This window comes from Micromys minutus (genome assembly GCF_963924665.1).
Source record: "Micromys minutus genome assembly, chromosome: 1".
NCBI classification, from domain to species: Eukaryota; Metazoa; Chordata; class Mammalia; order Rodentia; family Muridae; genus Micromys; species Micromys minutus.
Window position 1 is genome coordinate 134,377,039 of NC_137969.1, and position 144,179 is coordinate 134,521,217.

Genomic DNA, 144,179 nt, shown 5'->3' on the forward strand with positions numbered 1-144,179 from the left:
ACTGCATGTACCACTGATATCTGCTGTGGTCATCATTAGCATCAAATAATATTCTTTGAGGCAAGAATTAGTTTAGCTGTACTCAATAATATTGACATTTTCATATATAAATGAATACATACAATAACTTGCACTTCGCGTTTCTGTCTATCACCCATTTAAATATGTGTTGATTATATTATATTGAAAATATAATTTTTCTCTTTTAATTTTACCATTTCAACCTTATGAAAAAATGATATGAATTTAAATCTTCACACAAGTAATTTTTCATGTAAGGGGAAATATATGCTTATTGTGAAATTACAAACCACATAAATGTAGATACAAATATAATTTAAAATTAATACTTTACTATCTATTTTGGGCATGTTGGTACCTAATTTTAAGCCCACCACTTAAGGATCAGGGACAGGAATTTGTATAAGTTCAAGGCCAAGGTGGTATACAAAGAGAGTTCCAGGAGAGCAAGTGTTACATGGAGAAACACTGCCTTATAAAACCAAAAATAAAAAAAAATCCAACCATCATTATAATTATTGGTGATACATAGTAGAAAAATATCATGAATTACAATTTTATATACATTTGTAATACTTATATAACATAATATAAAATGACTTGGCATGAGTCATAATTTTTATTACTTTCCTTTAACAAAACTGATTATATTTTATATTATAAATATATAATCATTCACAAATATATAAAACACACATATGTATGTTGTCATTTTGTTATAAACACAAGTGAGAATTGAACTGCACAACTTCATCAATTTATCCAGTTTCATACCAGGATTTGATAATGGCTTTGTCTGCCATTATTTCACTGTCTTGCTCTCTCTTTCTCTGTCTCTGTCTGTTTCTCTCTGTCTGTCTCTCTGTCTCTGTCTCTGTTTCTGTCTCTCTGTCTTTCTTTCTCTCTCTCTATTTCTCTCTCTCTCTCTCTCTCTCTCTCTCTCTCTCTCTCTCTCTCTCTCTCTGTGTGTGTGTGTGTGTGTGTGTGTGGTGTTTAGACACAAAATATACAAAAGTACATATCTACATTTACTATTCTGACGTGACTTAAGATTTTTGTTACTTTAATTATTTGGTCTTCCACATATGGTCGACAGCTTTCCAAATATTTTTAAAAATTACCTAAGAGCAAACCTTTTAAAGAGAATACAAGTCAATCAAATCTTTTTCTATAATGATTCATAAGACATATCATTTTAAACAAATCTTTGAGTTCCAGAACACTATTATAACAATACTAAAATATATAAGGTCACAAATCAGAGTCTGAGAAAGGGAAGCATTAATAATGTAAGAATATTATGAACGAAGTAGCTTTGAAAAAATAATAACATAGTTTCTTGACTTATATTTAAATATTTTCACTGATAATTTATACATTATGATTACATTCTCCAAACCTTGCAGATCCTCCTCCACTTTCCCAACTATGAAGCGTTATGTTCCTTCTCTGTCACAAACAAAATAAAAATGAAACCAAGACAAACACAGTCTCTCTCTCTTTCTCTTTCTCTCCGTCTCCCTCTTCCTCCCCCTTCTCTGTGTGGGTGTATGTGAGTGTGTGTGTGTGAGTGTGTATGTGTGTGTGTGTGTGTGTGTGTGTGTGTGTGTGTGTGTGTTGGTCAACTTTTCTTTGTGTATCAGTCCTTTCCTGTGTGTGGTTCATATACTGAGTGTCATTCCTCTGAATTTTTCCTCTTCCAGAAGCTATCACTTGCAAAGGACTTTATGGTTAGCATGGGTCTCTGGGTCCTGTCTCCTTTCTCAGTGCTGTGGATATGTATGTATGAAACTTGTGAAGATCTTGTGAGAACTGATAGTCTCTGAGAGTTCACTTGAGCTTTATCTCTCTTTTGAGTGGAAAGTGCCCTTCTTTAGGAGTCATTCTATACTACCAACTCTTAAAATCTTTTTACCTTGCCTTACACATAGATCCCTGAGCATGAATGTCTAGAGATATCCCATATAAGATTGAATACAACAAAGTGTCTTGTTCTCTGACCTGATAAGTAGGTGTGGAAACATATAATTAGAGTTTTGTTTTATTTTTATATTTATTGAGCACTATGTAAAATGTACATAGTAGCATATGTTTTCTGGTAGTTGACTTGATTCACGGTGACATATATGGCTTCTATTTTATGGACAGGGTCTAACATCCAGTCAGAAAGTGAAAGGTTGTTAGTGTTATTTGAAAATTGATTTAAAAGTCAAGACTGATACACTCATCATCATATGTATTAACACTGCGTTTATAACTCTTTTTAGAATAAGAAATTTAAGAGTAAAAAGGTCGATGTGTCATTACAAAATAATTTTTGTGAAAATTTGTATATATGCATTTATAATCTTTATATCTGACTATCTAAATAAAGTAAAAAAAAAAATCCAAAACCAACCAACCAACAAATAAAACTGTACCTGCCAGTAAAGGGAATGTTTCATTATTAATTCTAACATATTTTCTTCACAAAAATAATAGGACAGTTTTATATTATCAAAGGATAATAGGCATATTATAAATGTCAATGGGTACATATAACACACTAATTTACCATTCACTATCAATTTATGTGAAATAACAGTTATTTAGTTTCCTCAGGAAATCTCCCTACAAACACACCCACCCACACACACACATACACACAGAGAAAGAGAGAGACAATGAAAGACAGAGAGACAGAGAGAGACGGAGAAAGACAGAGAGAACGACAGAGATAGACAGAGTAAAAATAGATACCAAAAAAGCACAAATTGGGGACTTGGTGAGTTTTATTGAAGTTGCTTATGGAAATATGAGTGACAGATTACAGAAACAAAAATTAATCAAAGACAGATGGATCAACACCCCAGGATGAATGAGATCTCATAAAGGTGGAAACCATCATATATATATGATGTCTCTGGAGCTTATCAGTTTTATGATATCTTATTCCACATATATCTGTTTTATATTTTAGGTTCTGAATTCAGATTTATGTTAGGGAATTGATTGTTAAATGGACTCATCAATCTCTTTCAAATCATGCTCTTGGCAAAAGTTCACCAGTAGCTTATTAATTAATTAATGTCTTCATTTAATTTTAATGTATCTTTCAAAGTCACTCACTTCCTTAGACCAGAGTTAAAACTAAATAATTTTTCACATTAATGTGAATTGACGACAACTGTATGCTTGCAACATATTAATGAATGATTGATCGCTCTTTTTTTTTAAATTTGCAGTTTATATAAAGCAAGTACCTAAATAATTAAATATATGAAATAAGTTAGAAGTAAATAAATATTAGATATTTAGTTAAAAGATAAAACAAAAATTCTTCAAACGAAGTCATTATTTCTTTCTTTAACCTAAAACATCCATATGTCCTAACTGGAGCTCTAACATCCAGTCTTGCTTTAAATTCTTTAGTATACCACTTTTAATGTTAATTTAGTAATGTCACAACAATGTTAAAAACATAAAACCACACTGCAGATTGCCTTTGCTTTTAGAATAAAGTGCAAAATTTTTATTACTGTAGTAAAATCTCCGTTGAGCTGTGTTTTCACTTTTCTTTACCGTTCTCCTTCCTCTCCATGTTCTTTGTGACTTTTCCCTTTTTCCTTCAATATTGCATCCTGGATGCTTGCCATAGTGTTTGACACCATACTTTTTTCCAGCTATGTAGAATGTTGTGTTCCTGCCCTTCCAGGCTAAACCACATGACCGGTTCTCAGATTAGTTCTTGGAGAAGAAAGAAATAGAGCTTGCATTAGATTTGGGGATAATACATGTCACTCATTTCACCACATCCTCTTGATCCAAAGTCAAACAAACAGCATAACACCAAGAAACGTGGAAACAGAAATAAGTGATTGCACAGGATTACAGGAAATGGACTCACTGAGACACAATGCAAAAAAAAAAAAAAAAAAAAAAAAAAAAACCCTCAGAAGTTTTTGAACAGCAAATTAAACATTTGGGACAATACAAGAGAAGCTTGTACTATGGATTAAACACCAATTTGGACCATGTTTGATATTTTCACATACATTCAAAATTACATATTCAAGTTGTACATTGGAACAATTATTTTGTAAGTTTTGTAAAAATCTTCATTCCATTCATTTAAGTACTTATTTGAGGTTTACTGTGAAGGAAAAGGAATATTAGCTGTATTTCATTTGTTCATTGCCTCCCATTCATTACTGCTTGCTTCATACATACATCTTTTTGCTTTGTATTTGAGTTCTGCCTTGTCTTCTCTTTTAGCTCTAGTCTAGGCCAGCTTAATATGTATACCCACTTTGTTATTAGCTTGGTAACAACTAGGTGATTGTAAAACAGACTTTAATTTTAGGCAAATAAAGAAAAAAACATTCTTTTATTTCAATTTTATTGGATATTCTTTATATTTACATTTCAAATGTTATTCCCTTTCTCCTGACTCCCCAACCTCTTCCCCCTCAACTTGCTTCCATTAAGGTGCTCCCTCTCCCAATTACTCTCTCTACTTAGTGCTTTGGCTGATGATGATGTTGTTCTTCCTGTGAGGGTGCAAAACCTTCAGCTCAAGAAACAGCATTCTTGAAAATGTGGTTAAAAGCTGCTGTTGCTCTTCTAGAATACCTATGTTAAGTTGCCACCACCAACACACACATACGCACACACACATATTATAAATGTCATTTGTGTAATATTACTTTTGTATAGTGTAATGTTTTTCTATTAGATGTGCAGGAGTGGTAGGACAGCATGACTGTATTGCTTTAGATCAGGGTTGAAGTCATGGGATATACTCTTAATAACCTAGAGCATAGTAAAATTAAAAGCTTCTGTTAAAAAACCTGGTTATAGTAAAATACTCATGGAATCTTGCTGCCATCCTTCAGTATATATAGGTAAAATAATAATAAATGATACTGTAAAAACAGAACAAAATGAAAAAAAATAAAGAAAGTAAAGAATCCTTTCAAAATTGATGAGATTTCTTAAGAACAGACACACACACACACACACACACACACACACACACACACACACACACACACACTTACAGGTATATGCATATGACAACTTGTCCTGAAATGTCTTGAATGAAAACTTGAAAGTTTTCTATGATACTGGAAAGAAATTTCAATAAAGGAAGATGGAATTCTGACACATATGTTTGTTGACTCCGAAATGGCAGTCCTGCGAAAGTCCTGAAAAAAAACTTTACTTTCTTTACATGAGCAACTTTATTGTCAAAACACAGTGAAGGGCCACACAGAGAGAGAAAATCTGAGAACTAAAAGGTCATTTAATAAATAATTCAAACATTATGACACAGAAAATGTGTTCAATTTCCAAATAAAAGAAATGAAATGGAAAAAAAATGGAATGTAACTAGCAACAGAAACTTCCACATTGCTAATGTCAAGACTCCACAGGGGCATCTCTCACTCCTTTAAAACAAGAAATTCCTTGCCTAGATGCTTTGGAGCCTAGAAATTTAAATAATATTTATTAATTAACTAATTTATTGTATTTTTCAGAAATTAGCACATGACGGTTTCATTTCCACCATTTTCCATCACAAATTCCCCTTCAACTCCTACTATTTTCTCCCCAACATCCTCTCCATTTCATGAATTATTTAAATATGTGAATATATATATGTGTGTGTGTATATATATATGTATATATATGTATATATATATATATATATATATACATATATATATATATATATATATTACTGTCTTCTCCTTTGCTATTTTCCTATAATTTTTCTACAGTATATACAAAATACATAATGGGTTTTAGAATTATAATGGGCCAAAATTAATGAAGGAAGGGTCCAAGAGAGCTCCAGCTCTGGATACTTCAAATGAGGATGGCATGCAGGTTTGATCGCTCCGAACTCCCAATCTATCATCAGAAAAGTGGCTGCCCCACTGTCAATGATAGTGGGCCTTTACTTTCTTCACTCTTTGTTTGACTTTATATTTTTCTCAGGAGTAGACACCAAGTCACAATGGATATTTCATATTTTATTTTTATTTTTGTCCTGAAAAGAGGCTAGCAAACATGTGGAAATCAAAGCAGTCACTTTAAGATCATAAAAAATATTTTAGAAAGTAAGAAATAAAGTGTATTTCTTTTTTTTTATTCTGCGACATTTCTCATTGGATTTTGATCTCAGAAACATTACATGCATTATTCTCTCTGTAGAAGAACTCAAGGCCCTGTCGATTTAGAGAGGATGATATGATGTATTAGAAACACTATATAAATTATTTTTATGAGACTTTCATTTTTGGGTCTGAAGCTTCAACTATACAGTAAGACATGTTCCCATTTGATACAATGTCATAGCATCTCTTCCTTTATGGCAAGTTAATACTAACAGGCTATGGCTTGGAGTTCAACAAGTGCTTTAAAATAACTTTGCTTCATTGATCATGAAATATTTAAAATTATAGAAACACACAGCACATTCAGTATTTTCTCTCATCTAATATTTTTATATCCTGCTTCCAAATCTTTCCAGAAGTCAATATTGTGGCAATTATGATGTGATGCTTATCTTTTAAAAATGATTTTCATATTATTTTCAGACTTGTATACATTACTTGTTTATCTATAGGTTTGTATATGCTCAGCCCAGGAACTGACACTATTAGAAGATGTGGCCCTGTTAAGGGTAGGTGTGTCACTGTTGGAGGTGGTCTATAAAACCCTCACCTTAATTGACTACAAGTCAGTATTGTGTTAACAGCCTTCAGATGAAAATCTGGAATTCTTATCTCCTTTTATCCCATGTTTTCCTGGATGCTACTATGTTCCTGCCTTGATGACAAAGGAGTGAACATCTGAAACTATAAACCAGCTCTAATCGAAGGTAGTCCTTATAAAATTTGCCTTGGTCATGCTGTTTGTTCCCAGCAGTAAAGGCCTAACTTAGACAGATGTTGGTACTGGGAATGGGGTATTGCTGTGATAGGCCTGATCATACTTTTGTTTGGAAGAATGCAGATTTGGGGACTTTGGATTTGGAAAGTAATGAATTACTTGAAATGGATTTTAATGGGATTTCCTAGAAGGAATATGGAAAGCTTTGTTGTTGAGACTTGGCCCAATAGGTTTCAGAGTAGAAAATTTTCAGTATATGACAAAGTGATATTTTTGTGGTATTTTTTGTGAAGAATGTGGCTGCTTTTTGCCCTTGTTTGAAGACTCTACCTGAGGATAAGGTGATGAGATTTACATAAACTTTGTTGGCAAAGGAGGTCACCAGAAAAACAAATAAAACAACAACAACAAAACCAGCAAAAACTTTGCTCTCTGGTTAATTCTCATGAAGAACACTTTGAACAAGTATAACAAGCTTAGAAAGAAAAAAAAAATACAAAATATATGGTTTATATATTAAAAGGAAACCAGGAAGTGAAATTGAACTAAATCCTATATTCTAAGAACAAAGAGGTTAAGGGATTTGGGGATAAGATACTACCCAGGTAAATTTAGATCTAGGCATGGTGGTACACACCTTTAATCCCAGGAGGTAAAGCCAAACATCTCTGAGTTCAAGGTCAGCCTGAGAAAAATCAGGGTTTATGTGAAGAAAAGCTTAAATCCAGGCACCATAACTTTAATTCCAGCATTACAGGAGATGGAAGGATCTTAGTTCAAGGTTAATCTATAAAACAAGTCCTAGGAAAATCAAACTTAGACAGAGAGGGAGTCAGGAAAACAGAAAGATGTTAATAGAATAAGGGAGAAATGCTGGTTCCAGCCACAGAAAGCAGCAGGACGTGGCAGATTCAGCCATGTGGCTCTGGCTTTACAGTAAAAAATAGGAGGGGCCACTGAAATGATTGATGCTGGTTGGCTGGAGCTAAGAAATTAGCAGTGATTAAAAAGAGACCAGCATCACTAAGGTGAAATGTTACAGGAACTGTTTTCTGAGAGCAGAAAGAAGTGGTATTCCAGAAATAACCAAGCTTGTATCTCCTGTAGTAGCTGTACCTGGTAATGTGTAAGAGTAACCCAGTGGCACTGGTTTTGAAGGAAAGAAGTCATCACAAAGAACAGCTGAAGCTTGGTACTCTAAAAGGCCATGGAAGGCCATTAGTCAAAATGTAGCCTCAGTTTTAGTTGATAGCCCAGGAGTGAAAGAGTCATGTAAAGGTGTTGAGAGGCTTCATACTATGAAGATAGCCTATGAGATGCTATTGGTGAAACTCAGTTGCAGTGGAAGATCCCGGTGTTTTGGAGATTCTAGTATCATGGCATGATCACCAAGAACATCAGGGTCAATAGATTGGATTAACCTGAGTTTATAGTGGTACAGAGAGCAGAACTGGAGAAGTGACACCAACTCTTTTGGAGGAGCCCAGAAAATGATGTATGGATCCCAGACATTCCAACAGGAAGATGTAACATTGAAGCTGCCTTAATGATTGCAAAATGTTTCAGATGAATGTGCTATCTGCTAAAGAAAGTTGCTAACAGGGAGTGGAACCAGCCCTGGAGAAAGAAGTTTTTATAGTGATCAAGGATGAAAAGGGAGTTGGAGATATGAAGACTGTTTTGACATTAGAAATAAAGATCCAGAATTTGGAGTTTGCCCAGCTAGTTTCCTGTCTTGCTTTGGAAATTACAGATAAGGGATTGAATAAATCTCAGAAGAGACATTGAATTTAGGATTTTTAAAATTGTTGAAACTGCTAAATACTATGGGGACTATTGAAGTTGGAATAAATGTATATTGCATTGTGCTATGTTTTAGTATGGCCTCCATAAACACATATGTTTAGACAAGTCTATAAAGGCCAGAGAGTGGAACATGATAATTTGTATATGCTAACCTGAGAGTGGTACTATTAGAAGGTATGGTCCTGTTAGAGTAGGAGGGCTACTGTGGGTGTGGCCTATTAGAGCCCCACCCTAACTGTCTGCAGTCAGAATTCTGCTAGCACCCTTCAGATGAAAATCTGGAACTCTTAGCTCCTTCAGTGCCATGCTTACCAGGATGCTGGATGTCCCTTCAGGCTGAACATCTGACCCTGTAAGCCAGTCCTAATTAAGAATTGCCTTGGTCATGGTGTTTGTTAGAACATTAAACTCTATCTAAGACCGTGAAGAACTAGATATTATGTTCTTTGAGTAGAACACATCTATACAATACTTTATACAAAAGTAAAAGAATATACCTTCTTCTCAGCACCTCATAGTAACTTTTACAAAACTGACTATATTAGTAGTCACAAAATATGCCTCAACAGATACATGAAAATGTACATAATTCTATGCATCCTGTCAGATTAACAGAGACTAAGGCTGGACTTCAGTAACAACAAAAAATAACAAAAAGCCTACATACACATGTAAACTGAACAATACTCTACTCAATGATATCTTGGTCAAGGAAGAAATAAAGAAAAAATATATTTTATAATTTAATGAGCATGAAGGCACAACATACTAAAACTATTGGCACACAATGAAAGCAGTACTAAGAGAAAAATTCATAGCTCTGAGTGCCTTAAGAAACTAGAGAGAGCATACACTAACAGCTGGACAGCACACCTTCCTGCTATTTCCCTAACTATTCAAAATTGTGCTAAAAGTTCTAGCCAAAGCAATTAGAAAACAAAAGGAGGTCAAAGGAATACAAATTGAAAAGGAAGACATCAAAGAATCACTATTTCCAGATGATATGATAATATACTTAAGTGACCACAAAAATTCCACCAGAGAACTCCTAAACCTAATAACCAACTTCTGCAAAGTGGCTGGATAAAAAATTAACTGAAATCAGTATCTTTCCTCTTCTGAGAGGATAAATGGGTTGCGAAAGAAATAAAGGAATTAACACCCTTCACAATAGTTATAAGTAACAGAAAATATATTGTGACTCTAATCAAGCAAGTAAAAAATCTGTATGACAAGAACTTCTCTATAAAAAAAGAAATGAAAGAAGATTTCAGAAAATGGAAAGATCTTCCATGCTCATGGATGGGCAGGATTAATGTAGTAAAAATGTTTATCCTGCCAAAAGCCATCTACAGATTCAATGCAATCTCTCACAAAAATCCAAATTAAATCTTCATAGAGTCAGAAAGACCAATTTGCAAAGTCATTTGCAATAACAACAACAAAATAAAAACCACCCATGTTATCAAAAAACTGTTCTCAACATTAAGAGAACTTCTAGGGGAATCATTATGTCTGACCTCAAACCGTAATACAGAACAATTTTGATAAAAACTGTTTTTTATTGGTACAGAGACAGACAGGTAGATCAATGGAATAGAACTGAAGACTCAGAAATGAACCCACAAACCTATGGCTACTTGATCTTTGACAAAGATGATAGAGAAATCCAGTGTGGGAAAAAGACAGCATTTTCAACAACTGGCAATCTGCATGCAGAAGAATGCAAATCGATTCATTCTTATTGCCCTACAGAAAGCTCAAGTAAAATAGATCAAGGGCCTCCACATAAAATCAGATGCACTGAACCTGATGGACAAGAAAGTGATGAAGTATCTTGAGCACATGGGAAAAGGGGAAAATTTTTCTGAACAAAACACAAATGGTTTAGGCTCTAAGATCAAAAATTGACAAATAGGACCTCATAAAATGGCAAAGTTTCTATGAGGCAAAGGACATTGTCAATGGGACAAAACACCAGGTGAAAGATTGGAAAAGATCTTTAGCAACACCACATCTGATAGAGAATCAATGTACAATCATATACAAAGAACTCAAGAAATAAGACTCCAGAGAATCAAATAATACTATTAAAAATAGGGTACAGAGCTAAAAACAAATTTTCAACTCAGGACTATCGAATGGCCTTAAAACACCTAAAGACATGTTCAACATCTTAAGCCATCAGGGAAATGCAAATAAAAACAACCTCGAGATCCCACCTCACAGCAATGAGAATTGTGAAGTTCAAAAGCTCAGGTGACAGCAGATGCGGGCAAGGATGTGGAGAAAGAGGAATCTATTTCATTGTTGGTAGGATTGCCAGCTAGTATACTTTGCTGGGGATTCTTTGAAAATTGGAAACAGTACTACCTGAGAACCCAGCTATACCACTCCTGAGCATATACAAAAAAAATGCTCTAAAATATAATAAAGACACATTCTCTGTTATGTGCGTAGCAGCCTTTTTTTAATAATAGTCAGTAGCTGGAAAGAACCCAGATGTCCTTCAACAAATGAATGGTTACAGAAAATGTGGTAGATTTAAACAGTGGAATATTATTAAGCTCTTAAAACAATGACTTCATAAAATTCTTTGGTAAATGGAAGGAACTAAAATATATTACCCTGAGTGAGCTAACCCAGTTATAAAAGAACACACAGAGTATGCACTCACTGATAAATGGGTATTAGCCCAAAAGCTGGGATTACCCAAAGTACAATTTACAGAAGACATGAAGGTCAAGAAAAGAAAGATCAAAGTTTTGTTTTGTTTTGTTTTAGAATGAGTAACAAAAAATATTCACAGGAACAAAAGATCAGAGACAAAGTTTTGATCAGATACTGAAGGAAAAGCCATCCAGTGACTCCCCCACTTGGGGATCCATCATATATACAGGCACCAAACTCGGAGAATATTGCAGATTCCAAGAAATGCCTGATGACAGAAGCCTGATACAGCTCTCTCCTTAGAGGCTCTGCTAGCACCTGTCAAATACAGAAGGGGATGCTAAAAGCTAACTATTGAACTGAGAATGGGCTACCCAGTGTAGTTATTAGAGAAAGAACTGAAGGAGCTGAAGGGGGTTGCAGTCCAATAAGAACAGCAGTATCAGCCAAAAAGAGCTCCCAGGAAATAAATCACCATCCAAAAAGTACACAAGGACAGACCAATGGCTCTAGCTCTCTATGTAGCAGTGTATGGCTTTGTTGGGCATCAATGGAAGGAGAAACTCTTGTTTCTGCCCAGTCTCAGTGCCCTAGTGTATGGGAATGTCAGGGCAGTCAATAGGTGGTTTGTGGTTGAGAAATCATTTTCATAGAAGCCAGGGGATGGGGATAAGATAGGAGATTTCTGGATTGGAAACTAGGAAAGGAAATAACATGTAATGAGTAATATGTAAAAAATACCCAATTTAAACAAAGAAAGAAAGGAAGGAAGGAAGGAAGGAAGGAAGGAAGGAAGGAAGGAAGGAAGAAAGAAAGAAAAATCAAAGAACAGTATTAGTTTTTCCCCTAGTGGCTAATGTCTAGATATCCACACAATATTTTTATTCATTTATATAATCAGTTATGTGTTTCATCTTATTTTCTGGGCTTAATTTAACTAGAAAGTGTTGGCTTCTCTTAACATCCATGCCAGTTTTGTTCTGGTGGAGAAATCTTGCCAGGGAACTCATTTTTGTACCTCACAGGATTCACAGCACATTTGGAAAGTCTGTGTAGAGCCTAGTAAACATATAACCAAAGCTGGGGGTGATGTTTTCAAAATCACTGCCATTTTAATTTCTCCATGTCCTGTGATTAAAATAAGTGCTATCTGTGGCATTCTCTGAACTTGTTTTTACTGTGCACATACACAAAAGCACACACATAAAAATAATAAAAAGTAATAACCCCTTGAAACTATTTTTAATGAATGATGCAAATATAAATTTGTCATATTGTTCTCTGGTGATTTCTTATACTTCTCTTAATAAGTGACTTTAAAATTGTTTATATATTTTCTGTGACCTCTTGGCTGAGCTTGTTCACTGAAGTCATGTTCCTTTCAGTGTCCTCAGTATGATGAATAGCTGTTGTTGATTCCTTTAACCTATTTTTGGCATGAAGTGCTTTTAATCTGGGAGCTGTGTTGGGTATAATCACTCTGGTGAAGGGTTCTACTCTTTCCATAATGTGAAACCAAATTTCTCACAGCTGTGTGCCCTTGTTTTTGTAGGTGATTAAATTTTTCTTTTTCAATTATTAATTTTATCTATTGATATTCCAGATGTTCTCCTCTCCCTGTTTCTTCTGCTATAGTTCCTCATTCCATTCCCTCTTCAGCTTGCCTCAGAGAGAATGCCCCTCTACACCATCCCCCTTCCCTTTTGTATTAAGTCATTATAGGTTTAGGCACATCTTCTCTCACTGAGGCCAAATAAGGTAGGCTTCTGCTTTATATATACTAGGGATCTCAGTCCAGTCAGTGTATGTTCCATTTGGTAGCTCAGTCTCTAGAAACTAAATTATTTTCATTTCAGTAGAAAAATTCTTAAATCAAAATTTTTCGTATTATTTGTTAAAGAGATTTTCTTTTTCTAAAATTTGATAGTTTCATAAAAAATGGGAGCTATATTTTTACAGATTTAATTTTATTGGGCAGATATGATTCTGGGTCCAAAATGATGATTTTTATTTATGGCTATTTATCATTAAATGAGATCATGTATTTTAGAGAGTGGTCTGTTTTTCTGTCAGAGACTGTTTCTTGCACTTTTTAAAAATTTCTTTAGTGAAAATTACAAGAGTATTGGAGGAGATTGCATAGATCTGTTAGATTCTTTTGATAATATAGCTTCTCTATATAAATTCTTCAAATCTTGGAGCAAGAGAAATCACTCTATTTTAATGTATGTTCCACTTTTTCTTAAATATACTATTGATATCTTTTATATCTGAGATAAGCTTATTCCTAGAAAGTTAATTAATGTTTTATGTTATAGTGAATTGGTTTCCAGATTTCTTTCTATAATAATAGATAGACTTTTGCTTATTTTACACTCTGATTTGTTGTTCTTTTTCTGGAAACCTTTTGATCCTGATTTTACAATATGGATAGAGACAGTACAAAAGATTGTCTCAATTTATATTCACTGAGTGAGACTATATAATCTTCTTACATCAACAAAGTGAAGCATTTTGACCAGTCAGAGTCTAGCCAGTTTAGTGTTACTCAGTATAAGTCTTCATGTAAGAAGCTTTTCTGAACACTCTTACAGAAGCAGGAATGGGGTGATGGGATAGAGGGTCTGGAGGGTAATCTGGGAAACGGGATAACATTTGAAATGTAAATAAAATATATCCAGTAAATTCAGGAAAAATAAAACAAAATACAGTTCCAGGGATAACTAGATTTCCCCAAAATGTATGCTAAATATATTCTAGTACAGATTATATTTTAAAGAGTGGGAGCAACGGGTATGCCTTCATGATCTAGAGTTCTGCAATTCTAACGTCGTTTTTTCAAGTCCTCTAAAGATTGCTTCAAATACTAGTGTGGCATAAATAGTCCAATTATCTACTTGACTTAGAATTCTTTTTCTTAAGAGAGCCATAGCAACAGGGAGAGTTCATCACTGCCAATTTTAATATTCCCCACTGCCCTTGCACATTTACAGATATGAGAGCATCAGGAATGCCTGCAATAAGAAAAATATGAAATTTATCACTACACTAATAGTGAGTTTGACAGTGCTTACCACCTGCCCAGTGCCCAAGGGAAACTCTGATCACTCATATGTGTCTCAGTTTCATATGGGAAAGGAACCCGGTGGAGTTTGTGCTTCCCAGGTTTGGGACTATGTTTATACCATTGTGATTATAGATTGAAGCTATAACTGTTTCATTTTTTGGCTAGTTCTTGTAATTAGCAACAATGACACCTGGCAGCTCCACTTTTTCTTCACAGTTTTGATGAGCTTTTGGCACAAATACCTAAGATGTTACCTCAAAGTATTCATTGGAGGCCTAAGATTAGAGTGAATTAAATGACACAAATATATCTTGGGGGTGAATAACTTGCTGGTTTTATCCAACACACTAAATTGATATTATTAAGCCAGGAATCACCATAGGACTCTCATTAGAATATAGGCAACAGGAATTCAGACTATTAGTTTGTGAGGCTTTTAAAGCAGTCACAGTAGAGCTAACAAAATCCACTGGTAAGTTACTGAGCAAAATACCCCTTTCCAATTACACCACTAACCACACATACTTTATTGCTCAATTTAAGTAGGAGGAAAATAAACTAAAGTGCTTAATGACAATGTTATTACTTTTAATACTAAGTTGCAAAAATGCATTCTCTCCTTAATTATCCCTTTTAGTCCTTTAAAAAAATTCAAATTCCCATTTTCATTAGCATTGTAAAAGTAGATAATTTGATGAAGAGAGCTAATTTGCGACTGCCATTTGTGACACATGAAAAACACAACAAGCATCCACCTCCCTGTTACATTTTATTTTCCTGGTTACATTTTTCTATTAGACAACTGTTAATCTCTGACTGCCCTCAAGATCCTGAAACACATTCATGTTAAAATAAAATCTTCTTTGTTCTATATATAAAGGCAGGCTCCGAGATGTAAATGGTCAGGTGAGTATCCTGGAATGTTCCTTCTCACCTAATACTGAGAATGTTTCACATAATTGGTTAATCACTTGGCCATTCATTATAAACATCCAGGTGGTTAATCTAGAGCTGTAACAGACAGAGATTTGTTGGAAATCTCCTGATTGATCCATAATTAAGATACAGTATCTGAATGTTTATTTTATAATTTTTTTTACCATTTGTCTCAGATATAATGTACTTAAAATTAAAACATATTATTTTGTTGGGTGGATTCAAAGTAGCAATAACTCTAGAAGAAATATTGACATTTACCAAAGGAAAATCTCATGTAAGTACCCCTACATGGTGCCCTGAAACTGGGGATATCTTTAATGTAGATAATTAAGGGTTGAAAATATCCTTTGTCCTATGAACATCTTTGGTATTTTTATTATTTATTTATACTTTTGTTATATGATCATTTTTTACTCACTTTACATCTAATACACCACCTTCCTCCAACCTGTACCCTTATCTCACACAGCTCTTACCTTCATTTCTCCTTCCCCTCCTCTTCTGATATGGTAGAACACCCCCCCCCACCCATTTAATATCCTATAGCCCTGACACATCAAGTATTTGCAGGGCTAGGCATATCCTCTTGCAATGAGGCCAGGTAAGGCAGACCAGTAAGGGAAACAGGATACAGAGACGGGAAACAGCTTTAGAGACAGTCCTCCCTCTACTTATTTAGGGACACACATGAAGACCAAGCTGCAAATATGCTACATATATGTGGAAGACATAGGTCCAGCCTGTGTGTGCTTTTTGGTTGGTAGTTAAGGTTTTGAGAGCTACCAAGGGTCTAGCTTTGGTGACACTATTGGTTTTCCTGTAAGTTTCTATCCCCTTCCTCATTCCTTTAAGAAATCTTCCATAATACTCTCTGAGCTCTATCCAATGTTTGTTGGTCTCTGCATCTGTTTCAGTCAACTGCTCAGTAGAATATCTCAGAGAAAAGCTGTGCTAGGTTTCAGTCTACAAGCATAAGAGCATCATTAATAAGGTCAGGGATTGGCAATCACCTATGAAACAGGTCTAAATTTGGGCACGTTGTTGGTTAACTATTGCCTCAGTCCCAGTGTCATCTCTGTCCTGAATTTCTTGTAGACAGGACAAATTTTGGGTCAAAACTTTTATCTGAAGACACAGCCATACCACTTCCAGAAATATACACAAAGATTTTCCACCATATTACAAGGACACATGTCTTGTTATGTTCATAGCAGCTTTATTCATAACTTTCAGCAACTAGAAGCAACCCAGTTGCCCCTTAAGTGAAGAATGAATACAGAAAATGTGGTTCATTTACAGAGTAGACTACTACTCTGCTATTAAAAACAATGATATCATGAATTTTGCAGGGAAATGGAAGGAACTAGAGAATATCATCCTGAGTGAAGTAACCCAGACCCAAAAGGACATTAAAAGTGGATATAAACCCTAAAGTACAGGATAATCATGCTAAAAGATGGAAAGATCCAAAGAAGCTAACCAAGAGGAAGGCCCAACCAAGTATGCTTAAATATCACCTAGAAGGAGAAATAAAATAGAAATAAGAGGCAGATGGATGGCAAGAACTGGCTAGGTTATGTGATGGGGGTCCAGGATCTGGTGTAGGGAGAAAGGCACAGAGGGCAAGAATGAATGTTTCTACCATTAACTTATTATATTTTACAAAATTTTAAAATATATGAGTTGGTTCTGTAAATTCAATGGTGTTTTTTAATTAATTAGTAGTCTCATTTCTATCAGAGCTAGACTGCTTGAAAAGTCTCTCTTTATATAGCCACGTTTAGCTTCATCAGAATAAATAGTAATCCTAAAATAGTTTTATATTTTGTAAAGATCGTCTATGTGGATTGTATTTTGTGCACATTTCCTAAGAGCAATATGGTAGACAATAAAAGAGCATCAGAAGAATTTCTGAAGTCAGATGCTCCCTCAATTATGCGGAATATGTCTGGCAAAAACCATTTATATATCATTTGCCTCCAATTCTATATGCTCTAATCATTAAATGTTATTTTTTCGTAGGCAATTTTAAAACACTCTGTTTTCAATGTATCAGACAGTTTATTTGTCTGATAACATATTGGGCATTTATTCCAGAATAAAATTTCAGTGAACAGTTTGATATTCACAGTGTTCCTGTTCTGGGTGTAGCTGGGGTCTTGACATTTTTCTACCACCTTTCACTTTTTAATTATTTTTTCCATTGGATATTTTCTGTATTTACAACTCAGGTGTTTTCCCCTTTCCACCCATCCCATCCACCCTTCTCTACCCATTGCCTCCATGAAGGTGCTCCCTCTCCAAACCTCCCTCATCTACCTCAGTATTCCGTACACTGAGAAAAGAACCATTTGCTAGACCAAAGTCCTCTCCTCTAACTGATGCCAGAGAATGATATTCTCTGCTACATATGCACCTGAAGCCATGAGTCTCTTCATAACAACTCATTGCTTGGTGTTTTAGTCTCTGAAAGCTGTGGTCAGTTTGGTTAGTTGATAATTTTGTTTTTCCCATGGTGTTGCAGAACCTTTCACCTCCTTCAGTCCTTTCTCTAGCTCCTTCATTGGTGTCCCTGTGTTCAGTCCAATAGTTAGCTGCAACCATCCTCCTCTGTATCAGTATGGCTCTGGCAGAGACTCTAAGGAGTAATCCATATCAAATTTCTGCCAGGAAGCACTACTTGACATCAAAAATAGTGCATGGGTTTAGTGGTTGCATATGGGGTAGATCCCTAGATGAGGCAGTCTATGGATGATCTTTTCTCCAATCTCTGCTCCTCTATTTGTCCCATTATTTTTTCTTATGAGTATTTGGTTTTCCCTTCTCAGAAAGACTCCAGGCATCCTCCTTCTGGCCTTCTTTTTCTTTTGGTGTCATAAGTTCTGGGAACTCTTTCTTGGGTATTCTGAGCATTTTGGGAAATAGTATCCAGTTATAAGTGAGTACAGCACATGGGTGTTCTTTTGTGACTTGGGTACCTCATTCAAGAGGATATATTCAAGTTCCATCCATTTGCCTAGGAATTTCATGAATTATTTTTTTAATATCTCTATAGTACTGCATTGTGTAAATGTACCTCACTTTCTGTATCCATCCCTCTGCTAAAGAACATCTGGGTTCTATCCAGCTTATGTCTATTATAAATAAAGCTGGTATGTGCTTCTTTTTGTTCTAGAGCTTTCAGGTGTGCCATCAAGTTACTAGTGTATGCTCTCTCCAGTATCTTTTTGGAGGCACTCAGAACTATGAGTTTTTACTCTTAGCACTGCTTTCATTGTATCCCATAGGTTTGGGTATGTTGTGCTTTTATTTTCATTAAATGCTAAAACGTCTTTGATTTCTTTCTTATTTCTTTTTTGACCAGGGTATCATTGAGAAGCTCATTCTTCTGCTTCCATATGTATGTGGGCTTTGTGTTGTGGTTGTTACAGAACACCAGCCTTAGTCCATGATGATCTGATAGATTGCATGGGATTATTTTGATATTCTTGTATCTGTTGAGGCCTGTTTTGTGACTGACAATATGTTCAGTTCCATAAGGTGCTGAGAAGGCATATTCATTTATTTAGATGAAATATTATAGAGATGTCGGATAAATCCATTTGGTTCAGAACTTCTATTAGTTTCACTTTGCTTCTGCTCAGTTTCTGCTTTCATGATCTGTTCATTGATGAGAGTGGGGTATTGAATTCTCCCACTATTATTATGTGTGGCTTAATATATGCCTTGAGCTTCCGTAAAGTTTCTTTTAAGAATGTAGATGTACTTCTATTTGGAGCATAAATATTCAGGATTGAGAGTTCATCTTGATAGATTTTACCTTTGATGAATAAGAAGTGTTTTTCATTTTATTTTTTGATTAGTTTTTGTTACAAATCTATTTCATTCAATACTAGGATGGCTACTCCAGCTTGTTTCTTGGGATAATTTGCTTGGAAAGTTTTTTCCCCAGTTTTTTACTTTGAAAGTAGTGCCTGGTTTGGTTGCTGAGATGAGTTTCCTGTATGCAGCAAAATGATGAGTCATATTTATTTAACCAGTCTGATAGTCTAAGTTTTTATTGGGAAATTGAGTCCATTGATATTAAGAGACATTAATAAATGATTCTTGTTACCTGTTATTTTTGTTTTTAGAAGTAGAATTATGATTGTGTGACTATCTTCTTTTGGGTTTGTTTCAAAAGAATTGTTTTCTTGCTTTTTGTAATGTGTTGTTTCCCTCCTTGTGCTGAAGTTTTCCATCTATTACCCTCTGTAGGGCTGAATTTGTGGACAGATACTGTGTAAATTTGATTTGTCCTTGAATAGCTTGTCTATATTAACTGAGAGTTTTGCTAAATATAGCAATCTGGGCTGGCATTTTTGTTCACTTAGGGTCTGTATGATGTCTGTCCAGGATCTTCTAGCTTTCATAGTTTATGTTGAGAAATCTGGGGGGATTCTGATTGATCTGCCTTTATCTATTACTTGTCTTTTTTTTTCCCTACTGCTTTTAGTATACTTTCTTTGTTTTGAACATTTCTTGTTTTGACTATTATGTGTCATGAGAAATTTCTTTTCTGGTCCAAATATTTGTGATTCTATAGGCTTTTTATATGTTCATGGTCATCTCTTTCTTTAGATTAAGGAAGTTTTCTTCTATAATTTTGTTGAAGATATTTACTGAGCCTCTCAGGTAGGAGTCTTTGCTCTCTTCTACCCCTATTATCCTTATTTTTGGTCTTCTCACTATGTCCTGAGTTTCCTGGATGCTTTGGTTTAGGAAATTTTTAATTGTTACATTTTCTTTGACTTACTGTATCAATAGTTTCTATGTTATCTTCTGCCCCTGAGAGTCTCTTTTCTATCTCTTGTATTCCATTGGTGATTCTTGCATCTATGACTCCTGAACTCTTTCTTTGGTTTTCTATCTCTGGGATTGTCTTTTTTGTGTTTTTGTTTTTTATTGTTTCAATTTCTGTTCTTAGATACTGTATGGTTTTATTCAATTCCTTTATCTATTTGCTAGTATTTTCCTGTGTTTCTCTTAGGGCTTGTACTTGTTTATCTCTGTTCTCCTGTATTTCTTTGAGGGAATTATGTATACACGTCTTGAGGGGCTCATGAATGAGGCACAATTTTAAGTCCAAATGTTGTTTTACTATTGTGTTGGGATATACACTGCTTGCTGTGGTGGGAGAGCTGGGTTCTTAGGTTGCCAGATTGTCTTGCTTTTTGTTACTTAGATCCTTTTGCTTGCCTCTTGCCATCTTCTATGTTAGTTGATCTTGTTGTCTGTGAATGAAGCTTGTCTCTCCTGTATTTCTGTGGGTCATGGGCCGTGGGCTGTGGGCTCAAGACAGAGATTGTTCCTGGGTATTCAGCTCTCTATGGGAAGGGTGTGAGTCTAATGAAAATGGGCCAGATCTAGCTCTGTGTGAAGATGGAGGCCTGTGGGCTGGGTGGGGATTGCCCTCCTGCAATTCTCGTGGGTGCTCAGTTATCTGTAAGCAGGACGTGAGTCATAATGGCAATGTGACTGATATGCCTGTGGCTCTGGGTCAGATGGAGCCTTTTTTTCCCTTAATTTCAATTCTACTTTTACATTTTTTAAAAGCATTTTGTTTCATTTGGTTAATTATTTATTTTATTTATATGTAGACTGTTGTTCTCCACTCCCCCTCCCAGAGTTCTTTTTCCAAGCCCCCCACTTTTTCTCTGAGGGGTGCTATAAACCCAGGCATCCCCCTTCTTTACTAGAAATTTTTAGTTTTTCTGTTTTTTAGAAAAATATTGTGTTTTTTTAAATGTATCCTCACTACAGTTTGCTCTTCATCTACTCTTCACAGTCCCTCCCTACCTCCCCATCCATCAGATACCACTCTTTGTATCTCCCCTTAAAAAAAGCACATGACTCTAAGATGTTAAAAATAAAACATAATGGCATAAATATATTAAGACAAAGGCTACCACACTGAATTTGGACAAAGAAAACAGCAGAAAGAAATATACCTAAGAATAGGTAAAAGAATCAAAGACCCACTTTCTGTATCTACACACATATGCACCAGGCTTAGTATGGTCAGAGGTCTCTGCTCTCTTCTTTCCCTTGTGGGTTTTACACTCTTTCTGCCTCTTCTTCTGTGAGAATCCCTGAGCTGTGAAGGAAAGGATTGAATTGAAACTTCCTATTTGGAGCTAATTTCTTTAAGGTCTGCCCTGAATCTCTGTCTCTGTGTCTCTGTCTCTGAGTCTCTCTCCTTCCCTCCTTCTCCCTATCTCTATTTGTCTCCCTCTGCCTCTCTGATTCTGTCTCTGTCTCTCTGTCTCTCTCTGTGTCTTTGTCTCTCTCTCTGTGTTTGTGTGTATGTGTGTGTGTGTGTGTGTGTGTGTGTGTGTGTATGTGTGTGTGTGTGTAAACCGTCTGGCCAAAAATCAAAGATAATTCTATGATTGGCAAATATATTGCTGATCTATGAGCATATCAAAATATCAAAATATAATTAAAAGTAAGAATAATTATACTTACAATTATAATTTTAACATTACATTTCTTTGATTGGCCAAAACCTCATTTCAACTGAAATGCTCAGATTTGCTGTAAACCTAAGTATAGCTTTTAAGCAAAAGCATAAGTTGCTGAGTATTATATGTTGTTTTTTACATTGAGTGATTTTTATTTTATTATTTAATTTGTTAGGAAAATATAACAACTTCAAATTTTTAGTACTAGAGAAAATCTATTTTTTATTGAAAAACTTTATTTAATAAAATGATAAATGTACAAATTTTAAGCATTTTTGCATAAAAGAATATGAATACATTTTTGGCATTGCTTGTTTTTTTTTAAGGTTTGATAGTGTGCATTAAGATCTTACTAGTTAAGGCAGCAAGGGAGCAGAGAGATCTCTGCAGAGTGCGCACAGAAAGCACACCCCACTGCCTGATCCAGGGACCAGAAACTCAACATTGGAACCTCTGTTTCCACCCGGTGACTTTGGGGAGCAGAACACAGCACGGCCAATATGCCACCTGGACCAGCAGTTCTTAAAGTTTTAAAGACTGGTGAGTAGGAGATCTGGGCAGCCAGGGAGCAGAGAGACTTCTGTGGAGTGCACACTTAAAAGCACACCCCCACCCTGCAGCCACCCAGTGGCTTCGGGGCACAGAACAGGGCTCGGACAATCCGCCACATGGACCAGTGGAGATCCAGGGTCATAGACCAGATACAAGGGAAATGTAAGAACATATCACTGACAACAAGATGGCAAGAGGAAAGCAAAAGATATATCCCAAGGAAACCAAAACAACCTGGCAACACCAGAACACAGCTATCCTATAACAGCAAACATTGGAATGCCAAACACTCCAGAAAAAAAAAAAAAAAAAAGACACAGACCTGAAATCATAAATAAAGACGCTGATGGAGGTACTTAAACAAGAACGGGAGGCAAAGCAAAAAGAATCAGAAGCTTTTAAAGACGAAACAAGAAAATCACTCAAAGAACTCAAAGAAGAAGAGGAAAACACAACCAAAGAGATGAAGGAATGGAAGAGGGAATTTAAAACAGAAATTGACACAATAAAGAAAACACTAAAAGATATAACTCTAGAGGTAGAACACCTAAAAAAGAAATCAGGAGTCACAGAAGCAAGCATTTCCAATATACTACAAGAGATGGAAGAGAGAATCTCGGGGGCAGAAGACAACAATGTAAACATAGACAAAACAGCCAGAGAATATGCAAAAAACAAAAAGCTCCTAGCCCAAACTCTCAAGGAAACCCAGGACACAATGAGAAGACTGAACCTAGGATAATAGGAATAGAAGAGGGACAAGAGTATTAAATAAGAGGCACAGTAAATATCTTCAACAAAATCATAGAAGAAAACTTCCCTACCTTTAAGAATGAGATGACCACAAGCATAAAAGAAGCCTTCAGAACTCCAAATAGGTTGGACCAGAAAAGAAATACCTCCCGACACATAATAGTCAAAACAAAAAAGTGCCCAAAGCAAAGAAAAAAATACTAAAAGCAGTAAGGGAAAAAGGTCAGGTAACATATAAAGGCAGGCCAATCAGAATCACACCCGATTTCTCATCAGAGACTATGAAAGCTAGAAGAGCCTGGACAGACATCATGCACACCCTAGAGCACAAGTGCCAGTGCAAGCTGCTATACCCAGCAAAATTATCAATCACCATAGACAGAGAGATGAAAATATTTCAAGAAAAATCTAAATTTACACAATATCTGACCACAAACCCAGCACTACAATGAATTTTAGGTGGAAAACCCAATACAATGAGTGAAAATACATCCTAGTAAAAACAAGAAAACTCCTAAGCAAGAAAACCAAAAGAAGAAAAAGACACAAAAACAACTCAACACACTAAAGCAATAATAGCAGGAAACAGAAACAACAATTCCTTGATATCTATCAACATAAATGGACTCAACTCCCCAATAAAGAGACGTAGGCTATCAGACTGGATACATAAACAAAATCCAGCATTTTGCTGCATACATGAAACTCATCTCAGAAACAAAGAAAGACACTATCTCAGAGTAAACATGTAGGAAAAAAACATCCAAGCAACCAGCCCAAGAAGCAAGCTGGAGTGGCTATTCTAGTATCGAAGAAAGTAAATTTCCAAACAAAAGTTACCAAAAAAGATAAGGAAGGGCACTTTTTACTCATTACAGGCGAAATCTGTCAGGAGGAAATTTCAATCCTTAACCAATATGCTCCAAATAAAAAAGCACCCACATTCATAAAATAAACCCTACTAATGCTCAAAAATATATTTCACCCCACACAATAATAGTGGGAGACTTTAATACCCCACTCTCTCCAATGGACAGATCATGGAAACAGAAACTGAACAAGGACACTGTAAAACTTGCAGAGACTTTGAACCAACTGAAATTAATAGATATCTACAGAACATCATCCTAAAGAAAAAGAATACACCTTCTTCTCATCACCCCATAGCAACTTCTCGAAAATTGACAACATAATTGGACACAGAACAAGCCTCAATTGATATAAAAAGATTGAAAAACTCCCATGCATCCTCTCAGATCACCATGGTCTACAGCTGGTTTTAACAACAAAGACAACAAAAAGCTTACAAACACATGGAAACTAAACAGCACTCTGTTAAAGGGTAGCAGGGTCAAAGAAGAAATAAAGAAAGAAATTAAGGATTTTCTAAAATTCAATGAAAACAAAAACACAACATACCCAAACCTACTGGATTCAATGAAAGGAAAACTCCTAGCCCTAACTGCTTCCACAAAGAGACTGGAGAGAGCATACACCAGCAAATTGACAGCACAGCATAAAGCCCTAGAACAAAAGGAAGCAGTTACACCCAAAAAGAGTAGATGGCAAGAAATATTCAAAATTAAGGCAGAAATAGACTAAATAGAAACAAAAAGAGCAATTGAAAAAAATCAACAAAACCAAGAGCTGGTTTTTGAGAAAATCAACAAGATTGATAAACCACTAGCCAGAACAACTGAAGGGCAAAGAAAGAGTATACAAATTAACAAAATCATAAAGGAAAGTGGAAACATAACAACTGAAACTGAGTAAATTCAAGAAATCATCAGATCCTACTACAAAAACCTATATTCCACAAAGTTGGAAAATCTGGAGAAAATGGACAAATTTCTAGACAGATACAAGATCCTAAAATTAAACCAGGATCAAGTAAACCATCTAAATATTCCCATAACACCTAAAGAAATAGAACAATTCATCAAAAGCCTGCAACCCAATCAAAGCCCAGGTCCATATGGGTTCAGTGCAGAATTTTATCAGAATATATTGCAGACATAACACCAATAATTGCCAAAATATTCCACAAGATAAAATCAGATGGAATACTACCTAACTCATTTTTGAGGCTACAATAACCCTCGTACTTAAACAACACAAAGATCAGACAAGGAAAGAGAACTTCAGACCAATCTCACTTATGAATATTGATGCAAAAATACTGAACAAAATCCTTGTAAACTGAATCCAAGAACACATCAAAATGATCATTCACCATGACCAAGTAGGCTTCATTCCTGGGATGCAGGGATGGTTTAATATAACGAAATCAATCAATGTAATCCTCCATATAAACAAGCTCAAAGAACAAAATCACATGGTCATCTCACTAGATGCTGAGAAAGCTTTTGACAAAATTCAACACTGCTTCATGATAAAAGTCCTGGAATAAACATGAATCCAAGGTCCATTCCTAAAGACAATAAAAGCAATATACAGCAAACCAACAGCCAACATCAAACTTGATGTTGAGAAACTTGAAGCAATGCCCCTAAAATCAGGGACTCGACAAGGCTGCCCACTCTCCCCCTACCTATTAAAACATAATATTGGAAGTCCTAGCTGGAGCAATTAGACAGCAAAAGTAGATCAAGAGGATAAAAATCAGAAATGAAAGGATTAAAAACATCCCTCTTTGCAGATGACATGATAGTGTACTTAAGTGACCCCAAAAATTCCACCAGAGAACTCCAACAGCTGATAAACAAGTTGAGCAATGTGGCTGGATTTAAAATTAACTCAAACTAATCAGTAGCCTTCCTATACTCAAAGGACAAACATGTGGAGAAAGAAATTAGAGAGAAGGTACCCTTCACAATCGCCACAAAAACTATGAAATACCTTAGGGTGACTCTAACTAGCAAGTGAAGGACCTGTATGACAAGAACTTCAAATCTCTAAAGAAGGAAATCGGGGAAGATCTCAGAAAATGGAAAGATCTTCCATGCGCATGGATTGGAATGATCAACATTTTAAAAATGGCCATCTTACCAAAAGCAATCTACAGATTCCATGCAATCCCCTTCAAAATTCCAAACCAGTTCTTCATTGACTTGGAAAGATCAATGTGCAATTTCATATGGAACAACAAAAGACCTAGAATAGCGAAATCCATCCTCAACAACAAGAAAACATCTTCGGGAATCACTATCTCTGACCTCAAGCTTTATTACAAGGCAATAGTGCTGAAAATTGCATGGTACTGGTACAGAAATAGGCACATAGATCAATGAAATAGAATAGATGATCCAGAAATGAGCCCTCATGTATATGGTCAACTGATTTTTGACAAAGGTGCCTTAAACATTCAATACAAAAATGACAGCCTACTCAACAAATGGTGCTGGTCCACCTGGCACTCAGCATGCAGAAGAAGGAAAATAGACCCTTTCTTATCTCCTTGTACAAAGCTCAGGTGTAAGTGGATCAAAGATCTCCACATTAAACCGGATACACTGAAACTATTAGCGGAGAAAGAAGGAGAAAATTTTCTGAGGAAAACACCAATGGCTCAAGCTCTAATGTCAAAGATTAACAAATGGGCCTTAATGAGATTGCAAAGTTTCTGTAAGGCTAAGGACAGTGTCAAGAAAACAAAACGGCAGCCAACAGAATGGAAAAAGATTTTTTCCAACTCCACATCAGATAGAGGCCTAGTATACAAGGTATACAAAGAACTCAAAAAGCTAGACACAAGAGAATCAAACAACTCCATTAAAAAATGGGGTACAGAGGTAAACAAAAGGTTCTCAATTGAGGAATATCAAATGGCTGAGAAACATCTGAGGAAGTGCTCACCATTCTTAGCCATCAGGGAAATGCAAATCAAAACAACACTGAGATTCCACCTCACACCAGTCAGATTGGCCAAGATCCAAAACACAGATGACAACAGATGCTGGTGAGGTTGAGGAGAAAGAGGAACACTTCTCCCCTGTTGGCAGGGTTGTAAACTGATACAACCACTCTGGAAATCAGTCTGGCAATACCTCATAAAATTGGATATAGTACTACCTAAAGACCCAGCTATTCCACTTCTGGGCATATAGCCCTGAGACACTTTAATACACAACAAAGATACATGCACCACAATGTTCATAGCCGCTCTATTTATAATAGCCAGAAGCTGGAAAAAACCCAGATGTCCTTCAGTAGATGAAGGGATACAAAAATTGTGGTACATTTACACAATGGAATACTACTCAGCTACCAGAAACAATGACTTAACCAAATTCCTAAGAAAATGGCTGCATCTATAGAATATCTTCCTGAGTGAGATAACCCAGTCACAAAAGAACAGACATAATATGCAGTCACTGATAGTCGGGTGCTAACCCCAGAGGCTCGCACTGCCCCAGAAACAACTCCAGACAATGTGAAGTCCAAGAAAAAAAGAAAAGAAAACAAACAAACAAAAAAAAAAAGGCATGCTCAATCCTCACCCTCCAAGAACACATTGACAAATTCCAGGTTGCACCCGGTATTACATGTACTGTTTGCTCATTGTAAAAAAAAAAAAAAAAAAAATCTTTACACACCAAGAAAACTTTGAATATTTCCAGGTTACATCTTGTTTTACATGTACTTTATGCTCATTGTAACTAGTAAGATCATTATCACAATATCAAACCTTTAAAAAAAATGTACTAACAAAAATGTATTGTATACTTTTATGCAAAAAAATGCCTAAAATCTGTACATTTAACTTTGTTTTTTAAAATAAAGTTAAAAAAATCATAAAAATAAAAAAAGAAACAAAAGCAGGTAGCTCAAAGTATAAGACAATATTAAAAAAAAAATCATACTAGTTACAATGAGCATAAAGTACATGTAATACAAGATGTAACCTAGAATTAGTAAAGTTTCCTTGGTGTATAAAGAGTAAACATAATGTTTCTTTTCTTTTCTTTTCTTTTTTTTTTTTTTTTTTTTTTTTTTTTTTTTTTTTTTTTTTTGAACTTCACACAGTCTGTGATTTGTTTCTGGGATGTTCAGAACTTTCTGGGGTTAGAATCCAATTATAAATGACTTCATATTATGTCTGTTCTTTTGTGACTGGGTTATCTCACTCAGGATGATATTCTCTAGATGCATTCATTTTCTTAAGAATTTCATGAAGTCATTGTTTCTGATAGCTGAGTAGTACTCCATTGTGTAAATGTACCACAGCTTTTGTATCCATTCTTCTACTGAAGGTCATACGGGTTCTGTCAAGCTTCTGGCTATTATAAATAGACCTGCTATGAACATTGTGGTGCATGTGTCTTTGTTGTATGTTGGAGTGTCTCTGGGGTAAATGCCCAGAAGTATAATAACTGGGTCTTCAGGTAGTATTATGTCCAATTTTCTGAGGAAAGCCCAGACTTATTTCCATAGTGGTTGTACCAGTTTACAACCCCACCAACAATGGAGAAGTCGTCCTCTTTCTCCACATCCTTGCCAGGATCTGCTGTCATCTGAGTTTTGATTCTTTGCCAATATGACTGATGTAAGGTAGAATCTCAGGGTTGTTTTGATTTGCATTTCCCTGATGGCTAATGATGTCAAGCACTTCATTAGATGCTTCCCAGACATTCCATGTTCCTCAATTTAGAACTTTTTGTTAAGCTCTGTACCCCATTTTTAATAGGGTTGTTTGATTCTCTGGTGTCTAGCCTCTTGAGTTCTTTGTATATCTTTGATATTAGGCCTCTATTTGATGTGGGGTCAATAAAGATCTTCTCCCACTCTGTTGGCAGCCATTTTGTTTCTTGACAGTGTCCTCAGCCTTACAGAAACTTTGCAATCTCATTAAGTCTCATTTTTCAATCTTTGACATTTGAGCATGAGCCATTGTTGTTCTGTTCAGGAAATTTTCTCCTGTGCCTATGTGTTCTAAGGTTTTCCCTACTTTTTCTTCTAATAGTTTCAGTGTGCCTGGTTTAATGTGGAGATCTTTGATCCACTTGCTCTTGAGCTTTGTACAAGGAGATAAGACAGGATCTATTTTCATTCTTCTGCAGGCTGTGTGCCAGTTAGACCAAAACCATTTGTTGAAGAGGCAGTCCTTTTTCCGTTGTCAAAGATCAGGTGAACATATATGTGGGAGGCTCATTTCTGGATCTCTATTCCATTGATCCATGTGCCTATTTCTGTACCATCTTTTAATCACATGATTTCCATTAAATCAGAAAATACCTTGATGCTGTACTTCTTTATTTAATTTATGGACATTAGTCACTCTTATGTTTGTAAGCTGCCATAAGCATTTTTAGGACAGGTTTTTGTTGAATTGATTTTTTTTCCTAAAATACCTGAAAAGGAGATGGAAATAGGTAGATACTATTCTTTATCCACATTATAAAAAGCTTTCAGTTGACATGCTACTCATACACTAATTAATTATAATATAGATAGATAGATAGATATACTGCATTTTCATGTTTTAATCTTAATTTCATTTAACATCAAATTTAATAATATGCATTGAAAATAATAGTTTATTATTTTTAATAATATAATATTTATTCAGTGCAGTATAGTAATTTTATATAAGTTTTATGTAAAAATTTATTTTGACTCAGAGTTTCTATTGCAGTATCCATGATGGTTGGAGAACTTATGAGTGCATTCATCAGAAGCAGAATCTAGAGAAATTTCATTTACACACCCAATCACATTTTTATTCCCAAACACAACATGATTGTGACCTAGAAGTGGAGCAAAGATATAACACTGAAATCCCACCCCACATTGACTGTGTCCCCCATCATGACACCACATCCTAAAATACTCATTGCATACTTAAAAAAAAAAAGTGGAAGGCTCAGCCCTTCTTAGAAACGTAAGTGTACAGAACCCTCTCAGAGAGTGGTACACATAGACCTTAAGAATGTAGTCCTGTGACAATGCTTGGTAGTTAAAAATAATTATATTTAATCTTTATACACCAAGAAAACTTTGTCTATTTCCATGTTACATTTTGTTTTACATGTATTTTATGCTCATTGTTACTAGTATGATTTCAATTCATACTATCAAACCTTAAAAAATTCAAGTACTGACAAAAATATATTCATATATATTCATGCAAAAATGCTTTTAAAATTTGTACATTTATTTCTGTTATTAAAAATAAAGTTATTTAAAATTTTAAAAATGCAATTGAACGTGTCCAAGAAATGAACTTGAGAGTACCAGTTCTCATTTGAACTGCTACTGTCCCTGAACAGAGGGCCTGGTCTTACCTCAATTATTTCTATTTCAAAACAAGCACTCATTCCTAGGTAAGTCATTTAACAAATGTTTATTGAATGACACTTTCCAGCCCATATAACACGTTAATAGTTTTTTCCTCACCTTCTCCACTTGCCAATCAGTCACATGCAGATATTATCCTCTGTGCTCCATTTCAGGTTATCTTTTTGCATCCACCTCCAACATGCCACACTTTCATTGTTTAATTTTGAAGACTGTGAACCCTACCTCTGTTATTAAGAGGCAAGGTCAAACACAAAGTTGTGATCTCATATGGGTTACTCTCCTCTCCACTTGGAGAGTCTGATTATCCCATAATGTAGGTTCCATTAACAACTAGGGAGACTAAGTCTTTTAAACTTTTGGTTAATTCTTTCTGTATTGATTTTTATTTTGTACAAATGACTTGCTGACTTTATGACATCCTTTATTTTACAAATGATAATATGGTATAGATTTTTATATATTGCTGCCTTAGTTTAATAGTATGTAGTGAAAATTATGCCAAGTCCTTATCTCATTTGTGAGAAATAATATGATATGTAAATACACTGTGAATTCTATTGCAATTTTTATTCAAATTAAAATGTTTCCACTACTGGACTAAATCATGTTCTTTATGACACATGTTAAATAACTGAGAAAAAACAAAATAAAAGACAGAGACTTTTTTATAAATATAGAGAGAGTTATTATAATAAAGACAAACTCCATATTTTCCAACGTTTTGTTTATTATCCAAGAAAATGTTATATCTCTAGGTACAGAAGTCTATGATCTTTTTTGAAACATATTGAACTTTTTATTTCATAATTTTGAATGTACTCAATACACTTTCAGCATGTGTTCACAAAGGAAACCCATCACCATCATCTCCATACATGTAATGTCTAACACAAAAATTAACACTAAGAAGCAAGACCTATTTTAAGAAATGAATTTTAGAAATCTCTCCTTAAAAATTTGAAACATGTTTGATCGCTGATAATTAAATTTTAAAGAGTAGAACTGACTCAGATGACAGCAGATCCTGGCGAGGATGAGGAGAAGGAGAAACACTTCTCCACTGTTGGTGGGGTTGTAAACTGGTACAACCACTATGGAAATAAGTCTGGTGATTCCTCAGAAAATGGGACATACCTGAAGAACCAGTTATTCCACTTCTGGGCATTTACCCCCGAGACACTCCAACATACAACAAAGACACATGCACCACAATGTTCATAGCAGGTCTATTTATAATAGCCAGAAGCTGGAAAAAACCCAGATGTCCTTCAGTAGATGAATGGATACAAAAATTGTAGTACATTTACACAATGGAGTACTACTCAGCTATCAGAAACAATGACTTAATGAAATCTTCAAGAAAATGGATGCATCTAGAGAATATCATCCTGAGTGAGATAACCCAGTCACAAAAGAACAGACATAACATGCAGTCACTGATAATGGTATACTAACCCCAGAAAGCCCTGAACACCCCAGAAACAACCCACAGACTGTGTGAAGATCAAGAAAAAAGGGAAAAAAAGAATATATTTTAATTAAAATAGAACTGTATCACATCCCCCTTTTTTCTTACAGCCCCTCCCCATTTCTCTCCTATCTCCTCAACTTAATAACCTCTTTTCCTATATTATTGTTCCATATATATATATATATATATATATATATATATATATATATATATATATATATATATATGTATGTATGTATAGGTACCCACAAATACTTAATTACAACCTTATAAAAATGTGTTTGTATACTTTTATGCAAAAATGCTTAAAAATCTGTACATTTATCTTTGTTTATTAAAATAAAGTTAAAAAATAATTTGAAACACATTTGATCACTGATAATTAAAAAGTAGAACTGTCAATAAATATGTCAAAATCAGAAATATATTGTAATTTCAGTGATTGCTTGTCACTCCTGTCTAGATAGGATGTATTATAATCAGTATAATTGAGCTACCACTTAAATTGCTTGCAGTGTCTCAGTGTTATCAATAATGGAGCAAGATGTAGCATGATCATCCATAATCTATATCACAGTAGTAGCTGCACCATAATGATTTCTGACCAATTTTAGAAGCTCACTAAGTGAAGGAAGATCCTATGTTATGATTTGCAAGCAAATATGAAAAATGGAGTTTAGAATACTTGACTATAGTCTTCCTTTTTATAAAGTGCTTCTTTAAAACCTTAACATTCTTTTAATCCACTCAACATAAATATTGCTTCAAATTACAGGAGTAAATCAATGATCTGTGCCTTTTCATTTAATTCTTAAATTTCTCTCTAGGTATTTAGCGTTACCATTAAATTTATCCCTGTCACCTCACCCTGCCATTACCAAACAAGTAAATATTGCAGTATCCAAGTTCAAACACTATTGCTATATGCACATATATCAGTATAGATCACAATTCTCCAAATATGAACGTGCATTTTTAACCATTCACCACAGAAGTTTTCACTCAATGTTCCTCAACAGATAATTGTAGTAATTTTCAATGATTGAGAGTTTTACTGACAATAAAATGTTATTATGTAGAACAAGCTGTGCAGACAGAATTTGAATACACCCAGGAATGGAGCCAGGCATGACCCTGCGGTGCACAAGCAACTACTGCCAGGCATGGCTCTCTGGCAGAGTTTCTATGCCAGTAGCATGTTGCCTTGATCATTGTTTTCTCATGGAAACCTGTGGAAATCATTACACTTAAGGCCCTCTCTTTGTTTCTTTGCAAACTGGCTTTGCCTATGCAAACTTTCTTCATATTCTGTGTGGGTTACTTGATGGACTTGTCTATTGTAGAAAATAAAACAAAAATGAATAAAAGCCTCTTTATTTTGCTGTGATGATGCTAAACATAGTAAATAGTTTTGATATTGACATCTTATAAACCTTTGATCTCAGCTATGTTTGTGAAATGTATTCATTTATTTATGCTATTTTCGTTACCCAACAATGATCTAAAGGTTTCATGTTGTATGTATTTTATAATTTATAATTATACATCAATAGGACCTTCTGACATTACTATAAATTTACTTTGATCTTTTTCATATATACCTTTAATTAGATTTTTTTATAGAAATAAAATGAATTTTCTGTGTATTTGATTCACATGTTGCCATTTTTTAACAAATCTTGTGTGATAATTCTAAATATTGTGTTTATAATCTTACCAGAATATGAAAGTACAATATGTAACACAAATAATTTTCTATTCTTTAAATAGTTGTTTTATTTAATTCTTCCTGTCTGACTTGGCTACCATTATTTTGTTTTAGATTTGTTCAAATATTTAGAACTTTATGTATTCTGCTCAACACAAATCATAAACATTATTCTGATATTATTCAATTTTTAAAGCATATATTTAACTCTTTCTTTGATAATTATGATCCTGGCTGATGTCTTTTCATGAATAGCTGTTTTAAATGTTTTACTAAATTATTTTATTAATTTACATTCCAATAGTGCCTCCTTTCCTTATCCTTCATCCCCAAATTCTTTATGTAATCTCTTCTACATTGAGAAGATTTTTTCTATCAGCCCACCAACACCCTTACCAGCATTCTTCTTCCTAGGGAAAAAGGTTTCCACAGTATTAAGAGCATCCTTTCCATACAAGTCAGTCCTCTACTACATATGTTTCCAGAGCCACAAACCAGCCCATGTATACTCCTTGGTTTTTTTCTTAGTGTCTTGGAGCTGTGAGGGGTCCAGATTAGTTGATACTGTTACTCTTCCTATGAGGTTGAAATTCTTTTCAGCTCCTTAAATCCTTCCACTAACTCTCCTATATTGGTCCCAGACTTCATCCCAATCCTTGTCTGTAAGTATCTGCATTTGCCTCAGTCAGTTGTTGGTAGAGCTTCTTTGAGAACTGCCATTCCAGGTTCCTGTCTGCTCATAAAACATGGCCTCAGTAATTATATCAGGGATTGATGTGCACACATGGGATGGATCCCAGGTTGGGCCAGTCACTGAGTGGCCTTTTGTTGAGTCCCTACTTTATTTTGTTCCAGGGTTTCCTTAAGATAGGGATAATTCTAGGTCAAGAATTTTGAGGATAGGTGGTTGCCCCATGTCTCAAATGGAGGTTATGTCTATTTTCTAGAGGTGGACTCTTCTGTCTCCATCTCCCCGGTGTTGGACATTTGATTTAATCTCACCCACATTGAGTCCTGGTAGCCTCTCATAACTTAGGTCTTTGAGACTTCCTGAAGGCTCTCCATTCCCCACTAACTTTATTGCTGCATATTTCCATCCTCCCAGGGTTTCACTCATGTCTATCCTAATACCTGATCCTGCCCCTTCTTTTCACCTCCCCTGTCCACATTGTTCTCAGTATCCCCCATTCCTCTGCTTCACATGAATATATTGTTCCTCTTCTAAGTGTGTTTTATGTATCCACAATTGAGCCTTCCTTTTCCTGGTATGCTTTCAAATGTCTATGTGTCCTATCATGAGTATTCTGAACTTCTTGGCTAATATTCACTTATCAGTAAATATACACCCTGCATGTCCTTTTGAGTATTAGTTACCTCACTTGTATTTTCTATGCAATCCCAGCAGCAATGGAGGAGTTTTTCTTTGTCTAAATACACACCAGCATATTCTGTTACTTGATTTTTTTATCTTAGCCATTATAAGTGGTATAATGTATAACCTCAGAATCATTTTGATTTGAATTTCCCTGATGATTAAGGATTCTGAACATTTCTTTACGTGTCTCAGCAATTTGATATTCCTCAGTTAAAAATTCTCTGTTTGCTTTTTACCGCAATTTATTGTGTTATTTGATTTTTAGAGTCCAATTTTTGAGTTATTTGTGTATTTTGGATATTATTCTTCTAATGGATATATAGTTAGTGATGCAATTTTTCCAATCTGTAGGTTGCTGTTTTGTCCTATCGACAGTGTATTTTACCTTACAGTAGCTTTTCAGCTTCATTAGGTCCTATTTCTCAATTGTTGATCTTAGAACCTGAGTCATTTGTGTTATGTTAAGGAAATTTTTTCCAGTGCCAATGTGTTCAAGGCTCTTTCCTACTTTCATTTGTATTAGATTCAGTGTATCTAGTTTTATGTTGAAGTCCTTGCTCCACTTATATTTAAACTTTGCACAAGGAGATACATATAGGTTAATTTGCATTTTTCTAGAAGTTTTAGCTAGAGCAATAAGACAACAAAAATAGAAAATGGAAATACAAATTGGAAAAGAAGTCAAGGTATCACAATTTGTGGATGATATGATAGTATCATAAATGACCTCAAAAATTCTACCAGAGAACTTCTACAGCTGATAACCAATTCAGCAAAGTGGCGTTATATAAATTTAACTCAAGCAAATCAATAAATAATCTTCTTTTACACAAATGGTAAACAAGCTGAGGAAGAAAATACAGCAAAATTTTTACAATAGTAACAAATTGTATAAAATATAGTGGTGTAACTCCAAGAAAACAATTGAAAGATCTATATGAGAGGTGTCAGTGGGAGAAACAGCACTTAATCCTTGAGAGACTTGGAGACCCAGGAAAGAGGAACTCATGGTGGGGCTGAACATCCTTTAAAACCCAAGAAGGAAGAATGGGAGGTGGAACTGTGGGAGGAGGGCCTAAGGTGAAAGGACAATAACTGAAATGTAAATAAATACAATAATAAAAAAATTTTAAAAGAAAAAGACAAAAGAAAGATATTGAAGAAGATTTCAGAGGAAAGATCTCCCTTGCTCAAGAATTAGTAGGATTAGCATCTTAAAGATGGCCCTCCTACCAAAATCAATCTACAATACAATCCCCATCAAAATTCTAACACAAATATTCACAGACATGAAAATAGCAATTCTATACTTTATATGGAAATACAAAAACAAAACCCAGGAAAGGGAAAACAATTATAAACAACTAAAGAAATACTAAGGAAATCATCTTTTCTAACCTTATTCTTTAAGCAGTAGGGATAAAAACTGTATCATATTGGTACAGAGACGGGCAGGTAGATCAACGGAATTGAAGACCCTGAAATAAACTATCTGACCTATGGTCACTTAGTAAATACCATACAGTGAAAGAAAGAAAGCATCTTCAACAAATGGTGCTGGTCACGAAGAACGTTTATTATTTTTAATGTGGTTTTTCTATGTCTTATCTGTTAAATATCATGAAATTATTTATTTATCATGAGGATTTTCTTTATGAAATAAAATATTTGATTGTTTCTTTCCGTTAATCTGTTGTGGAGATTGATGCACATTCTGGTGATACATTTCCATCCTATGTTCACTACTGTAATTTGCATCTGTATCCTAGTGATTTTAGAAGCATGTGACACTATGGTGCCTTTCTTCTGAATGATCAGCACTTTCCCTAGTGTTGACGTCAAATTATACTTTTTAGAAAATATGTACACCAAAATTTAAAGTAATAGTCTTCAAAATGTATTATGTTTGGTAACCAAAATATATCTCCACATTCAATTTAATACTTTTAAGTTAATGAGTTTAACTTGAGGCCAGTTATTTATGCAAATACAAAGTGCTAATGTAAGTCTTAAATTGGACTACCTTTATACTTGCTCACATACATATGTTATTGAGATCATATTACATGTTACTCTTCATTGAACTTTTTAGATGAGCACCTACACTGGACTAGAGTGGATGATTATATCATGCTTTCATTTCATTGAATAATTGATTCAGCCCCTCTGGGAATGTCCTTTGACAATTTTGACACATGCACAGTTTTTGGTCTATTTGCATTTTCCTTTAATTGTTTGTAGATGCTGTAAATTCTACATTCCAAGTTCTCTGATAAAATTTTGTTCATCACTTTTTTGGAGAATCTCTTGTATGTCATATATTTCTTCTACTTTTCCTCATTCAAAGTTATCCTCTTGAAATTATGCAATGAACACTGACATCTGGAATGTTTCATTGTGAATTTCTTTCATCTGTATCAAAGAGCTATCAGCCATTTTCATGTCAAATACTTCACCTGCCTCCTTTCCTAGTCCCTTTTACCTGGTAAATCATGGTGCATATATTGTAATAATATATCACAATATTTTCAGATCTCCTCAGCACCGTGAGTCGTTTCTTTCATCTTGTTTTGGATTGGTCAGTTTTATTAATTTTGATGCTTTTTTCTCAAGTTCACTAGTTGCATGTCTCAGTTGTACATTCTGTTCCCTGGTGGTTCCCTTACTTTTAGCATTGCCAGCTTTCTTTCAATTCATTACTCAAATGTATGGAGACAACAGTTGTAAAAACATTGTCTTCTGTAGGGCAAGTGAGCTGTGTCACTAGACAGACATAAAAACTTGTGAGGTTGAGTGGCTCAAACCCCAGAAATCTCAGAGATTTGAGAACAGCAGGAGTGGACCTGCTCTCTGTCTCTATCCCTGCTCTAGAGCATTTACCACAATACTCAACTGAGAGGCCCATGGGCACTCAGTTTTATAAAGTAGCACCTGGAAGTATCTATAGCCTTAGTCTTCATCCAGTGATATTCTCTTACTGGATATTCCCTCACCCTTCCTCCAAAGGTATATAATCCCTGGTTCACTCTGGATAAAGAGTATGAATCAACATCTGGCCCCAATTAAGCAAGAAGAACAAGTTAAGATCATTTCAATGAGCTTCTTTGCAAGAGATCACCAGAAGAAAAGCCTTTGTCTAAGGAGCTGACCTGTTAAGATTCCCAAAACAGGCCTTTCTCCTCTGCTGCCTCACCAGTGTTTGGCACTAGCAGCACTCAGACTGATCCTACTAGTCCTGAACTCCACTTCACCCTTTTTGACTGGTGGGCAGATGCTCCATAGGTCATTGTGAATAGTGGACAAGTTCTGGACATCCTGTCAAGGTGGAACCCATGTGCCATCCCTTTGTATTACGGAGAAAACCAGGAACAAGATCATTCATCTTAGACCACACTTTCCTCCAACTGTACATCCAGCCATGGTGCACTGATGCCCCAGGGGAAATTCGGGCTGAAAACTCCTCATTCTGGACTTTAACCTGCCTTTTTAGGACATACAGTCATTCCACCCCCACTACACAATGTTCTCTGCTCTAGCTTTATTGACATGGTACCACAATTACACTTATACTTAAAATCTATTTAATTTGCATACCTTCTTATTATTTTCCTTCGCATCTACAAGAATAATCAATAAAAAGGGTTAAATGTATAATTTATAAAAAAATTATCAAACTATACAAAGGCATTTGCGAAATAGTTACTGCAAGCTATATGCACATCACTGTTTTCTTTATCAAAGAGTTATCAAAGCTCAGCATTTTATAATTCTAACAGGCAACTTGTGATCTTATTTCAGCATACTTGTATTTCATATAGTGTCCTTTGATTATGTTAAAATGTTAATAATTCCTTATCACTTTGAGGGGCTTACCTGTTCTACTGCACATTTTTTTTTTTTTTTTTTTTTTTTTTTTTAGTATAAATGAGAGAACAGGGAATTCTGGTAATTATACTGTCCTTTCAAAACTCTGGGAGACATTCTATAATGTGAGGTTTATATGTCATTGTTAAGAATATTTCCATCTTTTTTTAATACACACACACATAGGTACATGAGCATGTACACACACACACACACACACACACACACACACACACACACAAACACACACACACACATACACACAGAGACAAACAAACACAGCTGTTCATAAACACATGTATATCCACCCACAATTTTCTGACTTCAAGAAGATAGTGCATATACATGTGACTTATAGGGATTAAATACTGTCATTATATAGAAGACAAAACTACAATATTTTCTGTGTAATTGCTGAAAATATTAGGATTTAGGATTTATGGTAAGAGAATGCTTCCACACCATTATGACGATTTCATTTTGGCAGCTTTCAGAAATGTTGATAAAATACATACACATATTTTATGTAGCTATGCAAATTACATTAACATGAGATTTTTTTTTAATCTTGGAAAATTCCTGCCTTTGAATGTAATTATGCATTATATCACAGAAGATGAAAGACTCGTTTCAGGGAGTGTAGTTAAATTTGAAGTTCAAGTTAGAACTTGCAGCTTCTAAATCCATCTGCTCTGCTTCCCTAACTCAATATTAAAATAGGGAAACTATTCCAACACATCACCTCCCATATTTTTTTGTTTAAAGAAAAAAAAAGATGAAACCAGAGGCTGGAGAGATGGCCTCAGCATTTAAGAGCACTGATATCTTCCGTAAGACCCAGATCAATTCCCAGCATCCCCATGGTGCCTTGCCAACATTTGCAGCCCAATCTCAGGGCATCAGACACCTTCAGTGTCACAGTTCATGTTGCCTACATAGACAACCATGCAATCACAATACCTTTAGTTATCAAATAAAAATCACAGAGCAATATTTTGAATCAGACCATTCAATGACATGACAAATATAAATGAATGCAAACTACTCAGTTGTGCATTAACAGAATGTTATTTCTGAACTTATTCTCTATAGAAACACATCTACTGTCTCACATCACTGAATCAAAGACCCGTGAAGCCTCTTCTTACAAATTTATTCATTGAGAGAAATAATATTCCTTCATGATCATAGATTCTGCCATTTTCACTCTGAAAGCAGGCTTTACTACTTAAAACTGAGCCAGTGGCCAAAAGAAATAATGATTTTACTATGGCATAAAAAATATAATAAGAAAAATTGAATGTTCTATTTAGTTTGTAACTAACTAATTAACACTATGCTGGTGGCATAATCAATTAATATGGTAGTAGAAAAATGGAAATACAACATAGATTTACAGTTGTAGGTATTTATCACATACATCCATTCCAACATATTGATTGCTGTGGTCTCTGTGTGGGTCTTCTTTATAAAGCCTTTTTTTTAAAGTTTTTCTATTAATCATTGTATTCATTTGTATTTCAAATTACATAGGTAGTGGTGTAGGTATAGGTATAGGTGTAGGTATAGGGAGAGAGAGAGGAAATCGGGGAGGGAGAGGGAGAAAGAGAGAGAGAGAGAGAGAGAGAGAGAGAGAGAGAGAGAGAGAGAGAGAGAGAGAGAGAGAGAGAGAGAGAGTTCTCTTCCTGGCTACCCCTCAACAAATGTTCATCTCATATCCCCTCTTCCCCCTCCTCCTTTCCTCTATAAAGGTGCTCCTCCACACACTTACCCACTTCCTCCTCAGGACTATAACAGGCCCTCATGCTTCAGCATCAAGACTCCACAGAACTAAGGGCCTCCCCTCTCCTTGACATCACATAAGACAATTCTCTGCTACATATGTATCTGGAGCCATGGCTTCTTCCATGTGTATTCTTTGGCTGGTGGTTTAGTTTGTGGCAGCTCTGAGTGGTCCTCCTAATTGTTACTGTTCTTCATACGGGGTCACCGTCCTCTTCAGCTTCTTCATTTTTCCCCTGCCTCTTTCCTTGGGGTCCCTATGGCTTAGTCCAATGGTTATCTGTAAATATCTGAGTATTGTTCAGATGCTGGTAGAACCTCTCATGGAACAGCCACACCACACTCCTGATGGCAAATACTTTTTAGCATCAGAAATAATGTGAGAGGTTGGATTTTTTTTTTTTTGACTACTTTTGGGCATATACCCAAAGTTGCTCCAACACGGACACATGCTTCACTATGTTTATAGTAGCCTTATTTATAATAAGCAGAAGCTAGAAACAACCCATATGTCTCTCAACAGAAGAATGCATATAAAAATTCTGGTACATTTGCACAATGGAGTACTACTCAGCTATTAAAAACAATGTCTTTATAAAATTCGGAGGCAAATGGATGGAACTAGACGATATCCTGAATAAGATATCCCAGACACAAAAGAACTCACATGGTATGTACTCAGTGATAAGTGGCTATTATCCCAAAATCTCAGAATACCTATAATATGACCCACAAACTATAGGGAGCATAAGAAGATGAATGATGAAATAGGGATGCTTATGAGGTCACATTACTGAATATCCCTGAATACAGCATCCCTGCAATGGATAGAAACCATCATCTCACAGGTTTGACCTGTTTTCACTGACTGTAGAAATATTGCTGTGCCGTTTTCTTAAATTTTAAGTTAGGAAATTATAAATGTTTCAATTGTATTGGGCTTCACACAGTCATAATTTCTCTAAATTTTGTCTTTCTATGCATTCTATCTGTTTTAAAAATAAAATATGAAATAAGCAAAACAAAAACAAAACTTGTCTTGGAGAGAATAAGAGAATTATGTACATTTGTAATAAAAATTAATAAAATTAAAAATTACACTTGTTTAGGAATATGGAAGCATTTTCTGAGAACTCTCTAACCCTTAAGGCCTTGGGTAGATGGTTTACACAACCATCATGTTCTCTTTTCTGATGTGTGGCACTGAGAAGCAATAATACATCACTTTGGGTGTCATCAACATAAAAATACCACTATTGCATCATTGAGAATAGTTTTTCAAGATTGCCCTTGTATTGATTTGAGGAGCTTACAGATGGTTAGGTTGTATAGTACCTTCTGATAAGATGAGAGTTCCTCCTCTGATGAAGGCACCCTTGTTACTTCCTTCTCCACTATGATATCTTCAAACTCTATGCCAGAAATATGTGTTTTCTTTAGCATAATAGTCTTTTCCTTCACATCCCGGACACAACCAAAAGAAATAGCAATGGTTTCTATTGTATTGAGTATATTTTGAATAAGCTCTGCCTCCAACAAATCACTTGAACGGAGGTTTGCCTTGCCAGACATTGTGATTTTTGAGTGATACTTCATGGCTTCTAAACAGTATTGTCAAGACATGTGGTATGAATCCCTTTTAACTGTAAGAGTGTATATCAATACATATTCATGTACATTTTAAGTATACTAAACATTGTTTTCTTAAGATTTTTTCAAACACCCGTAGTTACATTTATCTATTTATCCTTTCCCCCAACTTCTCCTTCTGTATTACCATACTTTTCTCTTCTCCTTCTCTTTCTCTTGTTATATTTTCCTTCTCTCTCTCTCTCTCTCTCTCTCTTTCTCTCTCTCTCTCTCTCTAGCATGCGCTGTCTCTCTTACACACACACACACACACATACACACACACACACACACACACACACACACACACACACACACACACACAAATACACACACACCATCATCACTGATATGGCTGATCAGGGACCAAATGCTGAGTTAGATGAAGATGACTGGCATTGGATGCTTATGATCATGGTGGGAGGAAGTAGATGATTTGATCCCCAACCTTATGTGAGTTGGTTCTCTCCTCTATTGTGAAGATTTTATATATTGTACTTAGGTCTTTAGGATTCCATTGTTTCTCCACTTAGATGCTTAGTTATTATGTTAACCTGATACTTGGGAACCATAGTTGAAAAAATGCCTCTATCAGGTTGTCCTGTGGGGAAGTATATTGGCAATGTTCTAGATTAATGATTGATGTTATAATGTTTGACCTATTATAAATGTGCCACCCTTGAGCAAATGTTCATGGGGTGTATAAGCATAAGGAACATAAAGAATATGCCAGTAATCAGTGTTTCTTCATGGCTTTTTTTTTTTTTTTTTTTTTTGAGTTTCTGCCTTTGATTTCCAATGTTAAAGGACTGTAATCAGAAAAGTTTTATATATACATGTGTGTGTGTGTGTGTGTGTGTGTGTGTGTGTGTGTGTGTGTAATCTTTTCCTCCCATCTTCTTTTGGTGACAATGTTTAGCACAGCTAGGGGGAAATAAAAACCTGAATTATCCACTGGCCATCTCACTGCCTGTGAGCCCCTTCTGTATACAGTTATTTGCTTCTATTCTGTGTTACAGTGAGCATACAGGTTGGGAACAATTCAGAAAAAAAAAACTTGAATGTCTCTAAAAAGGATGGGCTCTATTTCTATAAACCAGTGGGAATCAAAGAAGGTTGTTGAGAAAAAAGTCAGATCATTAAAGCTTTAACCGAGGCTCATGTTTCTGGCTGATTTCTGATTTGTTCATTAAGCCTTTATAGAGCATCTGCTTCATTCAGGCCCTCTATTCTTTTACAGGGCTTCCATCTCTAGCAGTGAAATAAGCTGAAATAGATCACATTTTCTAGACCTAATATTCTGGCGAGGAGGGCAAGACAGACAAGAAACATTCTAACAAGAATGTGAGTGCAAGTTAGGGATAAAGGAAATAAATGGGTTTGTTTACAGTTGCCAGGATGGTGGGTCTTGATAGTCATGATATGACTGACTGACAAGTCAATGATTGAGTTGTGGTTTATATGGAGAGACAAGAGATTCAAGAGTCGTAAGCAAAGGAAATAGTGTAAAAGTCCTAGGTAGGTGGCTTTGAATCGGATTAGTATAGCTGCTTTTGTTGCTGTTCTTGAAATAGGATCTTGTGCTGTTACTCGGGCTAGATATAACTCATGATACTACTGCCTCTGTCTCCTGGGTTCTGTGATCACCTGCAGTCACACCATGGTTAACAGCTATTTAAAGCCTGTGGAGAACAGGTCACTGTGAAGATCCACGATCAAGATCCAAGCTTGCTCTGTGATGGTGAAGGTCAGAGGTGTCATCCTTGTGTTCCCTTGTCTTCTGCAGCAGAGATGTAACCATAGGCAAGGTCCACTCTGAGGTAGCTTGGTATCAGAGCCTTGAAGATCAACAGCTATTGGTATGGTGGCAGGGTTTGTGGGTATCTGTGACAACAGCTGCTCCAAAGGCTGAAAGGGCAGATCCAAAGTTCAAGAAGTGCCAGGATAACTTGATATCTCTAAAGTACAAAAAGACATGAGAGTGTGACTCAGCAACAGGACCCTTGCCTTGAATGAGTGAATCTCTGGGTCCCATCTCTTTTAACAACAACAGCAACAACAATAACAACAACAAAATAATCACAGCAAAACAAAAAGAGTAACAGAATAACAACAAAGATTAACATCTCAATTCACAGAGGACAAATATAGAGATTGTGGAGAAAAAAGTTTATTTTTAGAGGAACTTATATATGTATCTCTCCTTGAAGGTGGTATATCCAGAATGAGCCATTTCGCCATGCTGTCAGAGGTTTGTAATGGTCAGTGTCAATAGGCAGCTGTGGAGGTCATGGATATGTTCATTGCATTGGTTAAATTGCATGTGATGGTGAGTTGTTTTTGCTGGGTTGGTCAGACATAGTGGTCAATCTGGTGCTCAATAGGGGTGGTCAGTTGTATTTGCTCTGAGAGTGAATCATAATGTTTGTCTTTGCTAGGTCTACTGATGCTAAACCTAACAAATGATAAACCAAAAGCAAGTTTTGGAAGAAAGTGATTATTTAAAAATTTAGACCATCACTGAAGGAAGTCAGAACATAACTAAAACTGGGCAGGAAGCTGGAAGCAAGAACTGATTCAAAGACCATGGAGAAGGGTTGTTTACTGTGCTGCTTATTCAAAAGGCTTGATCACACTGCCAAACCAGGAATGCCACCACCCACAGCTGTCTGGGTTGTTCCCCATCAATCAATAATTTCAAAAACTCCTTATATCTGGATCTCATGGAAACATTTTTTCAACTGATGCTCCCTTCTTTCAGACAATTCAAGCTTTTGACAAGTTGACATAAAACTACAAAGGATACCTGGCATTCCATTGGTATCACTAGATCCAGTTGCTGAAGGGTTATGAACTTTAGAAGAACCCTGTAGCCTTATGTTTTGTACTTTGTGTGCTTCTATTTTGAGATATGTGCATCTGCTGGGATGTAAACTTCATACACTTAAAATTATTTTACATGATTATATTATTTAATTTAATGTGCATGGATAATTTACCTTCATGAAAGTCTGTGAAGTACTTGTATGCCTAGTGCCTTAGGGAAATAGAAGTCTTTGAATCCCTTGAAATTCTAGTTATGAACATTTGTGAACCCCACATGGGTACTGAAAATAGAAACCAGGTCTTCTGGAAAAGCAGCCAATGCTTTTCAACACTGAATCATTTCTCTTGTCCCTCTTGCAATTTCAAACAAAGGTCCTCTTAGTCAGCAACCTTACTTTTACAGCTCCATTTCCAGTACTACTCAAAGAGAGAAAACAAGCCACAATACCGTTAAATCAAAGCAGATACAAATATGCACTAAAAGCACACTTGACAGTTATCCTGATGCTTATTGTTGGGCATAGAGAGAGCCCACAGAATCCACAGAGATAAAAATGTGATAGAAATAAAACAAATAAAAAGTACTGAACTATGATAAAAAAAGCAAGTATTGGATTTGAAAAAAAAGAGTGGAGACTTAAAAAAAAAAAGCTCTTTTAGTCAAACAACAGAAAGGCAAGAAAAGATAAAACGTGATAAGAAAAAAATCTCTGAGTTGTATCATGGGTATTCTGAGCCTTTTGAACCTTTTGCCTAATATCCACTTTTCAGTGAGTACATACCTTGTGTGTGTGTGTGTGTGTGTGTGTGTGTGTGTGTGTGTGTATGTTTGTGTGTGTGTGTGTGTGTGTTAACTCACTCAGGATTACATTTTCTAGTTCCATCCATGTAAATTTTATAATGTCATTGTTTTTAAAAGCTGAATAGTATTCTACTGTATAAATATACTACATTTTCTGTATCCATTTCTCTATTGGGGGATATCTGGGTTCTTTCCAGCTTCTGACTATTATAAATAAGGCTGCTTTTATATAGTGGAACATGTATTCTTGTTATATGTTGGAGCACCTTTTGGGTATGTACCCAGAAGTGCTACAGCTTGGTCCCCAGGTAGAACTATTTCCAATTTTCCGAAGAACCACCAGACTGATTTTCAGAGTGGTTCTACCAGCTTGCAATCTCTCCAGAAATGGAGGAGTGTTACTCTGAAGGAAGACCAAGTATGGATGCTTCAGTCCTTCTTAGAAGTGGGGAGAGAACAATTGGAGGAGGTAGAGAGAGGAAGAGACCTCAGAGGGAGAAAGGTGGGGTATCAAAAAAGGGCACCAGGAATAGATGTGGAAAGAGATGGGAGAAAAATAAGGAGGGCCAGGAATTTGAACAGAGTTAGGGGATGGAAAACCAGGGTTGGCCACTAGAAAGTCCAACATTCCAGAGAAGGACTTTCTCAGGACCAAGCTAGGATAACATTAGCTGAAATAACCAACAAAGGAGAGAAAGCACCTGTAGAGACAGCCAGTGGGTTAGGCATGGCCCCCAGTTGAGGGGTTAGGCAACCCACGCACTTCAAAAATATTGACCCAGAATTGCTCCTCTCTAAAATATAGGCAAGGACAAAGGTAGAACAGAGACTGAAGAAAAGGCTGTCCAGAGACTGTCCAAACTAGGGATCTATCCCATCTGCAAACATGAAGACCAGACATTATTATTGTTGCCAATAAATACTTGCTGACAGGAACCTGATATAGCTGTCTGCTGAGAGGATCTGCCAGAGCAGATGCACATGATTACAGACAACCTGTAATCATGACTAAGCAGATGGTCCCCAATAGAGAAGTAAGGGAAAGGACTAAAGGAGCTTAAGGAGTTTGCAACACCATAGGAAGAAAAACAATATCAACTAGACTGCCCAGAGCACCCAGGCACTAAACCACCAACCAAAGAGTACATATGGAGGAACCCATGGTCTATGATTGCTTTATCTAGCATCAATTTGGGGGGGGGGGTGTCCTGTGAAGGCTTGATGCCCCAGAATGAGGCAATAGTGGGTGGGTAAGCAAGTACCATTATAGAAGCAAGGAGTGGGGGATTGGATAGGATGTTTACATAGGGGAAACCAGGAACAGAGATAACATTTGAAATGTAAATAAATAAAATAACCAATAAGAAAAGATAAAACAAAATCTGTGAACTGTGTGCAATAAAAAGAATGAAAGAAAAATTAATTTGGTATTTTGTCTTCTACATGAGATCATTAAATTGCATTAGAGATACCTTTCCATGGGCTTTGTGTTTTCACTAAAATGTTTGGTGCTGTGCTTTTGTTGAAGACTGTTGAGCTGGTTAAGAAGTCAGTGATACAGGTTGAAGTCACAGTTTTCTACTATCACAAATATGTGAGATAAATTTATACAAACAAAACTTTGAGTATACAGGCATCCAAATTATAAATGGCTTGATATCAAAACTCAAGTTTTTCCAATATGGGTTACTTGGCAGGTGAGGACAATAATAATTCACTAAAAAAATGTAAAAGATATCATAGATTAAATGTTGCTTTGACAGTGGCTGTCAGGTTAACAGGGTCTAACAAGATGATATAATGATTCACTAACAAAAGTATTTACAATTAATGAATTAAAACAAGTTAAATTATTTTTTAATCAAAGCTTCTCTAAGATTTTGACACAGTTGAATTATAAATATAAAACCTCCAATAAAGTCTAAATATAAGATCATATTTAACAAATATTTATTTATTCATAAAATTTTTATATCAGATTTCACTGAATATTAGGCTAAGGAATTGTCTGAGAAATTGACTCTGTCCGTGTAATTTGACTTTTTATATTTTTTTCATGAAATTTGGTGAGAGCAGTTGATGTTGTAATTTTATGTTTATTTACCTCTATAATATAATGTTACACTTATTTTCTATGGTTTCCTGAAGTTAAATTTTCACACTGATCATCACTTTCTTACTTAGACACAATTTTTGCAGTATTATTTAATTTCTCCAGCAATGGTGTGAAATAAAGGTATACTGGGAATTTACTCCTTCAGCTTTTGCCCACATTACAAAGTCTTTACTTCATTTAAGTTGATTCATTTCATTCAGCCAATTTTGAGTGTTTCACTTGCTTAGATTCTACTCCTAAAATCAAACTCAATAATCTTTGCATTTAGATTACCAATTCTATCCATTCTAGCTAGAAGAATTTCACCACTACATATGTAGGTTGGATATATGGAAAATTTTCTATGTTTGATATCACACTCTTAGTGTGCTTGGTAAATCTTACTGAACTACAGTAAACTAATGCATACATGCAGAGTGCACTTTAGGTTTATTCTAGATACTTTACATTTAATTTCTAAAGAGATTCTTGAGCTTTGACATAAATGCAGCTAAATTACCTGAAATTCTTTCCATTCTTTCATTTTATTTCTGCAAAAATTTGTTGTGCAGAAAGTGATAACTGTTTTCTTAGCAACATCAATTCCCTTACACTCAAGCATGCTTTGAACTACTGATGAAAAAGGACTTCCGGCCTTGGCAGTGCGTACTTTTGTTTGAATTGCTGGGAGAGTTAGCAAGAAGGAAGATGTTATTACAAAGTGAAACATGAAGTCATAATTACCTAGGCAAATTTACAAAGACATTTAAGACCTATGGCTTATAATTAAAGATTAACCTCTGGATAAAAGAAAGAAAGAAAGAAAGTAAGGAAGGAAAAGAAGGAAAGAACCAAAAGAGGATATTTTTCATGTCTAACCATAGCATCTCCTTAAAAGTGGAGGCTGTTTTGTACTAGTTTTCTGAAACTTGCATATATGGTTGACCTTGAGTGAGCATTGCTTTTTTAAATGCCTGATCTAGATCAAAGGCTACCAATATCTGAAAATGTTTCAGTAATATGTATATTTTTAAAGACACTGTCTTCTTTAGGGTTTTAGTGCTGCAAAAAGACACCATGACCAATGCAAGTCTTATAAAGGACAACATTTAATAAGGACTGGCTTACAGGTTCTGAGCTTCTTTATCATCAAGGTGAGAGCATAACAGCATCCAGGCAGGCATGGTGCAGACCGAGCTGAGAGTTCTAAATATTCATCTGAGGGCTGCAAGCAGAACATTGGCTCCCAGGCAGCTAGGACTAGGCTCTTAAAGCCCATGCCTTCAGTGACACACCTGTTTCAACAAGGCCTTATCTCTAAATAATGGCATTCCCAAGCTTAAGCATATTCAAATTGTAACAGATATTTCAGTTTCATTATTTTAATTATGTGTACTTCCATGTGTCGGTATGTTCACGTTAATGCCGGTGCCAGAATTGTCAGATACTCCAAGAGTTGAAAGAAAGAAAGTTGTGAGATACTTAATGCAAATATCAGGAAACTAATTCTGGACCTTTACAAGAACAATATATACATTTTACTGCTTGAGCCAAAGACCAACTTTATATGACTTCTTTTAATGAAAAAAGTAACATATATGTTAAATAATATGTGTTGTAAAAATACAAGAAGTTAATATTATACTAAATGGAGAAACTTAGTGTGGTTATACCAACCCAGATTTCCAGTACTTGGTAAGCAGAGACTAAAGAATCAGCTTAATTCATTCTCATGTGGCTTTGTGGCAAATATGGGTTACCTAAGGGTACAATCTTACTCAGAAGGAAAAATCAAATACTTATTGGAAGTGGTTGGAGGAAGGGAACTGGGTGGGAGATAGGATGTGTGGGAACAGGGCAGGAATTTCATGTTTAGGGAGAACAGGGAAGAGAAAATGTAAACTAGCAGAGGGGGCAGGTTGGGGTAAAGACATGTGGCTGGAAACTGGGACTAGAGGAGGCCTCAGGGAGTCTACTGGGCAAACTCTAGCTGAGAAAACTAGCAGTAGAATATGTGGTGCTTAAAATGGCCACCTCCTATAGCCAGGCAGGATTCCCAGTGGAGGGGCAGCAACAGCAATCTACCCACCAAAGCTGCCACATCAAGTGTGTGCCCTTGCTACAAGTGCAGGGCAAATTTGGAGTCGAGGAGAGGGATAGGCCAATGACTGTCCCAAATTAAGACCCATCCCATGGACAAAAACCATCCCCTGACATTATTGCTGATACTCTGCTATGCTTGCAGACAGGAACCTAACATAACTATCTCCTGAGAGGCTCCATCCAGTAGCCAATGGAAACAGATGCAGAGACCCACAGCCAAAAAGTAGATGGAGCTCAGGGAGTCTGGTGAAAGAGGTGTAGAAGGACTGAGGGGCTCAAAGAGGATAGGGACTCCTCAGGAAGATAAAGTAAACAACCATGAACTCCCTAGGTGGCTCCAAGACTCAACTACCAACCAACAAGTAAGCATGGGCTAGACTTGTGGCCACTGTGAATACAAAGCAGATGTGCAGCTAGGTTTTCATGTGGATCCCCCAACACCTGGAGTAGAGTCTGTTCTCTAAATATGCCTTGGATCCTGTTCCTATAAATGAGAGCCCTGTTTGGCCTCAGTGGGAGAACATGTTCCTCTCCCCAAGCTACATGATGTACCAAGCATGGACAATATCCAGAGGTGGCCTTCTCCTTTTCCAAGTGGGGAGAGAGGTTGTGTGAGGTCAGCACTGGGGGGATAGGGAGGGGCTGATATTGGAATGTAAAATGTATCTTAATGGGAAAAAATAGCAAAGGTGCTGCTTTAAAGGCAATAATAGGAATTGGAAAATTATCAGAACACATTTATTCATACACAACCCTCGTCTTCTACTATCTCTCTACTTCCCTCATCTTTTCCATAACATTCTTTATTCTTTCAGCCCTTCTTTTTCATTATAAAATTCGCCATTGCATATAAACATTTATACTTACTAGAAATAGCTATAAAAGAGCATGAGCTATTTCAATTCCCAGATGGTGAGTTGATTTTTGTTTTATACCATGTTCAGATCTTCTAAATTATCTGCCAATTAATGATAATCAATCAATATATTTAGTTGCTCACACTGTTTGGTAAAATGTAAGTTCCACATGAGTGTGAGATAAATAAAACCTTTATGAATTTATTCACAAATTCTTGCTGAAGCCTTAGTACTTAATCTGTGAAGGCTTCAATCCCTTTCCCTTCTGACATATCTGACATATAAGCTGATGAAATATTATTCATATTGTACTGTTCTGTCATTTTGTCCTCTATAGTTACATTTTTTGACCATTTGTAACTTGGAATTATACCATCTTAAACTATTTAATGTTAATATGTGTTGCAACAGCTGTCAAGTAGATCAGAAACAGCTTCCACTTCTTTTATATTTCTTTCTTTCTAATAGGATAAAAATATTAATAACACAATATTATTAAACTATAAACAGAAAATAGAAGTGGTCACATCGATTTATATATATTTATAGTATTTGAAACTTTTAAATCTGTAAATTAATAATTGCACATGATAAAATACTTCAAAAATAAATACCTTTAAATTATATTCATTTGAAACCACATTTAGATTCATGACTAATTAAATCTTAAATGAACTGTGGGCTTGCTGACCCTAGATTCTGCTCCTGAAACAGTTTTGAGATCTAGAGCCACTTGTTTTAAAGAAATCATGTTGTATAAACCTCACAGTGATGAGCTCCTTACCCTAATTTCCTGTTTTCATTTCTCTTTTTCCATGGTCCCACAGATTCTTTATCAGTTCCATCCCAACTGCTCTTGTATCTGAAATAGCTGCCTTATTCCTTACTCTTCCAGTCACAAACAGCATTTTATTTTATTCCTGCAGCAACGGGAGAAACCAAAGAAATTCTCAGAGCGAAGGACCTTAGGTTTTTAAATAGTCTATTTCTGCAGCCCCAAGTGATGCTTATCATCATCCGTCAAAAAGGAAATAAGAAACATCTAAGCAGTTAAGAGTGTTTTATTACTTATTATTTCAACCTGCCTCTGCAGTTTATTAAAATTTATTTTATCATAATTATGTTACATTACCATATCCCCTGAGATCTCTCAGACAATGGATCACCCACCAGGCTGCACAGACCAGCGGATATGAGGCCCCCAACATATAAACAGCAAAGGACTCTCAGTTCTGTGTTCAGTCAGAGAAGATGCACCTAACAACCCTCAAGAGCCTGGAGGCCCCATGGAGTTTAGAGGTCTGGTGGGGTGGCTAGGGGTGGGGACATCCTAATGGAGACATAGGGGATGGGGAAGAGGCATGGGATGTGGAATGATAGGGAGGACCAGGAGGGAAATAAAATCTCTAGTGTAAAATTATATTTAAATAAAAAGAAAAAAAAGTTTTAAAATCTTCTCAACCATTTTACTTTTGTTGTTATTAAAATTAAATAGAAAATTCTAGATAGAGAATTTATAACTTTAAAGTTTTGTATTTTTTTATTATGCTTATTATGTGATAAGCTTTTGGTTCGGCAACCTGCAGAGTTTTATATCAATTCTTAAAAATGACTTTTGCCTCAGTTTTAAAAACCATTTTTTTTCTTCAAAAGTTTCTGTTTACATAAACATAATTGGTCTTTTCTCATTTTAGGTCTCCTGCTATTTCGCTAATGAATAAAAATCACCTTCTATTAGGAAAAAGCCATGAAATTTTCTGAAATACCTTGAATGTCTTCTTCCAAAGTTAATTTGAATCACACCCTCTTCACAGACCTCTTCTTAAGTGCTCATTTACTTTGCAATCACCATGTTTTTTGTTTGTTTTGAAAATGCTTTTTATTTACTGTTTTTTTCTGTATTAATTGAACACCATGATTTTTATAGGAAAATTTACTTTTCTAGCTTTTCTCTGCATGTGAAAGAAGATTCAACTTTTTTTTTTTTTTTTTTTTTTGGTACATTTGGCTGGAATGGGGAAATAAAGCTTGATATACCTGAGACAAATGGACTTCCATAAATGGACATCGTTCATGCTTTGTCTGTGATCCTTCCTCCACTGCCTGCTATATTCTGCGTACAACTTCTCCAACCACAGGTAGCAGCAGTTCAGCAACTCTAACAGCCCTGTGAATGCCTTCAGTTTTATAAAACACAATTCTACATGAGATGAAGACGATCACAACTTTCAGTGCCCTCTCCAGCTCACGTACAGAACTCACATACTCACTGACGTACAGAGTATTCTAAGAAAATATTTAATTGTTGTATCAGAAATGAACTCTAAACTTCCAAACCTAGTAGTTTTTCGCTTTCTTTTTGGTTTTCTGCTTTCATAAATTGGAACATTTTTATTTACATTTCAAATGCTCTCTTCTTTTCAGGGTTCCCCTCCAGAAAACTCCAATCCCATTCCCTATCTCCCTTCTTCTATGAGGGTGCTCCCTCCCTCACTCACCCAGCCACTTCCTATTCTGACACTTTCTTATACTGGGGTATCCAGCCTTGGCAGGACTAAGGGCTGCTCCTCCCAATGATGCCTAACAAGACCATCCTCTGCTACATATGCAGCTGGAGCCAAGGGTCCATCCATTTGTCCTTTTTGGACAGAGCTTTAGTCCCTGGTAGCTCTGGTTGACTGGTATTGTTCTTACGGGGTTACAAACCCCTTTAGCACCTACAGTCCACTGGGGACCCAATTCTCAGTTCAGTGTTTGGCTGAGAATCTGCCTCTGCACTTGTCATGCTCTGGGACAGCCTCTTAGGAGACAATTTTATCAGGCTCCTGTCATTATGCACTTTTTGGCATCCACAATATTGTCTGGGTTTGCGCTCTGCATATGGGATGGACCTTCAGGTGGGACAGTCTCTTAGTGGCCTTTGCATCAGTTTCTGCTTCAAAATTTTTTCTGAATTTTTCCTCCTGTGAATAGTTTTGTTCCCAATTCTAAGAAGGACTGAAGCGTCCACACATTGGTCTTCTTTTTTTTTGAGCTTCATGTAGTCTGAGAATTGTATCTTGGGTAATCTAAGCTTTGGGACAAATATCCAATCAACAGTGAGTGCACACCATGTGTACTGTTTTCTGATTGGTTTACCTCACTCAGCATGATATTTTCTATTTCCATCCATTTTCCTAAGAATGTTTTGAAGTCATTGTTTTATTGTTGTTGTTGTATGTGTGAATTTTGATTTTATGTATTTGATCTTCTATGCTCCAGGAACTTATTTGATCCTATTATTATGGCTCTGTGATGCATCATTTTTATCTGATATTTTCTTTACTTACATTCCAAAGTTAATCTCTTTTCTTGGTTTTCCCTCTGGAATCGTTCTCTCCCATTCCTGCAACCCCTGCCTCTATGAGAGTTTCCCCACTCCTCGTTCCCTTTCCCCACCCAGGCATTCCCTTACAGTGGGGTATTGAGCCTTCACAGGGCCAAGGGTCTTTCTTTTACTCTCCTTGATGCCTGATAATGCCATCCTCTGCTACATATAATGCTGGAGCCATGGGTCCCTCCATGTGTACTCATTATTTGGGGGTTTAGTCTCTGGAAGCTTTGGGTGGACTAGTTGTTCTTTCTGTGAGGTCATAAACCCCTTCAGATTTTTCAGTCCATTTTCTAACCCCTCCCACTAGGGAGCCTATTCTCAGTCCAATGTTTGGTTGAGAGCATCAGACTCTGTATTTCTTAGGTTATGGCAGAACCTCTCAGGAGTAAGCCGTATCAGGCACCTGTCAGCATGCACTTTTTGGCATCCACAATATTGTCTGTATTTGGTGACAATATATGGAATAAATTCCTGGGTGTGGCAGTTGCTGGATGGCCTTTGCTTCAGCCTCTCCTCCAAACTTTGTTTCTATACTTCCTCCTATGAATATTTTGTTCCCCCTTTTAGAAAGGACTAAACATCTACTCTTTGGTCTTCCAACTTCTTGAGCTTCATGTAAGATGTGGATTGTATCTTGCATAATTTGAGCTATTGGGATAATATCCACTTATCAGGGAGCACATACCATGTGGCTATTTTTGGTGTTGGGTTTTGTTTTTGATTTGTTTGTTTGTTTTAGATTGGGTTATCTCACTCAGGTTGCTATTTTCTATATCCATCCATTTGCCTAAAGATTTCAAAAATGCATTGTTTTTAATATCTGAATAGTAGTCCATTGTGTAAATGTACCATATTTTCTGTACTGACATCTGGGTTCTTCCAGCTTCTATTATAAATAAGAACACTATGAACATAATGGAGCATGTAACCTTGTTATATGTTGGAATATATTTTCTTTATATGCCCAGGAGTTGTATAGGTGGATCCTCAGGTAGTACTATGTCCAGTTTTCTGAGCAATGGCCAGTCTGATTTCCAGAGTGGTATACCAGCTGCCATTCAACCAATATGTATACCTTATTTCTTAATAGTGTTATTTGGTGCTCTGGAGTCTGACTCACCTAGTCCCTGAAAAGCATCATTGATAAAATTATATTATAATCTTAAAATATTTTGTTTTTAATAAATATAAAATGAAGTTTTTAAATTTTTCCATTATACTTACTATCGAATGAAACATTAAACTTTATTAACTGTCCATCTTACAATGTTTTGTCTCTCATTCATCATACTAAAAGCATGTCTAACAGAATGTACTGACCAATTATATTTTATGATTTTTAATTAAACAACTTTATTTTAAAAACAGAAATAAATGTATAGATTTTAAAAGCATTTTTGCATAAAACTGTATGAATATATTTTTATCAGAACCTGATTTTTTAAAAGGTTTGATAGCATGCATTGAAATCTTACTAGTTAAAATGAGCATAAAGGACAGGGCTCAACCCATCTGCCACCCTTACCAGTAGTTCCTAAAGTTTTAAAGACTGGTGAGTAGGAGATCTGGGCAGCAAGGGAGCAGAGAGATCTCTGTGAAGTGCACATGGAAAGTGCGCCCCCGCCCTGCCTGATACAGGGACCAGGAACACAGCATTGGAACCTCTGCTTCTACCCGGCGACTTTGAGGCACAGAACAGGGCTGGGCCCATATGCCACCTGGAACAGCAGTTCCTAAGTTTTAAAGATTGGTGAGTAGGAGATCTGGGAAGCAAGGGAGCAGAGAGATCTCTGTGGAGTGCCCACAGAAAGCATACCCCTGCCCTGCCTGATCCAGGGACCAGAAACACAGCATTGGAACCTCTGTTTCAACCCGGCGACTTTGGGTCACAGAACAGGTCTCGGCCCATCTGCCACCTGGACCAGCAGCTTCCAAAGGTTTAAAGATTGGTGAGGAGGGGATCTGGGCAGCCAGGGAGCAGAGAGATCTCTGCCACATGTGCAGAGAAAGCACACCCCTGCCCTGCATGATCCAAGGACCAGGAACACAGCATTGGAAACTCTGCTTCCACCCGGCGACATTGGGGCAAAGAACAGGGCTCAGCCCATGTGCCACCTGAACCAGTGGATATCCAGGAACACAGACCAGATACAAGGGAAAGGCAAGAACATACTACTGACAACAAGATGGCAAAAGGAAAGCGAATAAGTATATCCCAAGGAAACCAAGACAACCAGGCAACACCAACCCAGCACTCCCATGACAGCAAACATTGGAATGCCAAACACTCCAGAAAAAGAAGACACATACCTGAAATCATACCTCAAGATACTGATAGAGATACGTAAACAAGAACGGGAGGAAAAGCAAAAAGAATCAGAAGCTTTTAAAGAGGAAACAAGAAAATCACTCAAAGAACTCAAAGAGGAAAAGAGAACCAAAGAGATGAAGGAATGGAAGAGGGAATTTAAAAGAGAAATTGACACGATAAAGAAAACACTAAAATAGATAGCCCTAGAGGTAGAACATCTAAAAAAGAAATCAGGAGTCACAGAAGCAAGCATTTCCAATAGACTACAAGAGATGGAAGAGAAAATCTCGGGGACAGAAGACAAAATTGTAAACAAAGAAAAAAACAGCCAGAGAAGATGTAAAAAACAAAAGGCTCCTAACCCAAAATGTCCAGGAGATCCAGGACACAATGAGAACACCCAGCCTAAGGATAATAAGAATAGAAGAGGGAGAAGAATATCAACTAAGAGGAACAGTAAATATCTTCAACAAAATCGTAGAAGAATACTTCCTTACCCTTAAGAATGAGATGGCCATGAGCAAAAAAGAAGCCTTCAGAACTCTAAATAGGTGTGACCAGGAATAAAATTCCTCCCGACACATAATAGTCAAAACACCAAGTGCCCAAAGCAAAGAAAGAATACTAAAACCAGCAAGGGAAAAAGGTCAGGTAACATATAAAGGCAGACCAATCAGACTCACACCCGAATTCTCAAGAGAGACTATGAAAGCTAGAAGAGCCTGGACAGCCATCACGCACACCCTAAAAAAGCAAAAGTGCCAGCACAAGCTGCTATACCCAGCAACATTATCAATCATCATAGACAGAGAGATGAAGATATTTTAAGACAAAACTAAATTTACACAATATCTGACCACAAACCCAGCACTACAACGAACTATAGTTGGAAAACCCAATTCAAAAAGGGGAACTACATCCTAGTAAAAACAAGAAAACTACTAAGCAAGAAAACCAAAACAGAAAAAGACACACACACAACTCAACCTACAAAAGCAATAATAGCAGGAAACAGAAACAACTATTTCTTGATATCTATTAACATATATGGACTCAACTCCCCAATAAAGAGACATAGGCTATCAGACTGGGTACATAAACAAAATGCAGCATTCTCCTGCATACAGGAAACTCATCTCAGAGACAAAGACAGACACTATCTCAGAGTAAAAGGGTGGAAAAAAAACTTCCAAGCAAACAGCCCAACGAAGCAAGATGGAGAGGCTATTCTAATATTGAATAAAGTAAATTTCCAACCAAAAGTTATCAAAAAAATAAGGAAGGACACTTTTTACTCATAACAGGGGAAATCTGTCAGGAGGAACTCTCAATCCTTAAATATATGCTTCAAATAAAAAAGCACCCACATTCATAAAAAAAACCCCTAATAAAGCTCAAAAATACATTTCACCCCATACAATAATAGTGGGAGACATTCATACCCCACTCTCACCAATAAACAAATCATGTAAACAGAAACTGAACAAGGATACTGTAAAAGTAGCAGATACTTTGAACCAACTAAAATTAATAGATATCTACAGAGCATATCATCTGAAAATAAAAGAATACTCCTTCTTCCCAGCACCCCATGGCACCTTCTCAAAAATTGACCACATAATTGGAAACAGAACGAGCCTCAATCGATATGAGAAGATTGAAATACTATCAATCATTCTCTGAGATCACCATGGTCTACGACTGGTCTTTAACAACAACAAAAACAAAAAAAAAGCCCACATACACATGGAAACTAGACAACGCTCTATGATAGATGGGTCAAAGAAGAAATAAAGAAAGAAATTAAGGATTTTTTAGAATTCAACGAAAATGAAAACACAACATACCCAAACCTATGGGATGCAATGAAAGCAGTACTGAGAGGAAATTCCATAGCCCTAAGTGCTCCCAAAAAAAAAACTGGATAGAGCTTACATCTGCAACCTGACAGCACAGCTAAAAGTCCTAGAACAAAAGGAAGGATATATACCCAAGAAGAGTAGACAGCAAGAAATAATAAAAATTATGGCAGAAATAGACCAAATAGAAACAAAAAGAACCATTGAAAAAATCAACAAAACCAAGAGTTGGTTTTTTGAAAAATTAACAAGATTGATAAACCCCTAGACAGACTAACTAGAGGGCAAAGAGAGAGTATACAAATTAACAAAATCAGAAAGGAAAGTAGAGACATAACAACTGAAACTGAGGAAATTCAAGAAATCATCAGATCCTACTACAAAAACTTATACTCCACAAAATTGGAAAATCTGGAGGAAATGGACGAATTCCTAGACAGATACAAGATCCCAAAGTTAAACCAGGACCAAGTAAACTATCTAAGTAACCCTATAAAACCTAAAGAAATAGAAGAAGTCATCAAAAGCCTCCAAACCAAAAAAAGCCCAGGTCCAGACAGGTTCAGTGTAGAATTTTATCAGACATTTATTGCGGATATAACATCAATACTCTCCAACCTATTCCAAAGATAGGATCAGATGAAATACTACCCAACTCATTTTTTGAGGCTACAATAACCCTCATACCTAAACTACACAAAGACCCTACAAAAAAAGAGAACTTCAGACCAATCTCACGTATGAACATTGACGCAAAAATACACAACAAAATCCTTGCAAACCAAATCAAAGAACACATCAAATCGATCATTTATCATGACCAAGTAGACTTCATCCCTGGGATGCAGGGATGGTTTAATATAAGGAAATCCATCAACGTAATCCACCATATAAACAAACCCAAAGAACAAAACCACATGGTCATCTCACTAGATGCTGAGAAAGCATTTGATAAATTCGACACCACTTCATGTAAAAAGTCCTGAAAAGAACAAGAATCCAAGGTCCATACTTAAACATAATAAAAGCAATATACAGCCAAGCAACAGCCAACATCATACTTAACCGTGGGAAACTTGAAGCAATCCCACTAAAATCAGGGACTCAACAAGGCTGCCCACTCTCCCCCTACCTATTCAACATAGTACTGGAAGTCCTGGCTGGAGGAATTAGACAGCAAAAGGAGATCAATGGGATACAAATCGGAAAGGAAGAGATAAAAACATCACTCTTTGCAGATGACATGATAGTATACTTAAGTGACCCCAAAAACTCCACCAGAGAACTCCTAGAGCTGATAAACAAGTTCAGCAAAGTGGCTGGATAAAAAATCAACTCAAAAAAATTAGGAGCCTTCCTATACTCAAAGGACAAACATGTGGAGAAAAAAATTAGGGAAAAGGTACCCTTCACAATTTTCACAAAAACTATGAAATACCTTGGTGTGACTCTAACTAAGCAAGTGAAGGACCTGTATGACAAGAATTTCAAACCTATAAAGAAGGAAATTAAGGAGGATCTCAGAAAATGGAAAGATCTCCCATGCTCACAGATTGGAAGGATCAACATTTTTAAAATGGCCATCCTACCAAAAGCAATCTACAGATTCAATGCAAATCCCATCAAAATTCCAACACAGTTCTTCATGGAATTGGAAAGATCAATATACAATTTCATATGGAACAACAAAAGACCTTGAATAGCGAAATCCATCCTCAAGAACAAAAAAACATCTGCGGGAATCACTATCCCTGACCTCAAGCTATATTACAAGGGAATTGTGCTGAAAACTGCATGGTACTGGTACAGAAATAGGCATGTGGATCAATGGAATAGAATAGAAGATCCAGAAATGAGCCCTCACATATATGGTCACCTTATTTTTGACAAAGGAGCCATAAACATTCAATAGAAAAAGGACCAACTGGCACTCAACATGCAAAAGAATGAAAATAGATCCTTTCTTATCTCCTTGTACAAAGCTCAAGTATAAGTGGATCAAAGATCTCCACATTAACCCAGATACACTGAAACAATTAGATGAGAAATTAGGGAAAACTTTAGAACATATAGGCACATGAGAAAATTTTCTGAACAAAACACCAATGGCTCAAGCTCTAAGGTCAAAGATTAACAAATGGGACTTAATGAGATTGCAAAGTTTCTTTAATGCTTAGGACATTGTCAAGAAAACAAATTGGCAGCCAACAGAATGGGAAAAGGTCTTTACCAACTCCACATCAGATAGAGGCCTAATATCTAAGGTATAGAAAGAACTCAAAAAGCTAGACACCAGAGAATCAAATAACCATATTAAAAAATGGGCTACAGAGCTAAACAAAATGTTCTCAGTTGAGGAATTTCGAATGGCTGAGAAATATCTGAGGAAGTGCTCCACATCCTTAGCCATAAGGGAAATGCAAGTCAAAACAACCCTGAGATTCCACCTCACACCAGTCAGATTGGCCAAGATCCAAAACTCAGACAACAACAGATGCTGGTGAGGTTGAGGAAAAAGAGGAACACTTCTCCAGTGATGGTGGGGTTGCAAACTAATACAACCACCTTGGAAATCAGTCTGGCGATACATCAGAAAATTGGACATTATACTACCTGAAGACCCAGCTATTCCATTTCTGGGCATATACCCCAGAGACACCTTAGTACACAACAAAGATATATGCACCACAATGTTCATAGCAGCTCTATTTATAATAGCCAGAAGCTGGAAAGAACCCAGATGTCCTTCAGAAGATGAATAAATGCAAAAATTGTGTTACATTTACACAATGGAATACTACTCAGACACCAGAAATAAGGACTTGACCAAATTCTTAAGAAAATGGCTGCATCTAGAGAATATCATTCTGAGTGAGATAACCCAGTCACAAAAAAACAGACATAATATGCAGTCACTAATAATGGGATGCTAACCCCAGAGGCTCGCACTGCCCCAGAAACAACTCACAGACTGTATGAAGTCTAAGAAATAAAGAAAACTAAACAAAACAAAACAAAATAAATGTCTATACAACAAGAAAACTTTGACTATTTCCATGTTACATTTTGTTTTACATGTACTTTATTCTTATTGTATTTATTAAGTTTTCAATGCATAGTATCAAACATTTATAAAAATCAAGTACTGACTAAAAATATATATTCATACAGTTTAAGTAAAATTATTTTAATATCTGAAAAAAAAGTACTGACAAAAATGTATTGTATAATTTTATGCAAACAATGCTTAAAATCTGCACATTTATCTTTGTTTTGTAAAATAAATTTGTTAAAAAAAGAAACAATACAAAAAAAAAACAAATAATGATAATATCAGAAGTCTATATTACTTAAGAGGATTCTCTTGAATTTCACTAATCAACTGTTATCTTCTTCTACCTCTATAATTCAAGGAAAGATTGGCTCAAAGTCTTTTCTCAACAAATAATGAATGAATGACTTATTGAATATAATATATTAAAATGTGTTTTGTGTAACTTATATAACTATGATATAATCACATATGTATACCAAATAAATGTTTTTAAACACATATTCATTGCATCATGTGTTTTCAATATCTCAAAGATATTTCAAAGTATACAAATATTTAAAACAAATGACCACATTACTCAAAACAAGAGAGGTATATGTTGGACAGGTAGCAAAAATAAGCAATCAATGTAAACATGTTGGAATTTGCTGAATGAATAACAATAGAGAATCACTCTCCCCCAAGGGATCTTTTATGTTTTTCTTTATTTCTTTTAAAGGCTTCCCATGTGGATAATAATTATAATTCAAAAAATAATACAATAAGACTGTGTAAATCAGAGACAATACCAATATCTAGCATAGAAACTACTAATGCTGATTACATTATAAGTTAACCTGCATGCAACATTCATATTTTTCAAGATATTGCTTTGTAGTAGTACATATAATAAATCAAGTTTTTGAAAATTAAATAATATTTGCTATGATTAAAATACAATTTAATTATTTGGTAAATATGCGATATAATTATTTATAAAAGAGAAATAAATTAATAAATTGCTGTCTTACATTTCATTAAACATGCTTTTAAAAACAGGAAAGTCTGAATAATTTTTATAGTTTAATATGCATGTAATTTTTTTGTTGATATCCTTCTTTGTTCAAATTAATTATTTATGACTGTGATCCTCCTGCCTGCCATAGTTTTCTTACTGTTGAAGTAGAAGAAATACAAGAATGAAAAAAGAGACACTTGCATATTTTTGAATATATGGAAATGTAGAAAAAATAAACAAGTATATTTTAAGGATGGTATAATAGTGAACTCTTTCAGCATAGTCCGGCTTAAGGATGAATATATTATACATGAAGTTCTACATAGCTTGATATGAGTGCTTTTTTTTCAGGTTTTGTCTACATAGAACATGTTCTGATGTGAGCAATTAAGTAGGGTAACTATTGTCTGTTCGGGGACTTTACACAAAACATCAGGACAAAGGACTCAGTAGGATGGACTGGAAGAATTGATATATTAATTATTTTTTTCTCAAAATTTTATTAATGCATATAGGATATTCTAGTAATCTTCACCCTAACTATCTACCTGTGCTTAAACTGAAACCCTGGGCAAATTAGAAAACTATGCCTGTGACAAAATGGTATGATTTATTATCTCAAGAGAATATGAATGTTTTTGAACTTGTGTCAAGATATTTTGTAATTGTTCATCAGTTAGAGTTGCAAAGCCACTCAGTCTTGGTGTTTGTCACATCCTCCATCTTGCCTGACGCCAACATCCTCTCTGAAACCAGTTCACTGCTTGGCTGACCTGCAGAAAAATTATATAAAATATTCTTATATGCATATATTTATACTGTTTTATCCTTCTCTTCAGTCTGACTGATTCAAATTGTTCCTCTTGGCTACTGAGTGAATTGTTCTGCTTGGATTCAAACTAATTCTGTTAATCTGTTCTAACCTTTCTGCTCTTTCTCATTTTCTGATGAGTTCTGTCTTCAACTGCCACCTGTATCTATATATCTGTAAAATTTTCTTGGTAAAACTGCCTCCCCTCTCTCTCTCTCTTTCTTGGCACTGGTCTCTTAAATTGTCTCTCCTGTGCTGTTTTCTTAAGTAACTTCTGTTTCATGTGTTGTTTTCATGAGAGGTAGGTATATCCATAAGAACATGCCTACTATCATACATAAAAGGATATCATTATTTAATGTATATAATATAAAAATAATATTAATGTTAAGACATATTAGATATTGGTATTAAACTTTCTCCTTTATTTTAATTTTAATGCTATATTACAGTTTCTTTTTTGCAATTTTCATATTTATTTTTATATTATTTGAATAATTGTAAATAATTGTTGTTCTCTATAATATTGATGCAAAAACACCAGGTAGAAAAAAAAATTAATTTAAACAATTACAGGTTTTTTATTTTGTTTTGTTTTGTTTTTACATTTTTTTTCTCTCTTTCAACTTTCTTTTTAAAAAGAGAGAACTACATGTACAGATTTTTAAAGGAATTTTGGCATAACAATATATGAATATTTTTTGTCTGTACTTTTAGAAATTTGATAGTGAGCATTGAAATCTACTGGTTACCATAAGCATAAAGTACATGTTAAACAGAACGTAACATGAAAAGAGTCAGAGTTTTTTAACATAAAGTTTTTTTAACTTCATGGTAAGAATATAAAACAGATAATTTAGGGTATTTCAAAGAATTTACCAAAATTACTTTATATGACTTTTTATATAACTAACAGATTTCCTTCTACCAAATATGAATTTTTGAAAATTTACATGGTAAAGGTATAAAACAATATGAATATATTCAAAACTTTGATATTTGATTAACCGGCATTAAATGTAATCCTTTCTTTCATTTAAAATTTGTGTAATATATTCATGTAAATCAATCATTCATTACACTAATTACTAGTAACATGATTAAAACTAACAATGGCCAGAAGTACCCACAGCATTATTTAGAGCAGACAATGAGTGAATATGACCTAAATGACTATGAGGAACAGTGAGAGAAAATATAGCAGATTCATACAGTCACATGCTCCTCAGCCAATACAACTTAGGGATATATACTTAAAATTAAAAAAAAAAATTACGTGAAGCTTGAAAAGTCTTCATTTTAAGAAAACTTAGAACCAAAGTTCACATGTTATCATAATATAATTCTATTTACATAAATTAGGCAGGATTTGTAATCCATGGAGATATAAACTAAGTTGAAATTTACTAGAAAGTAAGGAAAGGCTGGAAAAGCAGTGTATACTAATAGGTCCAGATTTTTGTTAGGAATTTCTGTTTGTCTGTTTCTTTGATTTTGACTTCGTTTGACTTGACAAACTTTTGACTAAAGTCACTGAATTTAAACCTTTATAGATGTGGCTTTTCTGGTAAGTGATTTTTCCTGAATTTTAAGTTTTAGTAAGGCAAAATATTCATTCTCTCTCTCTCTCTCTCTCTCTCTCTCTCTCTCTCTATATATATATATATATATATATATATATATATATATATATATAAATATATATATATATATATATATATATATATAAATATATATATATATATATATATATAGTTAAATATTTCTGGATTTACTTCAGGATAGCAAGTATTAGTAAAATAAGTGTTATGACAGGGAAAGTAAGATGGTGTAGTGGTGAAAAGAACTTACCAAAATCAGATAGTCTCCTGACCCTGTACCCTTCTCCAGAAAACCTTACTCAATTTTCTGTGGTCCTCTCTCTCTCTCTCTCTCTCTCTCTCTCTCTCTCTCTCTCTCTCTCTCTCTCTCTCTCTCTCTCTCCCTTTCTGAAGAAAATGTGGGGATAGAACAATGGCTCAGTGTTTAAGAACACTTAGTGCATTCTATTGAAGAACACCTAGGTTCTGTTTTTAGTCTTTAAGTTGCAGCACACAACCCTCTATGACCTCAGAGCTAAGGGTTACAGTACCTATTTTTGGTCTCCATGAGCCCTAGACACACAAAGGTCACAGGCATACATGCAAACAATATATTCATAGAATTAACATAAACATACATTTAAAGGGTATTTACTTTTTAAATATGAAATGATGTAATCATACTATAATTTCAAGATAAAAATCAGGACACTAAAGGGAACAACTACTGTTAAGACCTATAGCCCATCTGTCATCTATTTCCAGTAACATCCCTACATATATTATACATCCAAGGTGAATCAAATGAAAAGGATAAATAATTGTTCATTTGGGGACTTTGAAAATTCACTATATTGCTGATGTCTTTGACTCCACATGGTTACTTTACTTGAATGTGTGCCTTCACGTTCTTGTGTTTAGTTTTAGCTACTGCTTGTTCTAACACCAAAACAAAAACTGTGCAGTTGTAATGATAGGATGCCCTATTACATTGTCAGTTGAAAAAGAAGATTTGTACAAACGAAAGTTCATGAGATTTTCCTTTAGGGATCTATTCCTGTCAATTATATAAAATACAGATGTCTAGAAATGTGACATTTAGGAATACTCACAGGCATAACTATTCCAACTAATAAACTGAGTTTTACTTACATAATGTATTCCAATCACATGAAAGTCATAAACGTAAGTATACTCTCAGAAGTGAATGCTATTACAGTAAGGTATTCAGCAGTAAAACAATATGCAGCAAAAATACTAAAGCGTAAAATGTACTGTGCTCTTGGTGCCTAATTTGCCAACATGCAGGTCAGCAAAATTTTTGAAGATTCATTTCTTTTGAAAGTTTTTTTGAGCAAGTTTTTCTTAGAATAAATTCTTTGTAAATTATATGTTATTCTTTTTGAAGCATTATAGATATAGCAAAAATACCAGATATATTAAGAAATAAATCATCTTCAATATAATTTAATAAAATAATGTAGTGAGCTAGGTGTGTACGTGTGTGAATATATGTATGAATGTACATATGTATGTATGTTTGTATGTATGAATGTAAAGTTACTATGTCAATGCCAAAACATTCTTAGATAAACAATCTTGAGTAAAGTTTATTCCATATATTATTTTAAAGATTATATTATTATGAAATATTAAAAATGCTAAAGTACAGATAGTAGATTACATATAATCCTCCCATGAGGATTTTGCCCTTGCCAAAAAGAAACAAAATCAGGTATTGTCTCACTAATCCTTGTGGTAATGGATATTCTGATCAAATAGACAATTTGTTCTAGAAAGAGACCTATGAATGTTCTTTATAGAGAGTAAATTTTAAGAAATACATACAGAAAATAAACACAGTTTCTTAGACTTCATTGCACAAAGCCTTGGGAAGTGTCATGCACTTCATTCTTTTAGCATAGATTTTAAGAAGGAACTCTCAGACTCTGCTCCAGTGCACGTCTTCATGAGACCATGATTTCTGCCATAATGAAAACGGAATATAGCCCTGAAACTATCTGCAGGCTCCTAAATAAATGCTTATTTTTAAGATGTGCTTTGGTTCTGGAGTCTCTTCACAGCAATAGAACAGTGTCAAAGGCATTCATTTTATATATCCATTTAGAATTATTCTGTAATTTGGATTTCACCAGGATTGTAGTAGTGAATTTTGCATGTAAGTGTTTTTCACAATCATTTTCTTTTAAATAAAATACATGAGGATATAATTTAGAGATTTAGGGTATCTCGGTGTATAAAATGCTGTATAAGTTGGCATTGTTTTTAGTTAGCTGAATCATTTTACAATTCTGCCAGCAGTATATGAAGGCTTCCACTTCCCAACAGCTGTGTCAACCATCACAATGGTACTACTGTAAAGAGAATTGTTTTTAAAAAGATGTGAAATAACACTTCATTATAAGTTTATTTTTGTTTTGTTGTTGAGTAATAAAATTCAATATATTTTCAGATGATTATTGTAAACTTTTACATCTTTCTTGGAGTTGTTTCTATATTACTATCTAGTAATTTTTAGTTAGTCTACTTGAGGGTTTAAAATTAAAATATGAAAGTTATTTATAAATTAAGAATGTAATTCCCGTAAGATTTTACCACTGGCTCACATTTTCTTTCTCTTACTTAAAATAATATTTTAAAGAATAATTCAATAATATTTTTATGATTACCCATTAACTATCCTACATATGACCCATCCCTTACGCTATGATAAGAGATACTTGCTTCTAGAATTTAGTAAGACTTCTGAAGGTCTAAATCTTACATTTGTATTTTAGGCTCATTTTCTGTTGCATTTCAGTAAACTTTTGTACAATGCAGAGACACACACTCACTCCCTAGTTTGGGCACATCCGAGTGCCTGACAAACCTTTCTGAAAAATGAAACAATCTGATGAATTATTTTGAAGCCTTAAAGAAACTCAGTTGATAATCCATTTGAACATTTATATCTCTAGTCTTAGTTTTTGAATGAAAATTCATTCCTTCATCTTCAACTCCAGAAAAAAAGTTCTTCTTCTCCAGACTTGATTTATAATAAAAGTAAAGGAAGATACTGTACATAAAATGCTACACAAGATTTTAAATGAATGGGAACAAAAGTCACTCAAGTTCTGGTCAATCAATAGGCTAACTAGACCTCTATCCAATGTTCGGATGTGGATCTGACATCAGTCTGTGTCAGCTGCTAGAGAGAGCCTCTCAAAGCCCAGTTATGCTGTACTCCAACCTGCAAGCAGAGCTGAGTATCATTAATAGTGTCAGAGATTATTTTGCCTCAGCCTTCACTCTCACAAACTCATTTACACATCCTTTACAGAAGCATCATGAAAAGAATCAGACCTTATTAGAGATTGCCAGGGCTCTGAACCCTTGTTTGTTCAGATCTCTACAATTCCTTCATCATTGTATGTTTATGCAAATTTTGTTGTCAGCTCAAGAAGTATCTGCATAAGGCCATAACTACATTGATCTGGTGACACTTTGTGGGAGAACCTGGGAAAACATACTGCAAGGAGTCATTTGACACCAGTATACTCTGGAGTTTTCAGTCTTATAAAAGTTAAAAGAATGAAAGCCCCACTCCTTCTTAGGAAATAAAATTAAATGTATAGCACTCTCTCAGAGTGTGGTACACCTGGACCTTAAAACATTAATAATCCAAGAGCTAAGAATATAACCTTGTGGCACTTTTTGGTATTCAAAGATCATTATGTTCAATCTATACTCACCAAGAAATCTGTTTCCACGTTATATAATGTCCTACATGTACTTTATGCTTATGGTAACTACTAGGATTTCAATGAATGCTATCAAACCTCTAAAAGAATTAAGTACTGACAAATATATTCATATAGTGTTATGCCAAAATACCTTTAAAAATCTGTACATGTATTCCTCTTTTTAAAAAATAAAGTTGTAAGAGAAAAAAAAGTGATGAACTATTAAAAATGAAGGTTGAATTATTCCACCATGGAGCTTTTAATAGGAGGAAGTCTTCTCCTTCAAGAAACTTTACCTTGTTCAAATGGAAAGTCCAAATTGTAAACTTGTGCTCGGTAAACATTTTAAGCAATTTTACACGTATTTCTCCTGCCAATTAAGGCTTTACTTTTCACTAAATTGTGGATTTATCATATACTTCTGCTCCATTAGATGTTCTCACTATAGTTATGTATAAAAATAAAAGTAATGGCTAAGACTACATGGTCTTGAAATTATCTCTGCTATGTCAATTGCTCCATTTATTTCTAATTAAATCTCCCTTAAATTACAGTGCATGAGAAAATGCAGTTAGAACCTTCACCAGTATATTTTCCATATTGCCTGTACAATTCCCAATAGAGCCTTTGCTCTATTTTTAAACCAGATGTGACAGCTCTTTGCTACATTAAATAGCACGTTAATATTACCAGGTTTACTAGGATGTCCATTCAAGCTCTGCAAAGACTGCAGCTCCAGGGTTTCCATATTCCCAACAAAACAAGTCAAAATCCTCAGAACATATGGTCAGGATTCTCAGAGCAATCATCCTACTGATGACTACTGATAATCTGAATTACTTTTCTTATGGCTCTGATCTAATACCTGACAACACACAATTTAAGTGGTGAAAGGATTATTTTGGCTTACAAGACGTTCTCTCAAATCGTGAGATAAAAATCTAAGAACCAACTACCAAAATTTGCAATATTTTTTTCTAGAAAGGTGTCACCACGCTTACAAACCTGAGAAAGATTTTTTTCATCCAAGATGCAATCTGTACTACTATAAATATAGCTTATAAGTCAGTAAAACTAGTATAAAATTTAAAGGCAAAGTCTAGTGGCAGGTGATGGACCACAGTTTAAGAGCTCTTGCTGAAATTGCACAGGATCATGGTTCAGTTCCGAAAAGTATGGAAGCTAATAACCATCCATACAATTTGGGAGATCTGAAATTTATCATCCCTCCACGGCATCATTCACATGAAAAATGTCTTTAAATTATTTTATGTAATTTAAATAAAATATGCCATTAAACAAAACATAATTACATAATTAATAACAATGAAAAAATATTGAGAAATTTATACAATACAAATACATAAAATAAAACACAACAAGAAAAGAATGTATGGAACTAAACGCATATGAGGTGCCATGAATGTTATTAGAGTTATAAACCATAATAATGCCAATTACTTATTAATAAAAATAACTTGAAACTTTCTGCTAACACTATGATTCCGCCAGTAAAGATATAACATATACTCAATTTGAAGGTAATCACAGCAGGACTCTGCTATGTTTTTATATGAATATAATATATATAGTATGCTAAAAGGTATTTAGTGCTTTAAGTAGAAAGAAACCGTCCTTTGTAAAAGTAATATATTGTAACGAAATACAACAATGAAAAGAAAAATTTACAAATAAGATCTTTTTTTGAACAACTTTATTAAAAAAACAAAGATAAATGTACAAATTTTAAGCATTTTTGCACAAAAGTATACGAATATATTTTTGTCAGTGCTTGGCTTTATTTTTTCAAAGGATTGATAGTGTGCATTAAGGTCTTACTAGTTACAATGAGCATAAACATTTAACCCGTAATTAGTCAAAGTTTTCTTGGTGTGTAAGGATTGAGGATAATGGTTTTCTCTTTTTCTTTTTCTTTTTCTTTTTCTTTTATTTTCTTGAACTTCAAACAGTCTGTGAGTTGTTTCTGGGGTGTTCAGAGCTTTCTGGTGTTAGTATCCCATTATCAGTGACTGAATATTATGTCTGTTCTTTCGTGACTAGGTTATCTCACTCAGGATGATATTCTCTAAATGCATCCATTTTCTTAAGAATTTTGTTAGGTCATTGTTTCTGATAGCTGAGTAGTACTCCATTGTGTAAATGTACCACAATTTTGGTATCCCTTCATCTACTGAAGGACATCTGGGTTTTTTCCAGCTTCTGGTTATTATAAATAGAGCTGCAATGAACATTGTGTTGCATGAATCTTTGTTGTATGTTGGAGCGTCTCTGGGGTATATGCCCAGAAGTGGAATAGCTGGATCTTCAGGTATTACTAAGTCCAGTTTTCTGAGGAATTGCCAGACTGATTTCCAGAGTGGTTGTATCAGTTTACAACCCCACCAACAGTGGAGAAGTGTTCCTCTATCTCCACATCCTCACCGGTATCTGCTGTCATCTGAGTTTTGGATCTTGGCCAATCTGACTGGTGTGAGGTGAAATCTCAGGGTTTTTTTTTGTTTTTTTGTTTTGTTTTTTTTTTTTTTTGTTTGTTTTGATTTGCATTGCCCTGATGGCTAAGGATGTTGAGCACTTCCTTAGATGCTTCTCAGCCATTCGATATTCCTCAATCTTAACAAAAATATAAATATTTATTGAAAAAGTAGACCAAAGAGAAAATCTCTAAGGTAATTATGAGATAGATGAAAATGAAACCAATGGGCAAAAATATAGATGCCAAAAAGGGAGCAACAGTGAGTGAAGGCTATTGTATAAACTTGAAATTAAACCAGCTCACTTAAAGCCAGAGATTGAGAAGTAAAAATATGATCATTATACTAAATCTGAATTTTGAAAAGAGCAATCATAATGAATATATGAACAGAAATAAATGGTAGAAAATATAGAAATCATTACCAAAAAATGATTAAACAAGTGTTTAGATTTTAAAACTATATCTCAAAACTAAATTATTTTAAGCTTAATAATAAAATCACAATTAAATAAAAAGACAAACAAGAAAAAATCAACTGCTTGAAGGATTTTTCTAAATCATAATAAATACAATGATTGATTATTAAGCAACCAACTGTATAATCTATATTTACTTAAATTCCTATTTATGTAAAATAAATAATGTGGCTAGCAGATTATTAGCAAAAAGCTAGCAAGTAGAAAAAGGACAAACTTTAGAAATCTCACAGGAAAAATGAGTGTATGACTAAAATCACATCAGTAGAATATGTGATTTTTTAAATTTCACCACCAGAAAATCTGATGTTCTTTCTTCTCACCTCTACTTTTACAGGCCTTCCTCGACTGTATGCTCATGTATAAACTCACACAGAAAGCATTAAGTTTTAGTAGATCATAAATCTTCACTTTTAAAATCTTAATTAAATTGTTGTCTTAGTTATGCAAAAGTTTTTCAGACTATGGTCAACTCTTGGTCTTGATTCTCAAGCAAATGGCAACCTTTTCAGAAAGTTCTTCTATTCCAATTACCTTGGTTTCTTCTAACAAAGTCAGAGTTAAAAGTATTTGCATTAGGTCACTGCAGAACTTGTCACACTCTTCCCACTGAGGCCAGGCAAGGTGGCCCAGTAAAGGGAAAGAGATCCACAGGCATAAAACATATTCAGGGACGGCTATGCTCTAGTTCTTTGCAGAAACCAATGAAAGCCAAACAGCACATCTGCTTCATCTGTGCAGGAGGGGAAGACAGAGGGAGGATAGGTCCAGCACCCTCTTTCCTTGTTGGTTCTATGTCTGGGAGATCCTTCTTCCCAAGGGTACAGTTTGATTCTGTTGTTCTTCCTGTGGAGTTTCTATCCTCTTTGGGTGCTTCAGTCTTTCATTAAACTCTTCCACAATGCACGCTAAACTCCATCTAATGTGTGGCTGTGAGTCTCTGTATCTGTTTCCATGAACTGGTATGTAAATCTTCTTAGAGGAAGTTATGAGACGCATCTGCTTAAAGAATAACAGGGTATCATTAATAGTGTCCGAGATTGCTTCTTGTGCACAGAATGAATATCAATGTAGTCTAGTAATTGGCTGGCCATTCCCCTTGTCTCTGATCCATCTTTGTCCCTCTGTAGCTTATTGGTAGGAGATATTTGGAGCGAACGATTTTTGTTTGTATGTTACTGCCCTTATCCCTGCACTGGAAACCCTGCCTGATTACAGGAGGTGGCAATCTCAAGCTCCATATCTGTTACCATTCATATCAACGCTTCTGGTCCGCTTCAAGATGATTTTTTTTCTTTAAAAAAAAAATCATTCGTTTTTATTCTTTAATCTTTTTTACAGTCCAAACTTTTTTAAACGTTATTTTAAAAATCAAAGATAAAAGAAAAAAAATTTTTAAAACATTTTTGCATAAATGTATACAAACACAATTGTGTCAGTGCTTGGCTTTTTTTTTTTTTCATTTTTTTTAACATGAGATACGCTGCATTAAGGTCTTATTAGTTACAATGAGCAAAAAGTACATGTAAAACAAGATGTAACTCAGAATTAGTCCACATTTTATTGGTGTGTAAGGATTGAGCATGACTTTTTTTGTTTTGTTTTGTTTTGTTTTGTTTTGTTTTGTTTTTTTCTTGAGATACAAAGTCTGTGAGTTGTTTCTGGGGCAGACTGAGCTTCTGGGGTTAGTATCCCACTATCAGTGACTGCTTATTATGTCTGATATTTTGTGACTGGGTTATCTCACTTAGGATGATATTCACTAGATGCAACTATTTTCTTAAGAATTTGGTTAAGTCATTGTTTCTGATGGCTGAGTAGTACTCCAATGTGTAAATGTACCACAATTTTTGTATCCATTAATATACTGAAGCACATCTGGGTTCTTTCCAGCTTCTGGGTATTATAAATAGAGCTGCTATGAACATTGTGGTGCATGTATCTTTGTTGTATATTGGAGTGTCTCTGGGATATATGCCCAGAAATGGAATGGCTGGATTTTCAGGTAGTACTGTGTCCAATTTTCTAAGGACTTGCCAGACTGATTTCCAGAGTGGTAGTATCAGTTTACAACACCACCAACAGTGGAGAAGGGTTATTCTTTCTCCGCAACCCCACCAGCATCTGCTGTCATCTGAGTTTTGGATCTTGTCCAATCTGACTGGTATGAGGTAGAATCTCAGGGTTGTTTTGATTTGCATTTCTCTGATGGTTAAGGATGTGGAGAACTTCCCTAGGTGTTTCTCAGCCATTCCATATTCCTCAAGTCAGAACATTTTGTTTAGCTCTGTACCCCATTTTTAATAGAGTTGTTTGATCCTCTGGTGTTTAGCTTTTTGAGTTCTTGGTATACATTGGATATTAGGTCCCTATCGGATGTGGAGTTGGTAAAGATCTTTTCCCATTATGTTGGCTGCCCTTTTGTATTCTTGACAATGTCCTTAGTCTTAGAGAAACTTTGCAATCTCATTAAGTCCTATTTGTTAATCTTTGACCTTTGAGCTTAAGTCATTGGTGTTTTGTTCAGAAAATTTTCTCCGGTGCCTATGGGTTCTAAGGTTTTTCCTACTTTCTCATCTAATAGTTTCAGAGTATCTTGTTTAATGTGGAGATCTTTGATCCATTTACACTTGAGCTTTGTACAAGGAGATAAGAAAGGGTCTATTTTTATTCTTTTGCATGCTGGTTGCCAGTTAGATCAGCACCATTTGTTGAATAGGGTGTCCTTTTTCCATTGAATGTTTATAACTCCTTTGTCAAAAATCAGGTGACTATATACATGAGGGCTCATTTCTGGATCTTCTATTCTATTCCATTGATCCACGTACCTATTTCTGTACCAGTACCATTCAGTTCTTAGGACAATTGCCTTGTAATGTAGTTTGAGGTCAGGGATAGTGATTCCCGCAGATGTTTTCTTGTTGTTGAGGATGGATCTCATTATTCTAGGTCTTTTGTTATTCCAGATGAAATTGCACATTGATCTTTCCAACTCAATGAAGAACTGGGTTGGGATTTTGATGGGGATTGCATTGAATCTGTAGATTGCTTTTGGTAAGATGGCCATTTTAAAATGTTAATTCTTCCAATCCATGACCATGGGAGATCTTTCCATTTTCTGAGATCTTCCTCGATTTCCTTCTTTAGAGGTTTGAAGTTCTTTTCATACAGGTCTTCACTTGCTTAGTTAGAGTCACACTAAGGTATTTCATAGTTTTTTTGACTATTGTAAATGGTATCTTTTCCCTAATTTCTTTCTCCACATGTTTGTCCTTTGAGTATAGGAAGGCTACTGATTTGTTTGAGTTAATTTTATATCCAGCCACTTTGCTAAACTTGTTTATCAGATGTAGGAGTTCTCTGGTGGAATATGTGGGGTCACTTAAGTACACTATCATGTCATCTGCAAAGAGGGATGTTTTTACTTCTTCCTTTCTGATTTCTATCCCCTTGTTCTCCTTTGACTGTCTAATTCTCCAGTCAGGACATCAAGTACTAGGTTGAATAGGTAAAGGAAGAGTGGTCAACCTAGTCGAGTCCCTGATTTTAGTGGGATTTCTTCAAGTTTCCAACCGTAAAGTTTGATGTTGGCTGTTGGTTTGCTGTATATTGCTTTTAATATGTTTAGGTATGGACTTTGGATTCCTATTCTTTCCAGGACTTTTAGCATGAAGGAGTGTTGACTTTTGTAAAATGCTTTCTTAGCATCTAGTGAGATGACCATGTGATTTTGTTTTTGAGTTTGTTTATATACTGAATTACATTGATGGATTTCCTAATATTAAATCATCCCTGCATTTCAGGGATGAAGCCTACATGCTCATGATGAATGATCGTTTTGATGTGTTCTTGGATTTGGATTGCGAGAATTTTGTTGAGTATTTTTCATCAATGTTCGTAAGTGTGAATGGTCTGAAGTACTCTTTCCTTGTAGGGTCTTTTTGTGGTTTAGGAACTCGGTTTATTGTAGCCTCAAAAAATGAGGTAGGTAGTATTCCATGTGATTCTATCTTGTGGAATAGTTTGGAGAGTATAGGTGTTAGGTCCGCAATAAATGTCTGATGAAATTCTGCACTAAACCTATCTGGACCTGGGCTTTTTTTGGTTGGGGGGCTTTTGATGACTTCTTCTATTTAATTAGGTGTTATGGGATTATTTAGATGGTTTATTTGTCCTGGTTTAACTTTATGATCTTTTATCTGTCTAGGAAGTCATTCATTTCCTCCATATTTTCCAACTTTGTGGAGTATAGGCTTTTGTAGTAAGATCTGATGATTTCTTGAATTTCCTCAGTTTCAGTTGTTATGTCTCCACTTTCCTTTCTGATTTTGTTTATTTTTACACTCTCTCTTTGCCCTCTAGTTAGTCTGCATAGGGGATTACCAATCTTGTTGATTTTCTCAAAGAACCAGCTCTTGGTTTTGTTGATTCTTTTGATGGTTCTTTTTGTTTCTATTTGGTCTATTTCAGCCCTAATTTTGAGTATTTCTTGCAGTCTACTCCTCTTGGGTGTATCTGCTTCCTTTTGTTCTAGAGCTGTTAGCTGTGCTGTCAAGATGCTGATGTATGCTCTCTCCAGTTTTTTTTTGGAAGCACTCAGGGCTTTCCATCAGTACTGCTTTCATTGCATCTCATAGGTTTGGGTATGTTGAGTTTTCTTTTTCACTGAATTCAAGAATATCCTTAATTTCTTTCTTTATTTCTTCTTTGACCCTGCTATCATTTAACAGAGCGTTGTTTAGTTTCCATATGTATGTGGACTTTTTGTTGTCTTTTTTCTTTTTAAAGACCAGCCTTAGACCAATGTGATCTGAGAGGATGCATGGGAGTATTTTAATATTCTTATATTGATTGAGGCTCGTTCTGTGTCCAATTATGTGGTCAATTTTAAAGAAGGTTCTATGGGATGCTGAGCAGAAGGTGTATTCTTTTACTTTAGGATGATATGTTCTGTAGATATCTATTAATTCCAGTTGGTTCATAATCTCTGCTAGTGTTACAGTGTCCTTGTTCAATTTCTGTTTCCATGATTTGTCCATTGATTAGAGTGGGGTATGAAAGTCTCCCACTATTATTGTGTGCGGTGAAATGTATTTTTCTAGCTTCGTTAGTGTTTCTTTTGTGAATGTGGGTGCTTTTTATTTGGAGCATATATGTTAAGTATTGAGAGTTCCTCCTGACAGATTTTCCCTGTAATGAATTAAAAGTGTCCTTCCTTATCTTTTTTGATAACTTTTGGTTGGAAATTTACTTTATACGATATTAGAATAGCCACTCCAGCTTGCTTTTTGGGGCTGTTTGCTTGGAAGTTTTTTTTTCCAACCTTTTACTTTGAGAAAGTGTCTGTCTTTGTCTCTGAGATGAGTTTCCTGTATGCAGCAAAATGCTGGATTTTGTTTATGTATGAAGTCTTATAGCCTACGTCTCTTTATTGGGGAGTTGAGTCCATTTATGTTAATAGGTATCAAGGAATAGTGGTTTCTGTTTCCTGCTATTGTTTTTTTTTTATAGGTTGAGTTTTGTCTGTGTCTTTTTCTTCTTTTTGTTTTCTTGCTTAGGAGTTTTCTTGTTTTTACTTGGATGTAGTTCCCCTCATTGTATTGCGTTTTCCACTTATAATTGGTTGTAGTGCTGGGTTTGTGGTCAGATATTGTGTAAATTTGGATTTGTCTTGAAATATCTTCATCTCTCCATCTATGATGATTGATAGTTTTGCTGGGTATAGCAGCTTGGGCTGGCACTTGTGCTCTCTTAGGGTGTGCATGATGTCTGTCCAGGCTGTTCTAGCATTCATAGTCTCTGTTAAGAAATCGGGTGTGATTCTGATTGGTCTGCCTTTATATGTTACCAGACCTTTTTCCCTTACTTTTTTTAGTATTCTTTCTTTGCTTTGGGCACTTGATGTTTTGACTATTATGTGTCGGGAGGAATTTTATTTCTGGTCACACCTATTTGGAGTTCTGAAGGCTTCTTTTATGCTCGTAGTCATCTCATTCTTAAGGGTAGGGAAGTTTTCTTCTACAATTTTGTTGAAGATATTTACTGTGCCCCTTAGTTGATATTCTTCTCCCTCTTCTATTCCTATTATCCTTAGGTTTGGTCTTCTCATTGTGTCCTGGATCTTCTGGACATTTTGTGTTAGGAGTTCTTTGGTTTTTGCATCTTCTCTGGCTGTTTTGTCTATGTTTACAATGTTGTATTCTGCCCCTGAGATTCTCTCTTCCATCTCTTGTAGTCTATTGGAAATGTTTGCTTCTGTGAATCCGGATTTCTTTTTAAGGTCTATTACCTATAGGGTTATCTCTTTTAGTGTTTTCTTAATTGTGTCAATTTCTCTTTTAATTCTTTCTTCCATTCCTTCATCTCATTGGTTCTGTTTTCCTCTAGTTCTTTGAGTTCTTTGAGTATTTTTCTTGTTTCCTCTATTAAAGCTTCTGATTCTTTTTGCTTTTTCTCCTGTTCTTGTTTAAGGATCTCTATCATTGTCTTGAGGCATGATTTTAGGTGTGCATCTACTTTATCTGTAGTGTTTGGCATTCCGCTTTTTGCTGTAATGGGAGAGCTGGGTACTGATGTTTCCAGGTTGTCTTGGTTTCCTTGGGATATGCTCTTTCGCTTTCCTCTTGTCATCTTGTTCTTGCCTTTCCCTTGTACCTGATCTGTGTCCCTGGATCTCCACTGGTCTAGCACTGTCCAAGCAGGTCCTAGCACTGTTCTGTGCCCCAAAGCTGCCGGGAGGGAACAGAGGTCCCAATGCTGGGTTCCTGGTCTCTGGATCAGGCAGGTCAGGGGCATGCTTTCCATGCGCACTTGGCAGAGATCTCTCTGCTTTCTGGCTGTTCCTCAAGATGATTTTTGTTTAGAATGATAGAAATGTGTCTGATCTTATTCTACATGTGGACACCCACTTTTTCTAGTGCCATTGGTTGAGAAGAGAATCTTTTCTACACTGTGTACTTTTGGTATTTCTGTCAAGTATCAGCAGGAGGTACTTACATGTTTTCATGTTAGTTCCTTTCGTCTACAGTCTGTTTTTTTTTATTTTATTATCCTACTGTTTCTGTAAAAGTGATCTATAAAATAATTGGAAGACTCGTGTGCAGATTATTCTTGCCTACTTCATTTTTGTCAAGTTTGCTTTTAGTTTTCTAAATTAAAGTCTTTGGTCCTATCTTAAAAAATTAAAAATTAATATATTTCTAAAATAATGATAACACGTTCATAGCAGAATAATTATAGAGTTGTGTATTTAACCTCGTAGAACCTTATATTTTTCTATTGCATATATTTTCTTTACACTTAAAAAATATATGCCCTTCCTTGGTTTTCCCTCCATAAGCCCTCTATCTCCCCCCCTCTGCTCTCCACCTGCTGCTATAAGGGTGAACCTCACTGACTCCTTTCCTCCTGCTTTCGCTCCCTAACAATATACTTCACTGGGGCATCAAGCCTTGGCTGGACAAGGGTTTCTCCTCCCATTGATGCCCATCTGCTACATGCCCATCTGCCCATGCTTTTTATTCTGAGGTAGTATCTGATTTTTCACTGAGTTGTGTTTCTTGTATGAAGTAAAATATTGGGTCCTCTTTATATATCCAGTCTGTTAGTGTATGTCTTATTTGGGAATTGAATCCATTGCTGTTGAGAGATATTAAGAATCAATAACTGTTATTTTGTTGTTCAAGGTGGATTTAGGTTTGTTTAGCTATTTAAGTTTGTGCAGTTTCCCCCATTGTATTGGAGTTTTTCATCTATTATCCTTTGTAGAGCTGTATTTGTGGAAAGATATCATATAATTTTGGCATTGTCATAGAATATCTTGGTTTCTTCCTCTATGTTACTTGAGAGTTTTGTTGCATGTAGTAGACTTGACTGTAATTTGTGTTCTATTTTGATTTGTATGATATCTGCCCAGGATCTTCTTTGATGAGAATCTGGTGTGAGCCTTTGTATGTTACTTGATGTTTTTCCTTTACTGCTTTTAATATTCTTTCTTTTCTTTGTTGATTTCATGTTTTGACTAATATTTGACAGGAAGAATTTCTTTTCTGGCAGAATCTACTTGGAGGTCTTTAGGTTTCTTGTATTTTTATGGGCATCTCTTTCTTTGGGTGTGGGAAGTTTCTTCTATAATTTTGTTGAAAATATTTACTGGAACTTTAATTTGGGAATCTTCATGTTCTTCAATACGTATTATGCTCAGATTTTTGGGAAGCACCCTTATTATCCCAACAACTACTTATCACTTCCTCTGACCCTGACTGTACTATCAAGGCTCTATTCTTCCTCTGAGCTTTTCTTCAGTTTTGACCTTTCCTTCTTTGTATTTGATATTCTCTGTAATTACATTTCAGTTGTTATCCCCTTTTCCCGAATTCCACCTCCCCATTACCTCCACAAAGGTGCTCCCTCTTTCAACCTTCCTCTCCCACCTCAGTGCCTTGGCATATCACTATGCTGGTAGAAAGAGACTTCACTGGACCAAAGGCCTCTCCTCTCCTGTGTGTGTGTGTGTGTGTGTGTGTGTGTGTGTGTGTGTGTGTGTGTTGCTAAATATGTAAATACCACCTGCTCAGACTATTGCTTTTTGACATATATTTTCATTGTTCATCATAAGGTAATAATCAATGGTGACACTGGTAATATATAGGTTTTTTAAAAGGTAGCTTTAGTCTGATCACCACTGTTCATTTATTTGGTTTATTTGATCAGGGTTTGTTTTCTGTTATGTTCCTGAAGATAGTGTTTTTCTTAGAAATTCTTGCAGACTCTAAACTGTGAGCACAGGCACTCATAAATTCTTGTTGAACGTAGGAACCTTTACTGTTGGGAAAGGTCATTATCTCCAAATGAAAATGCAATTTTAAACACACAGTGAGCACTGCTGAAATAATGTGACACCTGACTAAAGAACAAAATCAGTCTAATAATCCATGGATTTCAGCCGTCTCCTGCTCATACAAAATGTGTATAGTTTTGCAAATATTGTGTGTTAGAGGAGTTAAAAAGGGATTATGACATGACAACAGTGTTCAGATTTCTCACCAGAGATTAACAAATAAAAAACTCAATGTAAAATGTCAGTTAGGTCCTTTTGGCATCATTGATTAGATTCCTTAAGTCTAACACTAAAATCTATTACTGTTTAACTAAGGGACTCTCAAAAATGTAATAGGTTCTATAACTCAAGTCACAACAAAGTTGAAACATATATTATATGAAATCAAACTGATACAGATGTCGAAGAATTGTACTGGCCAACATTTATACCTTCGTAGTCACTACACAGTTTATTAGAAAAAAAAGTAATGACCAGTTTTAAACAAATGCCATCCATGGGAGCTAAAATAAAGATTGATCTGGTAAGATATTTTCACTGGAGAGCGGAGCCTGGCCTACCTGACAGGCGGAATGGCGGCTCATAGAGGCTGAGCAACTGCGATTGGGAACAGAAAATCATAACTTCTGTTTCCACCCGGAGGCGACTTCCGGACGCAGAGCGGAGCCTGGCCTACCTGCCAGGCGGAGCGGCTGCTCATAGAGGCTGAGCAACTGCGATTGGAAACAGAAAATTAAAACTTCTGTTTCCACCTGGAGGCGACTTCCGGACGCAGAGCAAAGCCTGGCCTACCTGCCAGGCAGAACGGCGGCTCATAGAGGCTGAGCAACTGTGCCTGATCCAGCAAACAGAAACAGAATGTTGGAACTTCTGCTCACACCCGACGACTCTGAGGATTAAAACAGGGCTTGACCCATCTGACACCTCAACCAGTGGAGAACCAGGGACACAGACCAGATACAAGGGAAAGGTAAGAACATATCACTGACAACAAAATGGCAAGAGGAAAGAGAAAGAGTATATCCCAAGGGAACCAAGACAATCTAGCAACACCAGAGCCCAGCTCTTCCATAACAGCAAACATCAGAACTCCAGAAAGAGAATACACAGGAAATCATGCCTCAAGACGCTGATAGAGTTAATTAAACAAGAAAGGCAGGAAAAGCAAAAAGATTCAGAAGCTTTTAAAGAAGAAACAAGAAAAACACTCAAAGAACTCAAAGAACTAGAGGAAAACAGAACCAAAAAAATAAAGGAATGGAAGAGGGAAATTAAAACAGAGATTGACACAATTAAGAAAACACTAAAAGAGATAACCCTAGAGTTAGAACACCAAAAAAAGAAATCTGGAGTCACAGAAGCAAGCATTTCCAATAGATTACAAGAGATCGAAGAGAGAATCTCGGGGGCAGAAGACAACATTGCAAACATAGCCAAAACAGCCAGAGAAGATGCAAAAAAAAAAAAAAAGCTCCTAACACAAAATGTCCAGGAAATCCAAGACACAATGAGAAGACCGAACCTAAGGATAATAGGAATAAAAGAGGGAGAAGAGTATCAACTAAGGGGCACAGTAAATATCTTCAACAAAATCATAGAAGAAAACTTCTCTACCCTCAAGAATGAGATGACCACGAGCATAAAATAAGCCTTCAGAACTCCAAATAGGTTGGACCAGAAAAGAAATACCTACCTATTCAACAAATGGTGATGGTCCAACTGGCACTCAACATGCAAAAGAATGAAAATAGACTCCTTCATGTTAAAAGTCCTGGAAAGAACAGGAATCCAAGGCCCATACTTAAACATAATAAAAGCAATATACAGCAAACCAACAGCCAACATCAAACTTAATGGCAAGAAACTTGAAGCATTCCAACTAAAATCAGAGACTCGACAAGGCTGCCAACTCTCCCCCTACCTATTCAACATAGTACTGGAAGTCCTGGCTGGAGCAATTAGACAGAAAAAGGAGATCAAGGGGATACAAATCGGAAAGGAAGACATAAAAACATCACTCTTTGCCGATGACATGATAGTGTACTTGAGTGACCCCAAAAATTCCACCAGACAACTCCTACAGCTGATAAACAAGTTCAGCAAAGTGGCTGGATACAAAATTAACTCAAACAAATCAGTAGCCTAAACATGTGGAGAAAGAAATTAGGGAAAAGGCACCTTTCACAATTGTTACAAAAACTATGAAATACCTTTGTGTGACTCTAACTAAGGAAGTGAAGGACCTGTATGACAAGAATTTCAAACCTCTAAAGAAAGAAATTGAGGAAGATCTCAGAAAATGGAAAGATCTCCCATGCTCATGGATTGGAAAATCAACATCTTTAAATGGCCATCCTAAAAAAAGCAATCTACAGATTCAATGCAATCCCCGTCAAAATTCCAACCCAGTTCTTCATGGAATTGGAAAGATCAATGTGCAATTTCATATGGAATAACAAAAGACCTAGAATATCAAAATCCATCCTCAACAACAAAAAAACATCTGCGGGAATCACTATTCCTGGCACTAGCTATATTACAAGGCAATTGTGCTGAAAAATGCATGGTACTGGTACAGAAATAGGCATGTGGATCAATGGAATAGAATAGAAGATCCAGAAATGAGCCCTCATGTATATGGTCACCTGATTTTTGACAAAGGAGCAGTAAACATTCTGTAAGGCTAAAGACATCGTCAAGAAAACAAAACGGCAACCAACAGAATGGGAAAAGATCTTTACCAACACCACATTTGATAGAGGCCTAATATCCAAGGTGTACAATGAACTCAAAAAGCTAGACACCAGAGAATCAAATAACCCTATTAAAAATGGGGTACAGAGCTAAACAAAACGTTTTCAGTTGAGGAACATCGAATGGCCGAGAAACATCTGAGGAAGTGCTCCACATCCTTAGCCATCAGGGAAATGCAAATCAAAACAACCCTGAGATTCCACCTCACACTAGTCAGATTGGCCAAGATCCAAAACTCAGATGACAGCAGATGCTGGAGAGGCTGAGGAGAAAGAGGAACACTTCTCCACTGTTGGTGGGGTTGCAAGCTAATACAACCACTCTGGAAATCTGTCTGGCGATACCTCAGAAAATTGGATATAGTACTACCTGAAGACCCAGCTATTCCACTTCTGGGCATATAACCCAGAGACACTTTAATACACAACAAAGATATATGCACCACAATGTTCATAACGGCTCTATTTATAATAGCCAGAAGCTGGAAGGAACCCAGATGTCCTTCAGAAGATGAATGGATACAAAAATTGTGGTACATATACACAATGGAATACTACTCAGCCACCAGAAACAATGACTTAACCAAATTCTTAAGAAAATGGCTTCATCTAGAGAATATCATCCTGAGTGAGATAACCCAGTCACAAAAGAACAGACATAATATGCAGTCACTGATAATGGGATGCTAACCCCAGAGGCTTGCTCTCCCCCAGAAACAACTCACAGACTGTATGAAGTCCAAGAAATAAAGAAAACAAAAAATATACATATATTCACAAAACAAGAAGACTTTGACTATTTCCATGTTGCGTTTTGTTTTGCATGTACTTTATGCTTATTGTAACTATTGGGTTTTCAATGTGTACTGTCGGGCCCTTGAAAAAAATCAAGTACTGACTAAAAAAAATATATTCACATGGTTTTTTGTGAAAAATTATTTTAGTATCTGAAAAAACAGTACTGACAAAAAGTACAATTTTAAGCAAAAAAAATCTGTACATTTATCTTTGTTTTGTAAAATAAAGTCGTTTAAAAAAAGATATTTTCACTGATATAATAGTGGTATGAATATTATGGGGTATCTAACTACATTGTAGTTTAATTTAATTCCATTCCTGGTACCATTAACATAGAAGCAACTCATGACTAGATGGATTTAGGCCCTAGGAGATAACCTACTAATTTTAAATCAGAAAAGTATTAAAACACTCTTAATGACTTTTTGGTATACTCTTACACACTTTAGCCCTACCTTGAGAAGGTACTATTTGTATTAAATTTGATTAGCATAGAAACCCACAACTGGGCAAGAAATAAGAGCTGCAAATTAAACATATATTCCACAACACATCTTCCCAAAGCTCCGGAAAAGTTGTAGAGGAAGGGGAAGATAGAGTTTACTATCCAAAGTCAGTAGATATCTACAAGGAATTAGTATATTCTGGACACAATAGGATATCTAAAAATAAGACATTTCAGTGGTTCTGACAATATTCACAAGTCCTATCCAATCCTTAGACAGACTAATTCCCAGCATGGAGGGGGCAGGTAACAAACATTCTTACCCTTACTAAGTAAATCTATTGGTGTTTAATTGCTTCTCTAAAGGAAAGACACTTTTCTTTTTAAAACTCTTTAGTACATTGATAAGGTCTACAGGAAAATCAGACTTCTTATAATATTTAAGTAGTATTAACACACACACACACACACACACACACACACACATATATATATTGATGAAATTAGTTAAGAGCATATTTTGCTCTTTCTCAGGATTAGTATTTAATTCATAGCTTTCAGTTGCTGCATGCAACCCTTTGTATCCTATGAAACCAAATTCACTATGATATAGACTGACAACAGATATTCATAAGACACACATGCACTTATATATGCAACATACTCAGGTATGAAAAACAATAAAAACCAATCTTAAAAAGGAGACAAATTGGATGAATAAGGACAGTGGTGGGGATATAAATTTGAGATGAGCTAGGTATAGAGGTGAATAAGAAAGCAAGTGTGTTGCATAAAATGCTAAAAAGAACAATGCACTTTCTCCAAAATAATTATAGTGCATGGCCCATTAAAATGTGCTCAATTACAAATAGTTCCTCTGACTGGAACTTTATAGAAATTTCAAGTTTCTTAAGAGTTTTCCATTGTTTTATCTGCAATCATTACAAAGCAAATAAGAGGCTGTCTTAGTTTTTGAATAAACTGTTTTCTCCTTTTTCTTTTAGTGCTAGCTAGAATGGCTCCCATATTTTTTTTAATTTTATTTAAGATATCCATACAAGTAAGAGTTGCTAGAGTATAAAAGAGATACTGATTTTTTAAAACCTGCTGAAAACTAGTCTGGGAAAATATACTATGAGCTTAGTAGATTAAATATTGTGTTATTCTTATATCTTTAAGAAGATATTAGATATTCTTTGTCTTAAGACAAAGGGAAAATCTTTATTAAACTATGAATTTTGGAATATTCTAAAATTTAATGTGGATTTCTGTGTTAACTGAGACTGACACCTTACATTCTGACAGTGAATCAAATGGTGACTTGTTTTATTTGAACACAAACACAGGCACATTATAGTTCTGTAACTTTTTAAAATATCTTGCAGATTCTTCCCTTGTGCTTGACCCTTGGATAATTCAATTTAATATTTATACTGTACTGGGGTATTTCCCATGTATAATCTATGCTTTTGCTTTCTATGACTATGTCCTTTTTATAGTATCTGTGCTGTCTAAGTTAAATTGTTTTCAGGAAAAGAGTAAACAAATATCATAAAATGCTTGCAAATAATTTTGTATAGTACTTGAGAGAATATTTTCAACATGATATTTTCAGAGGACAAATCTTACTGTTTTCAGTAAATAATTATTTGGGTTTGAACAAATGTATGCAGCTTGATAATGAACACCATAAGCAGGATAGAAATAATTAAAATCAAATTAAATTATCTACTTTCTTTTTAAAAATACACAGAGAAAATTTAAATGAGCAAGTGATCCTGATCAGTATTAGTGCAATAGGAGAGAAGATTGAGCACAGCTCCAATGATACAAAGGAAAAAATATTATAAGCATTGAACTGAGCTATTTAAAATATAGTAAAGAATATTAAAGACATAACAACATGACTATCAAATGTAGTTGTCATATGTCTGTTTGCTAAATTATGTTTATCTGACCCACCTTAGAACCCTATGAAAAGGAACTACTCTCTCTCTCTCTCTCTCTCTCTCTCTCTCTCTCTCTCTCTCTCTCTCTCTCTCTGTCTCTCTCACTCTGTGTGTGTGTGTGTGTCTGTCTGTCTGTCTCTCTCTCTGTGTGCTTGTGTATTGTGTATGTGTCACTCTCTTCCTTTTCCCAATTCTCACTTTTGTCCTTTCATGTCTCTTTCTCTCTTGATCTCTTCTTCCCTCTCTCTGTCTCAAACACACACACACACACACACACACAAGTCCATAGTTATCTGTTTTTATATTAAGATATTTTTATACATTTTAATCTTGCCTCAAGCTCACTATGTTGCAAGGGACCACCTTAAGCATCCAATCCTCTACCTCTTCAGTTCTATAATGTCTAATCATGCCTGGCTTATTCATAATAGAAACCCAGGATTTGCCACACCAAGCAAGATCTTTAAAAACTGTGCTGAATTCCAAAAAGGCTCTATGAAATGATTAATTACTGGTAGACTATTATTTTATAAATGTGTATTCCATTTTTATGACCATTGAAAAATAATTAAAACTTAATTATTTAGAAACCTATAAATAGTAGATGTGTATAAGGCAGGTAATCAGACAGGTTCAACATATAAATTATTATTTACTTATCTCTTTCTTCTAACCCATATAATTATTATTTTATATGCAAACTTAAATACAGTAAACAAAAAGTGCAATTGTTTGTAGTTTTCAAAAGATAAAATATAAGGAGGAAAATAAAGTTGTATTTATTGTGTTTTCATACACAGCACAGTTCAGCGTCCAGCATTTAAATCTTTTCATGTAAACTGAACATGAACCACAATCTTCACACAAATAGAGCTTGAAGCAATAGTTCTAAATAAGAGGTAGCATTTTCTGTACAATTTTACAAAAAAAAATATTTATATTTAAAAATATTCATATATTTTTATCACCACTGTTATACTATGGATTAGTTAGGCAATATGAATTGATAAATTGATATTCATAATTATGACATCCCATATGACAATATTGTAGAAATTTCATAATTAGATATAACCTTATTATTTTTATATTTATTTGGAAATATATGAATAAAGTGAGAGGATGCAATGAATTTAAGATATATATGTTAACAATTTAATGATTTAAAGATTTTTAAATCCTGTGCATATGAATATTTCACACAATAATACATTACAACACTTTCACAGATGCTTATTAGTCACTACTTAAATTCACAAATTTCTATTCCAAACAATAAACTTCTTCTTATAAATGTAAGGGATTCTGTATGTGATTTCAAGAGTCTTCATTAATTTAAATAATCAGGAAAATGCTATATTTCCTATAGAGAATTGAGTACGTTACCCTGGATAAATCTGACTCCCATAATTCTGTTCCCAATTTTGTACAATGATGTATTTATTTCGAGAAACTTAATGAGAGTCATTTCCTCAGGGCTCTTTATTTATCTAATGTGAGAGAGAGTCAAAGATAGCCTCCCATCTAGTATGCTTACCACCTGAGAAATTAGATCCACATTCCTCTTTATAATCCCTATAAATCTTGTTGCAAACTTGGTTTAGATGCCCCAAAACTTAGAGTTGAGTTCACATTGTGGTGTGTTCATTTGTCAAATTAATATACTGCCAGATTTTAACATGGATAGCCAAGAGCGAAACTGATCCAGAAGAAACCTGTTCTGCTTGCTGATAAAGGGTAGAAACTCTAAAATTAGAAGATATTTCTGAAATTGGAATTTCATCAGAGAGATGTTGCCTCAGAAGCTGCATGTAAGGTGCTGTAATATGGAAGGAAAGCATCATGAACACGTGAGAAGCAACATTTATTTTGGACCATGTATTATTTACCCTGCTTCTCCAAATAAGTGTTCCTTTTCTTTTTTATTAATTTATCTTTATGAAATATTACTATAGTTCACAAAATTTGTTACTTAATATTATATGATGTATACACTATTTTTTTTTCCTTTTTTTACCCTAAGAAAGACTGCATTTTGTCCTTCCTTATTTTTGAGCTTCATAAGGTCTGTGAATTGTTTCTTGGTATTCTGAGCTTTCTAGGGCTAGTGTACAATTATTTGTGACTGCATAACATGTGTGTTCTTTTGTTACCTCACTCAGGATGATATTCTCTTGTTCTATCCATTTGCCTAGGAATTTCATAAAGTCATGTTTCACCATGTTCATATCCCCTTATTTATAATAATAGCCAAAGAATTATTTCATAGTCTCTAGTCACTAATCCAGGATTCTCTAAATTTCTCCAGATCCAGTCACTTTTCTACATTGAAGGAAACACCCACAAACTGCACTTGGCTTTGGTACTACAAACATAAATGTTAACAGAATATTATCCTAGATGAAGACCTTGTCTCTATTCATGTTGATAATACCATAAGTAGATTTAGAACAATTCCCTTCAGCTTATGCCAATTCTAACTTTGGGATTCCCATTGTCTATCTTATATAGAAGAGAAGGGAAGTCCTTAGATAGAAAAACAATTATCTCTATAGAGCACAATTTGTATATTTAGTAATTGACAAAGAACTATTTAATGTGGGACATTTTTGGGTCAGCTTTAACTGTCATCTTGATGCATCCTACAATCACCTTGGTAGAGTCTGAATTAGTGAGAGATTATATTTTGGTGTCCTGTAGGCAGGTCTGTTTGAGACTGTATTAATTAATGGCTGTGGGAAAAGCCATCAATGGAAGCATACCCTGAAATATGTAAGAAGAGACATATGAAGCTATGCACAGGTAATTAAACAAACATGTCTGAATTTCTTTCTTTCTGCTTTGATGGTGGATATATGACTACCTGTTTGAAGTTTCTGACTTCCAGGAAACTATTTACTATAATCCTGTTTACTAAGCTGAAATAAATCTCTTTTATCTCTTAAATTGATTTCTGAGGGGAAGACTTTATCAAAACCGCAGAACAAAATCTAGCCAAGATATATACTGTATATATAGTTGAAAAGTGTTCAGTTCTGAGGTCATAAAATTCTGACAGAAATACTTAAAACAAATAAATTAAAACATTTTTTTAAGCATAGACTCTGAGGTCAGTCACTCAATTTCCCTCAGTCATGATCCCAAATAAACAGATGACTTCCCATATCTCAGTGCTGCAGACATGCTATAAATAGTAGCATCAACCCTAATAACTTTGACTCTCCAGCTATGTAACATATCTTTCAAGATTAAGGTGAAACATCCGCTATGTCACAGCAGTAGAGCCCGTTAGAGATTCATGATTCACTATATGATGTGCTCTTTTGAAAGAATTTACAACCAAATGCCATGAATCCCTAGTGTCAAACATCTGCCTGGTGTCCTCTAGAACTAATAGCACAAAAATGATGAAACAACTGTTTAAGTTTCTGACACAAGTTTGTAACAACCATCAAATTTGCGTTGCAACCATAACTAAGAGGAGGAAAAGTAATAATAAAAAATAGCATATTTTAACAATGATTTGACATATATGATTTTATTGGATGTATAACTGTTTTCAAAATAAAATTATTTTATCTAAATTAATAGTTATACAATATACCATAATGCATGAACTTATTTTTTGTTGTTTGTGGTCTGTATGAAAATAGACATTTTTGATTTTATTAAATTCCAAGGTAAAATATATAATATTATATACAGTACCATATGTTATAGTATGAAATAATAGTAAAAATTTAATATACTACTGATAATACATCTGAAGTAAATGTACCATTACATGTTACATCTGGAGAGTATTATGTGTGGCTTATCAATAATATTACAGACATATTTTATTTTTGTATGATTTAAAACATATTATGTCTTAAAGAGAGAAATTTATATTGTCAAGATATCACTAATATGTTATAATTTCTTCCATATCATCTTGATTCACATTAAGGTTAGAGAATATACTGGCTAAATTTAAAATTGATAAATTAAAATATCTTTTACAGCACATCATCTCTGTAATATCTTGGTTTGCTACTGAATGGAAGTTTTTCTATAACTCAGGTTGTTTTCTTCAGATTTCAGCATTTTGAGCCCCCTGCTAATTTGCTGTTTTTGAAACCGTGTTTTCTGTTCTTACTGATGCCAGCTTCATTAGTTTGCATTTTCACTGTGCTTTCTGTGAATCCAGATGTCTCCTCTTTGATCCTTGTTATGTCTTTGCAAACATTTCTTCCATGTTTTCAAATAACTACCCAACCATCTACTCCCTGCCAGGGTCCAGCCACAGTGTGAGGAGGGTCCTGAGAGGGGTAGGAATGGGAATGGTACCCATTCAACAGTGATGTGAAGTCAGTAGTAAATGCAAGGTGTCAGTTCAGGTACTCTCTCTGTTCCCTGGAAATTCTTATCTTTCTTCTTTCCTTTCTGAGAAGGGAGCCTGCACCCAGTCTTTGATTACTAAAGTTATATTATCAGGGCTTTGATCATTGTTAGTACTTATCAAACATTTTAAAATTTAAGCAAATTTTATGAATATCACATCGAAAGTCCCAATTCCCAATTCTTTAGAACAGAAACTAAACACAAAGCAAAACCACGTTTTCTTATAGGTTTACATAGCCTGTTCCCTACAGTTGCTGTGATTTCCTGAAAGAGCAGACAGTAGTCTTTAGTAATTATTTTCAGAAAAGAACAGAAAGATGAAAGTGAGAGACTTTCAGAACTCAAAGGGAAGGACTTTAGATGAAATGCAGAACAGTAGGGAGATGAAACTTGTAGAATCCACCTCCAGAACAAAGACAGGACATAAAGAGAAGGGATGGGGTTGTCATCCCACAGTCAAAAACACTGGTCTAGAATTGCAGGGACAAAAATGAAGAAGAGCGTCAGAGAAAGGAGGTCCAGTGACAGGTCCAACTTACTCATCTCCAGGAGAGGTCCCAAGACCCAACACTATTACTGATGCTATGGTGTGCTTACAGACAGGAGCATATCATGGCTGTCCTCTAAAAGGCACAGCAAGCAGCTGACTGAGACAGACACAGACATTTGTACCCAACGAATGGAAATAAGTCAGGGACTCCTAGGGTTGAATTAGGGAAAGGTTAGAAGAAGCTGAGAAGGGCAACCGTAAAGGAAGACTAGCAGTTGAAATTAACCCAGATCCTAGAGACCTCTTTGATACTGAGCTATCAAGCAGATGGCATACACTAGCTAAATTTAGGCTTTATGCATATATAGGAGAGGATTGCCTGGTCTGGCCTCAATGAGTGAAGCTGTACCTTACTCTCAAGTGGCTCCAGAAAATGGGGAGTCCTGATGGGTGTTGGGTGGAATGGGGAATAGAGACATCCTCTTGGAGACCTGGACAGCAGGAATGGGATGGGGAAATGTGGGAGGATGAACCCAGAATGTATTCTGGCTTTCATATATACTGAAGTATAAAAAAAAAAATAAATAAATGTAATTTTTTTTAAATGACAGACATGCATTTTCCTGATCAGGAAGAACTTTGAACATTTCTTTAGGTGCTTCTCAACAGTTGAAACCCCTCTGTTGTGAATTCACTGTTTAGTCCTATATTCCATTTTTGATTGGAATTCTTTGGTTTTTTTTTTTTTGTTGTTGTTGTTAGTTTCTATTTTTATTTTTATCCTTCAATATACTCTTTTATTGGATACTTTATGCATTTACAATACTTTTTTCTTTCTGTTTTTTTTAATGGATATTGTTGGTATTTACATTTCAAAAGTTATCCTCTTTAGCCCCACTCTCATAATCTTTCCAGATCCCTTTGCTTCCATGAAGATGCTCTCCCTCCCAACCACCCTCTCCCACCTCAGTACCTTGGTGTTTCCCTACACTGGGAAAACAAGCCTTCACTGCACAAAAGGTCTCTCCTCCCATTGATGCCAGACAATGCTATCTTATGCTACATATGCAAATGGAGCCATGGGTCTCTGCATTCTAATTCATTTGTTGGTGTTTTAGTCCCTGGGGGGTCTCGAAGGTTTATTTGGTTGACAATGTTGTTCTTCCCATGGGGTTACAAACCTTTTCAGCTCCTTTAGTCTTTTCTCTGCTGTCCCTCTTTCAGTTCACTGTTAGCTGCAAGCTTCCTCCCCTGTATAATTGTGGCTCTGGCAGAGCCTCTGAGGAGGCATCCGTATAAGGCTCCTGCTAGTAAGCACTTCTTGGCATCAGCAATTTGGGTTTGGTGGCTGCATATGTGATGGAGCCACAGGTGAGGCAGTCTCTGAATAATCTTTTCTTCAATCCCTGCTCCTCTATTTCTCCCTGTATTTCCTCCAGTGGATATTTTGTTCTCCCTTCTAGGAATGATTTTGACATCCAAATTCTGGCCTTCCTTCTTTTTGAATTTTATAAAGTCTGTGAATTGTTTCTTGGGTAGTTGAGCTTTTGGGGCTAGTATCTGCTTATCAGTGAGTGCATACCTTGTGTGTTCTTTTGTGAATGGGTTACCTCTCTCAGGATGATAGTTTCTAGTTCCATCCATTTGCCTAAGAATTTCATGAAGTCATTGTTTTGCATAGCTGGGTAGGCAAGACCCTGTTATTGGTCAGTGGAAGGAAAGGGTAGAGCTAAAAGTTTTAGAAAGTGGGGTAAGGCTAGGGAACAAAGGAGAAAAAGGACAGAAAGAGAAGAGGTGAAAGTAAGATAGCACAAAACCACATGGCCACAATTAACAAGGGATCTCATGGCTGAGGATTAGATTAGTGTAGCAGTAGTTCTGCTCAATCTAGATATAAGCTTATAAACATAATGACTGAGTTGTGTGTTTGGAATTGGCTGATTGGAGTTGTAAGTTTACTGCAACAGATATTTCTGAGTCTGCCCTAATGATTGTATTTGTTTTATGTAACAGTGACAGACCACTTGGAACTAGTATTTGCAATTGCTGTAAGTGGTTAGGCACTCTTTTGTTAGTTTCAATTGTTGTTTGTGGGTGTGTTGAATGCTATTATCTGCATAATCACTTAGGTGAGTTCCCTATGTAGTACAAGTAATTGGGCCAGAGGAGAGTGCCTTGTTTACTTCTTTATTTCTCGGATTGGAAGGACCTTGAGCTAGAATCTCACTGAGCCTGGATCCAGACTGTCTGCCATAAAGTCTTAGTAATACTTCTGCCTTTGTCCCATGTAGTGTTGGGTTTATAACCACAAATGCAGGCAAGCTGGGCATTAGACTTTGATTCTGGAGATTCTGATTCAGATCATGTTGTGTGCATGGAAGGTCCTCATACCTACTTATCCACTTCTTAAGGCTCAGGGTCAGTAACTTTTCATATTATAAATAATTTAGAGTTATAAGTTTTATTGTTAACTTGTATTATAATGTCATAGATATACTTATGTAATACTAAATACTTGGTCAATGGATACTTTTCTTTTGAAATTAACATTTAGAAATTTTATGTTATCTATGTTTATATTATAATGTATTTCTATAGACAACATTTAAAGCAATTAAGGACACATATTTAAATAAGACTCTCTCTCTCTCCTCATTTTTCAGATGGATATCCTGCACCTTCAATTTCTTATCACTGATTGTGCGACAACTTGTGCAGGGACACATAGAGAAACTGGTAGTGTTTAGAGTTTTATTCCTGTCTCTTTTCAGACTCCAGAGTCAAAATGGCTTGGGCAAGACTGAGTTTAATTCCATAGCGTCTCAGTGACTTCTTATATAAAGCACCCAGTTGTGTCATCTCAGCCATATGTCATGACTGTCATGGGCCTCATTCAAACAATAACATTTTAGTGGCTTTTAATTTACCTCCAAAAATTCCTGTAGATGTCCTTGGGGAAGGAAGAATGGCTGTCATCTGTAGGGAGTAAAACCCATTTCACTGTTAGGGCAGGCAGATGTGCTGACACAGAGTCTAATCAATGTCAGATCTGGTGAAAGAGATTTAATTGGCTCTCAAATACCATGTACACTTGATTCACTTTTCTGGTTCCCTTGTCTATTAGGATTATTGTTTTCCAATCTAGTCTGAGAGGTAAAAGTCATACTTTCTCTAAGGTATTTAGATTTCTTTGTTGAAATATATAGATATTCCTTTATCATCCTCTTAATGACATAAAGGGTGTCTTGAATTTATTTAATCCCTCACGTTGCCACATATTAAAATCCCTGAGCTATAGTCATGATCACTTTTGGTAGAGTCAAACTCTTAGTGGCAGCAGTGTGTGGGCAGGGTGGATTGATATGAACATGATCAATGTTTCAAAGTGTGTGAAAAAAAAAGACAATGAAAAGTTATTTTTTTAACTTCTCATTGAAGAACCTGTAAACTTTTTTTTTTTACTTCTGATTGAAGTACCTATAAAATTTCTGTTTTTATCATTAATGGAAAGAAAACAATGGATATTGGGAGATGGTTTGGTGTAAAAACTACAGCTGAGTAGGCATGAAGATCTGAGATCAGAGTCCCCAGACCTTTGTAAAAGCTGAGAGCTCTGGCATATTTTAATAGGTTTAGAACTTTTAGAGACCATGGATTCCTTGGAGGTCATTATTGAGCCAGTGTAGCCAATACAAAGGCTTCCTTGTCCATTGGGGGACCTTGTCTAAAAACATAATGAGCAAAGTAACTGAAGAAGACATTTGACTTTACCCTGTAGCTCTAGCACTCTCATTTACACACATACATGCATGCATACCCAGAGGAAAAGTGTTGGAGAGAGGGAAGGAAGGAAGGAAGGAAAGAAGGAGAAACAAAGATAGGAAAATATAGCTTACAACATGCTCACTTACATATGCATACATATCCACAAGAATATCTACACATGCATCCACACTCACAAGAACATTTACATATAGCCCATGCACATATACAAAAGGACTAATTTATGTTATATAAGCAGCCTTTTACAAAACTCATATTTCCACTGTAGAAAATACCTATAGTGAGTGTCTATCAATATATGTGAGAAGTAGGAGGAAAAGAAATTTTTTAGAGTGAGAAATGTAGGACTTTTCTAAAGTGTAATAGGACATGTCACTATTTTCTAAAGCCATTCTAATATAGATGTTAGTTTCATGTATGGCTACATTTTTGAGATATATAAGAAAAGTTTGGACTTGAAGCAAGTCTGGTGTTGCTGAATAAATAAGTTTGAACAAAATGTAATTTTTGAATTTTAGCTCGGTTATACATAGCATCATATCTCATAACTACCCGATTGAGAATTGAGAGATAACACAAAGCATTGGAAATGTTCTGTGTATTTTTGTAATGAATTTTTAAATATTCTTATTGAATTTAATACAAAGTGTTTCTTCATTAGCGAACAAGGATTTTAAGCTAGAGTCATCTCAGCAAAATGAAATCACACTGAGCATCATGAGAAAACCAAATAGTGATGGACTTCATGGAATATTACCTTCTCTTGTTTTCTTGCTGAAAATTTAGCATATTTCTGTAAATATATGTAAAATATAAACCATTTTTAGGGGGAGAAAAATAAGTCTTAGCGGCAGAATGACTCACACAGATGCCTCAGCGTTGAAATCAAAGCCAAAAATAAAAGACAAACTTACTGTGGGTGAACTTTACAGCTATAACAGTTTATCCATAAAGTTGATTCATGTAATTTATCTAACTTCCTTTCTGAATTTGTTGGTGATTTTGTGACATAATGCCATAAAAATGTAAAAACTGTCCTTTTCTTTCCTTAAACCTATTAGTAAATCATGAGTAAATCTTTTGCTGCTATCATTACAGCCAAGACCAAAATGTGTCTGGAATTATTTTAAGGTAATAACTATTTTACACACTTATTTTCTCAGTATATATTCAACATTCAGCTTGAATGACAAAGTACATTTAACCAGATATAAGTTTGTAAATCCTCAAACTCACCGCAATGTAATAATGAAGCATAGTTAATCAACAAACAGACAGAAATCCACTATGAAAATAAAATTGACAATATCTTTAATGTTTATGGCTATAGGGTAATAGAAAAAATTTAGTCAATAAAAATTAATTATTAACCAGTATCAGAGATATTATGTATACAGCCATGAACTTATCAAAACTTTTAAATATGTTTTATAACAGATAAAAATTTCATTCAATTATTAATTGACAGTAAAATAAGTTATGAGTTATATATTGTGAGTAGATGAATTCTTTTTTTATTGTTTTACATTTCCACCAGGGCTTAAAAGTTTAGAATCTTCATCATATGCTGACTATATATATATATATATATATATATATATATATATATATATATAATCTCAGCCATATTTTTTATTCTTAAAAATATTAATTTAATATTGTATTGCTTATTTATATAAAGTAGTTTAATATAAGTATTTATTGGTATAATAAATTACATATTATAATTATTTTAACTGCATTTATTATTAACTCATTTCCCAATTTAGAAGTAGATATAAACATTAAATTAAATATTCATGAGCAGACATATGGAGGAATCTAAACACATTTGATGATAGTATTTAGCCTAAACGTTACCAAAAGTATACCCAGCATAAAACTGTCACCATCACATAATAATATGGAAAAAGAAAATATTATTAAGTCTTAAAAACTATCCTAGATGTTTAGGCTTTCAGAAAAGTTGAATTATGTAAAACATATTATCTTATGTGCAAATATTCAGTTTGCCACTCATATTACTTGGTTAGAGGTCTTCTATTTACTAATAACTGTCATGTTAAATTAGTTTATTTGTATTTTCTCCAATGATTCCTTTTGTATTTAATTTTTGATGATAAAATTGATTGTACAAACAATGAAATCTACTATTCAGCATTCATTACAGTGAAGATTTTTCAATTATGTAGGACATACAAGGTTATATTCTTCAGCAATTGTACCTCACATTTTTATGTCCATATAATGCTTCTTCTTCTTCTCCTTCTTCTCCTTCTTCTCCTTCTTCTTCTTCTTCTTCTTCTTCTTCTTCTTCTTCTTCTTCTTCTTCTTCTTCTTCTTCTTCTTCTTCTTCTTCTTCTTCTCCTCCTCCTCCTCCTCCTCCTCCTCCTCCTCCTCCTCCTCCTCCTCCTCCTCCTCCTCCTCCTCCTCCTCCTCCTTCTTCTTCTTCTTCTTTTCTTCTTCTTCTCCTTCTCCTTCTCCTTCTCCTTCTCCTTCTCCTTCTCCTTCTCCTTCTCCTTCTCCTTCTCCTTCTCCTTCTCCTTCTCCTTCTCCTTCTCCTTCTTCTTCTTCTTCTTCTTCTTCTTCTTCTTCTTCTTCTTCTTCTTCTTCTCCTACTTCTTCTCCTTCTTCTTCTATAGCAATTAAAAACATGCCTGAGCTCAGTGATAACTAGTTGAATTACTCAGTGAAATAAACTGCTTTACCTCAGAATTTAAAGTCCTTTCCCCGGGAACCTATGTGACTTTTAAAATACCCTAACATCCCATAATGTCAGAACTCCCCGTTCTTCTTATCTTTATGTGTTTTACTTTTTTGAAAATTTGTAAAAAGTGTCATCCTATTTAGCTTAGGACCACATCAGCAAACTCCTGGTTTTACCTTAAGTTCAGTTAAAATTATACAAGCACAATGTTGTAATCACAACTAATTAAAGATATATACACATGTAAATGACCATATGAACAAAATCATGCATCCAAACTGCATCACATAGATAAAACTGTCATCATCAGTTTGGACATTTGCAAATATAATAATACTGAGAGTTACTGTGTAATAGTTTCTCAGCAGTAATACCCCAGCCCTGCTCCTCACCAGCTGCAACACTGAAAAGATCATGCACTGCACCTCACCTGGACAGTGCAATAGAGCTGGAACGGATGACAAAGGGACATGGGAGTCTGTCCCCAAGGGTGTGAGACTGTGAAAGCTGGCCTGGAAACTTGTCTGACCTTCATCAGTGCGTGCTATGGAGTGATGTACTTTCTACTTCTCACACCTTACCAACTATGGAAGCCAGGGGAAATGGCCTAGGGACATGAGTGCAAAAGAACTGATCCTTTCTTTTACTGGCTACAAAACTTAGAAGAGTGGACTCTTTACTTCATATGGACAGGATAGTAGAGTTGGCCCTGGATGTGGAGGTTGCAAGTGAGATGGCCCAAGATCATGAATGCAGTGTTGCCTCTGCCTCTTTAATACTGGGCATGATGCAGATAAGACAGACATTCTAATCACCTCCCTTCTCCTTTGCTACTGATAGTATGCAAGAAAGCTTATTCCAGCATCTTGAGAGTGGCAGAATTTGCCCTGTCCCTCATTGTTTACAACATTCAGTAGAGTGGGCTTGCACCTTGAGTAGATAGCTATGTAAGGCTGGCTTTTGTTACAGGTCTTGAAGCTGAGCCATAGACAAGAGAGAAGAGCTGGAGAGACTGTGGAGTGACCAGCCAAGATACCTCTCAGGCCTAGATACTGGACATTGCATTGGCCTACCACAGTGTCTAAACCATTGATAATCTGCTGTAGTGTATGGGACAGCTGGTCCTAAAGACCCATAGGGTAATTCACCAAGATATTTGAGAGGAGTCCCAGTGAGGGTGCAGTATCAATACTGTAGAAGGAGCAAAAGGCCTTATACCAGATCATGAAGTTCTTAAAATCAATATTTGCCATAAAAATGTTTGGAAAAAGGGATTCCTATGGGACAAATTGTAATATACTAATGTTCAGAGACTTTGAATGGGTAAGAGAATGGTAGAAAACAGGGCACATGAGAAGGATTAGTGTGTATTGTGAAATTCACAAAGAACCAACTAAGAATAAAAACAAGACTAAGAAACAAAAAAAGGTTGAGTTCAATTACTTTCTGTAAATATTTAAAATATTATAGAAACTAAATAAATGTAGAAAATAAGATATTTCTATATTTTTCAGAAGTATGTTAGCTTATTAAAATGCCTTTCTATCATTTATATTCAGAATAATTTTAGTTGAATAAAAATTGGAAATTGTTGGATGATTAAGATTTGTAAGATAAATGTATAGATATTAATGGCTCAGTTTCCTAAGCTTCTTCAGAGTGTGGTCATGGCTTCATCCAGAGAGCTTCCTTAAGTTCTAAGGAAAACAATGCTGACATAGAATAGCAGTGAAAATGAAGATTCTGGTGATAACTCTATAAATCTGCTACAAAAATAGGTTCATTTTATCAAAATTAGGCATGTTGTACAAGAAAATAATAGTCAAAAATGATACCCAAATATATTTTCTCAGATATTAATGAAAAAACCTAGAAGTTAGATAGGTTAATGGTTGCTAAAATTATTACCAAAGTTGAAATTCAGAACATCAGTAAAATATATGCTATTGCATTTACTTCTTTTTATCTGTGTGCAGATTTTAAAACTTAAGCAAGTAATTTGATTATCAGAAACTTTCTGATACATAGTATTCTGCTATTTATTCATGAACCCTTTTGTCATAGTTTTTGTTGTATAACAACTATATGTTATCCTTAAGAGAATTGTCTAAATATCTTCTAAAATCAATTTTAACTCAATCTTAAGACTACATAAAACATAGAAAACTTTAGTAACAATATTATGAGGGATTGATATTTTTTTTTAAAATTTTGATATATTGTATTTACATTTCAAATGTTATCCACTTTCTACGTTTCCTCTCCATAACCCCCTAACCTATCCCCACTCCCATTGCTTCTCTGGGGTTGGCCCCCTACTAATGTGCCCCCTTCCTCCTCCTTGCCATGACATTTATCTACACTGGGACATTGAGCCTTTGCAGGACAGAGGCCTTATCTTTCCACTCATGACCAACAAGGCCATCCTCTGCTACACATGAAGCTCAAGCCCGAGGTCCATCCATTTGTACTCTTTGGATAGTGTTTTAGGTTCTCAGAGCTCTAGTTGGTTGGTATGGTTGTTCTTATGGGGTAGAAAAACCCTCCAGCTATTTCCATGCTTTCTCCATTTACTCCATTAGGGACCCAGATCTCAGTTCAGTGTTTGGTTGTGAGAATCTGCCTCTATATCTTTATGATCTAGCAGAGCATCTCAGAAGAAATCTGTATCAGGCTCCTGTCAGCATGTATTTGTTGGACTCAGCAATATTGTCTGGGTCTGGTGGCTGTGTTTGCACTAGATCTCCAACTGGTACAGTGTCAGGATAGCCTTCATTTTTGCTTCCAACTCTTTCTCCATATTTCCTCCTGTGAATGTTTTTGTTCTCCATTCTAAGAAGGACTGAAGCATCTACACATTGGTCTTCAAAATTCTAGAGCTTCATGTGGTCTGTGAATTGTATCTTGGGTAATACAACCTGTTGGGCTAATCAGCAAGAGCACACCATTTTTATTGTTGTTTTTGTTTGTTTGTTTGGTTGGTTTTTGTGATTGGTTACCTCACTTAGGATGATATTTTCTACTTTCATCTATTTGCCTAGGAATTTCATGAAGTCATTGTTCTTAATAGCTGAGTAGAACTCCACTGTGTAAACTTACCACATTTTCTGTATTTATTTCTATGTTCAAGGACATTGGGTTGTTCTAGTTAATGACTATTAAAAAGACTGCTATGAACATAGTGGAACATGCATCCTTGTTATATGTCGTAGCATCTTTTGGGTATATTGCCAGGAGTGGTATAGCTGGGTCCTCATGTAGTACTCTGTCAAATTTTTTGAGGAACCCCCAGAATGATTTCAAGAGTGATTGTACCAGCTTGCAATCCCACCAACAATGCAGGAATATTCTTTTTTCTGCACATGGTGGTTAGCACCTGCTCTCACCTCAGGTATTGTTCTTATCCATTGTGATTGGTATGAGGTGGAATCTCTGAGCTGTTTTATTTGCATTTTTCTGATTACTAAGGAAGTTGAACATTTCGATAGGTGCTTTGAGGCTATTTTATATTCCTCAGTTGTGAATTCTTTTCTTAGCACCCATTGCATTTATAATGGGGTTATTTGATTCTTTCAAGACTAACTTTTGAGTTCTTTGTATATATTGGATATTAGCCCTCTATCAGATGCAGGATTGGCTAAGATATTTTCCCAATATCTTGGTTGCCATTTTAGCCTAACGACTGTTACCTTTGCCTTACAGAAGCTTTATGAGGTCCCATTTGGCATAAGCCATTGGTCTTTTGTTCAGGAAATTTCCCCATATTCCCATATGTTCAAGACTCTTCCCCACTTTCTATTCTATTAGATTGAGTGTATCTGGTTTTATGTGAAGGTCCTTGATTCCTTGAATTTGAGCTTTTTACAGGGAGATAAAAAATGAATAAATTTGCATTATTATATGTGTTGACCTACATTTAGACAAGCACCATTTGTTCAAAATGTTATCTTTTTTCCACTGTATGGGTTCAGCTCCTTTGCCAAAGATCAAGTGACCATAGGAATGTGGGTTTATTTATGGGTCTTCAATTCTATTCCATTGATTTACCTTCCTGGCTGTGTATAAGTACCATACATTTTTATTACTATTGTTCTTTAATAGAGATTGAGGTAAAAATGTTGATTTCCCCAAAAATTCTTTTATTGTTGACAGTGTTTGTTATCTTAGTTTTTTGTTAGTCCAAATGAATTTGAGAATTTCTCTTTCCAATTCTATGAAGAATTGAGGTGAAATTTTGATGAGGATTACATTGAATCTATATATTTATTTTGGGAAGATGGCCATTTTGACTATATTAATCTAGCCAATCCATGAGCATGGGAGATATTTCCATTTTTGGTATCTTCTATAAATTATTTCTTCAGAGACTTGATATTGTAGTTATATAGATCTCTCACTTGCTTGGGTAGAGTCACAACAATATATATTATTTGGGGCTATTGTGAAATGTGTCATTTCTCTAATTTCTTTCTAAGCCGGCATATCCTTTGAGAAGAGTAAGGCTACTGCTTTGTTTGAGCTAATTTTATATCCAGCCACTTTGCTGAATGTTTTTATCAAGTTTAGGAGTTCTCTGGTGGAATTTATGGGGTCACATAAATATATTATTTTATTATCAACAAATAGTAATATTTTGATTTTCTCCTTTTCAAGTTTTATCCCTTAGTTCTCCTTTTGTTTTCTAATTGCTCTAGCTAGAACTTCAATTCCTATATTGCTTATGTAGAAAGAGAGGGCCATTCTTGTCTAGTCTCTAATTTTATTGGAATTACTTCAAGTTTCTCTCCATTTAGTTGAATGATTTGCAGTATGTTACTTTGACTACGTTTAGGTATGTGTCTTGAATTCCTGATATTTCAAGAATTTTAACGTTAAGGGTGTTGAATTTTGTCAAATTATTTCTCAGCATTTATGGAGATGATCATGTGTTTCTTTTTCTAGGAGTTTGCTTATATAGTAGATTATGTTAATGTATTTCCATATATTGAACCACCATGGCATCCGTGGGATAAAGCCTACTGGATTTTGATAGATGATCATTTTGAGGTGTCTGTAGATTCAGTTTCTGAGAATTTTTTGTGTATTTTTGTATTTATATTTAAAGAGAGATTGGTCTGAAATTTTCTTTCATTGTTGGGTCATTGTGTGATTTAGGTATAAACATAGTATAAGTGTCAAAGAAAAAAATTAGTGTTCCTTCTGTTTCTAATTTGTGAAATAGTTTGTAGTATATTGGTATAAGGCCTTCTCTGAAAGTCTGGTAGAATTCTTTTCTAAACTGATCTGGTGCTAAGCTTTTATTGGATAGGAGGTTTTTGATGACTGCTTCTATTTCTTAGGTGTTATGTGACTGTTTAGATAGTGTATCTGATTCTTATTTAACTTTGGTATCTTGTATGTGTCTAGGAAATTGTTCATTTTGTTCAGATTTTCCAATTTTAATGAGTGTGTGCATTCATAGTAGTATCTGATATGTTTTTGAATTTATTCAGTTTCTGTTATTTTGTTTCCCTTTTCATTTCTGATTTTCTTAATTTGAATACTGTCTCTGTGCCCTCTGGTTAGTCTGGATAAGGGTATATCGATCTTGTTGATTTGTTTTTAAAGAAACAACTCCTGGTTTTGTTGATTGTTTGTATAATTCTTTTTGTTTCTAATTTAATTTAAACTCTACTTTAATTTCAGCCCTGAGTTTGATTGTTTACTGCCCTCTACTCCTCATGTTTATTTGCCTCTTATTGTTCTAGAGATTCAATATGTGCTGTCCAGTTACTTGTGTATTATCTCTTTAGTTTCCTTTTTGAGGCACGAAAAGCTATGGGTTTTTCTCTTAGCAATGCTTTCATTGTGTTACATAAATTTTGTTAATTGTCCCTTTATTTTCATTAAATTCTGAAAAGTCTTGAATTTCTTTCTTTCTTTCTTTCTTTCTTTTTTTATTCTTTCATCATTCAATTATTGAGTAGAGCATTGTTCAGCTTCCATGTTTATGTAGACTTTTTGTCATTTTTGTAGTTATTAAAGACCAGTCTTATTTCATGGTGATCTGAGAGTATAAATGGGATGAACTCAATTCTCTGATATATCTTGAGGCCAATTTTGTGACCAATTATATGATCAGTTTTGGAGAAGATACCACGAGGTGCTGACAAGTTATATCCTTTTGTTTTAGAATAAAATGTCCTATAAATACTTGTTAAATCCATTTGATTTATAATATCTGCTTGTTTCACTGTATCTCTCATTATTTTCTGTTTCAATGATCTGTTCATTGATGAAAGTGTGATGTTGAAGTCTTCTACTATTATTGTTTAAGGTGCAATGTATGCTTTGAGCTTCAGTAAGGTTTTTTTTTTTTTTTTTTTTTTTCTTGTTTTATTTTTTTTAACGTAGGTGCCTTTGCATTTGAACTATATATATTCAGAATGATATTTCATCTTGGTGGATTTTACCTTTGAAGAGTATGAAATGCCCTTCCTTATCTTTTGAGAACATTTGGTTGAAAGTCTGTTTTGCTTGATATTAGAATGACTACTCCAGTTGTTCTTTTCCCCACCTTGGGACCAGTTGCCTGAAAAATTGTTTTTAGGCTTTTACTCTATGGTAGCTTCTGTCTTTGTCACTGAAGTGTGTTTTCCATATCAAATAAAATGTTGGGTCCTCATTATGTAACCAGTCTGTTAATCCATGTTCTTTAATTGGGGAATTGATTCTATTACTGTTGAGAGATATTAGGAACTGAAGACTCTTGGTTTTTTGTTATTTTCATTGTTAGAGGTAGAATTCTGCTTGTGTGGCTGTCTTCTTTTTGGTTAGTTGAAAGAAGATTACTTTCTTGTTTTTGCTATTTTGTAGTTTCCCTCCTTTTAATTGAGATTTTCATCTATTGTTCTTTGTAGGGCTAGATTTCTGGAAAGGTACATTGTAAATTTGGCTTTGTCATGGAATATCTTGGTTTTTTCCTTCTATGTTAATTGACACTTTTGCTGGATATAGTAGCCTGGGCTCCATTTTTGGATCTTCTACATTCCATAGTCTCTGTTGAGAAGTCTGGTATAATTTTGATAAGTAAGCTCATATAGGTTATGTGACATTTTCCCTTACTGCTTTTAATATTCTTTATTTGTTATGAGCATCTAGTGTTTTGACTATTATGTGATGGAAGAAATTTCTTTTCTGGTTCAATCTATTTTGACATTGTGGGTTTCTTGTATGATTATGGGCAGGACCTTCAGTAGATTTTTGTTTGTTTGTTTGTTTTTGTATTGTTTTTCTAGGTTTTTTTTTTCTGTGCTCTCAGGTGTGTCAGTACTCCTAGGGGACCAGTTATGTCCCAGCAGGGTCTTTGTAAAGAGTGCTCTTGTTCCAGGTCAACTTCAGGGACAGGAGAAATTCAGAAAGATCTGTTCCTAGACTGATCCTTAGTTTCTGTGCCTTGAGGGCTCTGGGCAGGTTCCTTTTGTTCAGAAATTTGAGAAGAGGCTATGGTCTAACCTGTGCTCTCTGGTGTGTCACTACTCCTGTTAGACTGGTTATTGTAACTGGTGTTCCTTATCTCTGATTGTTATCTTATTGTTTGAGTCACCTTTTAGCTTTCCATAGTTTCAAATTAGTGGGATTCTGAAGATTTATATCACAGTGATCACTAGTCTTATTTAGACTGTATCTTCCATATAGCAAGAGAACAAATTAAGAAAAGACAGTAATTCAATGGAGTGTAAAATCTTTACTAGGTAAGTTTTCTAAAAATATTTTCAGAGTAAATACACAGAAATCTTTCCAAGAATTTTCTTTCTTTCTTGGGAAGAGCTTTTGTGAAATATTTCTCTGAGTTAAAGCATTTCCTTGTTTGACATTTGTTTACAATTATAACCGCAACAACAACAACAAAAAAACATAATAGTATTTAAAGTATATTTGGGGACATAGAAAATGAGCTAATAGGGGATATCATTTACCTTGTAAACTGAAAACCTTAACTCAGGTCACCAGTATATATTCAACAGTAAGTCATAGAATTTAATATTATGTTGTGTGTGTGTGTGTGTGTGTGTATATATACATATATATATATACATATATATATATATATATATATGTATATATATATATATGTATATATATAATTCCATTAGACTTTAGAAACTGAAAGACAAACAGGAGAATGTCTAAAGCTCATGATCAAATCAGCATGGAATACACAATGAGTACCTGTTTTCAAGGATTTCCTAATGTAAGTATGCATTACCTGTATATACACAGAAACACTAACAGTGCATTAAGCACACACAAACTTTGTTTCTTTTCCACTTTAAAATAAATATTTTAGGTTGAAATAGAACTGAAAGTTTTAATGCCTAACATTTCCTTCTTCCACAGGTTTCTCATACTCAAATTGATAATTATTTTTGTTAATCACAACACAGAGATATGTAATATGCTATGTCTGTTTTGTTGACAGTACATAAATGTTTTCAAGCCTTACTACTCTGTATTAGACAATAGATAACAGGATCATCAATGGAAGAAGTTAATTCTTCTACTCTCCATAATTATTAGTTGAATATAGTTCTTTATCTAAGGATAGGACCCTGTGAAAATTTTATACTTGCACAGTACCATGTTCGCTGATATTGCTATTGATCCAGACCTATTTATGAACCCGCTTCGACATAAGAGGGTTTCAAAGGAGTTTTTTTTTTTTTAATTTAATTATTATTTTGGGGGTATCTTAAAATCTTTTCATCCCTCTTTTGTAATATTACCTAAACCATTAAATTCGAAAGCTGTAATATGCATATATCTTTTGGAATCTGGCTTCCCACATCTTGACTTTAAACAATTCTGTATTATTTGTGGTCTACATTTTTTGGGAAGAAGAGCCTCTCTGATGCACATATTAACTACATGTATCTGTGGATATAAAGATAAAGTTTTGAATGTAGTAATGATTTATTCTGTTTTAGCAAAATGCTGATAGTATACTCCTTTCTGAGGTCCATGACTTCGGTAACATTCCAAAGCTAGGTGTATTTCCTGGTGCAGTAATAATTTTTTCTCATGTTGAATGAGCCCTAAGATTAGAAAGCAGTTATTGCCATCTATATTCAAGTATCCCTTATTGATACTTGCATGTTGATAATTGTGATTTTGAAACAAGGTAGGATTATGTAAATGCTTTCCTCTCTCAGCAACCTGTATTCGGTTTGTTTTCTGAATCTGCGGAAGCTAGACCACACAGACAGTCTATCAGCTGAGATGAACCTCAGATCAGCTGAGTACTATTTCACAAAATTTTAGTGTCTTCAACATATAAGCCATAAACTCAAGCCCGAAGAGACAACTGCGATTACAATAGTCTATTTTGTTCTTCTTTGAACTTGATAATGATTAATAGCACATTTATATTACCAACATCATCATGTTCCTGTTTGTTTTAGGGCAAGCTTTTAGTAATACAACTATGTTTGAACTAAATAATATAAGCATTTGTATATTACAAATGATTAATAGTAAGATTAAGATGTTCTATTGTAGGACTCTACAAGTGTATACATTTAAAAGAAAGTTGACCAAGGAAGGCTCTACCCACTGATGCTTCTATACTGCACTCTGTATTCCTAAGACTCAGGGAATGTGATGGAAAAAATAAATGGAAGATTTTAAGAACCAGAGGACCTAATATCTGTTTTAACTTTGTGGTGGTTTTCTTGGTCCAAGAAATGACTCTATTAGGAGGTATAGCCTTGTTAGAGTACCGTGGCCTTGCTGATTGAACTATGACACTCTTAGGTAGCTTTGAGAGCCTCCTACTAGCTTCCTGGAAGTCAGTCTTTAGCCTGCCTTCAAATCAAGATGTAGAATTCTCAACCTTCCTGGAGTTCCTGTCCTGATTATTTTGGTGATGAACAACAATGTGGAAATGTAAGCTGAATAAACCTTTTCCTCCCCAACTTGCTTCTTGGTCATGATATTTGTGCAAGAATTGAAACCCTGACTAAATCACTGGAAATGATTCTTATGATATTGTGGGGAAGAATGCAGCTGCCCTTTGCCTTTGTCTTAAGTCTGCCTAAGAAGCTTAATTGCATTGAAAAGGAAGTTTTAGAAAAGCCAAATATTTACATTTTCCTGTGATTTGCTCTCACGAAGTGTATTTTGGTCAAACTTAGCAGGCCTAGAAAAGAAAAAATACAAACTGTATGGTTTAAGTAATTAAAGGGCACTAGGAAGTACAATGGAGCTATATCCTGTGTTTAACAGATTAAGGGAGGGGTAAATTTGTGGCAACATCATACCCAGATAAGCTTATTTGTTCATGTATCTGTCATTGAACAAGGAATAATTGTATCCTGTTAGACACTATTTTTACTGGGTTATTGTTTTTAATTTGGACTTTTAATCAGAAATGAACAATATAGAAGTAGAAGACACAGGATTTTGATCTGAATCTTGAAAAATTCTGGCAATGAAATGCTTAGGCCTAGGCATGGTGGCACAAAACTTTATTGATTAAATTTTATTAGGTATTATATGTGTAATATTTGATAATCATTTTTTTCAAAGTAAGGAAGAGGGATATATTTAGTGATTTCATCAGCAATTACTCATAGTGCCTGGAAAGCAACTAGTCTGCTAGTTGCATAATTAAACATGGATTAATAAGCCCAAAGCTTTGTGTCTCCTAGATATTCTGCATCAGGTTCTCTCTTTTCGCCATGGTGGTAATTACTATTTTGACATGTGTGTGACTTTTATACTCAGTCCTCTGAGGTGACCCAACTGACTGTCTGTAAAATTATGAAGAACAGAATGCTTCGGAGACAACTGCTGTGGTCATAGTTAGGAAAGTTTAGGTTTGAAAGGTATGCAGTGAACCTAGAAAAAAAGCAAAAGGAGATTGGGGAAATATATTATTTAGGCTTTTGTTTATGTTAGTAGAATGAAAAACTAATTCAAAGTTTTAGTTACATAATTAAATCACATAAAAAGTAAAACAAAGTGTACACAGACATTACCATACTGGTTGGAAAACATCTGCTTATGAAGTATGCATGTTCATAGGCTTATGTAATTCACACAAACTTCCCTTAAAGTTTTTGTATTTTAGCCAACATAAACTTTTAAGGGCTTGTTACTTGTTCTGTTGAAATGTTAACTGTGAACTTGTAGTCTTACCAAGGAGACTTTTATTTTCCAGATCTAGGATATTATATATTTGTTTTTTAATGTTAAGATATAGTTAAAAATCTAATTTATGTCATAAAAATATGATTCTTGAATAATATATATATATATACTTGAAGAACATGAAAATAATTTGTAGAATAATTTTTATAAAAAGTTTCCATTAACTTTGACAAACTGTACTCTTAATATTTTCAATTTGTGGAAGGACAGAAAAACCTAATTTAAAAAATGGACTGACCTTTTTTCCTAGAATTCTATCTACAACCAGAAATCCTCTAACACCACACTAGTATAATCCTAAAGTAATCAACTTCTTTGCTCCTATGATTTTAATACTTTTATTGTTCTTTCTGTTACTAATTAAATTGAAGCAAGGGCAATTAGCTTTGGCAAACTCTAATTAGTGTTCATTTTATGAATTTAACAAAAACAAATCAAATAAATAAACGGAAGACCTTTTCAACATCCCTTTGAATTTTTCTTCCCAACCCCCAATTACCTTAGAGTCAGTTCACCAAGCTATTCAAAATACTGAATTCTTTTGACCTTTTGTTTAACAAAATCTCAGGGTACATATTAATTTACTTGGCAAACATTTATTGTTGTTTCACCTGACTTGAAATGAGATCTGCAGTCTCTTTGATAAATGAACCAGAAGGTTTCCTGGCTTCTCCAAACCTTGCAGAATTACTTTTATTCCATACTGAAATGATATCTTAAAATTTTCAGTTGGTGTGTCTCCAGGGAATCTGATATCCCTTTGATTCCTATTTCTGTAGCAATAGGTCTATTTTTCATCTGCTCTCAGTAACAATACACTATTGACGAAAAGGCTAACCTTCTGAAACATGAGCTCTTTAAAGTCTTCACACCTTAGTATAACTCATTGCCAATCTATAATAAAGTCTGAAGCTAGTGGCTGCTTACTGGTGCATTGTTACTGGAAACCTTTTCTCGGGCATTGGGCTTGTCACCATTTTGTCTTAGTTAAGTATAACTGTGAAACTTACATGAACCTATTTTGATATAAGGTTATGTGGTCTTTAAATAGATCTGTCCCATAATTATGAATGGAAAAATTGCAGTTTTAATTCATACTTGAGGCCATATAAATAGGTTGCATTTGACTGATAAGGGTAAGGGACCAGGAAAGGAGAAATAGGAGACCAACATGTTCTCAAGCTAAATAGAAAGGGACTGTCTTTCATTAAAGGAGCTAAGGATGCCTAGAAATACCTGGGCTTCTTCAGGTCTGTTAGAAATTATATTTTAGGCATATAGTACATTCCATAGACATATAAAACATGTCTTCCATCAGATGAATACATATAGATGCACAAAGAGTTGGATAAAGAAACGTAACAGTTAGTGATAAGTAAAAACAGCAAGCCAGGGAAAGGAATGGATCCTCTACCCATTACTTTCCAAATTTGCTCATGGACACAAGGAGGACCATGAGTGCTATTAAAATGCTTTCATCACATGAACATAAAATGAAAATTAAAAAAAACATAGATCTCTACTTTGGGCACCATGATATTAACTATCCTTATTCATATCTTCCTAGGGTAGGAAGAAATAAACCTACATGATATTTAAACCATGTAGGTGTATTTGCTTTTATATCAAGTTGTTGACAAATTTGTTTTTTTTTTTTCTTTTATTGGATGTTTTCTTTGTTTACATTTCAAATGTCATCCCCTTTCCCAGTTTCCCCTCTCAAACCCCCTATACCTTCCCTTCTCCTCCTGCTTCTATGACGGGGCTCCCACACCCACCCATTCCCTTCAACCTCTTCACCCTACACTGGGTGACTTTCCCCTACACTGGGTTATAGAGCCTTGGCAGGACCAAGGGCTTTTTTTTCTCCCATTGCTGCACCACAAGGCCATCCTCTGCTAGATATGCAAGTAGCTGGAACACCTGTGAAGATCTAAATGCAGGGAAAATCTAACAGGAATACACTGAATGAATTGTTTAAAACAAAATATTAAAAATTCAAAAAATAAATATTTCTAGCTTCCACATTAAAATGTACCCTTCCAAATGTAAGCTATAAATGAAGAGAATTTCTACCCCTCAATGCTGAGACCAGCATCCCAAGGTAAGAAATGTTCGCATTTTCTCAGGTACAAGTTACAACATTTCATGCTTTAAAACACAGGTCACTATTTTGATATTATAAACTCTAAACTATCCCCATGATCCAGGCCTCATCCACCCTCCCTCTGCTTTCACTGCCACCTCCTTCAGGGATTTGATTGTGGCTTAACACAACACCTTTTAAATGTTTTTATATCTTCCATCAAATAAAACATCTTCTATTTTTTCACCACTTTTATCCTTTCAGCCTTTAAACTATAGTCCTAAGGTTCTTCACCGTTGAACCAGCTTATAAATTGCTCAATTTAAAAGTGTCTTCAAATGCTCTAAAAAATAGCAGTATTATTTCAGTACATCCAGCAGGTTTTTACCCTAACATGGCTTCTGGGGGTAAAAGCCATATGTAAAATACTGCATTAAGCATAAGACTAAGTTCTGTTATTTAGATATGTCAGCAGAATTTAAACTCTGAGTTTTAATTTGTCTTTGATGTACTCCTTGGACTACATGTGTATACATAGACAGACAAACACAATTACTCAATTCAGGCATCTGCGCATATAAATGTGTCAATTGCAGGCTAAGAATGTGCTGTTGGCCTTTTTTTTTTTTTTTTTAATCAGTTCACTCATTCTGATATAGAATTAAATGAAACTATTTTTATATTTAGTTATAAATTCAATGGAAAATTGTTTGCTAAAAAAATCAATAAGCTATTTTCACTGAATTGTGCAGCAAAATTTAACCAGATGAAACTTATTTTATGTATCAGTGTTCATGCTCTCATACACAGAAACCTTGAGGACTGGTTACTTATATGTAGGATGCCATCACATACGCTCTTTGAATCGATATTCTTTTTTATTTTCTTTTTGCTCTATGTAGTTTTTAGATAGGCCTTGAACACTGATCCTCCATGATTTAGCTCCCAAATTCTGGGCCCTCCAGTATCTATTAAATTTAATGACCCTTAATTGTTTTTTTCTACACATTAAACACTTTTATTTACAGCCCATCACAGTACCTGTCTCCTCTCATTCTCCCCTCACATATACCTTCCACTCTATCCCTTGCCTTATTTTCTGAAATGAGATATTTTCCCCACCTCCAGGCCAACCTATACTGAGAATCAAGTCTCTGCAGGATTAGGATCATCCTCTTCCACTGACATCAGAAATGTTGACCCATTTAGGGGACTCCACAGAGTGGTAACAATCATGGACAGTCCCTGCTTCAGCTTTTGGGGAACTCAGATGAAGATCAACCTTCTCATCTGATATTTTTCTTCAGGAGGAGTAGGTCCAACCTGTGTATTCTCTTTGGTTGGTGATTAGTTCTCTGGGGGCCATCAAGTGTTCAGCCTAATTGACTGTTGATTTTCTTGTAAAGTCCCCTTCTACTTCCTCAATTCCTCTCTCAACTTTCTCTCTCTCTCTCTCTCTCTCTCTCTCTCTCTCTATATATATATATATATATATATATATATATATATATATATATATATATATATATATATATATAGTCTAGTGCTAACACTGCTAATTAATTAGCCCCGAGAATATCTGTTCTTTTAGAGCAGAACCCTAATGTAATTGGCAAGATTTACATTTCTGAACTGCATTTGGATGACTGGTCAAAGAAATTAACATTATATAATCTGTTGAAAAACAATTCCTCTTTGTACATGTGAATATAAGCATCTTTCATTTTTGAAAGAAACTAGCTTCAACTTTTATTATTTTTATTAAATTTTATTGTTTCTATTTTATTGGATTTTTTTTGTATTTACATGTTAAATGTAATACCCTGTCCCTCACTCACCTTCCTCCTTCCCCTTAACTTCCTTTCATGAAGATTTCCCTTGTCCAATCACACTTTCCACCTCAGTGCTTTGGCTGGTTGATGGTGTTGTTCTTTCCATGAGGTTGCAAATATTTTAGCACTTATCGTCCCTTCACTAGCTCTTTCATTGGGATCCCTGTGTTCAATCTGATGTTTAGATGCAAGCATCCTCATTTGTATCTATGTGACTCTGGGAGAGCCTCTGAAGAGACATCCATGTCTGGTTCCTGCAAGTAAACACTTCTTGACATCAATAATAGTGCATGGGTTTGGTCGCTGCATATAGGGTGGTTCTCCAGATGAGGCAGTCTCTGTAGATCTTTTCTTCAATCTCTGCTCTTCTATTTGACCTTGTATTTCCTCCCCTGTTCTGTTCAGACTTCTATGAAGGACTGAGACATCCACGTAATAATCTTTCTTCTTTTTGAGCTTCATAAATTCTGTGGGTTGTTTCTTGGGTATTCTGAGCTTTTTTTTTTTTTTTTTTTTTTTTTTTTTTTGGAGTGGGAGGCTTAGTATCCACTTATAAGTCAGTACATACCATGAGTGCTCTTTTGTGATAGGGTTACAATCACTCAAGATGATAGCTTTACCTTTTCTTATTTTTAAGACGATTCAATGAATTATATTTTAAAAAATATAAATTTCAGTAGAGTAAGGAGAGTTATAAGGTATTGTTTGGAGGAAGAAAAAAGAAAGGAAATTCATAGTAAAATTATTATCTTAAACAAATAAAAGGAAATTGAATCTAAGAAACAGCTAATGAATTAGATGAGTACTATATGTTTGGGATGACGGCAAGATTTTTAAAAATAAAATTAGCCACCATATATTGATTGTATGGTTAATTTTAAGTCACTATCTCAAATATGGTAAACAAAGACAATTTTTACAATGTTGAATCACAATGCCATGAGAGTGCTTAAATCTTAAGTCTGCTTTATCCCTTTGTGTGACAGTTAAAAAATGAGTCACCCTCTCATTTGCTTCCACATTATTATAGCAAACTTTAAATCAGGATTTAATGTCATGAATTGTAGTGTAGATCAAAAAGTGAATGTGGAACACAGTTGTTATTTTATATAGTGTCTGTCTCTCTTGTGATTTTATATAGTTTTTGTCTCTCATTAGTTCTCTTACTAGATATTCCATTCCATAGTTCACATATATTGTTGAAGGCTTACTCTCTCTCTCTCTCTCTCTCTCTCTCTCTCTCTCTCTCTTTCTCTCTCTCTCCCTCTCTTTCTCTCTCTCTGTGTGTGTGTGTGTGTGTGTGTGTGTGTTTGAGAGAGATTGTGTGTTTGTGTCTCTGTTTGCATATGCATGCTTTTATATCTGTGTATTTATGCATATATGCATTGTGTATTGTGTATGTGTATAATTGTGTGTATATTTTTGTGTTCATGCACTCTGAAAGAATAACTTACTCAAAAGTAAAAAAGTTTGTATGTATTTTGGGGAAAGTTTACATATTGCTTTTACTGAAAAATAAAGAGTGTTTTATTCCACATTATTCTATTTTTAATAATTTTATCTTTATTACATCATTTCTGATTCTTTTCATTGAATGATTCTTTGGAAATTTATTAAGTAAATGGCATGATGACAACTCAAACATCAAAATAAATTTGAGGAGGCAAACTTAAATTTTTCAAAAAGAAACCTATCTTTTTTTTTTCTAGTTTCACAATGCCCACACCCAGTCCTTGCATTATTGATAGCACACTCTTTTTATTTCAAACAATATTCTCCCAGAAGCCTAGTGGCTAGAACACCACTCTGAAATGCTCTTGATATTCTTATCTTTCAAAGTATGACTAAAATTAGCCATTTCCTTGTGCTTATAACATTATATCATTCTCTAGCATGAAGAGTGAACTCTTGTAAATCTTCCCAAAACTGCTTTAAGGGACTATGAAGCACATATCAAGATTTATCACAGGAACAATTCCATTTTTTTAGTTCCTGTTTTCAGAATTTATATATTCTTGGGAGCTGACACAATATTAACTGAAGGAACTTAAGAATAAAAGTGACTTTTACAGTTCAAAGTTTAAAGCTTTTGTTAGAGTGGAGAAATTATGTTGGCAGAAACTGTACAGTCAATCGTTATCTTGTAGACAATAGCAAATAAAAGGGAGAGATAATCCTGATACTAGCTTTCTCTCTGTTTAGAGTTAGTCCAGAAACCTATATGTGTCTTATTTGTTTGGATAAAAACATACAGTAATAACAATAAAAATTTTCATAACACACTTAGAGTTGTGCTTCTTTGGTAAATTAAATATGCCAAAATATATTGAGAGTGAATGCATTAGTATACCAAATATAAATTATTCTGAGATAGAAGACCCTAAGTGAAATAAGCCTGTGATCTTATTGAAGTTTTAATTTCTTCCTTTTTATGGGACATTCTTTGTATTTACAATTCAGGTGTTATCCCCTTCCACCAATGCCAAACTGCAACACCCCCCCCCCATTGCCGCCTTGAAGGTACAACCTCGCCCAACATCCCTGTGCTACCTCAGAACTTGGTATTCCCCTACACTGGGAAAATGAGCCTTCGCTGGACCAAAGGCTTCTCCTCCAGTTGATGCCAGAGAATGCAATCTTTTGCTACACATGCACCCGGAGCCATGGCTTTCTCCATAATAACTTATTGGTTGGTGTTTTAGTCCCTGGGAAATGTGATGGATTTGGTTAGTTGATCATTTTGTTCTTCTCATGACGTTGAAGACCCTTTCAGATCCTTCAGTCCTTTCTCTAGCTCCTTCATTGGGTCCCTGTATTTGGTCAAATGCTTAGCTACAAACATCCTCCTCTGTTTCAGTCTGGCTCTGGCAGTGCCTCAGAAGGGGCATCCATATCAGTGTCTCACCAGTAAGCACCACTTGACATCAGCAATTGTGTGAGGATTTAGTGGCTGCATATGGGATGGATTCCTAGGTAATGCAGTATTTGGATGATCTTTTCTCCAATCTCTGTTCTTCTATTTGTCCTATTATTCCCTCCCACCAATGTTCTCCCTTCTAAGAAGAACTGAGGCATCTACCTTCTGGCCTTCCTTCTGTTTGAGCTTCAAAAGGTTGTTGTTTTAACAAAAGGTTGTGTAAATGTACCACAATTTTTGTATCCATTCCTCTGCTGAGGGACATGTGGGTTATTTACATCTTCTGGCTATTACACACTACAATGAACTCATTGCCTCTTTACAGTTGAGCTGTGCTACACTGAAAAACATTACCAATGCCAGTTGATTTATTTTCCAATTCTTCCCTGCCTAAACATTTAGTAACAAATTGTAATCATAAACACAATAGATGATATTCACTGTAAAGTCTATTGGACTTAAAAGTTTACAGTTAATATGCACATGGTGTGTCTGCAAATATTCTATAAAGGATATAAATGAAAAAAAAGATGACATAATGTGAAGATGGCTGACATAATCTCATACTCACTCTGGGCTAAAAACGTGAACAAAGGAGGGGAAGAAGAGGAAACAAATCCAAGAAAGATAATTCATTTCTCTCTGTTTATTTATAGGAAGCAAAGTATGACCAGCCAGATCACATCACTATCCCTGTGACTGACTATAGTCCTCAAAATAATGAGATAAAATCATTTTTGCATAAGTTACATTGTCTGTATTTGTCACGGGATGTCATGAATTAAAAATAGAATGAACTTGTATTAGTACCTAAACAGTTGTTATAACCAAGACATTCATGTGGCCCCACTGCGTTGGACAACATGGTAGGAAGATTGTAGAAGAGTTTGAGAAATCAGGTTGGAGCAGCACTAGCATGTTAGAAAGAGAGACTAATTGGTAATTTCATTAATAGTCTGGGAGACAATTTAAGTGGAATTTTCGAATGAAAGCCAGTTGCATTAGATTTCAGAGGGAAGAAAGACACTTATCTGGTAGTGGGGTCAATATCATTCATGAAATATAATATCAAAGAATCTTCCACATTCTGTCTATTCCCTGAGAACTTGACTGAGCATTATATATAAATTTAGAATATGAATTTCAAGACAATTTAACATCCAGGCTGCGACAAGGATACTGTACACTGATCTTGGATTTCTATGGTAACAGAATGTAGAAATATTACATGAAATTGGGAAGCTTGGTGTAATAAAGTTTATGTGATAGTTTAAATATCCTATTACTATACATTTTAAAAAGATTAGTTCCACTGAAAGGAAGTTATAGTCAGAAATGGCAAAAATTAGAGAGGTGCATTAGTGTGGTTTTCTCTGGTTCATTTCTCTGTGTTTTCCCTCATATCATTTTATGTTTATAATTAACTTTTCTTTTAATCAATTTTAAATCCTAATCTTCATTTTTCTTTTAGAATCAAAAAATAATTTGAGGGATTAAAAATAAACTATTAGGATCAGAATGGTTAACATTAGCAAACTCTAGTATTAAGAAAAATCTCTATGTATATTTACAAGCATGCAAGTTTGTATGAAAACAGTCCATTTATATTTTTAGCAATATAGCTGAGATTTTGGAGAACATGTGAAGCTGTTGGTTTTGAGAATAATATTTGTGAATGAACTTCAAGCTTTACAGTGGGATTGTATGTGCAATGTAACCTGGCTAATGATAGAAAAATCAGTGGAACAATAGTTGATACACATATGAACTATTTACATGGAGAAACCACAAAGGAATTGGAAATCCAGATTATTGTAATGTAAGTTTCTGAAATAATAGAGCAATGAGCATATAAATATGATTTTAATGAATTTTAGCACTTTTTAAAATAACTTAAAGCAAGTATAGTAAATAATTTAGTCCTAGAGAGTGTATTGTGCTCATTGGTCAGGAAATAAATGAATTGAGTAAATGACATCACTTAGGAAGGCATCATATATTTTGTATATAATGAATTTGCTTCATACATTTTCATAATAACAGATAGATTCTAAAAAGAATGTTATCTAGATGTATATTTGTATGTGAGTTTTCAAGAAAGTTTTACATCTAGTCTGTGAAAAGGATGCTGTTCATTAAACGTGGATTGCTATGGGAAAGGAATGAAGTAACTTTACATGAAACTTGGCAGTTTGAGGTAGAACTGAGTTTATGTGATAGGTTAAATTCCCTGTAACTATAATTGCTAAAGAGATTAGCTCCACTAAAATGAACTTGTAGTCACAAACTTCAAGGTCTATGATCACGCATGCATGTAGAAAGAACACACACACGAACAGGAGATATTAAATGAATAAATATGAGTAAATAATGAAATAAAAATCTATGTAAATATTCTGGTTTTATCTTATTTTTTCATTTTAATACTAAAAAGTTTTTATTTTATCATTTTATTGGATATTCTCTGCATTTACAATTCAAAGGTTATCACCTTTCCCACAACTCCAATTCCCTCTATCCCTCCAATTGCCTCCATGTAGATACTTCTTCTCCTAACCACACATTCCCACCACAGAGAATTGGCATTTCTGTAACTGGGAAAACAAACCTTCACTGGACCAAAGGTCTGTCCACCCATTGATACCAGACAATGCTATCCTCTGCTACATATGCAACTAGAGCAATGAGCATCTCCATGTTTACACATTGGTTGTTTAAGTCTCTGGGAGCTCTAGAGGGTTTAGTTGGTTGATATTATTGTTCTATATTTTCTCATTTTTTAAATTTATTTTAAAAACCAAAGATAAAAGAAAAAAATTTAAACTTTTTGCATAAAAGTATACAAATACAATTGTGTCAGAGCTTGATTTTTTTTTTTCTTTTTTTTAAGGTTTGATATTCTGCACTAAGGTATTACTAGTTACAATGAGCAAAAAGTGCATGTAAAACATGATGTAACCTATAATTAGTCAACAAATTCTTGGTGTGTAGGGATTGAGCATGACTGTTTTTTTTGTTGTTGTTGTTTTGTTTTGTTTTATTTTTTTCTTGAACTTCACACAATCTGTGAGTTGTTTCTGGGGCAGTCCGAGCCTCTGGGGTTAGCATGCCAAAATCAGTGACTGCATATTATGTCTGATCTTTTGTGACTGGGTTATCTCACTCAGGAAGATATTCTCTAGATGAAACCATTTTCTTAAGAATTTGGGTAATTCATTTTTTCAGATGGCTGAGTAGTACTCCATTTTGTAAATGTACCACAATTTTTGTATCCATTCATTTACTAAAGGACATCTGGGTTCTTTCAAGCTTCTGGCTATTATAAATACAGCTGCAATGAATATTGTGGTGTATGTATCTTGGTTGTATATTGGAGTGTCTCTGGGATATATGTCCAGAAGTCGAATAGCTGGATCTTCAGGTAGTACTATATCCAATTCTCTGAGGAATCGCCAGACTGATTTCCAGAGTGGTTGTATCAGTTTACAACCCCACCAACAGTGAAGAAATGTTCCTCTTTCTCCACAAACTCCCCAGCATCTATTGTCATCTGAATTTTGAATCTTGGACAATCTGACTGGTGTGAGGAAGAATTTTAGGGTTGTTTTGATTTGCATTTCCCTGATGGCTAAGGATGTCGAGCACTTCCTCAGATGTTTCTCAGCCATTACACATTCCACAAATGAGAAAGTTTTGTTTAGCTCTGTACCCTATTTTTAATAGGGTTGTTTGATTCTCTGGTGTCTAGCTTTTTGAGTTCTTTGTATACCTTGGATATTAGACCTCTCTCTGATGTGGAGTTGGTAAAGACCTTTTCCATTCTGTTGGCTGCCGTTGTGTTTTCTTGACAATATCCTTAGCCTTACAAAAATTTTGCAATCTCATTAAGTCCCATTTGTTAATCTTTTACCTTAGAGCTTGAGCCATTGATATTTTGTTCAGAAAATTTTCTCCTGTTCCTATGTGTTCTAAGGTTTTTCCTACTTTCTCCTCTAATAGATTCAGTGTATCTGGTTTAATGTGGAGATCTTTGATCCACTTACACTTGAGCTTTATACAGGGAGATAAGAAAAGGTCTATTTTCATTCTTTTGCATTCTTAGTTCCAGTTGGAACAGCACCATTTGTTGAATAGGCTGTCCTTTTTCCATTGAATGTTTATGGCTCCTTTGTCAAAAATCAGGTGACCATATACTTGTGGGCTCATTTCTGGATCTTCTATTCTATTCCATTGATCTACGTGCCTATTTCTGTACCAGTACCATGGAGTTTTCAGCACAATTGCCTTGTAATATAGCTTGAGGTCAGGGATAGTGATTCCCGCAGATGTTTTCTTGTTGTTGAGGATGGAATTTGCTATTCTAGGTCTTTTGTTGTTCCATATGAAATTGCAGATTGATCTTTCCAACTCAATGAAGAACTGAGTTGGAAATTTGATGGGATTGCATGGAATCTTTATATTGCTTTTGGTAGGATGGCCATTTTTAAAATGTTGATCCTTTCAATCCATGTGCATGGGAGATGTTTCCATTTTCTGAGATCTTCCTCGAATTCCTTCTTTAGAGGTTTGAAGTTCTTGTCATACAGGTCCTTCACATGCTTAGTTGGAGTCACAGCAAGGTATTTTCTAGTATTTGTGACGATTGTGAAGGGTATCTTTTCCCTAATTTCTTTCTCCACATGTTTGTCCTTTGAATATAGGAAGGCTACTGATTTGTTGGAGTTAACTTTTTATCCAGACACTTTGCTGAACTTGCTCATCAGCTGTAGGAGTTCTCTTGTGGAATTTTTGGGTCACTTAAGTACACTATCATGTCATCTCCAAAGAGTGATAATTTTACCACTTCCTTTTTGATTTTTATACTCTTGATCTTCTTTTGCTATCTAATTGCTCCAGCCAGGAATTCCAGTACTATGTTCAATAGGTAGGTGGCAAGTGGGCAGCATTGTCGAGTCTTTGATTTTAGTGGGATTGCTTCAAGTTTCCCACCGTTAAGTTAGATTTTGGTTGTTTGTTTGCTCTATATTTATTTTATTATGTTATGTATGGACCTTGGATTCCTGTTCTTTCCTGGACTTTTAACATGAAGGGGTGTTGAATTTTGTCAAATGCTTTCTCAGCATCTAATGATATGACCATGTGATTTTGTTCTTTGAGTTTGTTTGTATGGTGTGTTACATTGATGGATTTACTTATATTAAACCATCCCTTCATCCCAGGCATGTAGCCTACTTATTCATGTGGAATGATCGTTTTGATGTGTTCTTGGATTCTATTTGCAAGAATTTTGTTGAGTATTTTTGCATCAATATTTATAAATGAGATTGTTCTGAACTTCTTTTCCTTGTAGGGTCCTTTTGTGGTTTAGGAACAAGGCTTATTGTAGCCTCAAAAAATGAATTAGGTAGTATTTCATCTGATTCTATCTTGTGGAATAGTTTGGAGAGTAATGGTGTTATGTCCGCAATAAATGTCTGATAAAATTTTGCACTGAACATGTATGGACTAGGCTTTTTTTTTTTGGTTGGGAGGCTTTTAATGATTTCTTCTATTTCTATAGGTGTTATGGGATTATTTAGAAGATTTACATGGTCCTGGCTTAATTTTAAAATCTTGTATTTGTCTAGGAATTCATCCATTTACTCCAGATTTCCCAACACTGTGGAGTATAGGCTTTTGTAGTAGGATTTGATGATTTCTTTAATTTTCTCAGTTTCAGTTGTTATGTCTCTAATTTCCTTTCTGATTTTGTTAATAAATATACTCTCTCTTTGCCCACTAGTTATCTGGTTAGGGGATTAGCTATCTTGTTGATTTTCTCAATGAACCATCTCTTGGTTTTATTGATTCTTTCGATGAATCTTTTTGTTTCAATTTGGTCTATTTCTTTCCTAAGTTGGATTATTTCTTGGTGTCTCCTCCTCTTGGGTGTATCTGCTTCCTTTTGTTCTAGAGTGTTTAGCTGTGCTGTCAAGTTGCTGATGTATGCTCTCTACAGTTTCTTTTTGGAAGCGCTCAGATTGATGAGTTTTCCTCTCAGTACTGCTTTCATTGCATCCCATAGTTTTGGTATTTTGTGTTTTAGTTTTCATTGAATTTTTTAAATCCTTATTTTCTTTCTTTATTTCTTCTTTGACCCTGCTATCATTTAACAGAGCGTTGTTTAGTTTCAATGTGTATGTGGTCTTTTTGTTGTCTTTGTTGTTTTTAATGACCAGCCTTAGACCATAGTGATCTGAGAGGATGCATGGGAGTATTTCAATCTTCTTATATCGATTGAGGCTCGTTCTGTGTCCAATTATGTGGTCAATTTTCGAGAAGGTGCCATGGGGTACTGAGAAAAAAGTGTACTCTTTTAGTTTAGGATGATATGTTGTGTAGATATCATTTAATTCCAGTTGATTTATAGTCTCTGCTAGTTTTACAGTGTCCTTGTTCAGTTTCTGTTTCCGTAATCTGTCCGTTGGTGAGAGTAGGGGATTAAAGTCTCCCACTATTATTGTGTGAGGTGACATGTATTTCTTGAGCTTTAGTAGGGTTTCTTTTATGAATGTGGGTGCTTTTGTATTTGGAGCATATATGTTACGGATTGAGAGTTCCTCCTGACCGATTTTCCCTGTAACAAGTAAAAAGTGCCCTTTCTTATATTTTTTGATGACTTTTGGTTGGAAATTTGCTTTATTAGATATTAGAATAGCCACTCCAGCTTGCTTCTTGGGGCTGTTTGCTTGGAAGTTTTTTCTAACCTTTTATTCTGAGATAGTGTATGTATTTGTCTTTGAGATGAGTTTCCTGTATTCAGCAAAATAATGAATTTTGATTATGTGTCCATTCTGATAGCCTATGACTCTTTGTTGGGGAGCAGAGTCCACTTATGTTAATAGATATCAAGGAATAGTGGTTGCTGTCTCCTCCTATTATTGCTTTTGTAGGTTGAGTTGTGTCTGTTTCTTTTTATTGTTTTGGTTTTCTTGCTTACGAGTTTTCTTGTTTTTACTAGGATGTAGTTCCCCTCGTTTTATTGGGTTTTCCACCTATAATTTGTTGTAATGCTGGGTTTGTGGTCAGATATTGTGTACATTTATATATTTCTTGAAATATCTTCATCTCTCCATGTATTGTGATTGATAATTTTGCTGGGTATAGCAGCTTGGGCTGGCACTTGTGCTCTCTTAGGGTTTGCATGATGTCTGTCCAGGCTCTTCTAGCTTTCATAGTCTCTGTTGAGAAATTGGGTGTGATTCTGATTAGTCTGCCTTTATATGTTACCTGACCCTTTTCCCTTACTGCTTTTAGTATTCTTTCTTTGCTTTGTGCACTTGGTCTTTTGACTATTATTTGTCGGGAGGAATATCTTTTCTGATCCAAACTATTTGGAGTTCTAAAGGCTTCTTTTTATGCTTGTGGTCATCTCATTCTTCAGGGTAGGGAAGTTTTCTTTAACAATTTTGTTGAAGATATTTACTGTGCCACTTAGTTGATATTCTTCTCCCTCTTTTAGTCCTATTATCCTTAGGTTTGGTCTTTTCATTGTGTCCTAGATCTCCTGGATATTTTGTGTTAGGAGCTTTTTGGTTTTTGCTTCTTCTCTGACGGTTTTGTCTGTGTTTACAGTATTGTCTTTCGCCCCTGAGATTCTCTCTTCCATCTCTTGTAGTCTCTTGGAAATGCTTGCATCTGTGACTCCTGGTTTCTTTTTTAGGTGTTCTACCTCTAGGGTTATCTCTTTTAGTGTTTTTTTTATATTGTGAATTTCTGTTTTAAATTCCTTCTTCCATTCCTTCATCTCTTTTGTTCTGTTTTTCTCTAGTTCTTTGAGTTTTTTGAGTGTTTTTCTTGTTTCCTCTTTAAAAGCATCTGATTCTTTTTGCTTTTCCTCCCATTCTTGTTTAAGGGTCTCTATTAGCTTCTTGAGGTATGATTTTAGGTCTGCATCTTCTTTCTCTGGAGTGTTTGGCATTCCACACTTTACTCTGATGGAAGAGCTGGGTACTGGTGTTGCCAGGTTGTCTTGGTTTCCTTGAGATATGCTCTTGCTTTCCTCATGTCATTTTGTTGTCAGTGATATGTTCTTGCCTTTCCCTTGTACCTGGTTTGTGTCCATGGATCTCTGTTGGTCCAGGTGGCAGATGGTCCAAGCCCTGTTCTGTGCCCCAATGGCGGTTGGTGGAAACAGAGGTCCCAATGTTGGGTTCCTGGTCCCTGGATCAGGCAGGGCAGGGGTGTGCTTTCCGTGCGCACTCGGCAGAGATATATCTGCCCCCTGGCTGCTCAGATCTCCTTCTCACCAGCCCTTAACCTTTGGGAACTGATATATTGTTCTTCCCACAAGGTGCAAACCCTTTCATCATTTTCAGTCTTTTCTCTAGCTCCTTCATTATGTTCTCCATGCTCAGTCCAATGGTTAAGTGACAGCACCCTCATCTGTATCATTATGGCTCTGGCAGAATTTTGGAAGAGGCATCCATATCAGGCTCCTGCCAGTAAGCACTTCTTGGCATCAGCAATAATAACTGGGTTTTGTGGCTGCATATTAGATATATTCCCAGGTGATGCAGTCTCTAGATAATCTTTCCTTCAGTCACTGCTCCTCTATGTGTCCCTGTATTTTCTCCCGTGAGAGTTTTGTTCTCCCTTCTAAGAAGGACTGAGGCATCTGAATTCAGGTCTTTCATCATTTTGAGCTTTATAAGGTCTATTAATTGTGTCTTGGGTATTATAACCTTTTGTTGGCTAGTATACACTTATCAGTTAGTGCACACCATGTGTGTTCTTTGGGACTGGGTTATCTCATTCAGAATGTTATTTTCTAGTTTCATCAATTTGTCTAAGAATTTTATGTAATTATTGTTTTTAATAGCTGTGTACTACTCCATTATGCAAATGTAACATTTTTTCTGTATCCATTCTTCTGTTGCAGGACATCTGGTTAGTTTGTAGCTTCTGGTTATTATAAATAAGGCTGCTATGTATATGTTGGAGAATGTGTCCTTGTTATCTTCTGGAATTTCTTTTGGGTATATGCCCAGGAGTAGTATAGCTGGGTCCTTAATAATACAATGGCCAATTTTCGGAGGAACCTCCAGACGATTTTCAGAGTAATTATACCAACTTACAAGCCTACCAACAATGGAGAAGTATTTCTCTTTCTTCACATTCTCACCAGCATCTGCTGTCACTGAACTTTTTATCTTAACCATTTTGACTGGTGTTAGGTGAAAAATCATGATTGTTTTGATTTGCAATTCCCTGATGACTAGAAATTGAACACTTCTTTAGGAGTTGCTTGGCCACTAAATATTCCTTAGTTTAGATTTTTTTTTTCTTTTTTCTTAAATCTGTACCTAATTTTTAATACAATTGTTTGATTCTCTGGAGTCTAACTTCTTGATTTCTTTGTATATCTTGAATATTAGTCCTATATCAGACATAGGACTGGCAAAAATCTTCTCTCAATCTGTTGGTTGCTGTTTGGTCCTATTGATGGACTCTGTCATTTACCTCATAAAAGTTTTGCACTTTTATGAGGTCCTATTTGTCAATACTTGATCTTAGAGCATAAACCATTTACAGTTCTGTTCAGGATATTTTGCCCTGTGCCAGTGTGTTCTAAGTTTTTCTGCACTTTCTTTTTTATTAGTTTCAGTGTACCTGGTTTCATGTGGTGAAGTTTGATCCACGTGGACTTGCACTTTATACATGGAGATATGAATGGATTGATATGCATTCTTCTACATGCTAATCGCCAGTTGAACCAGCATCATTTTTGAAGAAGCTGTGTTTTTTTTTTCATTGAATGTTTTAAGCACCTTTGTCAAGGATAATGTAATCACATGAGTATAGATTCATTTCTAGATCTTCAATTCTATTCTATTGATCTACCTGCCTGTCTCTGTAACAATAGTATGCAGTTTTGTTTGTTTGTTTGTGTTTATTGGATTTTTTAAAACTTACATTTAAAAGGTTATCTTTTTTTTCCTGGATTCCTATGTGGAATCCCCTTTTCCAATTCTCTTCCCTTTCCATCTGTGAAAGTGTTCTGGAATCCCTGTCTCCAATTCTCCTTTCTCTCCCTCTTTGAGAGTGCCCCCCACAACTTCCTTTCATCTTCATGCCTTGGCATTCTGCTATACTGGGGTATTGAGTCTCCACAGGTCCAAGAGCCTCTCTTCTCATTGATGTCCAATAAGGCCATTCTCTGCTACAGATTTGCCTAAAGTCATGAGTCCCATCTTATATTCGCTTTGGTTGGTGGTTTAGTCTCTGGGAGATCTGAGAGATCTGGTTGGTTGATATTGTTTTTCTTCCTGTTGGATTGAAAACACCTTCAGCTCCCTTAGGTATTTTTCTATCTTCTCCATTTGGACGTCCTTCTCAGTTCAATGATTATTTGAGAACATGAAACTCTATTTGTCAGGCTCTTGTTTTTCAAGTGTGATGTGACTTGCTGTAGTGGGAGAACTAGGTTATGGTGATATCAAGTAGCCTTTGTTTCTGTTGCTTATGTTCTTGAGCTTGCTTTTCACCATCTGGTTGTCCCTAGTGCTACCTGCCCTAGTTGTCACTGACTGGAGCCTGTCCTTTTTGTGATCTTGATTGTGTCAGAACTTCTCAGAATCTAGGTGTTTGTGATTCTGGAATCTTGGGATCTTGGGATCCTTGTATCTTGAGTGTGTCAGAACTCAAGTGTTTCTTGATGGTTCTTATCTCCTGGGAGTTGAAATTTCCCTGCAATCCTGTGACTTTGGGCCTTTTAGCACAGCTATGTTCCTGTGTTCTTGTGATTCAGTGATCCTGGGCCTGTTAGAGCACCTGTGATACTGGTCATGTTAGAGTAACTTAGTAACAGGCTTCCTCTGGATGTTGTGGGATTGGATGTGGAACCGGCCCCCAAGGTCTGCTCAGGGCACCAGTTCAGACTTCAAGGGCAAGATGCTGTTTTCAAGCGTGTGTCCTTTGTTTATTTGTTTGGATTGAGAAATTGTCTCATTCTATCATCAGTCCCTCACCAGTGATAAAAGGTGATAGCCTTCTAGATTTGTATTACCACCCTGTTCCTGTTCCTCAATGTTGCCTAATGTATGGAGTAGTGCACCTGTAACAATATCCACAGGCTCAAAGCAAATTTCCCACAAGGGTAAAGGAAGAATTTGAAACAAAGGCACTTGCAGAGTTAAATCCTTACAGAGGGAACACATAAAAAAACACGAGAGGAAAAGTGTCAGTTATCTCTGAGCAAATGCACACAGAGACAGCATTATACTAAGCAGAAAGTGGAAGACAAGAGAGGGAAGTATTTTAGTACTCAAACATCATGAATGATGTGCATGCTACAAAAGTAATGTTTCTTTGTCCAAAAATTCTTTTGACACTGTTCAACTAAAACCCATTTACCTTATTTGTCAGCATTTTTTAAAAAAAATTCTCATCTGTTCTTTTCCATTTCTGAATCATTTGCAATTTTCTGGTAGAACAGCTTTATCCACAATGTTAAAAAGTAAAATGCATTTGCTGAAAGTTTTATATATATAAATGTACACTAGGAATATTGATTTAAAATTCATTACACAGAAACCAGAAGAGATAATTTAGCACAGTATGGTGTTCTGACTACTGAAATAATTTCCCTGTGATTAGTTCTCTCTTTTTCCTAGCTGCACTTACTGTTGCTGCAAACACAAAGAAACTTTTTATTTGTTTGGTTCAGAACTTTCAATGATCTGCTTCTCAGATACATTTTTTTTCAGTTTGTTGAGTAAGCACCTCAAGTTTCTGCCAATACTCTTTCTTGACTAATCAATTTATATATATATATGTAGAAGCAAGAGAATTTCTGCTTTTTCTGAAAATAATTGGATGCTGTGAAATATAAAAAAAAAATTAAACTTTCCCTTTGACCCTAAAAAATATGTTGTGTCCAAAGGGTAAAAATATGTCAGTCTGCTTTCCCTTAAATGAATATTTAATGATTGCTGTTACTCTAATTTTTTTTTTATTTCATATGATTACAACTAAATAATAAAAATTTGTGTTTTTTGTTTTTGAATATATTTTGAGATTATTTCACATGGTTTGTGTGCATGTGCATGTTTGTATATGTTGTGTTTAGTCATTATTCTTGGATTGTATAGTTTTGTTTCAAGCACATAATGGTTTAATTAACAAATAAAGTTTTTTTAAAAGTTATTGACATTTAGAGATCTGCTTATTCCTTAAGAGTAAACAGAGAACAGTTTACCTGGGGAAGAGGGGATGTGGAAGAGTTCTGGCAGAAATGTACATAGAGGAAAATGAAGTTGAGATGTATTGTATAAGATAAAAAATTTATTTTCAATATAAAACATATTGCCTTGATTTTTTGATAGCGACATTTAATTTCAAGGATATCTTTTACAAAGCATGTTTGCTTAATGTTACTAATAAGATACACTATATGATTGAAAATTATATATTTTTTATATTTTGAGAATATAAATATTTCATTGTGTATTTTATTTACCTCTCTCCATACCATTATATATACTATGCCTTGCTTTCTCTTATATTATCTTCTTCATTGATTGTTGTTACATGCATACACATGTATTCATGTCTATTAAGTACAGGTTTCTGAGTCTATAACATGTTTATTTGTTTTGAGAGTTGGTCTTTTAGTATTTTATAATTAATTAGTGTGTTCTTCTTCAGGAAAGACCATTATTGTTTATCTCAAATATTTTTTTATATATAATTAGATCAGATTTATTTACATAGGAGTTCAGGTGGTGATAAATGACTGTAAAGTGGTAGCTTATTATACATATCTGGTTCACTCAGGCAAATTAAAGAAGGAAAGTGTCACCAGTGTAGGATACATTTGTAGCACCACTACTTCTCCAAAATCAGTTTTCATATGGCATTCACTCTGCAGGATCTAGAAGTACATTAAAAATTGAAGGTCCAAATTTTCTATATGCAAAGAAATATACTCAAGAATAATTGAAAAAAATGATGATTCTGGAATTGTTTTTCTTACAATATTATTTTAAAAAAGAGAGATACATGTAGATACATGTACAGATATTTAAAAACATTTTGACAATTTTCTTCGAGGTTTGATAGCATGCATTGAAATCCCACTAGTTACAATAAGCATAAAGTGCATGTAGAACAGAATAAAACATGAAAACTGTCAGGGTTTTCTTGGTGTGTATACAGTAAACATAATGATCTCTGAATAACAAAAATTGCCACAAGGCTATATTCCTAGCTCTTGGATTATTAATGATTTAAGGTCTAGGTGTATTACACTCTGAGAGGGTGCTATACACTTTTTTTTTTTTTTTTTTTTTTTTTTTTTTTTTTTTTTTTGCTAAGAAGGACTGAGGCTTTCACTATTTTGCTTTTTTTTTTTTTGCTTTTTTTTTTTTTTTTTTTTTTTTTTTTTAAATTTTTGAGCTTCCTGTGTCCTGTGAGTTGCTCCAGGGGCATTCAGAGCTTTCTAGAGTTAGTATCCCATTATCAGTAACTGCATATTATATCTGTTCTTTTGTAACTGGGTTACCTCACTCAGGAGGATATTCTCTAGATGCATCCATTTTCTTAAGAATTTCATAAAGTCATTGTTTCTGATAGCTGAGTAGTACTCCATTGTGTAAATGTACCACAATTTGTGAATCCATTCATATACTGAAGGAAATCTGTTTTTTTTTTCCAGCTCCTGGCTATTATAAATAGGACTGCTATGAACATTGTGGTGCATGTGTCTTTGTTGTATTTTGGAGGATCTCTGGGGTAAATGCCCAGAAGTGGAATAACTGGATCTTCAGGTAGTACTATGTCTAATTTTCTGAGGAACCACCAGACTGATTTCCAGAGTGGCTGTACCAGCTTACAACCCCACCAAAAGTGGAGGAATGTTCCCCTTTCTCTCCATCCTCTCCAGCATCTGCTGTCATCTGAATTTTTGATCTTAGCCAATCTGACTGGTGTGAGGTGGAATCTCAGTGTTAGTTTGATTTGCATTGCCCTGATCACTAGGGAAGTTGAGCACATCTTTAGACGTTTCTCAGCCATTTGATATTCCTCAGTTGAGAATTTTTTTGTTTAGTTCAGTACCCCATTTTTTATTAGTATTGTTTGGTGCTCTGGAGTCTAATTTCTTGAGTTCTTTTTATATATTGGATATTAGACCTCTATAAGTTGTGGAGTTGGTAAAGATCTTTTCCGAATTAGGTAGGTGCCTTTTTGTTTTCTTGACAGTGTCCTTAGCCTTATAGAAACTTTGCAATCTTATTAAGTCTCATTTCTTGATCCTTGGTCTTAGAGCACAAGCCTTTAGTTTTCTGTTCAGGAAATTTTTCACCTTATGCCTATGTGTTCTAAGGTTTCCCCACTTTCTCTTAAATAGTTTCAGTGTACCTGGGTTAATGTGGACATATTTGATCCACTTGCAGTTGGACTTTGTACAGGAAATAGAAAGGGTCTATTTCATTCCTCTGCAAGGCTGAGTGCCAGTTGAGCCAAAACCATTTGTTAAAGAGGTTGTCCTGTTTCTGTCGAATGTTTTCAGCTCCTTTGTCAAAATTCAAGTGACCATATATGTCAGAGATCATTTCTGGATTTTCTATTCTGTTCCACTGATCAACCTGCCTATCACTGTACCAGTACCACATGGTTTTTAGCAAAATTGCCTTGAAATATTGCTTGAGGTCAGGCATGGTGAATCTCACAGATATTTTCTTGTTGTTGAGGATGGATTTCCATATTATAGATTCTTTGTTATTCCAGATGTATTTGCAAATTTCTCTTTCCAGTTCCATGAAGAATTGAATTGATATTTTGATGCAGATTGCAATGAATCTGTAGATTGCTTTTGTAAGATGGCCATTTTTACAAGGTTAATCCTTCCAAACCATGTGCATTGGAGATCTTTCCATCTTCTGACCTCTTCTTCAATTTCCTTCTTCAGAGATTTAAAGTTCTTGTCATACAGGTCTTTCACTTGCTTACTTAGAGACACACCAAGGTATTTCTTATTGTTTGTGACATTTGTGAAGGGTATCTTTTCCCTAATTTCTTTATCACCATGTTTGTCCTTTGAGAAGTCTACTGATATGTTTGAGTTAATTTTATATCCACTCACTTTGTTGAAGTTGTATATCAGCTGTAAATGTTCTCTGGGAGAATTTTTGGGGTCTATTACATATACTATTATGTCATGTGCAAATAGTGATATTTTTACTTCTTCCTTTCTGATTTCTATCCCTTTGATTTCCTTTTGCTGTCTAATTGCTCCGGTCAGGACTTCCAGTACACTGTTGACTCAGTAGGGGGAGAATGGGCAGCCTTGTCTAGTCCCTGATTTTATTGGGATTGCTTCAAGTTTCTCACCATTAACTTTGATATTGGCTATTGGTTTGCTGTATATTGCTTTTATTATGTTTAAGAATGGGCCTTGAATTCATATTTTTTCAAAGATTTTTAACATGAAAGGATGTTGATTTTTGTCAAATCTTTTCTCAGCATCTAGTGAGATGACCATGTGGCTTTTTTCTTTGAGTTTATTTATATGATAGATTGTATTGATAGGTTTCCATATATTAAACCATCCATGCATCCTACAGATGAAGCCTACTTGATCATGGTGAATAATCATTTTGATGTGTTCTTAGATTTGATTTGTAAGAATTTTTTTATTATTTTTTAATCTATTTTCATAAGGGAGATTGGTCTGAAGTTCTCTTTCCTTTTATGGTCTTTGTGTTGTTTAGGAATGAGGATTATTTTTTTATGCCACAATTTAAAAGCAAGTGAAATGTCATATGTCTTGAATATTATGTGAAACATAGAGGTGTGTATCATTTTTTTTTATTTCTCTATAGTTACTAATTTCATCAAGCACCAAATATATTTTATACACTAGCATTTTACTGTGGAGCACCTAATAGAAAAAGAGTGTTTGAGACATAATTTCTACAAACTATATTTAGCATGCAATTTTACATAGCTATTTATTTTTAAAAAGAGCCAAGAAATTGTAAATAGTTTTGTAATTAGTTACCCTTTTCTGATTAACTTTATGAGTGCACATGTCCTAGAAAATACTGTAAGTAATAAAAATGTCTTTAAAAATTACCATAGAATTCATTCTTATTTACTTTCTTATCAGCAGTTTGTCTATGTTTCTTTGCTCATTGCTTCTTAATTTCTAGTATAAGTTATAGAATTATATTTTATATGAGTTCACCTCACTTCGTATATTTTAGCTTACTGTTGTAGATTTTGTTTAAGTCAAAGATTCCCACCTATTACTTTAACTGACGATATAAACTTCTTGGCTATTCAAAAGCATCATGCATGCTCTCATCTCAACTTCAACAATTGTGAACATTTTCTTTGTCACCTATATTTGATATATATTGGAGATACATTAAAAAACTCAAATCATGGGTTTATATATTGTTTCATATCTGCCATGATATATATTTTTCATTGGCATGTGTTGTATATGGAAGGGTTCATTTTCTAGGGAATGTATTTCCTAGGCTAGTGGGTTGTAACATAAATTGTCCCCATGGCATCAAAGAGTATTATTGAACACTACTGTTTACACAAATGCTGTACTGATGATCAATACTCCATCTTGAACCTATTTATCTTTCTTATCTTAAAACTAAGTACAACTCTGAGGCATTCAACCATTATATTTATTGAATAAATGGAAACAACAGTTTTGCAGACCTGCAGTTAAATAGGGCACATAATGTTCTGACCTGGACTTGATTTTCCTGCATTCCTTTGTTCTCCCTCTTGTCATTATGCAGTGATGCATTTTGGTAGATATATGTTTCATTTATGTGTGTGCTGTCTCTGACACATTTGTGCAGTTCACCCCTAGTACTCCTTAGCATCTGCCACCTTGCCTACAGCTTCTATTTTGAATAATGTTCCATATGCATTCTTCAAGGTGTATTGATTGTTGTCTCCAGAGAATTCCTTGTACTTCAAGTGAAACATTTGAAAACAGGGAATTATTAAGGTACAATTCTGTGTTTGGAGCAAAGTTCACTATGGTACTGTAGGTTTTTTCTGTTTTTAGCCTGGAAGCAATGTTATAGAATACAAGGTATACAGCTCAAAACTAGACTAATAAAGGGCTTTTCTAGGAATTGAATCACTTTCTCAAGGGAGAATAGTGCTTGAAATCACAGTTTAAAATTCTAACAGTCATTAATTAAATTCATTATTTTAGAGCATAGCTTTAACAAATAAATAAATCTAAAATATAAATGAAATGTATTCATAAAATGAAGAGACAGTTCTAATAATACTAATATTAAATTATGTTTGATTTTTTACGTATACTGATTTTGTAAAATATACTGAGTAACTCTCTGAAACTTTATATATTATTAAGTATGTGCAACCAAAAAATAGATATCAAGATCGTTTCTAAATGTAACTCAAAATTTTAATTGAGAGATCCAAGTTTTCAAATTACCTTAGGAATGTAATCACACTCTTTTCTAATAAACATCGTGAGTTCAGAATTCTTTACAATTCTGGTGACACCTTTCCATTTACATGTTCCCTCCTGTCCCATCAAGTGTTTTAATGATCTGCAATGGAGCACTGGCTCATTTTAACTACATTCGCTCTTGATTCTTGTTGCCATAGTTTTAGAAAAACACTGGACCATGTCTGAGTAAATATCACTGTCATTGAAGTGGTGACAAAGATTGTTTCCACTTGAATCATTAGCCCCTACTTTTTAATTTTTTTTCAATATTATTGGATATCTCTGTATTTACATTTCTATGTGTGTGTGTGTTCATTATTATTTTATTTATTTTTTAATTGTATTGGATATTTTCTGTATTTACATTTCAAATGTTATACCCTTACTCCTCACTCCCCTCCTTCCTCCCCCTCAACTTGCCTCCATGTAGGTGCTCTGTCTGTCAATCACTCTCTCCACCTCAGTTCCATGGCTGGTTGATGTCATTGTTCTTTCTATGAGGTTACAAACTTTTCAGCTCCTTCAGTCCTTTCTCTAGCTCTTTAAATCCGATTGTTGGCTGCAAACATCCTCCTCTGTATCAGTATGAATCTGGCAGAACTTCTGAGGAGAGATCCATGTCTGGTTACTGCCAGTAAACACTTCTTGGAATCAGCAATAATGCTTGCATTTGGTGGCTGCAAATGGGGTGGTTCTCTAGGTGAGGCAGTCTCCGTAGGTAGTCTCTTTTCTTCAATCCCTGCTCCTCTTTTGGACCTTGCATTTCCTCCCGTGAATGTTTTGTTCTCCTTTTAAAAAACTGAGGCATTCACATTCTGGTCTTCCTTCTTTTTGATCTCCAATGTTCTGTTTTTTTTTTTCTTTTTCTTTTTGGGGGGTGGTATTCTGAGCTTTTTGGGTTAGTATTGCTTATAAGTGAGTATATATCATGAGTGCTCTTTTGTGACTGGGTTACATAACTCAGGATGAGAGTTCACCAGTCATTTCCATGAATTCACTAGTCTGAATAAATCCACAGTGAATTAGGAACGTGTGTTGAACATGTGATTTAGTGATAATATTGACTCCTGTTCCAAGTTCTGTAATTATTCTTATTAGTTGTTATACCAAACATGTTCTGCAAGACCAAGTTCAAATGTTTATATTTCCATGGTAAGTCTTTTACTGATCTATGACCCCTGCCTTCTCATTTCCATCAGTTAATAAGTCTTAATCCTCTATTAAGATGTGATCATGAGATCAGTGTTTTACAGGAACTCTGCATGCATAGCTTTTTAATATATTGCCTAATCATTACTACCATTCTACTATATCTGTACAGTACAATGTAAAAATAGTCTTCTAATGATTGAATCTGATCATTTATATGACTTGAGATTCATTCTATTAGATATTTTGTATATTTACATTTCAAATGTTATCTCTTTTTCCTGTTTCCTCCTCTCACATAGTTCCCTCCCTCCTCTAGGAGGATGCTCTCTTTCCCACATACCCACTCCTACCTCAACATCCTGGCCTTCCCTATCCTAGAAAAATGAGCCTTCCCAGAAACAAATGCTTCTCCTCCTGTTAATTACAGATAATATCATCCTCTGATACATATGTGGCTGAAGCCATGGGTACCTGTAGGAAGCCGTTGGCGCCAATAGATGGCGCCAGCTTCCCGCCCATTGCTCAGCCTACAAAAACCTTTCCCCTCATGTTGCTTGGCAACCACATAAGTCACAGACCACTCTTGGGGCACGTGATTGAGCTACAGGAGGATGCACCAATCAGGTAGTAACACAAGTCTCTTAGGCATATATAGCAGTGCATTTTTCTCCCCCACGTGGAGAGGAAGATAATGGAGAGATTGCGGGAGACCCCACGTGGAGGGATGGCAGAGAGATACCACGTGGAGAGAAACCCGATAGGAGAGATTGTGGGAGGTCCCACGTGGAGAGAGAGTGGACAGAGAGATCGCACGTGGGAGACTGCACGTGAGAGGTCGCCTAGACAGTAGAACCCAGTAGGGAGTCCCCGGCTTAGAGAGAAGTTTCCTGCTCAAGACACTTTAATACACAACAAAGATATATGCACCACAATGTTCATAGCAGCTCTATTTATAATAGCCAGAAGCTGGAAGGAACCTAGATGTCCTTCAGAAGATGAATGGATACAAAAATTGTGGTACATATACACAATGGAATACTACTCAGCCACCAGAAACAATGACTTAACCAGATTCTTAAGAAAATGGCTGCATCTAGAGAATATCATCCTGAGTGAGATAACCCAGTCACAAAAGAACAGACATAATATGCAGTCACTGATAGTGGGATGCTAACCCCAGAGGCTTGCACTCCCCAGAAACAACTCACAGACTGTATGAAGTCCAAGAAATAAAGAAAACAAAAAAATATACATATATTTACAAAACAAGAAGACTTTGACTATTTCCATGTTGCGTTTTGTTTTGCATGTACTTTACGCTTATTGTAACTATTAGGTTTTCAATGCATACTGTCAAGCCCTTGAAAAAAATCAAGTACTGACTAAAAAAATATATTCACATGGTTTAAGAAAAAAAAAAAAACTAAGTAAAAAAAAAAAAAAAAAAAAAGAAGTCCCCTGCTCAAAGTGCTGTGACAATAGGTGATCCGCAGAAGAATCTGTTTGTTTGTTGCATGCCTGTTCCTATCGGCGGGAAGCGTGGGCGCGTGATGGGTACCAACCTTTTTGGTTAGTGCTTTAGTTCCTGGGAGCTCTGGTGTGTCAGGTAGTTGGTTAATATTGCTCTTCTTATGGGGTTGCAAAACCTTTCAGCTCCTTCAGTCTTTTCTCTAACTCCATTATTGAGGACCCCATGCTCAGTTCAATAGTTGGATGCTAGTATCAACCTCTATGTTTGTCAGCCTCTGTCAAAGTCTCTCAGAAGACAGTTATATCAGGCTCCTGTCATCATGCACTTCTTGGCATCTGCAACGGTGTCTGGGTTTGGTGTCTGTATATGGGATGAATCCCCAGGTTGAGCGGTCTCTAGATGATCTTTCCTTTATTCACTGTTCCATTTTTTGTCCCTCTGTTTTCTCCTGTGAGTATTTTGTTTCCCCTTCTAAAAAGGACTGAGACATCCACACTTTGATCTTCCTTTTTAAGCTTCATATGGTTTGTGTATTATATCTTGTGTATTCTCAGGTTTTGAGAATATCCACTTATGAGTGCACATCCTTTGTGTTCTTTTGTGTCTGCTCTACTTCACTCAGAATGATAATTTTTATTTCCATCAATTTGCTTAATAATTTTAAGAAGTCTTTTATTTTAATAGCTGAGTAGTACTCTATTGTGTAAATGTACTATGTTTTCTGTATCAATTGATTCACTAAAGGACATTTTGGGTTCTTTCCAGGTACTGGATATTATACATTATTCTGCTATGAAAATAGTGGAACATATGCCATATGTTGGAGCATCTTTAGGGTTTATGTCTAGGAATGGTAAAACTGGATCCTCAGGTAGCCCTATGCCTAGTTTTTTAAGGAACTATGAGACTAAATTCCAAAGTGGTTATACCAGCTTGCAATCTCACCAACAATGGAAGAGTGTTCCTCTTTCTCCACATCCTTAGCTGAATTGTCTGTCACCTAAGATTTTATCTTAGCCCTTCTGACTGATGTAAGGTGTAATCTCAGGGCTGTTTTGATTTTCTGATTAATAATGATGTTGAAAATTTGCTTAGTTATTTTTTAGCCACTCATTATTCATCAGTTGAGAATTCTTTATTTATCACTGTCCCCCAATTTTTAAAGGGTTATTCAATTTTCTAGACTTGAATGTATATATTGGATATAACCCCATTTTGTCCTATTAGCAGTGTCTTATGCCTTACAGAAACTATGGAATTTATGAAGTCCCATTAGTTTATTCCTGATCATAGATCATAAGCCACTAGTGTTCTGTTCAGATTTTCCCCTGTTCTCATGTGTTCCAGGCTCTTTCTCACTTTTTATTCTATTAATTCTGATGTATCTGGTTTTGTGTGGAGGTACGTTATCCATTTGTACTTGATCTTTGTACAGAGACATAAGAATGCATTGATTTGCATTCTTTTACAGGTTGACGTCTAGTTGAACCAGCAAAATATGTTGAAAAATGCTGTGTTTTCTCCACTGGATGATTTTAGCTCCTTGGTCAAACATCACATGACCATAAGTGTTGGGCTGTGGGCTGTGAAAAGTATCCTAATTCCATGTAAAGATAGATCAAAGTCCTGGGGACATAAAGGGACAGCAAGAAGCTTCTTAACATCCTGGGAGAATATACCCCTCATATAGCTACAGCCCCCCACAGCTACCTGTAGAGAGGTTTGAGACAGATTAGCAATGTAGAGCAATACCCCAAGTACCCTCTCCATCGGTGAGCAAGTGACCAACCATCGTGTAGGCTTTAGAAAGACGAATCATGTAGAAGTAGAACTATATGGAGATAAGATAAGCCCAAGCCAATAGGAAGTAGTGTTTTTAGTCCCTGAACCATCCCAAAACTGTATATACGAATCCTACCCAGAAGGATTAAAGGTATGCAGTAAGTATTCCATCATCTGAGAACTTGTGTCATAAGAGCTGTGACACTGTTGCTTGGGGAAGAAGTCTTATCTCCCAAAATTGCTGCCAGAAGCTTCTCTGAACCTCTTGCTGGCTAATCAGTCTATTCCTGGCTCAGCCTGGTCCAACTTCCTGATGCAGTGGTACAAACAGTGGTGAGGCAACACCAGCAGTGAAGGTGGCAGAGGCATGTCTTCGTACTTGCCCAAGTCCCCTCCACTTCTCTTGAACCTGAGCACCTAGCTGGACCAGAGATCTTTACTTGAAGCTTCCACCATGCTAGGTATATGAGTTTGATTATGGCCTTCAGTTCTATTTCATTAATCTACCTGTCTGGTTCTGTACCAATATCATGCAGTTTTTAATCACAATTATTGTTTTACATTGAATATTAAACTGTTTTCTAACATATCTGAAAAGAAACATCATAAGACATACAAGAAAATTACTCTAAGTGTATTTATAAGACATAAGAAACTTCAATAAATACATAAGGGACACAATATAAAAAAGAAAATGCAAGAAAATTAGTAAATTCAATAGTATGTGTATTTTCATCTATTTAGGAGACATTTTTCAATAGGACCTTATTCTTATAATTAAAAAGCTTATATTTAAAGCTTTTGGATAAAGATGGGTGCATCTTTGTTCTTGAATACGTATATGGTTTTATTAAGTAAGCTCAAATATCAATCTCTTGAAGTATCCATGTTTCATGATGAAGAGAATACGATAAACTGTACATCAACAGAAGACAGATATATTTGTCTTAGCCTCTGATTTAAATATAAAATATACAAAACCCATCAACACAAACACTGCTGGTTTGGTGTGAGCTTTATTCTGTGGTTTAACATTATATATAGGCACAATTTTTGTTGTTTTGCTCTCCTATTTCTGTGACAAATAGCATGGCTAAGAGCAACTTGGAAAATTTGTGTGTCTTAAGGGGTACAGTTGATTATTAATTTAAGTTTGAGCAAAAAGTCAAGTAAATAAAGAGGCAGGAACTACCTCACTTTCTCACGCTCTTGGCTTTCTATCTTCCTAACATAATCCATGAATACTTTCCCAGAAATTATCAGATCTCCATGAAACAATATTCAGACATGACAAAAAGATATAAGAAGACAAGGAAAAACCTTTATATACAAGCTGCACAAGATAATTCAATAAGTGGAAAAGTGTCCCGAAAGTCAGGCAGGGAAAACTAAACAAAAAACAAAAAAATATCAACACACCACTACCACTGTTAGGAGTACTACTAAAACTATCATCAATTCAGAGGACCTAGAACAGAATCATAAAGGCCCTGTTCTTGTGGATTCAATCTCCGTAAGCCCACGTAAACCCTGTTTACTGGATTTGGTTGCCCATGTACTCCTGGTGTCATCCATTCCCTTTCATTGCTCCAATTTTCTCTCCTCTACTTCTGAACAATTCTCCAATATCCAAGAGGAAGGACCTGATAAAGACCTCCAATGTGGCCTATGCATGATGTCTTTGTACATGCCCCCAAGTGCAAGCCGGAGAAAGCCTCTCTGATGATCACTGGACAAAGTGTTGATATTTGAAAATAGCAAAATATCCCTTAGGAATCGAATTACTCCATTGCAACATGCAGACAGCTCACTGAATCTAAAGAGGTTGAACTGCTGCCTGCATCGAGCCTTCTCTACTAAAACCTAACAATTTTAAAAAATAGAAATTTTTTTTCATCTGTACTTAAGAGATGTTATTCTTTGGATATCCACAATATCATATGTATTCAAAACTATTCACATACGTTTTAAAATAACACAAAAAAATTAGATGAACATCAGAAATTACTTTGTGTGAGTTGAAATTTTATCATAGTAAACTTTGGTTTTACCTATGAACTGGTCTTTCTGTCAATAGCTCTTGATTCTTTACATCTGTGATGCATTAAATTATTTTTAGCTTCTCATGTCTCTACTGCTTAGAACTCTGTATGTTCCTGCAACTCTAGATAGTATTATTATTTGATATTCAATATGTTTTTCTGCATAATTACACCACTGTTCTTTTTGTTTCTTATAGACTATGGCTGTATCCTATCTGATGTTGTATTGATAGACCTTACCTGACTCACTAAGCCATTATTGGTATTCAATGAACATTTGTTGAATGAGAAAATAAATAACTGTTTCTCTGGATTCTTGAGAAGTTGGCTGAGGTAAGGAAAATTCAGAAACACTAATGGTTTGTACTACACATGAAGAAATTTTCTTCACTATTCTTTTTTACTGTTATATTTATCAGATCTTTATTGACAATAATTTCACCATTTTCTAAGCGATAGGTATTTGAATATCTTTATGCTTTCTGACTTATTATCCATTAAATTCTACTCAGCATAATTTTAACAAATTTTATATTGTATATTTAGATTTAAAAGAAGATATGCACAAAGGCATTATTTAGAACAGTTGATTAAGTATAATAACACATTTTTCTTTCATTAAAGATAACATGATTTATTATTCTTGTATTGAATTAAACTTCTTGATAACTGGGTCTAATTAAATCTAACACTAAATGCTCATTCTGGCTGATTAACATCTACTGATAATTTTTGATACTGAATTAATATGTTTTAAGGATTGGCATGTTTTTAAATCCTAAGAATCATAATGTTTACATCATGGATACATCACTCACTAATGTATTGCATTTTTAACTTTTCTAAAGATTTGTCCCTTACTCTTTTCTGAAAAATATTTAACACTCAAGTGTCCTGGTGATACATTAAGGCAATCATTTTTCTTTGGGAAATAGGATTTTCTAGTGATATCACACACAACATTTGTTAATGGGTAATGAGGAATCAACATATAATAAAATAACTGGAAACCCTCTCCTTTTTGTTTGAAGTAATAAAGAATTAAATCTTAACACTGAGGACTTGCTGGCATAGAAATATTCTAACCAGTGAAAGTTCTGAGTTACGGTTCAGCCAGCCTTGGCCACTGAATTAATAATTAATCAGACTCCTGCAGATGGAACATTCTGGTGGTTGGTACTTTGCTTTCTCATTTCTCCTAAAACCAATTGGTTTGTCTTAATAAATTGTGAGCTGAAAATAACCTGGACAGAACAGATTCAAACATGAAACTGGCCAGCACGACTACCATTATACTGTAGTGTGGAGATGGGTGGCAAATTGTTAGTCTCAAATATAAAACCTAATTCTGAAGTTGTAGTATTTTCTGTCACTGCTGGGAATATCAGGCCGTTTTATGAAGGTCAGAAATGTCTTATTTGTACTAAAAATGTTCATGAAAGGAGTTTCTGAAAATTCAGAGAACAGGGAATTCTAGAAGGAGATTTTACTATTTAAATCATAACATTAGTTAAAACATGATCAACTCTGTTTAATTTTCCCATTCTCAATCTCATTGTCACTATTTTTGTTGATGTTCTTGTTATTAAACTAGATTACAAATTTTGTATAACTATTTTATTAGCTACTTTTATTTAATTGCATAATTGATTACATTATTCTAATATTCAACATTTTTAGATCAGTGAAATCTGGAAACAAGTTGTTTTGGAATAAGACATTTTAGTTTTGTGCTGCCTGAATGGCTGAGAGAAAAAAGAAAAGCATTTACCACCAATCCCGACAATCTCATCAAGAGCTACCTTTTCCAAGTGTCCTCTAACATCTACATTCCCTGGGGCATGTGTTCCTCCTATGCTATGTAATGTATAACACTGTATGTGCTTTTAAATGGTTTTGAAAGTAACTTTTATTCTGGTTTGCTTCATTTGCTTTTTAGCCATTTGGTTAGAAAGAGTAAAGAAATATAAATTGCTTATAGGACAATGGCCCATAGACCTTAATTCTCTATCCATCTTCTTGGCCCTCTGTGTTTAAAAGTGATGATGAAATGAGAGCCAAGTAATGTGACATTAGGATATTTATTTTCTTTGGACAACCATTGCCAGTATAGACAGCAATATTGTCAGATGATACCTAGAGATTTACATAATAGCTAGAAGTTCTTAAAAGGGAAAAATAAAATAAAGTATGTAAAAGCCCCAAGTACTCCTTCCATGACCTTAAAGAACATCTTATAGCAACTTACATGAATAGAACTATACAATGCTTTCTTATTAACTGGTACAAACAAACTTAGAGCTGTGAAGAAAATAAACACTGGATGAACCAAGAATCTTGTATAATGATACCTTATTATATCTGTTTATTAAGTATGCATGTACTTAAAATGAGAAATGGATATCACTTAAATTATTATTTGACTATTTATTCATAGAAGCACATACAATTATATGAAATTATCAAATAAGTTTCCAAAGCCTTAGCCAATATGAATAATAGCTATGATTTATATACTCAGGGTCAATTTGTAAATCATAACACATTTTTTTCTTGTGGAATCCAGGGATGACTTTCCAGTGTCTTCCCAAATAACAGACTCTCCCAACCTTCACTTGTTTAGGTCCCTAGATATTTCTGCTTTCTAGCTATGATTTTATCCTATGACATGCTATGCCACATGCACTGAAAACTAATCAAAGTAACACATCCTATTATTTTAGACAAGCATATCTCTTGATTTCTCTTCATTCCCCATTCATTAAAGAAAGGCATTTTGTTTAATAAAAGTAAGTGTAAGCACATGGATTCTTTTTTTTTTTTTTTTTTTTTTTTTTTTTTGGTACTCTTGTTGAAATTTTTATTTATTTTTTTTATATCTTCAATCTTTTGTTTTACAGTCAGTCATTATTCCCCTCCTAGTCTTCCCTCTGTTTCTGATTCAATACCTCCTCTCACATCTCCTAGAGGATTTTCCCATTCCCCCAGCCCCACCCCACCAAATCTGCCCACTCACTGTGGCTACCAGTCTTTTGAGAGTTAGGTACAACTCTTACTTAACCCAAATCTGGAAGTCATCTGCTGTATATGTGTCAGGGCCTCAAACCAGCTGGTGTATGCTGCCAATTTCTTTGCTCAGTGTCTGAGTGATCTCAGCGGTCCAGGTTAGTTGAGAATACTGGTATTCCTATGGGGTATCCCTCTTCCTCATCTTCTTCTAGCATTTTCATAATTCAACCACAGGGATCTATTGCTTCTTTCTATTGGCTATGTGTAAGTGTCTGCATCTGTCTTAGTCAGCTATTTGTTGGGCCTCTCAGAGGACAGCCATGCTAGGTTGGCAGCTTTTCATAAAAACACCATAGCATCAGCATTAGTGTCAGGCTTTGGATTCTCCCTTTGAGTTGGCTCCCAATTTAGGTTGTCACTTGACCTCATTTCTCTTAGTCTCTTTCCCATTTTTGTCCATGCAGTTCCTTTAGACAGGAATATTTCAGGGTTAGTTTTTGATTGTGAGATGGCAGCCCTATACCTTCACTTGAAAATTCACCACAGAAGAGTCTCAAATTTCTGAGAAGAGCTTAAAGAAATGCTCAAAGTCCTTAGTGATCAGATACATGGAAATCAAAACAACCCTAAGATTATTCCTTATACCAATCAGAATGGCTAAGATCAAAAACTCTGGTGACAGCACATGTGAAAAGGGTTGTGGAGAAAGAGTAACACTCTTCCATTGGTGGTGGGATTGCAAACTGGTTCAACTACTCTGGAAGTCAATCTGGAAGTTCCTCAGAAATTTAGAAAATAGACATACCTGAAGATCCAGCTATACTACCCTAAAGATGCTTTATTATGCCACAGGGCCATGTGATCCACTATGTTCACAGCAGCCTTATTTGTGATAGCCAGAAGCTAGAAACAACCCAAGTATCTCACAATGGAAGAATGGACACAGAAAGTGTTGTGTATTTATACAATGGTTACCACTCTGAATGGGAAACATTGAACACTGAGATTATTAAATGATGAAGAAAAAAGATTTATACATATAAGTCTAGATTTAAAGATCATTATGAAGTTCACCCTCCCTATACGTGTGAGAGTCCATCTGTGCTCATGCTTAATGTGTCTTTCCTCATTCAGCATTTTCATAAGGGAATGTTGCAATATAGATTCATTTGAAAATATAAGTATTTTGGTTATGTTTATCAAATAATATTATCAAATAATAACTCAAGTTTTATTCTAACTTTTATTATAAAGAATTTGAATATTTTAACATAAGCAATAGACAAATTACATAAAATATGTCCTAGATATAGACAAACACTAATGTTATGATCTCAGTTTTATTCCCTTTGAATGTTCTGGTCACCAATGTACCATGGATTGTCAGAGA